Raw genomic sequence first — 136,831 nt, 5'->3', positions numbered from 1 at the left:
AGGTGACACAGGAACGTGTCCAGATGGGTCTGGAATGTCTCCACACAGGGAGACTCTACACCCTCCCTGGGCAGCTGTTCCAGAGCTCTGCCACCTCCATGGAAATAAATTCCTCCTTGTATAGGGGTGAAACTTCTCGTGTTTTAGTTTATGCCCTTCTTTTTAGTTTTTTATGCCTTATTGCTCCTTGTCCTGCCGCTGGACACCACTGAGGAGTCTGGCACCATCCTCTTGGCATCCTCCTGGGAGATATAAATATGTCTGGATGAGATCTCAGCCTTCTCCAGATTAAACAGGCCCTGCTCCCACAGGTTCTCCTCATAAAAGAGATGTTCTTTGTTAAAATGAATATTATTTAAATTTGTTGCAGGACTTCCGTGAGGCTTTGGTGGACTTCGTGGGCGGCTGCCTGATGTGTCATTCCCATGGCTGTTCCTGGCTAGTTCAGTGGGAGTAAATGCATCAGGGATCATATTTTCCACTGACTTCAAATATATAAGTGAATATGGCCCTTGAAGTTTAATGGTTTATAATGCAGGGTTTTAAATGCATAGAGATAATAACACCCCATTACACTTCTGTTGGGTCTAATTAGTGGTATTGGAGCCATAAAATTGACCCTTGTTTTACTTTAGACTGAGATGCTATTCCTTTCTTTTAAATAAACCTGCTGTTCACCTGGGTCATCTGCAGTTTCCTCAGAATAAAGAATCCTAAACTTAGAGGGTTTGCACTTACTGGCTCAAATAAAAGTGAGTAAGATCTAGAAGAACTTATTGAAAGTAGCCTACCATAAGGGATAAAAATGGAAAACACTGCATACATGCGTAAAGCCAAATGTCACCTCAGGTAGGACTATAAGTAATCTGGGAATTAATCATAATTCTTTATTTCACAGTGACATTGTGCTCAGGTGGTTTGGGTATTCAAATATTTATAGAAGTCAATTTGTTTAGAATTTTCTTTCAGTAAAACCTTAACCATTTTTTCTGGACTCATAATGTTGATTAAAAAATAATTACAGCATCCTTGTAACATATTTCATCCCTTAATACTGCTGAATACTCCCAGTTATTTTACTGGGGGATTATTGGTTGTTTCCTGTTTGAATATTTGCACAGAAATTTGCTTTCACCTTGGTTGTAACTTGTTTCTTAGCACAGTGAAACTTTAATAATATTTTATATAGAACAATTAAATGTTTTCATCTGATTTTCAGGTTTAGGTGAGCAGTTGGACACAAACATTTTTTATTGCTGTGAGAGTCAAAGCATATCATGGTACAATTTTATTTTTAAAATGTCAGCACTTAAACACTGCTTTACAGTATGAGTGTATGGTAAAAATTATTCACTGAAACAGAAAAGATAAAGATAAGTGCATTTTATAAGTGCATAAAGATAAGTCTTTATGCACTTATAAAAAATTAGAAATTCCTCCCAGTAAGCTCCTGAGTAACTCAGATGCCCAAAGTAATTTTGTGCATCTGTCAAATGGTCCTGAAGAGCACAGGTAGGGAAACAGGTGAGCCCAAGTCAAATGTATTTATCCCCTTTTCTCAGAGATTAGAGCTAAGGCCAATAGTTTGTTGGAATTAACATTTTATTCTCTATAGAATTTAATTAATAATTAAATTTCTTCTCTAGATTTTATGTTGCAGTATAGCTGTTTCTATCAAAAACAAACAAACCAACAAAAAGAAAACCCCTGTCCTAGCCCTGCTTGCTGTTTTTGATAGCAAGAGAAGCAAATACATCTCCATTTGTGGTTTATTCCTAAACCATCTTCTCCCTCCCAAAAAACAAGATAGGCTCATTGATATCGGTAAAAAGACTCAGGAAAACAACTTTTCATTGTGTCTCAGGTGTTTAATTGCCAAAAATACTTGAAAGTCAGTTTGACAGGGAATGAAATTAACTGTTCTCTGATGGGAAAAGTAGATCTTTTATAGCAAACTACACAGAGAAAAAAGAAATCAAGCATTTGGAAATTGGGACTTCAACAATTTCCTGGTTCTACCTTGCATTTTGAAATGAATGGATGGAATTTTCCTTCTGGGGAAAAGGGGAAAAGGGACCACTTGAAGGGTAACTAGGACTTTGCTTTTCCTTTTACCTTTACACCAGCTAAATACTCTCTGCCTCTACTACAAATCATTACATGTCTTAAGTGAATATTAGTTTTGTATCCACAAAACACAATCCTTACAGACACCAGGCCACTGTGGTGCTACAGTTCACTCCCATTTTTCAACCTCTCATGCGTGGCAAGATAAAATTTAATTCTTTCCTACCAATCAGTCTCTTTAGCCAAGCAAATCCTCTTCACCATTTCAGATTGCTGGGTATCAACAAAAAAAACCCTAAAACTGCCTAAAACTTTTCTGTTGCCACACTAGCAGGGCAGAATGATGCCTACACTTTGAATGAGGAGTCAGTAAGAGAGGAGGAGCTGAATTTGAGGTAGTTGATGGCCAGGCAGAGCCTGTACAAGTGCTTTTATGTATCAGCATTATCATTTCTATTCCAGCCACAGGCTTAGTGCCCAAGTAGGTCACCTCTGGGATGGATCTTGACTTTGAGGCACAGTGTAAAGGAGCAGATTAATCTAGGAGGCATTTGTATGACTGGATGGAAAAACTGCATGTATATTACTAAACCAGGAAAAATTTCCTGGTTTCCTAGTCTGTGCATCTCATTTTCCTGAGATTTCAGGTCAGTGTGGACAGAAGGGCACAGCAGCCTTTCTTTTCACCCCTACTCCACAGCCTGTGCTGATGAGCAGGGCCATAGCAGACACCATCAACACTCTGGGCTGGGTGTTTACAGGAACAGGGCTCTAGCAGGAAAAACAGCCCCAGAAAAATACTGTCTCCCAAAACAAGGCACATAAACTCATGATATTTCCACAGCCAGACTCTGTACATCACACTCATTGGTTTAACTGCACTTCATTAACTGTTTCATTAGCAGGAGCTGGTGTCTCTTCTTCCAACTTTCACTTGGTGCACTCTGGTTGTGCAGCCTCATCACTTCTCCCTCAGTTCACAGCTTCTCTCTGCAATAGCATTTTTACAGAATTCAAAATTTTCTCTCATCAAAATTTTGCACAATTGTTCTTCTGTAATATTTCTTCTTATTGATGACAGAGATTTATACACCCAATAACCACTGCCACAGGTAGTCCCATCAGTGTCTGGCTGGGTTTGGGTTAGGCTAACTCCATGGGCAGTTTCTGTGGCTTTTGGGAACTCTCCCTCCTAGAGGAGGAATGAAGTCTGACTTGAAAGGTGGGAATTATTTCAGAGGAAGAAACTGGTTTCAGAGGTGCTGTTTGTGTATATTGTGTGATGGTTAATGTAAACCAAGAGTTAAATTTCTCATTGTCCTGTTCAATCATATTTTATATGCACAAACCCAGGGGCACAGGTGTCAGACAAACAGAGGAAGTCAGCATATCTAACACCTTTTTCTCTCCTGGATTTCCATTTCTTTCTTTTTTCCCTTGGTCCTCTTTTGTTACATGTTTGTTTAAATGATGTGCTCTGCAAGGCAGGACAAGGAATTGCGCTGTAAAATATTTGGCACCTGATCAAAATGGAACATAGCTGTACCCTTAAGAACCATATCACAGAGATTAATGAGCTCAGTAACTGCAAGAGAAGATGCAGTGGTTTTCAGAGGAACTGGATCTCGTGTCTCAGGTCTCCCAAAGAGCAAGAGGGTTAATTAAATCCTGGCTCTTTGTTATAACATTAAATCCTAAAATATGATGTCAGTCTTCAGGTCTCTACTGGGACAACTCTTGGTGAATTTCTTTCAAATATTTAAGCAGCAGGAAAATGAAAGGAAAGCACTTTAAGTGTATCCCTAATTGCCTTATGTTTTGATGCGATGTCCATTACAGGGGAAAATCCACATTTGAAAATGTTCCTGCTGAGTTTGAAAATTATGACAACCATCCTATTTTGGAGAGGCAGAGAGAGAAAATATAAACAGAAAGAATGGTGTTGATGAAAGGAAATGATCACCAGCAGGCAAAGGTTTGATAGGAAGAAAGAAAAATTCTTATGCCAGGTTTCAGTCAGGATGAAGACAAAACCAGCAGTGTCTGCAGGACAATTTGATTCCCCCTCTCCAGTGTTACCTGACTGTCTGTAAGAAAACCAGGGCCCAGGGGTATCATGGTAGATCCCAGGATTTGCTAGTAATAGCAGTCATTAATTTGTTGTATCCTCTCATTCATATAAAATCCAAATAAAGATTTGCCATGAAAAATTTTATCTTTATATTCTCCATGTCTGACCACACTCTAACATTTCTGCTGGATGTAGTGGGTTGAGCCTGGCCAGCAGCCACACAAACATTTACTCTCCCATCCCCAGCAGGACTGGGGAAGAAAAGAAAAACAGGAATGGGAAAGCACGTGGTTTGAGATAAAAACAGATTATTAGGTGAGGGAAAGTGACAGAAATGAAGCAAAGCAAATCACTCACCACCTCCCACACGCAGAGCAGCCATTCTGCAAGCAGCAGCCACCTTGGAAGGCAGAAGTTTCCTTCCTCTGTCCCAGTTTTTACTGGTGACCATGACCTTGTGGCACTGTGTTGTATGTAAGGAAAAACCCTTTGGCCAGTTGGGGTCAGCTGGCCCAGCAAAATCCCCTCACAGTCTCTTGCCCATCCCAACTTACTTGCTGGAGGAGAAGAATGTCCAGGTCTGCTTGTTTTTACAATAATCTCATTTAACAGATTGTGTTGGTTTCCCTGCAATGACATGGTGTAGGATTATGCCAGAGATATTAATGAAATAATATCCAGACTTTGACTTATTTTCACCACTACTTAAAACTGAGTCCTGGGTGGAATGGTAGCAGAGAACTTATACATGTGCTTTTTCACCAAAGTTTCAAGTTCTGTCTGACCTGGAAATGATTACAGATGAGAAACTTTATCGGGAAGATGAATATTTGAATGTTCAACAGTAGCAAAGTTTGGAATGAAAAACTGAAGGAATTTCTAGAGAAAGCCTCTCTTTTCAGGTGGAGCATCAACTTTCATCTCTGGGGAAACTTCAAACAAATTTTTCCAGGTTAAAAGATAAATCTTTGCATGTAGGGAAAGCAAACATTTTACTTTTATAGTTTTGGTAATTAATATTTAGGGAGAAATGGATATGGAAGTCCATGGTTTTCCACTGAGATGACCATCACTCTAAACAGTGTTTGGGATTAAAAAGAAATCAACATAATAACTGTAACTAAGTTTTACAGAAATAGTGAAGGAAATTTCACCCCAAAGGAAGAATTATTCAAAGAGTCAGGAGAGAAGCAAATGCATAATTTTATGTTTTCACTTTGACTTGTGGCAGCAGTCAGAAAACTGTCACCAAAAAGCACAGAAAGTTTAACTGAGGGAATTCTCTTTTTAATTAACTCATTTCATGAAATCACAGCCACCTGCAGAAACAGAAAAAAAATGACAAGAGTTTTCTATTTGGAAAATAACTTTGTAAGATTATAAATTCCTTTTTTAAAAATGAATACTTTAAAAGCCACCTTTTTGAATTAGTATGTCAGCCACAAATCATTTGTGGTATATAATAATCAGAATTCTGGCTTTTTGTTTAATATTGTTGGGAATGAATCATTGACAGAAATGTATTTAATAGCAACAAAACCAGCATGGGGAACCTATTTCCATAGAAGCTCTATTCAACAATATTTTCATTCCATCCATAGATTTCTGCAGCAGAATCTGCTGTGTACTGTGAACTGTTCCAAATCACCAGAGTTAGGAAAATACGGGAATGCAGAGAAGGTGACAGTAACTGTGGAAAAGCTGTTGTGTGTCCTTGTTCTGAAACCTGTAAATGACCACAGACAAACCAGAGGGAAAAACCATTTCAAAATTGAAATGTGCAAAGATCTTCAAGAAGGGTCAGGAAAAGTGACCAGCCTTTAGAAAGGGAGAGAAAAAGAGAGAAATCATAGAAATGCTGAAAATATTTAAGAAAGGAGTCTGGAGAAATACTGGCCAGCAAGCCAGGGCAGAGCAGCTGAAATGAGGAGGAGGAGATGCTCCCTGGCCTGGAAGGGAGAATCAGTACCTTGGTATTTGTCCAGCATAATCTTCACAATCTTTTCAACATCAGTCTGTGCCTTCTGGGACTCCAAGAAACCTCCTTTCCTGGCAGTGCCTCTCTTCTAGCATCCCTTGAGACAGACTTTCCTCCTCCTCCTCCAAACAGTTTGCTTTGAATAGTTCTCCAAAATCCTACTCATCCAGGGAGGATGCCACAGAAAGGCAGCACATTTGAGTTATCCGAACAGCTCTACCTTGCAGACATGAGAAAGGCATTTGGACTCAGATCAAGTGCTGAGTGTGTTACAAGCACACCAACCCACCTCAGTAAAGAGGAACAAGTTCAAAGAGTGAATTTTTGAGTAGGAAAGTATAAACATCATTACCAGGATGTTAATGTTATGTGTTTAATGGTGTCAGCAACTGCTCTTGCTCCCCCTGTACCACATGAATCACGTAAGAGAAAGAAGAGGAAAAAGCAGATGTGACAGCCCTTACTCCAAGCTAATTCTGAAGACCAAGGGATTCAATCTGCAGCTGAGCTAGCACTGCCCTTGCCTCCTTTTCTTCTCCCCCAACATGTCATTTAGATCCATTTCCCAAGCCACTCAAATATGCTTAGTAACTAACTAGAAATAGTGCAGTGATCTTGGAGCCTTTCACAGCTCCCTGAAATCCAAACAACTTTTCAACCAATATGGGCAGAAACAGGGTCAGGTGCCAGCAGGCAGAGAAGGCCCTCAAGCCCCAGGAGTTCCTGCAGCTCTGGACTATTTTCAGGATAGACCCAAGCTGCAAGAAACATTTTCAGGATAGATCCAAGAAACATTTCATCTGCCAGCAGCGAGGCTCAGGGCTAATTAGCAGGTCATGAACAGCAAGATTCAAACTGAGAGCATCCAGTTTCTCTAAAATCTCCCTGGATTTTAGAGAAATGGATACTATTTCTCTGTATCACCTGCCTCTGCTCCTGAGCACCCACCTTTTCCTGCTCTCCAGCCCTGCTGAGCATGGAGCTGTGGTAGCTGTCATGAGAACATCAGCTCAAACTGTGTGAAAATGGAAATTAATTCTCCTCACTCATGAGAGAGGTTTGTGTTAGGAGTTTCATTCTCATTCTCACGGCTGGGCCAGCAGTGTGCCCAGGTGGCCAAGAAGGCCAATGGCATCCTGGCCAGTATCAGGAATGGTGTGGCCAGCAGGAACAGGGAGGTCATTCTTCCCCTGTACTCAGCACTGGTGAGGCTTCACCTGGAGTATTGCGTCCAGTTCTGGGCCCCTCAGTTAGGAGGGATGTTGAGATGCTTGAGCGTGTCCAAAGGAGAGCAACGAGGCTGGTGAGGGGCTTGGAGCACAAGCCATATGAAGAACGACTGAGGGAGCTGGGGTTGTTCAACCTGGAGAAAAGGAGACTCAGGGGTGACCTTATCACCGTCTTCAACTTCCTGAAGGGTGGCTGTGGTGAGCTGGGGGTCGGTCTCTTTCTCCGGGCAACAACAGACAGAACAAGACGACACGGTCTCAAGCTGCGCCAAGGGAGACACAGGCTAGAATTAAGGAGGAAGTATTTTACAGAAAGAGTGGTCAGATACTGGAATCATCTACCCAGGGAGGTGGTGGAGTCACCATCCCTCGAAGAGTTTAAAAAAACACTGGATGTGGCACTTGGTGCCATGATCTAGTTGAGGTGTTAGAACGTGGGTTGGACTCGATGATCTTAAAGGTCTCTTCCAACCTAGAATTTCTGTGATTCTGTGATTTTATGCCACGAGTTGGGCAGAGAGCCCAAGGTAGAGTCCCAGGACAGTCACACCCCAACATAATTCTGAACTTCCTCTTGAGTCTGGAGACCTTAGAAGAAAAGGGTTGTTTGTCTGGGAAGTTACCCGATCCTGAGAGGAGTTAAAAGCACAGGAAGGTACACATTTGAATGTAAGGGGATACAATATAAGAAAGTGAAGGTAGTATAGAAAGTAATTTTACCCCATTAAGGAGTTGCAGCTGAACCAATTACTAAAGCTTAGGAGCAGGCCTGATCTTAACAGGCCACACCTGTGGCCAATAAGAAGTGCGTTATAAAAGAGTGGATTGGCAGGAACTGGAGTCAGATGGCTGCTGCAAGGACCAGCAACAGTCAGTGCCTAGAGGAGCTGCCTATGAGAAACATTGAGCAGGTATGAAACTCTGGTGATATGGAGTCTTTGCACTGTAATGATACTAGGACTCCTGATACATAAGATAACAATTGAACTGGCTGTTCTTTGGAAAAGGGGTGATAGTGAGGCCCTGGGAAAATGTTAAAATAGACTCTGAAATGTTAGGCTTTGTGTTTTCTCAGATCACTGCACCTGTGTAAGCAGTATGCTAAATTATACAATTTTTAGATGTAATGATTGTTTAGTAATTAAATATAACTATTATATAATCATGAGAAACTATGTTGGAAATTTAAGGGGGGCTATGCTTGGTTGAAATCTATGTATACAATAGAACAATATAAGTTTAATAATTAACATGAAAGTTATATAATGATAGAATATAAAAATATGATCATCTCATATGTATGGTCAGAGTCAGATTTGGGTGGAAAATACCCCTGATTCCCAGAGCTCTTAATAAAAAGCACCAACATAATCATTTTTGTGATTATGTGTTTCTGAACACTAACAGGAGGAGGTAAAGGGACACCCCCATGGGATGTTTCCATGTTCAACTCACTTGCAGGAGTTTTGGTACTGCCACCAGCAAGGTGATTTCACCACCAGACACAGGAAACCTGTCATGGTCTGCCATGAGGGCCTGGAGAGAGCACAGTGTCTTTAATCTGTGCACAGCCAGAGAGCTCCCAGCTCACAAGGTAATTCACTGTTCTTTTATCAGCTGTACTCTGCAGTCTGCACCTGGGTTCTCAGCTGGGGACTGACAACCCTTTCCTCCAGGATATATTAATTTCTATTCATTTTTACTTACTACACAATTAAAAACATAGATGTGTGGTTACTTTAAAAAACACAGGAAGCATTATAAAAATACACCATTACTATTTATGCTTTTATGCAAACCTATCATAGTAGTTCTGGGTTGTTATTTCATTTATTGTCCTTCTTAGGAGTAGCTTCTGAAGAGTACTGAAGTTGGTAAGAATGAGACCATAAAATTTCTAATTCAATTTTCTAGACAATAAGGATCTATTCTAAGGACCATCTAAGGATGATTGTTTAATCTCTGCCCATCACACCCCTGAGGAAGAGCTCACACATGTCCAAAGGATAATGTAAAACTGATGGGAATAAGGAAGGAAAGAATCTTAGAGTGAATTACACCATTATTTAAACACTCTTCTCTACATTCATCAAGGGAAAGCTCAATTCCAAATTAGAATGTAAAATTATTAGTTGTTAAATTAAAATGCATTATTAATTAGAAATTAGATTCCCTTGCAAACTTATCTTAGGCAGGTCCTCCCTGGGTGGCAAAATTGAAGTACTACAAGAATAATGAAGTCTGAAGAAGAGGCCCAGAAAGCCATTCATAATAAGCATAGAAGTAAATAAGTATTCTGATGAGAATCCTCCCCTTCAGAATGCTTATTTTTATTTTTGTGTCCTGCCATAACAGCAGGACCCTCTCAGAGGGTTAAATTGACAGGATATGTGTGATTTCATGGAGAAAGAGGAGAGTAAAACAACCAGAGACTCAGCAGTAGCACAAGTTTTGACATCATAAAGACATCCAGGCCACAAAGGATATTTCCACTACAGGTTTCTATTCCAGGCTTTGATCCTATTAGACCCTGGTGCCCTTAAGAATAAAGCTACTGAGACAGCTGTGAAGCAAAATATATCATTGCTGGGAGAGAAAGGACAATGAAATCTCTCATCAATTCTTGCTGTGACCCCCCCCCCTCCAAATAATACAGCAAATACTTCAAACAGATGATGCTGCTCCGATCTTAACACCCTGTTAGTCCTTTTCAGCTGTGCCTGAGGACACAAATGAGAACCTTGCCCTGAACACCAAACTGAAGCTGAGTAAAACTAAGCTCGAACCCTCCTCGGTGAGCTGTTGAGAAATGAGGTTTCCTCTTGCAAGTGGAACAACAAAATTCTGGTATTTCATTTTTGTGAAGGTGCTGTATAGTTATGATGTTTTGTTTTGTATCTTGAGTAGGAGTGAGGACTGTTTTGTCACAGGTTGCACACCAAATACAAGGCCCTTTACCCTTCTGATGGGTGGAATAGCAAATCTCCTTGTCTGGGGGACACAGAAGGGAAAATCTGGGTGTACTGATTGTTTGGGTGACGCTTCTGAACCTGTGCTGAAATCTGTGAGGAGCCCAAGGGAATTAAACACTGACTCCCATCAGACTGAAAAGGAAGTCATGTGCCTAATCCTATTAGTGCCTGTAAAATTCCCAGACCTAACATTAGCTCCAGAGGTTACTCCACTGAGATCCCTTTGAGAGTAAGCAAAACCCCCCAGATTGCTTCTGTGCAATTTGTTCTCCCTAACCACGTTATGGCTTTGGAGTTAACAGCAATAATTTATGTTCCATTATGTGCACTACTTAATTTAGATAGCCCAGCTGCCTTCCTGCATGACTGCCAGCAAGAGAGTGCACACTCTCAGGAAATAACAAATTTGCACGTTTCCCTTGCCTGCCTTTCTAATCTTACTGAAGTTCTGGGTCAGGGGTGCTGGGGGGATGTGGTTTCTTTGTTCCCATCTAGCAGGGAACTAACCCTGGTGTGAGCAAGTTTCCCTCCCAAAAATACAGAGTTCCAGTCTGCAGCACAGGGCTGTGTCTTGTCCACATCTCACAGCAGAAGAATATTCAAAAGCCTTTTCATAAAGCATTTCTTAACAGTTTGAGGTCTTCTCCATCCTTAAATTAATCAGAAAAGAAATATGGGATTTGCCAGGTAGACTCTTTTATTGTGTTCAGTTAGAGTCTTGCTTTGTACGTACCTGCTGACAGAAAGTAGTGCATCCTTCTGACAGATTATGCCACTGTAATGCTCTGTGTTGAAAACATTCAAAAATTTAAATAACAGAAAATAATTAAACTTTTTTAAAAATCAGAATTTTGCCCTAAAACTTTGTAAATTATGGGAATGACATTATTATGTGCTTGGTGGAATATGAGAAGAAAGCAGCAAAACGGGGAAGAGTTTTGTCTGCCCATTCAGTATCAATTGTATTTTCCCTATACTTCAGTTTTGTGCAATTGCTTAAAGTAAAGCCTTTCACAGCTGGGAGAAAGAAGTGCCTAAAAGTCAGCCCTGTTTGGTGAAACACAACACTTGCAGCAGTTGGGTGAAGAGAGGAGTAACCTCAGAGAGAAAGATTTTCCCTCAGGGAGTCTCAGGGGATCAGCTCAGCTCTGTGGCAGAATGGACCCTACTTTTATCACCTACAAAGCAGCTTTGCTGCACAGAAACAAAGGGCAGCAATCTCCTACCTTTGACAACGAGCTCTGACCTGATAGGAAGCAAACAAGAATTAGCATTTTCCTGAAAATACTTGTGAATTCATGTTTCATTGTGGCAAAGGTGGGAGGAGATTGGTATGTGTTCCTAAACTGATTAGTTTCTTTCTTCTACTGATTTTCCTTATAAATGTAGCAACCCCTAGCACTTAAATACTTGTAACTTCATTGGAAAAGTGAAAAAAAAGATGTCACAGCTAGGCCAGTGCTGAATTTGGCTTTTGCAAATGTTGCCCGACATCAGCAAGATGAAAAACAAAGGCAGTTCATTTTCACACCACAAGCCACAGCAAAGTAAAAGAGCCTGTCCTCAGAGTGAGCTCTCTGTATCCCATCAGTCATGTGCCATGTCTGCACAGAGGCAGTGACCACAGGTGGCACGGGGACACCTGCTTTTGGCACTGTGCTCTCTAGCAAATGCCTCGGGAAGCAACGGGCTTTGTCTTTCCAGTGGAGAGCAGAAATGCCTTCTCCAGCCCTGTCAGCTCGGGTGTCACAGCTCCAGCCCAGCAGCCTCATCATGGCAGCACTGTCCCTTTGGCACAAACCTTAATCACAGCAGGATGTGGTGATGTTGGCAGTATAGGGGACTTCTATATGTGCACAGATCTCATATGTGTTGCTATCATTTTTGTTATTTTTGTAACCCCTATCAGGAGAGAAGGATCAGTGGAGATCAGTGGGGGTGATGCATGTGGGGGATGAATAATGGAATCATAGAATTTTAAGAGGTTGGAATGGACTTCAAAGATCACCTAGTTCTGATGATGAATGTCCCACTAGACCAGATTGTTCAAGCCTTATCCAGCCTTGCTTGGAACACTGCCAGGGATGGGGCATCTGCAGCCTTCCTGGACAACCTGTGCCAAGGCCTCCCTCACAGTAAAGAATTTCTTTCTACTGCTAAACTAAATTTCTCCTCTTTCAGTGTTTACCTATGCCTCCTTGTCCTGTCACTGCAGTTCCAGACAAAGAGTCTTCTCCAGCTTCCCTGCAGCCCTTTCGGACTCTGGAAGGTGCTCTGAGGCCTCCACACAACCTTCTCTTCCTCTGGCTGAACAGCCACAGCCTTCCCAGCCTATCTTCAAAGGCGGGGTGCTCCAGTCCTCTTATCAATGTTCTTCTCCAGCCTCTTTTGGACTTGTCCCCAAGATAAGAAGGATATGGAATTGTTGGAACACCAGACCTGGACACAGCACTGCAGGTGGGGTCTCACCAGAGTAGAGGTGGAGAATCTCCTCCTTGGACCTGCTGCCCATGTTCCTTTTGATGGAAGCCAGGACAGGGTTGGTTTCTGGGCTGTGGGTGCTCAGTGCCAGTTCACGTTGAGTTTTTCCTCAGATATCACCCCCAGGTCTCTCTCTGCAGGGCTGCTCTCAATCCCTTCCCCACCCACTCCATAGGTGTGTCTGGGACTGCCCCAGTGAAGGTGCAGGACTTTGTACTTCACTTTGTGGAACTTCATGAAGTTCCCACCAGCCCCACCTCTCAGGGCTGCCAAGGTCCCTTCTGTGCGGTGGGGTGTGACACACCACAGCTGTGGCACTGCAAGCTGACTTCAGCTCTACAACAGGGACCATGTGTGGCCTTTGGTTCACATCAACAGCTGCCAACAGCTGAGAGGATCAACTGGTGGTCTAAATACTTCCCCCAGTCACACAAGGAGAGAGGGAATTTAATACTACCTCCTCCATGTGTGGGATGGCTAAAAGAACCTGGGCAGAGAGCACTGGACTCTGATATACAATTTAGGATGTGATGAAATCCAGGAGAGCATTTCATTAACCCACACCACAGCTATCAACATTTATCTACCTACAGAATCCTGTTACACAAAGTTCTGTTTCACTCTGTCAAGACTCTCAGGAATGGATTCCAGTTTTAGAAGTGTGTAGAAAGTGCATCAGCCTGTTCCTCACCCCAAAAGCCCTCAGCCCAACATCGCAGCACTCAGGAGGGTGGAACCTCTGAACTTGCTCCCAGTGCAGCAGCTGATTGTATCTGGTGTTGAGAACACAGCATTACTTCTATGGAATTCCAGGCTGTTCTCCCAAGTACATTAATGCGGTGTTGGAAGAAAAAGAGTGGAATTAGTGAGATGGAAGTACGTACAGAAAATGCCTCCACCACAAGCAGCCTCCAACAGTGCTTGCAACTTAAAGAGAGGGTGTGTAAGAAGCTCCCACAGCCTGAAGGTCACTGTGATGTGGACTGCTTGGCACAGAAACAAACCACCCAACAACATTCCCTGTGCCTTCATCCACGGAGCAAACATGTTCTTCCATTCCCACAGCTCCCTTACACAGTGCTGGCTGTCAAACACTGCAGTGCCACACTGCCCCACTGACCTCCCCTTGCCCGTAAACCCCACTGCTGACTGCTTGTCACAGGTGTGGTTGTGATGCCTGACACTGCGCTTGGTTCCAGATCAAAATCATCTCCCTCTAAAAATGAATTATGGATGCAAGGAGATCCAACAGAGGCACTGAGGTAAGAAAAGCTGTATTCATGAGAACTCATAAGGAAGACAAAAAAGTTTCTGCTTGCATACTCTTAGAATGGAAGCCCATCCTCTCCACAAAAAATAGGTCCTCCCACACAGTGACACATGACACCACTCATCTGTCATTTTAAGGCAGCTCAGTCCAACCTAGACTGTTCAAAGGGGAACAGATCAGGGAAGAGAAAACCTACAGGAGAAACCAAGGACCCAGTGGTTTCAGGGTAGCAAAAAGATGACCGAGGAATGTGATATTGTGACACAAATGTCATTGGCTAAAGGATCACATAGGCTGAAGAAGAGCTGATGGTCCAGGGGACAGAGCATGGTACAGTGTATGATGTTGTGTACACAGGAGGAAGTGCTTTATATTCTAGTGAAAAATAAAAACTTTAAAGATGTCAGATTTGAAAAATTGGTTTAATCTACAGCATCTGTGTGTACTTTGCTGCAGTCTCAACTTAGATTATACAGCTTTGGGGTTACTTTGGAGGATTCTTCAGGAAAGGAAGATACCTCCCTCCCTATTCTGCTCTTTTTGAGGAGCCATGAAAACTTTTATACATTGCTGCTATAAGTACCTCAGTAGTGAACCATCCCTCTGCAGTTCTCAAGGACTGGCTTTGTGCAGGGAATGCCCATAGGGTTAATCTTGTTCTTGCCTCCCATCCCCACAAATGATCCATACAGGTAATTGCTGCAGATATGTGGCACTGGTATGGGTCAGTTTGCAGGACTGAGACCAAAAAGCATAAATGGAAATGAAAGCAACCAAAGCAAAAAGAAAATAGCCCTTAGTACATGTTTAGTTACAAAAACCAGAGTGGTAAGTAAGTAAAGGATGCAGATCTCCCAGTTACATTATGGACTGCTCAATAAACACTTGGAAAAAAAGCCAGATGCTGGGCAGTCACCATTTCATTCAAGCACAATTAAACCCCCTCTATTCCATCATAGTATGTACAAAATCACATACAGTTAAATAAACAACTGAAAGCATGAATGAGATTCTAATATACAGTACTTTCACACAGCCAAAGCTATTTTATTTTACAAGACGAGGCTTTTGCGTTCATCTTTTTTCTGAAAGCCCAGTAAAAACAGCGTAAAGTACTTAAGCAAAATTTAAGAGACAACTTACAAAGTAAAATTTGCATAGCACTGTAAATCTGCGTGTTTGTTTGGGCACAGTTCTCTGTAAAAACTACAGTAGGTGACAGGGTTGGGTTTTCTTAATAGCTTCTTGTTTCTCACCAGATTCAGACACACTTCTTCTGAACATCATAAAATCAAGTGTAGGAAACAACTGTAAAAATGTACAAAAATATATACACATGCACAGTAAATGCATACCCTGTATACAGTTTTATTACTCATTAGATTTGGCTAATAATGATCATCTGGTGACTTACACTTCCCTCCAGGAAATGACAGGTTTGCAACACATCAATCAGCTCCAGGAGGGTGATTTTCCTTGGAGAGAAGGTTTGGATTAAAGCTACAGTACTTGCTGGTGATCTGAGGAGTGAGCGAGGCGCTGTTCAGGCGAGTTCAGCATTCAGATGTCACAAGGGACAGCTCGGACACAGCTGAAGCAAAGGACATGAGGGGACACAGCTCGGCTCTCTGCACAGATGCACATGCACGGAATAAAGGAGGTACACAGAACCTGCTCATGCCTTGGGGTGTAAAATTTAATTCCTGATTAGGCTCTGCTACCTACTCTTCCTTCCTTCGCAAATTGTATTTTAGTAATTTGTAACTCGGCGTGTTTTCCTTAAGAGTGCGCGCTGGACAAAATGAAAAAAGTTGTGTAAGACTGAAAATTGGTAGTGGTATCTCCCACATTGAGGAATACTTCTAATTTAAATTTTAAAAGTTCTATTATATTCTGATTGCTGCTGAAGTGTCTAATTTTAAAATTCACTTTTCTCCTAAAAAGATAAAATGCTGCTTCTGCTAGTGGTTTATAGAAATAGAGTATCTGCACTCAAGTGCTCTCAACAGTGAAAGTGCACAAATAATCTTTCTTTACAGTTTCAAAAACTGAACAGTGGCATGTAACTACAGGTGTAACATTTTAAGAAACACAGGCAGCTTTCTAAAAGCCTAGAGAGGCCAAGGATCAGAGAAACACGTTTGTCTTAGATGCCAATCCCATGTCATCCCAATTCTGAAGTATGAAATATTTTCATGACTTTTCCTGGTGGCTAACACACGTGGCACAGACCCTGTAACGCTGATTTCTAGAATGTTCTCACTCCAAACCACAGCAGGTAAATAACACACAACCAACAGCCTGCAAGCATCTTGCTGCAGAGACAATCAGATAAACCAGCCTTAAAGATAAACAGGGCAGAATGAGAGTCCCCATCTGAAACAAGCCCTCAGGAGGAATTCTGACCCCAATCACGTGAACATGGCAAGGGTTGTTCTATAAGTTGTTACACAGAGGTCTCACACCCACATTAGTCAGAGCTTGCCTCTGACATAGTCGTCTCTGCTTTGCAAAGCTCCTGGTGATCACTCAGTTTTCTCAGCACAAGAATTTGGCCGGACCTGTCAGTGTCCTGCTCTTCCCAGCTGTGTTCCTTCTCCCTCACAGCTCCCAGCAGTGCTGTCACCTGCTTCAAATCCCAGCTTCACTCAGCACCAGCAGCCCTGGAGCGGCCTGTTATAATCAGAAGGTTCAGGAATATGGGAATAAGCGGCTGTGACACACTGGGTGGGAGTACAAATTCAGCATTCCCATCACAGGGATGAGCTTCTTTGTGCAGGCACACAGCAGAACTTGCAGCAATCATCTGCTGGGAATCAGAACCTTCACACCAGGGACAGAAGCACATGGCATCCAGGAGATGCTGTGAGCTATCCTGCTGAATCCCATCTTCAAAGGAGATCAAGGAATGGATTCTTCACTTTGATCTGTGTTGGCCTCCAGCATCTGCATGAAACACTTGGGTGAAGTCTGCCCAAGTCTGGCTTTAGATTCTTAGCAAATACTTCTCCAAGATGCCAAAATACATCAGATTGTGTCTTCAGTCTGAAACATTCTGTATAGCATCAAGTCAGCATTATTAAAAGCCTTCAACCCCACATTTCTTCAAAAGGTACATGATGCAAACCAGGTTTTGGAGTAGTTCCAAGACAGAAACAGTATTTTCAGCAAATATCCCATGGACAGTGACTCCCTTGCTTTCTCATTATTCCAACTCTTAGTAAAAACCTTGTCCCAGCTCCCTTTCACCAGAGGCGCCTGTGTGAGGGAGGCCTCTTCTCTTCCCTGCTAAAAGTTTTGCTTTGAAGCAGCAAAGTTGCATCATCATGTTACACAACCACCACCCTCTCACTTCAGACCTAGAGCTGTCAACCAGTGCCAAAATTCAGGAAAAGAAAACCCCAGCCATGTGAGACAGCTGCTGTAGGACTGGCTGAACTGGAGAGCTCCGAGTTCCTGCTAAGAGGTTGTAACCAAACCATCTGCAGAAGATACAGGTGAGCAAATATACAGACATCAGTGATGGAGACAAGAGGTACCACGTGGAAGTGAGCAGTCAACCCACTTTTCCTGTGAATACCAGGCAATTAGGACACAGGCAGCAGTCAGATTCATTGGTCAGCAATTAAGTGTAGAGCCCTTCAAGATAAGTTAAAGCAGAACAAAGGAACATTGCCCATGCTCTTTGTGCCAGGGACAGATATTTTGCTCAGTGATGCAAAGTCAATTGCAAGAGCACATTCAGCCCACAATGAGCAAGAGAGAACTGTAATCCTACCGAGTCAAGGCCTCTGGATACCACATCCTTCTTCAGCATCAGCTCTTTGTGCCTTCCTAACTCAGAGATGCCACGTGGCCAGCAGTCCCCAAGCTCTCTCACCAGGTTCTCAGCTGTAGATCAACGTGATGCTCCTTTGGAACTGCAAATCCCACTTGGAGAGAGCAAGATTGCTGTTGGTGACAATGACAAGTGCTGCCAAGGCCAAGAGCACACATCTATCATCTGTCCATGTTAGTCTGAGAACCATTCCTCTTCGGAGTCAATGCTGAACTCCACGGCAGTCAGCTTGCAAGTCCATACTGCAAAACTCTATTTACTCCAAACAAAGAAGCAATAAATGAAAATTCTGAAAGGTGGAGAGAAAAAACACTCCCACAGCTGTAAATTTATTAAACCTAGCATGGTTGAAAAGCAAAAGACGAAAAACATGATATATTTTTGTTTATTATTGCTCTTAAAGGGCTTGGTAGTCAAATATACAAGCTATGCTCTATTAAACCAGAAGAAAATAAGATATAAAATCTATGCTCACTTTTCCAATCCAATCCACCTGCTAATCTTCATTAGTGACATTAACTTCAGCTATTTCCAGTCATTTTAATTGATACATACTCCGTGTACGTGTGCGCGCGCAAGTATAAAAACCCCTATTTGAGAGAGAAAATTCAAAAGTAAGAGATTCGTGTTGGTTTTGTACTGTTTTGTGCACTGCTGTAGTTTCAGTTTTTCAAGTGTTACTGATATGTCTGTTTAGAAGAGCAAAATTTAAGTATCTGATGATGTATTTATTATATTTTCAAAAAGAAAGCATGACCAATAAGTTATGATAAGAAAATATGAAATGTTGATTATTCTCCCCTTGATGTACATGCACTAATCCCATGATCCTGAATAGGGAGTTACATGCACTAAGAGGAGAAAAGGATCCTGTAAAGAGAAAGGCTATTAATTCCTTTCTCCTCTAAGCAGCTCCCCTCTTCTCAGCATTAAGAAGGGATTTATTTTGTGAAATTCTTGTCATGCCCATTAATATACTGCTCAAAATGTAAGTATAAAACATAGTCAATGGTCAGCCTGCTTAGCAAGCCTCTTCTGCTAAGCCAGTACAATTTATATATACTCAATATCATCTTCAGGAAGCAAGTATACAGCATTTGTAACATCTTTCTAGGAAGCAAGAACTATACCCATTACTGAATTACTTAAAAAAAAAAAAAAAGAAAGAAAAAAAAGAACCCCCTACTGTTCTCTGTCCTCTGGTTAAAAACAGGGAAAAGCCAGAGGTAACTTTATCAGCATTTGGATGTCTGACTGTATTTGACGACAAATTACAAAAACATCCAGCAAGGAGAACAGAGTTATGGCTAGGCTCTGCTCTCCTCAGTTCCCAAAGCATATTTCAAATCCCACTTACATTTGCAACAGATTTGCAGCCCCTCTCTTAGGGAAGATTTATTGAGGGGACAATGACACACTAACGTTGGGGGTCTGGGTACAAGGATTCAGCAAGGTGGAATCTAACAGGAGACAGACAGAACTCAGGTCAGCCTTCAAATGCTCTTGTTGAAAAGACCACAAATAAAAATCAAGTGCATGACAGAACAAGTGATTAATGACCCCAAGTAAAATATTTTTCTAAGTTACAAAATTGCTCTTCCAGTGTTTGAAAACAGAAAAACCTGTGGGAGAAGAGGTTACATTCCAACAGTTAAGAGCAAATTCAGAAAGAAGGTAAATTATTACTCTCTTATCTTGGTTACTGGAGCAAAGATGAAAACAACAACCAATACTTTGATAAAATCTGCTCTTTACAAAAGTGAGATTAATATTCTAGTGGCAGCTGGGTTAAAGATACAGACCCTGAGGGTTAGCTTCTGCCCTCAGCTGTAGATCTGCAACTCATTTCACCCACTTCTGTGAGCAGCCAAATGCAGATTGTGACCTTCAGACTTGAACATACAGGTATAGTTACCATCTGTTTGCAAATAATTCCCCAGCTATGCATACAGCAGCAACCTACAGAAACCTCCAAATGTGCGTTTGTAAAAAAAGGAAAGGAAGGAAGGAAAAAAGGGAGACAGGTACAGACATGATTCTGAGCTCTAATTTTCAGTGAAAAAGACGAAAATGTCAACAAGCAAAACTAAAGATAATTAAAATCCCTGAAGAGACCTTATACTCTTTCTAATGCTTTAACAGCACAGCTCACCTTGCAAGAAACTTCACATGAACACCTAAAGCATGATCAAGTCAAAAGAGCAGCACACCCTATCCTGACACACACAGGGTAAAGTCCTGGCCCCATCTCAATCCATGCTGAAACTCTCATCAGAAGTTCAAGAGATACCAGCATTCAAAATTTGACTGCTACAGACCTTTCCTTTTCACATTTTTTACAAAAGAAGACATTTTGAAAAATATTGTGCTGATTTCTAGTGCTGCCTCCCAGTTTACTGAGAGAGGTTGGCTGAACTGGACTTTGGTAATGAGAGATGCAAACAGAAATAAAAGGAGAATTGAAAAAAATCTTTTCTTTACACAACTCTAAATCCCACGGCCAATACCACTAATTAAAAAAAAAAAAAACAAACGAGCCCAAACAGATTCAAAATTATGGAACATGTTTGATGTGGAACAGGGCAAACAGCACTCAAGACTGAAGTAATATTTAGAAATTAAACAGCCTTGAGCAGTTAGCAGGAGATAGGATGGGAGTGTTATCCTATTGGATCTGTTCTATGGGATGTGCTGATGGATAACACGCTGCTTCCAAACTCCACTATCCCTTCTCCTGTGTTACAGAAGTTGCCTGAAAATAAAAAGTGTCAGTGTAACATACAAACAGGATTTCATCTGTAGCCATGACAACACAGCCAAAAAGACTCTAACCCAATGAACACCTGTCAATTCATTTAAGGAGGGTGTTTTTTCCTGGCTCATTAGTAAGAGAAGTTGAAAATCAATAAATGTTATGTTGGCTTTAGCAAGAGGAAACATTCAATGGCTCCTGTTGTAAAAGTGAGTGTAGTGCTCTTGACAGAAACCAGTTTTCAGTCATCTGAAGATACACGTGGCCATGGCCAATGCCCTCTTTTCTCCCCCACCCCAAGTCCCCCAACAAAGCAAGAAAAATTAGTTTCTTCTTCCACCCCACCCCAGATTTTCTCCCACAGCTTGACTACAGTAATCCTTGAACAGGCAGAAGGTTGGTGCATTCTCTTCAGTCGATGCCTCCACCTTCTTCATTCTTGGCTCAAGTTTTATTCATTAATATTAGTCATCAGTTATTAAGAAAAAGATAGTTTCTAAGTGTTTGTTGTTGTTTTTTTAACTGAAGTTAATCGGATACCATAGTCTGGTTATAGATGCTGATCTGCAGCCGTCAGTTATTCCTTTTTCTTGAATTCCTGGTTGCCATAGCTGGAGCCTTTTTCTATTTCAGTTACTCCTATCAGTCTACGAACTCCAAAGGAAGCTTTAAAATATAACAGAGAAATGAGAGGCACATTAAAAGCAGTCCAAGCACCCAGGAAGTTACATGTAAGCACACGAGCAGAACCCAATCCCCAAGTCAGCAGTGACCACACTGTGCTGTATGATGCTGCACAGGACACTCAAAGAGAGGGACAATCCAGATTTAAAAATATAATTACTGCTTCTCTTGGTTAACAGGACATGTAGCATGAACACTGAAGCACATCCCCTCTCTCCTCCCCTTCTATTATTGTTAGGGTTTTTTTGTTGTGGGGCTGGGGGGTGGAAATTTGGTGGTAATTATGTATTTTTTGTTTGTGCTGGTGGTTTTGTTTGTTTGTTTGTTTTTAAATTCACAGACAATTGTCCAGTGAAAGTATTTTCTCCTTCCAGCACCATAATAATGGGCTACATGACTCACCTACTACCACTACAGTTTTTGCTTAAGATATGAAGGCAAATTTGGCCAGATTAAAGCTTTTGAAACAATAAAAATGCTGTACAACAGAAAGACTAATGAGTGAGCTCCAAATATTTTCCTGCAAGCCCCATTCTCATGAATTAATCACAGAACTTATTGGAGGTAAAGGATCCTGTTCTATGTCACACTGGGCTTAGCATCTTCTCTGCTTTTATTACCTGCTCCTACAAGTCCCAGGAATGCAAGGATAAGGAGAGGTGATCCACTTGCAAAAACTCCAAAGCCAAATGTGAAGAGAGGAGAGAGGAGAACTGTGGCCCAAAAAAGGAAGTTTAGGAGAGTCCATGGTCTCCTAGGAGGTTTAAACTGCTTGCCAGGAAATATACCTTCCTGATTATACATCTCTTGCAAAGCATCCTGGGGGAAAGAGAAAAGAAAATGAGTTCTTAATGTTTGCACCAAGCAGCCCAAGATTAGTCAGCTCCAGGACAACATCCAGGACAGCATCTGTGCTACAAACTCATCCAGAGTGCACAGCAGCCAATTCCATCTGCTGTCACTTATTTGGGCATTGCTGTTGACCATCCAAGTGACCTTTAAGCCTTTTGAAGGCAATTTTGGCACCATCAAAAACTGAAACCTTATCATCCTCTGCACTACCAAATACTTTCATCTTGCCTGTAAATTGCTTAAGAATTTAGGGCAGCTTCAGGCCAGAGACCAGTTCAGACGCTACCAACTCTCTTAGCTGGGTGCTTTTCCTTCCTGTTTTTACTTCCAGAAAGGTCAGCATGATTCAGCAAAGCAGAAAAATTCTGTATGGAGAGCCAGGAGGGGAGGGCAAGGAATGAGCTGAGAGCAGAGACAGCACCAGCCCCAATCCCAGCCCTGCAACAGAGCCACTGCAGCCCAAGCTGAGCTGCAGAGGTGCAAAAATCTGGAACACATCACTCAAAGGAACAAGCTTCCCACCACCTTCCCTCAGTCTGGAAGATTGCTCTTTAAGGTTTCCATGCCATTACCAAGGATGGCTCAAGTCCAGCTATTCCTTGTTTGCATTTCTTATTTTTAAAATTTCCCTTACAATGGGCTGAGAAGTGCAAGGCATTCCTTGCCAAAACCAGCCTTTGGAGGACACATTCTCTGTGCAGGAAGAGGATTCCAGTTACAAAGTCACTGCAATAAATGGGATGAGAGGATTCCAGTTACAATGTATTGCAAACACTAAGATCAATATGTATAATACCCATGTCCATAAGCAATACCTCCCTGTCAACACCTCACAACAAAGGTGAACAGAGGCACAGCCAACATCAGGAGGGATGAGAGGAAATGGTGCCACATTGCAGCAGGGGAGGGTTAGATTGGACATTAGGAAAAAAAAAAAACTTTCATGGAAAGAGTTGTCCAGGGAAGACTGTCCAGGGAACTGGTGGAGTCATCATCCCTGGAAGTATTCAAAAAAACCCTATGGATTTTATGGATATGCCCTTGAGGACTTGGTTTAGTGGTGAACATGGTGTTGGGTTGACAGTTGGACCCTCTGTTCTTAGAAGCCTTTCTCAACCTCAAGGACTCTTTGGTTCTACAGACCTGCCTGAGGGGAGGTGGGGGAAAAGATGATGAGCTACTGCTCTTTGTAAAATAATCTCTCTCCTTAACTGAATCAGAGTTTGGATACTCAAACAAATTAGTTGAAATAAATAAAATGAAACTCAGAACAATTTGCTGCCTATCTAGAGACTGAGCATAAGCCTGGCAATGCTGCAGCACACATCATCATAGCTGGGGAAAGCCCAGGGTACTTAAACTTTCTGTGCTCTGCTGTCTTCCCCCAAAGATCAGCAAATCAAGATACACTTTTCCAGTTCAATAATCCACCACTTAAGGCTGGACAACAATTACAGCTCTCTCCTACTCCCCACAGAAGTGTTAAATCTGGTCGAGAAGTGTTAAAGTGGTTGAGAAAAATGGATTTTTCTAACCATCTAAGGTTAGAAAAAGAAATGACACAAGGAAGAGCTCTGAGCCATCTGAAGGCATGCTGGGCACGTGTTTTATCAGTCCCTGGCAGCAGCTCCCAGGGACTGTCTGTGCCATGTCACACACCACTGCAGAAGTATTAGCAGGAGGCAGAAGGAAAGTGACAGTGGAGGAAAAAATGAAAGCAAAGAACAATTGCAGCTGAAAGCTGGGACCTGCTGTCCCTGACAGACAGTTATCACTCTTCTCAAGTGCCTAAAAAAACCCACAGGGAAAATGGAGCTTTTAGAAATGCATGACAGAGATCCAAGTGCTGAAAAATGTAAAAAGACACTGGATTGATATTAGTCTTTCACAGCTCAGGCATATCTCTGAATTCCATTGTGCTTCCTGGCAATTTGAGACCTCACCACCCAGCCCTCTGCTGCCAAGGGGCCCCTTGGTCCTGCTCCTTCCAGCACTTTGAGGGATGGCTGCCTAGTTACACATAATATCCTCTCCATCCAGTGCAGGAGTGTGTATTACTCACTGCCTTAGTACACTCCCCTGTGCAATCCCACAAGGCAGAAAAGAATGTAAAGCTATTTACCTTTTCCTGGTAAAGCTTATGAAGCCAGTTTGCAGCTTCCTTTTCATCTTGAGGGATATCTTCCAGAGGAAATCTCCTAGTTTAGTAGAGAGATTAAAAAATGGAAAGAAGAAAAAAAATAATTAAGGGAAAAGCCAGGTATTTGGTTTTATGCCTCTCCTAGGGAAGATCTTCCATTCACTAAAGGGCAGAAATCTTTGCCAATAATGACACTGATGGCAGAGGTCTAAACACAGAGAAATGGGACTTAAAATGTGAGGTTTTAGGTTGGGAATTGGGTGCTATTTTAGACAAAAGAAACTGTACAAGCTCCTGTCAGTGTCAGAGCACATCAGTAAAATCATCATTTCCCATTCAAACACTGTTCCTCCTTCACCAGATCCACCCCTGGCTGATTTCCAGTGAGCTCAGGCTGAGGCACTCGGAGCTGGGAAAAGACAAGCAAGTGGAAAACCCAAGGGTAATTGTTGGTTGCATTTTGGTAATGAAAACCAAATTTTGGAAGCAATGGGAGAGGCAACTGAACGTTCACTTTTTACCATCTCTAAGGCAAACACTTGCAGTGACTGCACTTGTCCCTCTTTGTCTCTGCAGCCCCACAGACGGAGGCACACAGTTCTGGGGGTGTGTGACAATTCTGCCAGCCCTGAGCTGACCTCACTGAGAACAGTGCCTTGTCAGAGCCTCTCTGTAGTGATGAAGGGCCAACCATTCCCCTGTTTCTTCTGTTTTCTAGACCCTTCCAAGCCCAGCCCCTCTATGATTCTGTGAATTTGTTCTAACACATTTCTAATGATTTCTGCATCCCATAAGCAAACTGAACACCAGATCTGGCAGATTTACTTACATGAGCCCTAACAAGAGAAGCTGCTCAATTCATATAAATAATGCTCAATAAAAGCTCAGTGAAAAGTCATTTTCTGGAAGCTTTCTGGTGAAGTCGCCGTGGTGTTGCTGTCACCACTAGAGGGGACTCACAGCAACCACATTTGGTGATTTCCTGATTATTTCCTCTGGAGGCAGTTGGGATAAAGACTGGATCCCCTGCAGAGCTAAGCTGCTTACCTGGGCTCAGGTAACTACGTCTGCACATACCAAGAACAAGAGCTTATGTGCTTCCCTTCTCTGAGCTACACTAAGTCTGTTGGCACAACAAGGACATGCTCCATTTTCAGCAAAACATCTGTAAAAAGTCTCCTTATTCTCATAGCTTCTTCCCTCAAACAGGAAAAAAGTGTAGAAAAGCACTTTGAGAATATTCATTCCATCCACAAACACATTTTTCATCGAATTATCTAAGCACACTCATTTGTAGAGTACAATTAGTAATTTTACCTGGCCGCAGACTTTTACAAACCCAAATATCTTCTAACTCTATTAAAAACCACATTTCTCTTCTTTACTCCCATTACCCCTCTAAGAAATGAAAGAAAATTGCACCTCCATTAGCAAAAAGGATATTTAACTGAAGGCTGCCACAGTTCAGTGTATAATTAATAATTATACAGATGTGCATCCATGCATGTGCACCTCAGATCCAGCTAGATATCCTACATGCACTTGCCATCAGTGTGGAATTACAGGTGGAGCTGCCTGACCAGCTGTTTTGCTGGCTGGCAAATTGTCTGCTCACTTTCCTCATCAGGAATATGCTTGGCAAGTGTAAATAGTGAAAATGAAACCCCTTGCAAATGAGCAACTCCACTGCTCCATGGACAGCTCCACAGTCATCTTTTCAGCTGGGAGAATAAAATGTTGTGGATGCTGCAGCAACACACAGACCCAAAGCCAGAGGGGAAAGGTGTGGGGGGAAGGAGAAAAAATAAAAAGCCTTTTTCCCTTTTTTTTAACTTTTCAAAACCAAGCATCAGCCTCATCACCAGAATACAGCAATGTTTTCCAAAGGGTGGGTGAATCCCACAGAGAAGCAGAAGCAAACTGTCTAAAGAACTGTGGAAAGAATAACCAGGTCATGTCTCAGGTACAAACATAAAAGGGAAGAGAAGACATTCAACAGGATTGGTAGTTTTTATGATCACAAGGAACCCTTTGAAGCAGAAGGCAGCAAGGAGAAAGCAAGAAAGAGAAGAGGTGTGTGTGCATGCAAATGTGTGTGTGCTGCATGGGGTTAGGTGTTAACAGCTACTCTTTGAGGCAAAGGAACAGTGAGGAATGTGAGCAATGTCCCACTTCATTCACAGGATGTCTGAATTTCAGCAGTTTTAAATTTTTAATCTGCAGATCAAACCATGTGAGTGAGGCAGAGAAACTGGTATGTAAAGGAGCTTTAGATTATTTATTACAAGGGACCACAGAAGCTGAAGGACAAGGAGAAGTGGACTACAGGAAAGGAAATTACCCTGTAAAATCTGAATACACTTTAGCATGCTAAACTATGCATCTTAGGGCTCACCTCCATCAGTAATGCTCACCTTACACACATATCTGCTTCATATTTCTTTCCATAAAGAATTCCTAATAAAGATGGGTTCTTGTTTCCTCTGAAATTTAGTGTTACATCATACACTGCTGAAACTGTTGGGAAAAAAAAGATAAAACAGAGCTGTTACATCAGCAATTCTAGCAAGCACCTTCTGGCATCCTTGCTTGAAACAGCACAGAGCCTTGTGCAAGCCTTGCATTAATGACGTGTCAGAGTTCTATGTTTACACATCACATTTATCTGCACCAGCCCCCTGACACTCCCAGCTCTGTAAAACACCAGATGACTTGATGAACTAAGCAACATTAAAAGGTTTTTAGTATTTCTTAAGACTGGTTATCTGACAGTTCTGTGGCAATTTACAAATTACCAGCTGACATGCTGCATCCTCATTACTGCCAGCTCACTAATTGCAACGAACAACAGAGCAGACTATGCTGGTGCTAAATAACACATTACAAGTGCTGCAAAACTTGGCAGTACCTGTTCCCCTGAGACACTGGACAGCAGTGGTGAAACCTTTGGTTCTGGGCAACAGGTGGTATTTCAGTTTAGGCAACCCCTTGGATTCAGCTACTTCCATACTGATGCGGTGCTTGGTCTCTGTGAAACGAGTTCCTTCACAGTACAGCAGAAACTGTGCAAGGCAAAAGCAAAAAAAAAAAAACTCTCAAGGATATCTTGAGATATCAAAAGAAATCCAGCAGTATACTGAAAATCTGTCCAAGATAAACATGCATGTGTACACACTTCTGTTGTGTCATCTCTTCACCATGTATTAGGCATAAGCACCAACTCCCAGCTCATTTACCATTACCTTTACATTTAACAACACTTGCACCAAATTTAAGGTGACAAAAAGACAGCCCTAATTGTGGCATTTAGAATGTACAGAAATTAGGAAATTGATCCACTCAAGTCAATTTTAATCATGATTTCAATTACCAAGCAGGAAGTCTTGATTTAAATAATCAATGCTAACTACATTTTGCACTTATATTTTCTAGTTGTTTTCCCTAGAGACTTGTCCTTGGTTCTCAGTTGTAGAATCATTAAAATGTATAGATTTGAAGCTCAAGTTCAGTCTTGAGATTTTCTAATTGGTAGGGTTTATTCTGTGTTTTTCTTTTCTTTTCTTCCCCACACTCATCAGAAAGATACATTCAATATAATTCATAACTATATATTCAAGCAATTAAGTAGCTTAAAATACATTCTCCAGAGTCTTACTTTTTTCTGTCTTTGTAATGATAGAAAATTACAATGCATTCACAATGTTCTAGTTAGGTCTTAATGTTTCACTATTCATTTTAACAAGCTGTACTGGATAATACTGAAAATTCACTTAAAATGCATAAAAAGCCTCTTAATGTTTTATAAGCCAAATAATTGTACATTACATGTGCTGCTATAAAAGCAAAACTGAGAATTTATCAAAACCTTTGCATTCAAAGCTCTAAGAAGGTTAATGGGCTGATTACAGCACTGTGCTGCTGCAGTGAAGTTTAACAGCATTGCACACAATGAAACAGAGATGTTTTACCCTTGATTTTAAATAATGTCAAAATAAAAAGGAAAAAATGTAACTGCAGAAGCAGATATAAACTTGCCATATGTCCTCACAGAGACTTTTTGGGAAACCTGCAATTTCACAGATCAACGAACACACTAACAGGAACTTTCCATCAAAATCTATGGCCTGTGCAGTCAAATTCACTCACTTCTCCAAAAAACATTTTTTTTTGTTGATGTGTCTTTTCAGTCTACCTGAGAAAATGTTATACAGATGTAGCAATCAAATGTAAGGGGTTTTTTTTAAATAGGCAAAAATAAGTTTGGGCAGAATCATTAGTATCACACAAGCCTGATTTATAAATTATTCTTAAGCTTCTGAACTGTTTCCCAAATGGGTTTCCTTACCAACAGGCACACAGCAGTTCTCTACCAGCATATCCCAAAAGACCTCCTGAAACAGAGCATGGCTTTTCCATGACAGCTCTTGGAATTGAGCACACCTTCTCACAAAGCCACAGGCACCAGTCTGTCACCATTTCACTTCCAGCAGCCAGTACCAGAGGAGGGACTCAACACTTACCCACATATATTCAGGATAATCAGACAAACGTTTCAATCCCTCAATGACTGTATCTCTGTCCTCTTCCCATTTCCTTTTGCAGAAAACAATCTCAAGGAAGTACCACGTCCAGCCGATTAGGGGCACATAGAGCAGCTCTCTCTTCGCAAGAACTTTGGAACTCTTGGAGAGAAAACAAAAGTGACAATCCAAAAATGTCATTTGTTCATTTGTGCAACGAGGTCAAACACATTAAAGCTAAGATGATGGAGTTGGATCTGGGAACTTAAATGCAAAGAAACTGTTTATAGGTGGGTTTTAAGCAGTGTCGGAGTCTCTAGGTTGTCAGAGTGACCCTGAGAAAAGTTAGAAAGTCTCTTTTCCCAGCCTGGCGCTCGAAGAAGGAGTCAGAGCTCTTCATTTCTCAGTCTCAAAGTTGTTTATTGCATCTTATCTATAAAAAAATTTCTCCTGTCCTGCCAAGGTTAGCTCAGCACAACAGTCCAGGCACTCTGCCTGCCCCCAGGGCAGTGTTATGTCTTTATAATAAAAACTACATGTACAATGTTTACAATTACTTTCCAATACCTATCACCTATGTTAGACAGTGAGCTTCTACTCTAACCCAATCTGTAAGTGCCAACATCACAGCAGAAGATGGAGGCCAAGAAGAAGAAGGAGAAAGGCTGGACATGCCCAGTTCCCTCCATCTTGTCTCCTGAACCCCCACACCAGAAACCCCAAAATCTACTTTTCCACTCCATGATAACTTCACTATTATTCTACTTAACCTGTTGTGGCTTGCAGATCTTCATCTAAGGTTGGTAATTTGCTCCACAGGTCATAATCAAACCCACAGGTGTTTTGGGCTTCATGCCAGGGCTTCTGAGCCCCTGGCAGGGGTCTTGGCTGCTCAGCACAGCCAGAGGGATGTCCTGGGTGCTGACAAAGCAGACCTGCCACCCTGCAGAGGAAGGGGAAGCTCATGGCCCACGTACCCCCAGCACTCCAAAGCGCTCCGTCATCGTCCAGCCGCACAGGAAGTCGATCTCAAAGTTGTGGTTCAGGATGATGATGACATGTTCCTTCCCAAAGGTTTTCACCGTGGCCTCGTCTGAGAACAGGGTGCACTCTGTGCCTGACCACCATTCCAGCAGCATTACCAACTCTAGCAAACATGATGGAGGTGGAGAGAGGAATTAGGGGTATCCCTTGCAGAAAGCATTTAGAGTTTCCTCCTCAGCCCCATTCACTGCCCAGCCTCTCGTGACTCCCAACACCATCACCTTCCAAAGCCACCCAGCAGAGATGAAACAAAAGCTTGGTACAGACCACACCATAATACCATCCCTGAGCAGTATTTAATGCACCAGACATATGCATTATGGATAATTCAGCAAGTTTTTAACAGTGACAAGTCTGGGCATTGCATTACAATTGCAAAATTTGATGACCACTGGAAAAAAAAAAAAGCCCAAAGATTTTTATGCCTGAAAACAGACAGTGGAGCTGTTGATTGCACCACTAAATGAGCACAGTTCCTCCCAGGTGGAATAGAAATTATGCATAGATGCAGCCTAATGTTTTTACTCCACATGAAACAAGCCTTATGGAGGTAAACAGACCAATAAAGGTCTTTTAAAGGGATGCAGTGACATAGATCTTCTTTGATAGATTTTAATATTAAAACACAGGGCTCTAATTGTTCTGCATTATGATCATCAACACAGAGTTAAAAACAGCAGAAAATTGAGCTAATTTATCAAAATACCTGGGTAAAGACAGAAATGGCAAATTTTGTCTTTCTTTTACTGCAAAAGAATGAGTCCTTTTCCCTCCATTTACTCCAACTTTAAAGTATCACAGCAACTCTTATTCCACCCTGAACATTTGTTACCCTTTTTTTATTTTCCACCTCCCCTTTTTCATCATAAAACCCCCTTCCACTTAAATTCAGCATGCAGTGACTGTAGTTGCTATGGTTAGCTTATTTCCCTCATTTCAGTACATGGAGGCAGATGGAAGGCATTGCTTGCATCATGGGACAACTATAAAAAGTATGAGAATAGTTCATCCTCCCAGTAGGAAGATTTGCTTCCCTGCAAACTGTAGTCATTGGTATTTTTTTTTTATTTCAATGAGATGTGGTTGAAATAAAAATGTGATTGCACAAATATAGCAGTTAAAAAGAGTCCAACCCCTCCCACATGACTACACCTGCAGGTTCCCCCTCTGTTCCCTCTGTCAGGTTCTGCCAGGAGGTTTTTCAGCTTCCCATTAGGAGTTTCTGGTTTTGCCAAACAGGGCAGCACCTTCCCAAACAAGGGTTTCTGATCAGTGGGATCAGATAAGGTCATCTATCCATAGATGAACAGATAAGGTCATCTATCCATACTGCTGAACAGGAGTTTGGGATCCAATCTTGCACCACTCCAGAGAGAAGGCAAACACAGGATTTGGGTGAATAATAGGGAAAACCAGTCCTGGTCTGCTCAGGGTACAGAGCTCACCTAGCACTGTGTTTTTCACTCATGACCACTCACTCACCCACAGGTTATTCCCCTGTATCACTTTCAGCACTTGCTCATTTGGAGGCACAACAAAGTTATGCACCTTGCTGGCCAAGAGAGCTTAACCCCAGTCAACTGGAAATATGGCAGAGGAAAGGCAGAATTGTCTTGTTCCTTCACACCAGGTACAGGTTTCTATCACTGCTTCCCAGCTTTGCATGCTTTGTGTTCACTCACCTTCCTTTCTCTGGCTATCCTGGCTCAGGAAAAGGAGAAAGAGGACAGCAAGAATGTCCTCAGATCACCTTCCAAGCAGGAGGCCAGGAGGATGGAGCAGTGGTACCAAACACATCATGGCACTCTGAGCAATTTTCCCTTTCCAGTGCTGACTGTGTACCAAGGAGGAACATCTCCAGTACCTGCTACATTTTCTTATAAAAATTATAATCACCTGGGTGTGTATCTTCTTCAAAATCAGGGGGAAAATATAAATCTGCAGAGGCCAGTGTGGATGTGACTTTCTGCAGAACCTTTTTCCCTAAAACATTAGAGGATTTGCCAGAGTTCATACTGAGAGAGAAGGGCTGATGAGCCAAAGGATTAACACGAGGAGACAGATTGTCCTTTGCAAGTGTGCTGACAAATGATGTAATTATAACCAGGAGTGGGCTCATTTCCTTTTTTCAGTGTGTGGGTTACAGCTCCTTTGCGTGGCACTGATCCTATCAATGCTACACAAGAAATCCCTCTGAATGAAGGAATGGCAACACTTGCACTGCCCAGGACAGTTCCTGTAGGGAATAAGCAACACCTGGCATCAACCACCCCTTTGCAGCTGGGGGTCCCACACACCAAAGCATTTACAGCATCACAAGCCTCCCAGAAACAAAGCAAAGAAGGGGCACAGCACATCCCTCACCTGGAAGTACCAACATTTGAGAGGTTATTTTTGCAACAGGACTAACCCAAACATGCTGCACTCTCCAAGGGTGTGATTAATCTGCAAGGAGCTGACGTGGGAGAGCTGCAAGTACAGACTACCTGTCATGAATTTATGGGTTTATGTTGGGGCCAGAGCCTGAGAGGCTACCTTCCCCAAATGTCTGTCAGGAACATTGGATAGGGTCTCTCCTCCTCCCCTTTGGAAGCTGGGCTTTATGTATTTGAGAGGAGAGACAGTAAGAACAGTCACATAAAGGATCACCTGGGTATCCCTCCCTGCACTGATCCTGTGCCAGCTGGGCAGAGCAGCTTCTCTTACAGACCCTCAGCCTGAAACCACAAACAGTTCAGAGAAAATGAGTAAAATGCAGCATCCAGAGCAGAACACCAACCTACAGGGTCCTTCCCAAAAGGCTTCTCCATACTGAAATATATTTCACTATGGATGGCAACACTGGAGCTACTGCATTTACACAGCTTACCTAAATTGCTATAAATCACAATTGAAGAGCATATTCTGCAGCTCTTCCATTACAGGCCATCAGCTCTCTGCAATCCCACATAACACTTACACTGATTTTCATAGTTTAATTTCCCAAGATGTTCATTTATAACAGGGTACACACCAGGAGTTATCCTATGTACAACCAATTATCTACTCAGTTTCTCCAAACCTCTTTGTACAATGATGTGAGTTATTTCCAGTGTTTAGAGGATGTAAGCAGCATCTAAAGTGTGATTTTTTTCATGCACAATGCTAACTAAGGGCTGAGCCTAAAGCCTTACAGGAGCAAGCAGCTAATATCCTCAGAAAAGCCCAACTATTAATGCAGCAATAGTTTTCAGCATGAGATCGGATTCTAGATTTTTAAAAGCAGAAAGAAATTTTTACAAGCAAATGAAAAATAAAAACTCCTATACATCCCCACTCTTATCCAACCAAACTCATTTTGAAGTTTTTGGTAAGCTCTTCTACTGCAATACTTTTTTCCTGACAATTTGCCTGCTAGTCTATTTAATTTCCTCTCTCCTGTACTTCTCAGTAGGGAGGACAAAAAGCACAGTAAAGACAGGGACAACAAGCTTAAAAAGAGACTGAACCAGACACATCAGAGGGGTTTTGTTTGTGATACTTCACATGGATGATTTACAAAATGTGGGTGCCTGTCAGTGGACTGCTGAACTGTAATTTCAGTGCTCATTCTGGTGACTCATTTACCCAAAGTGGGAGTTGGATGCTGAGCTGAGCACTAAGGTAAGTGGCCATGCACACTGGGAAGGGATGGAGAATGGAAACCAATTAGATGATTCACTGCTGAAACAGGAGGTGACATTTGGGCTAAGGAGCCTTCTCAACACTCTAAACATTTTCAGAAATACAGCTCTGTGAGGAGAAGGCATCCACAGGGAGGAAGTTCTGCAAAGGTCTGACAGAGGAGAACAAAGAAGCTGCACTCAGTACAGAGCTGACCCATGGGCAGAAGAAGAACCACTGAAAATGCTCACAAGAGGAGACCCCAGCCTCAGAGATGGGCACTGAAGGGTGTAAGAGGATTCTGAAGTTTGTCACACAGTTCAGCTGCAAACAAATCTACAGGAGATATTTTAAGATAGACCTCTCCCTCTGCACAATAAACCTGGGCTCCTACATGATCCATACTGCTCACATGCTCAGTACCTGAGCCAGGCTCACAATGGTCCCTCAGCACAGGTGCTGACACTGGATGAAGATGGCATTGGGACACAAGTAACAGCTCCTATCAGTCCAGATAAGGTTGGAGGTGCAGAGGAGCTTTACTTCTCACTTTTTTGAATGACAGAGTGACAACACACTTTAGACCCTTGACTTCTGTGTGATTTCCCAGTATTCCAGGAAAAAAAAATGCTGTTTTGAACTGCTCTGAAAAAATCTACATCTAACTTATCATTTCTCTCATCTCTGTGTGCAAACAGATACATGTGCATACGTGGCTGCAGCTCTCTTCACAGAGAGCAGCAGGCACAACTTCCTCAGGATTCTTCCTGGGGAAGGCAGTGAAAAAGCTCAGAGAAGAAGAAAAACAATTCTTAGTTCTACTTGCAGCATCTGTTGTTTGGCACATGTGGAATGTGTTATGGAGATTGTTTACCCAAAAGGGATTTGTTAATTGGACACTGGTGATGGCTGTTTTGGATTGATTGACCAATTAGGTCAAAGCTGTGTCGTGACTGCCTGTAAAGGGTCACGGGTTTTTCTTTAGTACAGTTTTAGTTCAATTTAGTATAGTAGTAATATAGTTTCTAATATAATATAATATGGCTTAATAAAGCATTTGTTCAGCCTTCTGAATCATGGAGTCATTGCAACCTTTGGGGTGTTTGTGAGGGTCCCCAGGATGAGGTGAGAGATGAGAATTTGACTCCTTGTTCTCAGAAGGCCGATTTATTATGATATGATATGATATGATATGATATGATATGATATATAAATGCTATACTAAAACCATACTAAAGAAAAAGGATACAGACAGAAGGCTTAACAAGAATGACAATGAAAGCTTGCGACTGACTCCTCAGAGTCTGACACAGCTGATGGTGATTGGTCATTGAGTAAAAACAAGTCACATGTTTGGATAAACAATCTCCAGACCACATTCCAGAGCAGCAAAACACGGAGAAGCTGAAGCTTTCCCAGGAGAAGAAATCCTGGCAAAGGGATTTTTCAGAAAATATCATGGTGACAGCACGTTATTCCCTGACTGGGGGTTGTCCTGTACTGATATGCGTATATGTATTTCCTTTGGTTAATGTCCTAGGGTGATGTTATGATGCGTGTATCCCCATTCCTGTGTTCTGTTTATGCTGGATATCATGTTCTGTGCCTTCAAGACTGGCTCTGAAGACCGAAAGTTTTGTTTTGGTTTTGCTATCAGCTGCTCCCCCATGGCTGGTGGGACACAGAGACAGGGCAGTACATGGTGCTGCTTTTGCTTTTTGCTTTGCTCTTGCTCCTGCTTTGCTTTTTGCTTTTATATTCTGCTCATTAGTTAGTTTAGCTAAACAGTCCAAATTTCTTCCTGGACTGTTTTTCCTTTCCCTTTTTTGGACCTACTTGAGCCTGCTCCGGGCTGGGCCCTGGGAACACCGAGAGTTTGCACCCTGTGGCCTAGCGGGGCCTACTCTGGGCAGCAGCTGCCCCAGCGCCAGAGGGACTGAGAACAGAGTGACCAGCCCCAAGAGAGACTCTCTGAATTTGTCATCTTTTTCAGAGCAGTGAAAGAGTGGTGTCATCCTGTGCTGTTCATTTTGTGTGCAGGGGGTGCTGTGCCTGTTAAATAAACAGGTTCTTTCCACTTCTCTCCGAGGAATCCTTCCCGAACTGGTTGGGGTGAGGAGCCGTGTGGATTTGCTTTCTGAAGGGGCCCATTTGGAGGTTTTCTCCCAAATTTGCCCTGAACCAGGACAGTTAACAAAAGCAAAACCAAGAAAAGCCTCTTCCCAGCCTCACCCATCCCATCCCAGCCCATCCCATCATACTCACGGCTCCATAGGGAATAGGCAAGGCGACAGTTTACTCGGCGATAGAGCTGCTTGTTGATGGGCCAGAGGAGCAGCGTGCATAGTTGGATGAAGTTAATGATCAGTCCACTGACAACAAAGACGAACCCAATGAGGAGGTGAACTATGAACTGGGTCTTCAGGAAGGCAATGAAGCCCATGATAACCACTCAGAAGCGTGTGCAAGGGCCGTCACTCAGAATAACTGTCCTGAAGCAGGAAAAAACAACAAACAACAAAAGAGTCAAATGGAGTGGATTTACAAGCTCTGAGGAAGGACAAAGCAAAAGCCCTGAAATAGTCCAGGTTCATTCATCAAGAGGAACTCAACTCAATAAACACTGTGCTCTCCACACCTGCCTCATGGAGATCTTCATACAATAAACAGGTGATGGTGCAAATCCCTGCCCAAAATAGGAAGGAATCATTATTTACAATTTACAGCCCACCAGGAAGATTATTGTTTGCTGAAAAGACTAATATCACACCTTTCTTCAAACAAATACCACATAATTGGGAGTTAATGCTGGGAGGAATACAGAGCCCTGCACTCTCAGTGAGCAGTGGTCAGGATATCTTTAGGGATGCTGTCCTGAACAGGAACCTCACCCTGCAAAGAGCAGGGCTGGCCACACACACCTTCAGTCTAGCCAACACTAAGGCAAGGAAATGGAAATCAGGTATTCCCACATTCAAAACCCATGCTGGAGCAGGTTTAATAACTTCTCACCTTGTCAAGCCACATTTCTGTGATCAAATATACCAGTTAGTGTGGGGGGAAAGTGTAAAATGATAAAAAAGCCTTAGGCTATGTAGCAGTACAAACTTGATCTGGAATGGGCATTGGTGCAGAACCTTGATTCCACCAAATTAGCCCTTAACTCTGAGCCTGTGCCATATTTATACCAGGTGCAGAAAGACTGGCAAAGGCTGAACCAGCAGAATGCCACAGGAGCTTAGACAAGCCTGATCCACTACAAATCCTGCCAGCACAAAGTTAACCCAGCAAACTCTATTTACCAAGCCACCAAACTGAGCTTATTGCAAACCCCACATTATACAGCACTGGCCTGGTTGACCTGTTGGTTACTGGAAGCCAGAGCCTTGAGGTCTCACCCAAAAAATAAAAGCTTGACCCTGATTTTCTGCCACAGCCACAGCTTGCTGATGGTTTCAAGCTCAGCTTTTGCAAGTGTGGCAAATGACCAGATCAAGCAGTAGATGGTAACAAATACTTTTGACAAACCAGGCATCCCCAGGAGAGGTAGACCCCATGTCTGAAAATAAAGTCCCTGCCAGCTGTGAGGAATCAAATAATTTTCACTCACCACCTGCTTACAGTGTGCTGCTATTTATAAAACTCTACAGCAATTTAATTGTGAAAGCTTGTTGTCTATCCTCTCTTCTGCCAATCAGGTACAGCCTTTCAAGGCTCAGAGTGTCTAGTTTTTGCACAATTAGCATTCATTTGCATCATTAGTAACCTACCCACTTCAGCAGCACATAAGAGAGGCAAAAAAAAAAGCCTGGTTGAACACAGCCAGTATTGTGCCTACCACAGAAAGCAAAGCAAAGCAAAGCAAAAGAATAATATTGGAGTTCATGATAAATAATCTAAATTCTCCCAGTGTTTTCCTGTAAGGATGAAAGAAACATTTCTTCCACTAATAAATTACTTTAAGAACAGCTGTTGGGAAGCAGAGACTTCTGTTTGAAAAGGAACAAGTGGAGCCCTCCTTGCTCTTCCCTCCCCAAAAAGCTGCAGTTGTCTCACACAGCCAGAACACCACAGCAGTGTTCACACATTGCCATGTGGGAGGCAGCTGTGGCATCCAGTGACTCCCTAGCACTGGGCTTATTTGTCTTTTCTACTGGCACACTCTGATAAACACTGCCAAACATTAAACACCAAGTTCTTCACTTCCAAGAGTCATTCTCTTCATCTGGTCTATCTCAAAAGCCAGTTCAAACAAACAAGAAAAGAACAATTCCCTCCACCCCTGCAAGCTATTTCTTGAGTTCCTCTGCAGAGCCATGTGCAAGCAGCTTTGCTGATGACTGTGTCCACTGTCAAACCGTTCAAAGGCTGGACTTGAGGATCCTGGAAGCTCTTCCAACATGATTTTATCTGTGACAGTCATTAGAGCAGCACTTACAGCCTTTTTCTGCACAGCCTGGCCCCTCTCAGGGGCACAAAGCACACACAGATGGCACAAGGAGAAACAGCAATGTCAGGTATTATCTATCCTCTAATCAAATGGTTTGGCTCCACTTCCACAGCCTCTTGGCTTTGAGCAGAATCTGGGGCTGGTGTTTGTCTCTAACATTAAGGACATTGCTGTTTTACAGACTCCAAAGGACACATCCCTCCTTACACAGCAGCAAGATGGTTTCTCCAGCTTTGTTGGACATGGAAAACAGGATTTATCACTCTTGCACCAGCATCCTGCCCCACATGCTGGGCACCATAGAATCATTAGGGTTGGAAAAGCCCTTCAGGATCACTGAGTCCCATCTCTGACCAACTCTTACCTCATCAACTAAACCACAGCCCCAAAACTCACATCTAGTCACTCCTTGAACACCTCCAGGAATGGCAACTCCACCATTCCCCCAGGCAGTTTCAATGCTTAACAACACCTTCCATGAAGAAATTCCTCCTGATGTCCAATCTGAGCCTTCCTGGCACACCTTGAGACCACTTCCCTGGTCCTGTTGTTGTTGTCTGATCCTTCCAGTTTAGCTGCTGGGTACAGAACCTGCCGTCTCTGTTTTGACAATCCCTCACCTAACTATATTTGACTTTTAAGATCATTAGAGGTTAACCTTAATCTAGGAATTATTTCGTTTTCTGCATCCCTGCCCATGTAGGACAGCCAGGCAATTTAGAGACAGGACAAGAGGCAAAAGGTGGTCAAAACAACTGTTTTGTTGTATCCCAGGGTCAGGGGAGGATGGGGAAATCAGAATTTGCTGAAACAAGGAAAAACACCACTTCTGCATTTGACTTATGTATTAAGATCAGCTTAGTGAAGTATCTAGGAAATAAACAGCTGCCTCAGCCTAAGACAGCAAAGTCTCAGCACTGTTTTCTTTTTTTTTTAAACATATCCATATCATCTGCTTTTTTAAAGACCTGCTAGTCAAATCTTATTTTTGTCCTTGTTTTCCTTAAACACTGTCAGTTCCCAGCATTGACCTTTCACCACAAAAACTTCATTTCCTCCAGCACAGGTACACTAAGAACAGTGGGGAATTTTAGTACTCTCCCTGCTTTCACAGAATTAGAGAATGGATTGGGTGGAACAAACATTAAATATCACCAAATTCCAGCCCCCACACCATGGGCAGGGACACCTCACACTAGACCAGGCTGCCCAGAACACAATCCAGCCTGGTCTTGATCTATCTGCTCTGATGAAAAAGTTCTTAAATGCTTTGCATCCTTCAGGGCTCTCTCCCTTATTTCTGTGCCTCTGAAGAAAAGGGCAAGGAGAAAAATGTCTTGCTGTGGTGGGCTGACCCTGGCTGGAGGACTGGTGCCCACCAAGGCTGCTCCATCACTCCCCTCCTCACCTGGACAGGGAAAACACAACCAATGGCTTGTGGGTGAAGGTAAGGAGAGGAGAGATCACTCACCAATCACTGTCATGGGCAGAACAGACTTGATGTGGGGAAATCAGCTCAATTTATTACCAAACAAAGCACAGTGTGATAATGAGGAACAAAACCAGATCTTGAAACACTTTCTCCCAACCCCTCCCTTTTTTTGTTGGGCTCAACTTCCTGATTTTCTGTGTTTCCTCTGACCCAGCAGTGCATGGGGACAGGGAATGCGGCTGTGGTCAGTCCATTACTCATCTCTGCTCCCTCTTCCTCAGAGAGAGAACTTCTCACACACTTCCCCTGTTCCAGAGGGAAGTCCCTCCCACAGGAGACAGTCCTCCATGGACTTCTCCAATATGAGCTCTTCACCAGCCTGGTTCCTTTCCATGGGGTGAAATCCTTCAGGAACAGGAGATGCTCCAGAGTGAGTCCCTTGCAGGGCCACAAGTCCTGCCAGCAAACCTGCTCCAGCCTGGCCTTCCCACGGGGCCACAGCCTTCTTCAGGCTCTCATGGGCTCCTCCAGGGGCTGCAGGTGGATCTCTGCATCCCCACGGATCTCCATGGGCTGCCTTGACAGGGTCTGCAGGGGAATCTCCACTCCAGTGCCAGGAGCACCTCCTGCCCCTCCTTCTGCACTGACCTTGGAGCCTCCTGGGCTTCTCCCACATATTCACACTCCTCTCTCTGGCCACCATTTCTCCTGTGGAGTTCTTTCCCACCTTCTTTCTTCAGTGCACTACCCCAGAGGTGGTACCACAATCTCTGATGTGTTGGGATCTCTTGCTTATCAGAGTGACTCCGAGATGTGTTAGAAAGTCTCTTTTCCCAGCCCGGCGCTCGAAGAAGGAGTCAGAACTCTTAATTTCTCAGTCTCAAGGTTGTTTATTGTTTCTTATCTATAAAAAATTTTCTCCTGCCCTGCTGAGGTCCGTACACTCTGCCTGCCCCAGGGCTGGTATTATGTCTTTATACAAAAAACTATATATACAATATTTACAATTACTTCCCAATACCTATCACCTATGTTAGACAGTGAGCTTCTACTCTAAACCAATCTAAAAGTGCCAACATCACAGCAGAAGATGGAGGCCAAGAAGAAGAAGGAGAAAGGCTGGACACACCCAGATCCCTCCATCTTGCCCCCTGAACCCCCACACCAGAAACTCTAAAATCTACTTTTCCACCCCGTGATAACTTCACTATTATTCTACTTAATTTTTCATGGCTTGTAGATCTTCATCTAAGGTTGGTAATTTGCTCCATGGGTCATAATCAAACCCAAGGGGCACCTCAGGCTCTGTGCCAGGGTCTCTGAGACCCCTGGCAGGGGTCTTGGCTGCTCAGGACAGCCAGAGGGGTGTCCTGGGTTCTGACATGATGGGCTCAGCCTTGGCCACTGGCTCTGTCCTGGACTCCAGGACAGATTTGTCCTCAAAGCCCCACGTTCACATGGATCCTCTGGTTTCCAAAAGATACAACATGCCTCTCAGCAGAAGTCAGAATATTACTGTTCTCCTTCACCCAGCTTTCTACATTCATGGAAGTCCTAATGATTAAACTTCCTGGAGACCTCTACCTCTGCCAGGTGTCACTGGAATTTGCCACCAAGTTCAAAGCCATTAGAAGGGAGAATGACAGAGAAGTGTGACTGCATTCATTAAGAAATCAGTCAATTGCACAACATGCACATTACAGCATTTCATGACACATAGCTATTTATGAACTCAAAATTAAAAATTAAGCCACTAATCATTCTGTAAGACAATATATTCAGTTTGAACTCCAGAATTTAATTAATTTCTTGCTGTCATGCATGTGCAATCCCTCTGAAGTTCATCATGTTTGCATGAAATTAGAAACTGGTCCACTGATCCTAATATTCCAGCCCAGTGAGAATTAATGTGCTCGACAACAACAAAAACTGTGGCAGGCAGTACTTACATCTCCAGACCTTTGCCTGCAGTTTTTCTGATCACACTTTTGCCATCTCTGCTGTGCCATATTTTCCTTCACCCATGAAACCAATTACAGATATCTTTTTCCCTGAATATCTTGTCCCCACCCTGAAATCTGGTATTTTACCTACTTCTGCTATTTGAGAAATGAGTGAAACTTTTAGATCTCTGAATTTCACCTTTTACCACCACATTTTTAAATCCTATATTTTTCAGATCAAGCTTTCTAAACCTCCCTGATGTCTGTATAAACTTGGCAAACCCTGCCTGTGAGGAAGGGTTAATGATGTTGCAAGTCAAAAGCAGTACAAAAAAGGCATTTTGTTGCCCATCAAGAGTTTCCTGACCATTTTTCAGAATTCTACAAACACTGCTCATCAAAAACACACAAGGAAAATAAAATCAGTTTTTTATTCAAAGTGAGATCTACCTGTTGCATGAGCTGCTTCATGAGTATGGGGACAGATAAAAGCAGCAGAAACCAGGAGCTCAAGAAAATGGCTTTTTCTGAGTATACTTTCTACCCTTCCCACCTTTCTGATGACCCAACTGAGGCTATTTCTCTTTCAAAAACATGAAAATCACCAGCCTAAGTGTCTGTTCCCTCACCCCTCCTGAGATCAGAAAACCCAAGAGTCAGGGCAGAGATATGAGGGACAGCTTCAATGGCCCTGCCTATACTCCTTTGTCAGATAAATAAAAGTACAGATCCCAGTCTGGTTATTTCAGAATCCTTCAGAAATACCACATTACCACATTGGTGTAGCAAGTTATTTTCCTGGACATTTCTGGGACATTCCACATAAAAAATATGTTGATCATCTTATGATCAATGCTTAGAAGTAATCAGTTACCATTAAGAAATAATTTTGCCTTGCAGAATACACAATACTCTTCTAGCTGAAAGACAGAAGTGCAGTGGCTATCCAGCTTTTAAAAGCTAAATAAAATATTCATAGCAAATAGGAAAATATTCAGGAAGACAACAGGTCATTGATGGGCTCCCTCTTCCTGCACTGGACCACATCTCCTTCTGGGATGAGGAATTTGGGAGTCTGACCCCCGTGATGCAGAAGCCACACAAAACCCATGGAAAGAGTATTTACCCAAGGATTTACTAAAACCCAGGGATTGAGTATTTACCCAAAAGCATCCCAGGACTCCTGCTCTGCTCAGAGTCCCCCAGCTTCTGCCATGGCACCACTAAAAGCAATCTCCACTCAGGCCTCATTTATTTTAACACCACAGGTGTCTTAAGTGGGCTGGAAAACAGAGCTTAGACAAACAGCACTGAGTCAGAGAGAATAAGCAAATAAGGTATAACAACAGTTTTGGTACCCATTTGAACAGTCTGTACCAGGGATTCTCCAGATAAGCTGTAAAAATAGACAGCTACTCAATTGCATCCCACACAGCATTACAAACTGTCTACTACAGAGCCAGCCTTTTAAACCTAAGCATGACAGAAAGATTATCTTAGTTTCTCACACAATGAGTCTAATTTCCCTGAACGTGCCTCACTGAGGTGCAAGGCTGATTCAGAGCTCATTAAAAATCCTGCTTGTCATGAATTTTTCAAATTGAAGGGCATGGAAAAGAAGCTTAAGCCAAACTGAGGTCACAGAGATGTAAGTTTGGTTTTGAGTTGTAAGAACTAGGAATAAGATCTCAAAAAGTAAAAATGGTACCATCATGAAATCAGATGAAAATTCATTCCCTGAAATGTTGTCCATCTTGGCCTTGAAACAGCACCACAGCCAATTTCCAGAAAAGGTCAAGAGTGAAAGATTATCACCACTATCTGTCTGAAATATATTCCTTACTTTGGGCTTGATCTGAAGCATTCAAGCCACAGAAACTTCCATTCATGTCAATAGGTTTGGCTCAGTATCTGTAGATGTTTTTGATAAGAATATTTCCATCAAATAAAAAGCCTTTGGTTTGACTCATCATTCTGATGAGATGGTAATACTTTGGGGAAGGAAGGAGGGAGGGAGGGAAGGAAGAGAGAAAGAAAGAAAGAAAGAGAGAAAAAGAGAGGGAAAGAGAAAGAGAGAGGGAAGGGAAGGGAAGGGAGGAAGAAAGAAAAAGAAAAAGAAAGAAAGAAAGAAAGAAAGAAAGAAAGAAAGAAAGAAAGAAAGAAAGAAAGAAAGAAAGAAAGAAAGAAAGAAAGAAAGAAAGAAAGAAAGAAAGAAAGAAAGAAAGAAAGAAAGAAAGAAAGAAAGAAAGAAAGAAAGAGAAAGAAAGAAAGATAGTTAGTTCTTATGGCATTCATGATCATTTCACAGACATATAGAATTAGACTTAATGAGAAGTTTTTACATTTCCTTCTTATCTTCAAGATACAGGTTGCTCTAAGAAAAAATACCAAGATAAGCAGTTGTTTAACTTGCCTTTTGTAGTGAGAAGACCACAGAATATAACAACAAAGCAAAGAAAAGTATTCAAACAACTCAGTGCAGCCAGAAGGGAAAAAACAAGCTCTCAATACTACAGATCACTGCACCTGAGGGGCAGATTTCCCTCTTCCCTGCCCTAAATGCAATGTTACTGACATGACTGAGCCTCCTCAACATCTGCAAAAAGCACTCTGCTTATGCCACCACTAGGGATGAAATTATATTTTCTCTAACTTCTGCTACAATATTACAGCTGAAAACACCAGCAATATTAAAATGACTGTTTTCAAAATTTAATTTCAACCATTTCCTTGTATCACACTTGGCACAAGAAAGAGAGAGCAAGTGTGCACAAATTCAATTTCTTCTCAGCATATCCCCTTCAGTTAACATTGCCTCTGTTTGAACAAATGGATTGGATAATCAAAATGAACCCTGACTTGCTTAGAAATCTGCTGGCTGCATGACAACCCCCACAAGGAAGCAAAACTCCTTGCAGGATTTCTCTCACTGCGAGCACCTCTTTATTGACAAAGAAAATAATGGTATTTTCATAGGGCTTTTCTGTTCACAACAGGGAAACCAGAGAGATTCTGTTACGAGTTCTCTGGGTAAAACCAGCTCAGACAACTCTGATGTCATGGCTGAGTCTCACCAGAGCAGGCTGACATAACTTTTCCCACAAAACAGCCTCCCATACTCACAGGACATCACAAGGCTCTGCATGGAGCTCTCCAGGGAAGGCACCCCACAACTTGGTTTTACTCCAGGAAGACAATCACTGCCTTATATTTTAATAAACTTACAATAGTTTCTATTAGATTATGTCACTTGCAACTGCTGGTAGGTGTTTGTGTGCTGCCTCTCCCCTGGATACACACATTTGTCATCCCTCAGTCTGCAGTCTCACACTTTTGTTTCAGTATGAGCAATGCAAAATTAATTTAAATTAATTTTTTCTTAGAATTATAATGAGAAAACCTTAATTGCTATTAAATTTAGATTAGATAATAATTGTGAATTTGGCAAGTTTGGCTCTTTTCTCACAGGTTCAGATGGGTCTTGTGGGTATATGCATATTTACAGATACTTGTGAGAGCTCTTGTAGAACTCAGCCTTGTCTCAAATTTGAATATTACTGATCACCAAGGTTTACCCAACTGCAAGCATTTGAGCACAAGTTTTCTTTTACCTGCTTGCTATCAGGAGAAAAAATAAACACCATGTAACTTACACTGTTCTACAAACCATACAACCACATAATTAGCCTGAGTTTGAAAAGCAAAATCAGGTAGACACAGATTACTCCTGGTTTCATCTTTAGTGGAAAGCACAGAGACACGAGCCAAGGCAGGGGGATCCACAATCCCACCAGCACAGCAAGACACAGCAGGATGGAGCAGCAGAAGATAAGCAAGGCTGTAATTTCTAAGAAAAAAGGATTAAAACCAAGGGAAAATACCAGCCCACTGCAAGACATTTACTCTGAAATGCACGAGCTAGAACTCTGTCATATTCTGTATATTTTAAGAAATAAATAGGAACAATTATTCAGCTTTGCAAATTCCTCCTGGCTCCAGACAGACAGCTTGGCGTGACTCACTCAGGATTGGCTGTCAAACACCTTCTGCCAGCCTTGTTCCTCCTCTTGGGAACTTTCAAACTTCTCTCTGGCCTTGTTTGCTTGGTGTTTGCAGCAGCTCTCCTCACTTTGCCACTCTGGATAGAACTCCCTCACTGGAGAAGCAGGATGATCTTTGATAGATCCTAGCAGATCCTTGCCAGCTCCTTAATTCCCTATTCTTTCCCTTGTGTCATACTCGACACACACCAACACCTTCCCAGTCCACTGCTTTGTGCCACAGAGGGCTTTCCTTGAGCCCATCCCATCCCTGTACAGAGCTGCAGGCACTGCTTGCCCACCTGGTGCTCAGGTTGTGTGTCAAGCCCAAGTGCTGAAAAACTGTCAAGCTTCCAGCTTGCTTTGAGAGCAAAAGCAGGCTGGGAGAAGCTCTTGGAGAATTCAGCACACTCCAGCAGGTCCACTGCACTTCTTTAAAGGACAGGCAAATATTATGAGTCCTGGTAAATGCTCCCTGGGATCTCACCCCAAGTGCAATGGCAGAGTGTTCTGCCTGAGGTAAAACTGGGCAGATTATGGCAGCACTGGGATGCTCCTGCTGTTGAACACTCCCTTTCTTTCCCCAGACAGAGATAAATAAGAAAGGACATCACAGAATCAAAGGATGGTTTGGGTTGGAGGGCACTTTGAATCTCATCTCATTCCACCCCCTGCCATGGGCAGGGACACCTTCCACTACCCCAGGTTGCTGCAAGCCCTGTCCAAACTGGCCTTGGACATCCCCTAGGATGGGGCAGCCACAGCTGCTCTGGGCAATCTGTGCCAGGGCCTCACCACCCTCACAGGGAAGAATTTCTTCCCAACATCTAACCTAACCCTACTCTCTTCCAGTTTGCAGTCATTCCCCATGTTCTGTCACTCTCTGGCTTCATGTAGGCCTCTTCAGATCCTGGAAGCTGTTCTGAAGTGTTCACACAACCTTCTCCTTCTCCTTCCCCAAATCTCTCATTCTGTCTCCACAAGGAAGGTGCTCCAGTCCTCCCATGAACTTTGAGGCCTCCTCTGGACTCACCCAACAGTTCCACACCCTCCCTGTTCTGGGGCACAAGAACTGTACTCAGCATTCCAGCTGAAAATCCTGGCTGAGGAGGCAAGCAGAGCCCCCTTTGGCAAACACAGTGCACCCCTTTAACCCTGTACACCAAGGGAGGGATTATTGGGACAGCCAGGAGCCAGCTGGAGCTCTCTGCACAGCCCACACATCATTTCATGCTGCACTTGCAGTGAACAAAATCACCAGCAGCACCACAAGACACTTAAGCAGTTTTGAATGCTCATAGTGTAAAATAAGCCAACAAATCTCCAATAACCACAGAGTTTTGCATGCTTCCCACTCCCAAAGCTGTACCCAAGGCATGGGAAATCCTTTCCTTAGTGACAGCACTCAGCTTTAGGATGAGGCAGATGTAAGACATCCCCAGAGGGACCTGTTGATTGTCCAGTTGGACTCATGTTGCTCTCTGCAAGATTGACCAGTTTTGTGTTCAGCCCCACACTGATGTGGCTTTGAGGTTTCTGGAGCTGAGGGTGAGCAGGAAGCAATGTTAGTCCCTGGAAGGAGCAGGATGGAGGGGATGATTAATTTCAGACATGTGTAGTGCTCACAGTGTGGGCTCTCTGGAGATCTCATAGACTCAGTAGCCAGCACTGTACTGACACACCAAAGAATGCCCCTCAGCCAAAGGCAGCTCTCACTATTTGGGCAGAAATCCCTGAATTTGAAAATCACTTTGCTCATATATCAATATACACACATAGATACAAAAACATGCTGAGGTCCAGCAGTTTCCATGACAGAATTGAAGGCCTGAAGGAACTTCATTGTAACCCAGGAGTTATGCTGGTATTTGGTAAGAAATTACCTTTAGAAAATCAGCATTGTAATCAGAGAAAGGCTGGGAAGTGGCAACCAGGAGAGCATGGATCTCATGATTGAAAAGTAATGCCACAATTATGGCTGGCCATAATCAATGCTCTTCTCAAATCAGCTCATCCTTTATTCCATCCTGCTGCACCCTGAACACCTTTGTAAGTGCTACTCTGCATCTGCAATCCCACAAATCTGGGATAAAATTTGCATTTGGATAGAGGCATTAATGTTTCTTTTTTTTCAGGCAATGTGGCAAGAGCATCCAATCCCTTCCCTCTCCACAAAAGTGATTGCTGGCAGTTGAATTTTTCTTGTTAAGTCACTGCATAGCTCAACCAGTAGAGAGTAGTAAGAAAGTTAAGATGAACATTTTAGAAATACTAGTGCAAAAAGGACAGACGAAAGGAACCAATTCTTCCCAGTTCTCAACTGGAACAGACTCCTACCCTGAGCTTAACTTCTCAAATGCCAAAAATGTGACACAAATTTGGTTCCTCCACCCTTGCTCCCCATGCAGGTCACTGTTATTTCTGCACAAACACCTTGAATATTATGAAACCCTGACCAGGCTGGGTGCTGACACAATTCCCATGGCTGTGACAGGCCAGGAGGAGCCACAATCTCCCCTTCACTTGACATGAAGATGGGCAAAACCAGCAATAAAGTACATTGTGAGTCAAAAATACAATCCAGGATTTTAGTTTCATTAAAAAAAAAAAAACAACACAACACACCAGACACTAAAAAAAGCAAAACAAACTCTATCTGCTTAAAATGATAAGAGGGCTGAGACCAAAACTTACAAACATGTACTTCACAGAAGTAGTTGGAGCTATAAGTTAGCTCTGCAAGTTATTCCCATATAGATGAAAAATGGGTACTTTTTTATTTTGAAGAACTCAGGGCTTTTGCACCCCCTGACTGGAAATCATGTCAAGATTTAACCACCAGGAAATCACATTCTGCACCCAGCAGCTCTATTATTTTCAGCCTTGCCTATGGAGCAAATGCTGATACTGACATTTCCCCCCTCAAATGTAAGCATTTTCCATTTCTCCTGCAAAGAAAGACTTTTTGCCTTAATTACTTCTGGTTTTGATAGAGCTAGCAGGTGTAGTGAGTATTTTCTTCATTTCAACTAGTTCATTCAAAGTTGAAAACCCAACTGGGAGTTGAAAAAAAAGAAAAAGTCTCTTGCAATCTCTGAATAAAAAGCAGGTGGGAGAAAATGAGGTCTCTGAATTTTAAAGCAGCCAGACTTTCCTTGGCACTTAGGTCTTGTTTCCTCCCTTACATTCTGGCTGTGGCTGTTTTTAGTGAGAAGAACACTACCCAGAGTGGATTTTCACAGTAATTCAATATCTTTCCAAAGCCCTTCATTCTTTCTGAAGTTATTAAGACTGATAGTTTGACTGCATGGGTGAAAATGCATTTTTATGAATACAAAAACCTGAAGCTACCACAATTACAGCTGGCACCATAAAACAGGATTTAGTCAGATTTATGTCTAGACTCTGATAATGACACTTTTAAAGCATTAATTGAACACTGTGGGGAAAGTACTAAGAAATAGTTCAAGAATAACATGCTTAGATAATATGTCATCCTCTTGGCTCCTAATTTCTAATCTGAGATTAACATCTGCCTTGTATCTGGTAATTAAACCTCTCATTAAGTCCCAAATTGTGAAATTTAATCAGGTAAAAAAAGTTTTCTTTGTTAAAAAAGACAAACTCAAATGAAACCAAACAAACCAGGCTGAAATACAACTATTTCAGAGAAAAACTTTACATTTCTAACTTCAGCATTTCTGTATTTCTATGCAGGGATTTTCAATCTGACAGTAGATTTGGTGAAGTACCCTTTCCTGAGTCACCTGCTCTGCTTTGCACAACTACCAGGTTGCAAAAATTTCAGTTTCTCCACCTTGTTGAAAACAAGAGTTTCACTGACAGCAAATGGCCAGAGCAGAGCTGTGGAGCAACTAGATGAACTGGAACGTAATAAATTAATTAGACACAGTAAATTATGCTGCTTTTTTTTTCCAGCTTGCCCCAATAAACTTTGTAACACCACAAAGCCAGTATAATGGCTTTAAAGAAGTTAAATATTATATGGAAAGGCATCTTTTAGAAAATGCTGCCTGTTTCCAGATGGGTGTATGGTTTCCCCCAAAGAGCAGAGTGCACAGCTCCAGGTGTCACCCCCTGGATAAAGGAACAATTTCCAAAGTGAGCCTCACAATTGCTGAACAGAAAACTGGGACTGCCACTACCAATATCAACAGTAAATTAAACCCAGGGAGTGCACAGGGACAGCCAAACCTCCTGCAAAACAGCAGCTTCCCCACACCCCTGTGGAGCCCAAACCTGATTCACTATTGCTCAGGTGAAGAGAAAGGGGAAGATAAATGAACATGGTTTAAGAGAAACTGAGGAGGAGTGCAGACCATGCTCCCCCTGAATCCACAACGTGAACAAATCTTCATCCCTCACTCTCCACCTCCATGCCAGAATATTCAGCATGTTATTTCCCTCCATGTCAGAATATTCAGCATGCTTTCTCTCCCCTCACTACATGCAACTACAGGAGTTATTTATACCTCAGAAGAAACCCTCCTGATTTTATTCTTTCCCCTACTTGCTGAATGCACAGAGTAAAATGACAATCTTGTGTCCTGACACCATCAATCTGATGCTAACTACTATCATGGCACAGAGTCAGGGTATTATATCAATAACCATAACCACTATAACACGTGGATTTAGTCAACAAGATGAGCTTACTAACTGCTAGAAAAACCCCTCTGAACTGTGCTATTTGTCTCCCAATCCACTGAGCACAGAAGGAAGCTGCACCCATCCCCACACACATCACCCTGGTGCAGCTCTCACATCAGCTTCCGTCCACCAAACCTGCAACCACTGGACAAGCAGAGCAATCACCAGCTAATCCAAAAACTCCCCAGACATATCAAGAGGGTAGTAAACCTAAAATATCCTTGCTTCATCTCCTTCTCCACGTAAACATCTATTTTCAGAGCTGTAGCTTCTATTATTGATCTCTCGAGAACAAACAGTTTGGTTTTAATTCTCCCCTCACCATGGCAATATGTGCACCAAGTAGAAAGATGGTTTATTTAGTGAAGTGCATTTGATGCTATTTCTGAACTCAAGATACAAAACAGTATCTTCATGGTTTGCAAGTATAATTTCTACAGTAATTTCACAAGAACTCAAGTACCCATTATTTTTTCTGATATCACAAGCCACTTCCCCAGTCATGTTTTCTGTTTTCTTTTCAAAAGAAGTTTTGAACAAGGCTATTACATTTTAATTTATAATTTAATTACTATTTTAATTTATATTTATATTTTTCCTGACATTTCATGCCATCATTTCTAGTTAGTTTCCTCTGCCAAGTTTCCCCCTCTCCTCTGTTAATGTACTTATTTTTGTCATCCTACCTGCTCCCATGTACACAGTTGGTCTCCTCAATCCTTCCCTGGATGACAGCTCCTATGAGCACTTTATGATCTTTGCTACACACATCGAAGTTTTGCTTTCACCTTCTGGTTTTATAAATGTAAAAGCAAAAAGAATACATGTATGACAGGGATCTGAGGGAAAGCATCTTCAAACAATTACAGGTGCATATATATTGCAAACTATAGGACAAACAGGAGAAGGGGAGTGACTCCAGCTGCTGATAGCATCTGTTTTCCTGGCACATTCCTTCTGCAGGATGAGAAATCAGCATTTCACACAGACAAGGCCAAACTGTGGACACCTGCACTGGTTTGAGTCTCTCCAGGCAAAAAAAGGCCACCAAAAAGAGAAAACCCACAGGCTTCTCCCAGGTTTACTTCAGTTTCAAAGTCTACCAAACTTCAGATGTTTGCATTTTCAAATGGCCTGTCCCAAGCAGCCACCTCTGGAAAAAGTGACTCATCATTCCCTTTCGGACATAGACTAATAAGATTCTGTTTAAAAGATGACACCAATTTATATTACTGCCAGCTGTGTTACCAACACAGAACAGTGGGTTCAGCACTGCAACAAGTGAGTGCAAAAAGGCTGAGGAAATGCCATCCTTGGGCATTTTCAAAACCCAACTGGTCAAAGCCCTGAGCAAACCAACCTATTTCTGAAATCAGCGTGGCTGAAAGCTGCCTCATACTCAATTCACCCCCACCCAACTATATTCTATGATTGCCTTTTTTGTTTTTTTAATGACAAGCCCACAATGACAATCTCCATTAAAAAAAAGATGCTGAGATTTCTCATTTGACCCCGTGAAGCCATCCTGAGACCTCTCTCCTTGAAATGTCCTCAGTGGGCTGTACAGGAAGGCAGGCATTGCACATGGAGCAATAATAATTAAACTGCCTGAGTTTTCACTCCACTTCCCCGGTGTTTTTTGCAGCCTGCAATGAGCTCTGTGTTGTCATGGCTACTATTACAAGCATTTCACCCCTCTAAAACTAATCACATCCCAGCTGCAGCACAGACACACCCTACCAGGTAACTCAGCCAGAGATTCATTTTTAACTCTACCAGCTAAATCCAAGATGTGATTTGAAACACATTCATCCCTCTTAAGACAGACCTAAGTTTAAGTATTACTTACATTTATTTTGCTCCTCTCAATCCCTTTGCCAGCATTGAAATGATGGGTTTCTCTCAGGGTGTCTTCCAGATTTCACAGCACTAAATCACATCTCTCTCACATCACAGTCTGACATCATTTGTTTTCAAAGGGCAAACAAATCAGCCATGGGGGACCAAGTGCCTGGGGAACTGTGCTGCTGCACATCCTCAGTGGAAAGGGAACTGCTGCCTCTCTGGACCAGAGCAACCACTGCAAGTCCCTGAGGTCAGCCTGGTTTGTGTTCAAAAGGAAAAAGCAGCCTGTGCAGTGTCACCAGCTGCTCTTCCAGCCTCTCCTCCAGCATTTACTATCTCATGTTTTATCTAACCTCCAACTCAGACCCATATATAGGAATCTCTGTTTAGTTCCTGGATAACAATTGCCCTGCTTGCAGAGACGAGCTTAAGTGGCTTAGAGAGCTGCCTGCCAGAGAATGGAATTTAGCATGTCGTTCCAAAAGCCTGGCTCCTTATGAACTTGGATTTTAGTGTTGGCAGTGCTCACATCCATGTAGAGACATGGGTAGCAAAGAACATCCAACTCTGTCATAACAGGCTCTTAGCAGCCCCTTTCTCCTCTCCCTGGCTGCTTCCATGAAACTTGTAGTATTCCAGTTATTTTGGAGACACTCTCATAGAATTTCCAGCCAAGTGTGTCTGGAAATTCCTCCATGAGTTCAAAACATATCACTGAAGAGAGAGATAAATGTATTTGAACAGGACAACACTAAGTTTTATTTCCACAGCAAAGCAGGCTGAAAAGCCTGCCAAGCTCAACCTCTTCAGCTCATTATATTTAAAGACACAGCAATGCTATGTTGGGTTAGCCCAGATAAATTGATGCTTTAGGCATGTGGGCATGGCCACAGAATTCTTTGGGTATTGAGCTTTCAGACAGTTGAGGTTTCCATATTTTCCACAAGCAGCAGCCACAGCACAGACACAACCCCCCTGAAATCCACACTGAGAACAGAGAGCTCCAACTTCTCTGCAAACTCCTGATTTAGAGGAATACTCTACACTCCTCAAAGTGCGTGGTTTGGTGCTACGGGCTGCTAGGAAGGCAGAGGCTGCTTTAATCTCCAGGCATTTATCTCAGACACAACTCCTCAGTCAATGTAGGACACCTATCAGCTCAGTGCTTCACTCTAAGCTGCCTAAATAAAGCACACAGTGGCTTTTACACAAACACTGCTATATTTCAAGCACGGGCTGCTAGATTATGGGCACGTTATCCACAGATGACAGATATCACAAACCCAGCCCTAATGTGACAGGAATGGGGCTCAGTGCTCACATTTCACCAGTTTAGTGTTTACACTGCACTTCCCAGAGCTCCAAACCATCTCCATGGCCAGGGGCTTCCCATGGAAACAGCCTGGCCCCATTGTCTGTGCATCAGCTCACAGAAATTAGGAACCTTAGGTTATTGTGGCTGAAATAACAGGTAATACATTCAGTCCAAAAACACCATTATGGGAATTGCTAATAAAATCCAAGTGAAGATAGACATCATGTGCTAAACTACTCCTTCAAACACTAGAAAGAGAGAGCAAAGCACCACTTCAGTCAATAAGCAAAAAAACCAAAAAAAACCACCCCCACCAAAAAAACCACCACCAAACAAACAAAAAACCCCACAAAAAGTAAACCAAAAAAACCCCAAAAACCCACGGGGCAGTGAAATTATGTAGTTCATTAAAACTAGCAGTCTAGGATACGTGTCCCTTTTCAAAAAATATTAATCTATTGAAGCACAAAATACAACAGTAGCCAAAATGTGATCTGAATTATTTTGCTCTTAAAGTGCATTAATAAAATCAAAGCATTCATGGCAAGTCCAGGCATTTGGGCACCTCACTCAAGCAACAAGGTGGCTCTAGGAATGAGGTAAAATCACTGTATCAAATTACCTTCACATCTAATACAAAGAACACCAATTAATCACACTAAATACATGTTAATATTCCAGGTTCCTTTGGTGGCCAGAAGCTGAAACAGAAGGCAGATTTGGCAGCAGGGGACAAAGAAAAGAAAAGCATTTGTTTCAAATATTTTGTAGCTTGGAAATGGTCACACCCAAAAAAAGTACAAATGATTCTTATGAGTTTATCCTATATATTAAGTGATGACCAGCCTACACAGAGTGATAATCCATTATTTATGGGCTAAGAGATTTCTCAATTGGTGAAAAAGAACAATTATTTTAGGGGCTCATGCGGGGGAGAGAATTTAACCAAACAAACTCTGAAGAGGCAATGACTGAGCAAAGAAGGAAATGTGATGTCTAATGCTGTTATAATTTCTGTCTACTTTGGTCCCGCACTACTGGATTGCTGAGTGCATCCTTAGAGGAGTCACACCTGGTACCAGAAGGAGCCTGCATGTGGCTGGGTAATGGGAGAACTTTCTGGATTTTTCCCTATACAGCTGCCTGTAACTTTGAGACTCTGCTGGTCCCTCACCCTTTCACCACTGCCTGAGCACCAGCCTTCACATATCCAAGAAATGCATATTTATCTTCATCTTTCTGGTATTTTTCCTGGGGGGAAATAGAAGAGACATGCTGATTTCCAAGGCTTGGGGTGGGATTGCATGAGAAATGCAGCAAGGGAGCCCCAGCCTGGAGGGTGCCGCAAGTTCCAATAGAACAAAGAATATTCACTTCTTAGATGAATTCCTTAGAGAGGACAAATTGAATTTAGCCCAGAAAGTGACCAAAATGCATCTGGTCCAGCAAGTTAATAAGGGTGCTCCAACCCAGGAGAGGCAAAAAATCAGATGGAATTACAGAAAAAAAAAACCAAAAAACAACCCCGAGTTAATCTCTCAATATGCAAGGTTGATTCCCTGCTGAACTGGTGATCTCTGATCTTAATCACCCCAGCTCCATCTGAGGATATTCTCAGGGAATTGTAGCAGCCAAACTAACATATTTAAGAAGAAAAAGGAAATAATTAGTCTTTCTAGCTACTTCCTACAGGGCAGACTTACATTAAAAATTAATGAACTAAAATATTTATCAAAGTCAGCTTCTTCAAGCAACAACAAACTAAAGAGTTAAAAATACCCAAACCAACAAAGGCATAAAAGTGCTGTAAGGTACTTGCATTAAATCTCATCTACATCTAATCAAGAGGTTTGAATGATCTCTCTTCTCACAAACAAGCAGGTGATGTAATTAATTTTCTCCTGAACCTTGAGGTTGTCGAAGAAGAGGATCTGACCTAATACCAGCTAATTCCTGCTGTGTGCAGAATTGTAATCTCTCCTGCAAACCAGATTTGACCTGGATTCAAGTCAAGAATTTTAAGAGGGAAAAAATAAGGGGAAAGAATGAATTCTTAGAGATGTGTGCATGTTATTCTGTATGCATAATGCACACAAATTTATATTTGCATCAGTACAAAATCTAACTGCTGTCAGATGCACGTATCACACCCCAATATTGAGTTAAGACATGAAGAACTAATTAAAAACTACACTGAGTTCATGTATGTACTTATCACATGAACTTTTTTTTGTTAAAAATAACATTTAGCAGGGCAGCTGTAGATGTCCTTAAACTCTAGATTTCCTGATTTTAACATTAAAACTGCAAAATCACTTACACATATCTGGTTTGTTGCACATTTTGAGGATTACAGGGACTAGTAATCACACACATTTTACTTTGAGCTGCCACACTGTATAGCTGAGAGTTTACATATCTGCAGAGAATCACTGTAAAGCTTAAATGTAAATAAACTCATTAATAATACAATTGTGTGCATACACACACACACACAGAGGATTGTAGGCTTGTAAATAGCACAGGCATAACTGCCTGGAGGAAAAACTTGGCAAAGAAAAACCAAGATGATCCTACATACATTTTCATTCCTTTTGTTTTTTAAGCACTTTATTAAACAAACAAACAAACTCATGTGTCATGCTGGAAACTTGTTCCCAGCAATGTCACACTCCTTGGAAGGTTCTCCAGGCACAGCCATATTAATTCCAACTCCAGCAAGCTTTTCCTTTTACAGTTGATGTGTATTTTTTCACTAAAGCCAGTCAACAGATTGGATTTCTAAAAGTCACTGTTTGCTCCAGACAAGGCTCTAAAAAGTTTCAAGACTTCTTTTGGCTGAACATCTTGGACATATGTGGAGACACAGAGAAACAAGGCCAGCCCAGAAATGTAGGGCAGCCCTGCCCTGCTCCTACCCTTCCCAAACCCAGTCAAAACAGCCAGGCATGTGTGGGCTCCTGGCTCTGCTGCTCCCAGCCACCACCTCCAAGGGGTAGAATCTTCATTTTCACCTGCCTGAAACATCCCCTTTCCATGCTGAAGACATTTGTGTCCCTAATACAAACACACTAATACACTGTGAGCCTGTCAGCCTAATTTCCGTGTTACGTGCTGAGAGACAGCTGTGAGAACACTGAGAGCATAAAATAAGAGTGAAAGAGCTCTATAAAGGCTTGCAGAAAAAAACGGAAACAGTCACCACCTTGCCCAAGTGGCATCCTTAGCCACCATGCTCTCAGCTAATAAAAACACAAAAACTCAGAAGGCAACAAAACCGAGTCCCATAATAGGTAACATGAGGGCAAATCAGGAAATGTATCTACCCCAGCCACACATTGGTAAGTACACACCAGCCTTCTAGAGCACTTCAAAAATTACCACCACTCTCCAGCTCACCCCAAGGAAGCATTTAAAGGACAAGCCACCACCAGCACAGCTGCAGTACAAAAATCCAACTTACCAATACAAGTAATAGGCTAAAGCCAGGACAATCAGGGTAGCGCAGACTCCAGCTAACAAGCATATACTTGACTGGTTTACCAACATCTTCCCAGTTTGTTATTGATTAACAAACAGACAAACAAACACAAAAAAAAACAAAGAGGAGAAGAAATGGAACGGCAAAAACACACGATGCGAGTCTTGGCTAGGAAAGCGAATCAGTCTTGACATGGAGGAGGGATTATGGTGACAAAAGCACATCGAGGTAAATCTGGAAGTGCTTCAGCTACTAAAACTGCCTGCTCAGCAGCCTGAAAAATCACCTGGCTGTCCTCTCTGCTACATGGCTTTGTAAGCCACTGAACTAAAAAAGCCCCTCTTACCTCAAGAATGAAGGCATGAATGGGGCAGAAGAGGGCTAATATTTAAAACAGGTAATACTGCTCAAGAAATATGACAGTCAGGTGGTGTTGCTGGCAAACCAAGCCCTTGCTCTAATCCAGTAAGCTCCTTACAGGAAATTACCAGGCTACAATGGACCGGATTCGCTCGCGTGGTCGGGCGTGTGCTCAGCACGGCCACTCGACACTTTCTGTGTCTGCAGGACCTGACAAAGGATTTTAACAAAATCTAGATTTCAGCACAAAGGAACCTCCCATCACAGGACCTAACAGATGATAATGGTATTTCCTCTCTCTTCTCCCTGCTCCACAATCAGGGCTTTTGGAAGGCCTGAGCAGGCACAGTCCAGGGGTTTGGTTAACAAAGAGGAGATATTGGAGCCTGGAGAGGGGAGAAATGAGGGGGCAGCAGCTACACCCTGTGCAGGAGCATGGTGCTGATGGGGTGGTAAAGCTCAGGGCCCTGATGCCTCAGGTTTAGCTTTTATATGTTTCAGATTCTGTTCTGCTTTAGTGTGTAAGTCTGGGCTTCATATCAGGCGATGGTGAGCTCTCTGCACAGAGCAGGAAGACAAAACAATTCCTGCTCCAGCTGGGCACCAAGGACAAATGATCCAAATCTCAGCCCCAAGAGCACAAACAAGGTGGACCAAAGAGAGAAAACAAGAAAGATGGGACTTCATAACCTAAAGCTATAATTAGAAAATTAGCTCCAAATGCAAATGGAGCAGAACTTATAAAAGTGAGAGATCCTGTGACCTGTTGTCCATTTTGTGGCCATTTTGGGTTGTGCTGCCCAAGGTGGATCTATTGAGGCCTCTTAATAAATCCCTACTTTATTCTTTAGCTCCATCTAGTCTCTGCTCTAGGGCAGCCTTCTCAAGGCATCAGCCCCATCCTGATGCTCTGCAGCATAATCTGGACAGTCCAGGTAAAGAGAGACCAGGACACAACAGCTGGACTGAAGAGTGACTCCCATTTATAAACACAGCCCTCTACGAAGATGCAGGATAACTCAAAGTTAGACCTCTAAAGAAACAAATTTCACACAAAATCTAGCTTAGATACCAAAAATAAAATTTAAGTGGTAGTCACAGGCAGAGACACTCGCATTTTTTGACTAAACTTTAGCAAGAGTACTAAGAGAGCAAAGTCATGGTGTAAGACTCTCTTAAAATCCTGGCTGCCCTGGAAGTAGAGTCACATCAGAAGATTTCAATAAAGTTGAAAGAGGCAGCACAAAACCAATTCAGATGAAACAAATAAGAACACATTTACATTCAAAGAACAGACAATGTTTGGAATTATTTGGCCAAAAAGGGAAAAAAAAAAAAAAAGGAGTCTCTGAATGTTAAAGTTATAGACAAATAGGAACTTTTATCTGATTTAGCAGAGCTGGGTAGAATAAGAATGTAAAAGCTGCCTCTGAGTTTAAAGCATCCACCAATTAAATACAACATACTTCAGAAAGTGTGGTGAATAAAGGTCCAGTGGAAAAACAGGATAGAAGCACCACAGCATTCATAAAATAAGGGAAAATTTCAGGTGCTCTCCATGCATCAAGTCAATAGGTCCTCCTGTCCTCTTACATCCTGCACAAAGTCCAGGTCTGGACTTTTGCAACCTCACTTACAGCTCAACCCCATTTCTCAAGCAACTCCAAGGTAAAAGTCTTACTACTATCTACATCTTTGTCAATGAAGGAGATAGCTTGCAGCTAAATTCCTTGCTTAGGAATAATCAGTTTCTGTGGGCTCCAAAGGAATTTTTACTGATTGTGTTCCCCAATCCCATTTGGAGATTGGTCACACTGCGTCTGTTCTCAATTGCAGAAATCAGGTTATACCAAAACCATCAAAATAAACCCCAAAGCCCAAGAGACAAACACATACACAGTTCAAAGATGACAGGAGGGTTTCAGACATGCAGAGTCACTAAACTGGCACTTGCAATGTTTTCATAGGTGAAATTCAATCACCAGTCTCCAGGACTGCTGATCAATACTTTTCCAATGCACAACATTCATTAGAGAAAATGCACAAAATGGATTATGACTGGGCACAGGACAGCATCGTGGTTTTATAATGAAAACAGAACCCAAAGTAGCAATTAACAAGAGGCCTCATTTGGAAAAAAAAAATAATTACGATATTGGAATAATTGCCTATATTTGGAACAAGGCTTACTTGGTATTTCTATGATAAAAGCTATTCTAAAATTATAGTGCTGGTATTCAAACAGCAATTCTATAATACCAGCCCTTACATAACAAACAGAAAAGGAGTTATCTAACAGAAGCCCTATTAGTACAAAATTATTTGAGTAATAGGCCTCTTGCAATGTATAAAATAGATCAATGTTATGTAATTACAAAATGCTGCCAATCTTAGTCTCTGATTATTAAGAAAAAACCTCAGTAATGTCTACTCATCTCTAAGACTACATAAAATGCTCCTCTTCACTCCAAGTGGTTGAATTTTCAAGACAATTGGGAATTCATCCTTTGTATTCAGATAAAAATAAACTACAAAAGAAATTTCAGGAGTGTTAAATGCATTTACACACCAAGCTGTGAAACCTAGGGAGCCACCTGCTAGACAGACTGGGTGAATCTGGAAGATGCTCTGTGGCACAGGCCCATCACTTGTTAAAACAGGGATGCAAAATAAAGGATAAACAAAAGAGTCTCACCTGTGAGATGTCACAGGGAAAATGAAATACTTTGCTTTCTGGATGAAAAGCTATGCAGGGAAAAAAAAAATAAGCCTCAAACACATGACAGAGAGAGAGCCAGCCAGGAGACATCTGTCTGCATGCAAATGTGCTGTGGCTGAGCGAGGAGAAGCCTCAGACTGCTGCTACACAGAAAATCAGCAAGCACAATATTCATGCCTGCAAGCCCCTGCCCAGGTTCAAAGCTCCCCTTTGAAGTGCTGAGCACTAATTGGGAAGAAATGGAAACTCTGTCTTCCAAGAAGTGCTGAGCTGCTTTAAATTTCAGGTATTAAACGCTGCCTGATGCAGAAGAGGAGCAGTGTGGTTTGCTCTCTGATCCACAGTAACACAGGATCCCTGATGAAAGTGAACAGGCTGGGGCAGGAAAGATCCTGGGGCTGTCTGGTGGCAAAGCCTGAATCAGTGAGTCCAGGGGAAAAGCCACCACCTCCTGACCCAGTGTGCTCAAAAGCAAAGCCACCACCTCCTGAATCCATGTGCCCAGAGATAAAGCCACCATCTCCTGAATCCATGTGCCCAGAGATAAAGCCACCATCTCCTGAATCCATGCGCCCAGAGATAAAGCCACCATCTCCTGAATCCATGCGCCCAGAGATAAAGCCACCATCTCCTGAATCCATGTGCCCAGAGATAAAGCCACCATCTCCTGAATCCATGTGCCCAGAGATAAAGCCACCATCTCCTGAATCCATGTGCCCAGAGATAAAGCCACCATCTCTTGACCCAGTGTGCTCAAAAGCAAAGCCACCACCTCCTGAATCCATGTGCCCAGAGATAAAGCCACCATCTCCTGAATCCATGTGCCCAGAGATAAAGCCACCATCTCCTGAATCCATGCGCCCAGAGATAAAGCCACCATCTCCTGAATCCATGCGCCCAGAGATAAAGCCACCATCTCCTGAATCCATGTGCCCAGAGATAAAGCCACCATCTCCTGAATCCATGTGCCCAGAGATAAAGCCACCATCTCTTGACCCAGTGTGCTCAAAAGCAAAGCCACCACCTCCTGACCCAGTGTGCTCAAAAGCAAAGCACCATGTCCTGAATCCATGTGCCCAGACAAAAAGCCACCACCTCCTTAATCCAGTGTGTCCAGAGACAAAGCCACCACCTCCTGAGAGCCAGCTTGGAGACAGAGCAGGGCTCAGCACACCCCATTTGTTCATTTATGCCTCTGCTCCAGAGTTTGTACCACAAGCTTTACTGCCAGGATGGAAAAGATTGAATAGGATTATTTATTATTTTTATGATTAATAAATAAGTTAGAGGGACAGGGTAAAGCAAAGGCCTCAGGTGACACCTGAGCTATATCACAGCTGCAAGACCAAAGAGAGACAGAAGGAAGGTTTTGCCCTGCCAGTGCCCTGCTATACTAAACTTAAAAAATGCCCAGAGGAGCATTTGCATGATCTCACTTACAAAAGTACCTCCAAACCAGGAACTGCTCACAGTTTACCAGCAATGAAGAAAGGCAGCTCTAGAACTTAGAAACAGAATATATGCCATGCAATTTTGACTTTACAGTTCCCAGTCTTCCTGACAGATCTGAGACAAGTGATAAAGACCAACCAGGCTCCTGTCACCAGGCTGGCATTTGTCACACGGACAAAGACACCTTGTCTATACATTTTTATATACATAAAATGTCTATACATTTTAATTTTTTTCACCATGAAATTTTCCATGGTTTGAGCCTGGAAGGAGACAGAGGCCATGTGAAGGGTGAGGGAAGACAAAAGTCACCATTCTTCCAAATCCAGATGTTTCAGACCTTCATCACAGGGGAGACAAAGAAGCAAAAATACCAACACCAAAGTAGGGTTCTGCTGAGTGACTGTCACTGAGGCAGCTTCAAATAAAACCCACTGTTCTGCAGTCAAGAACAAATAATAGGTGAAAAATATGACCTGAAAATGCAGCAGGTACACAAGCAAACAGTTTCTGAGAGTTCAGTGAGCTGAACTGGCAGCCTGAATTCCAGAGGGTGGGGAGCTGGATCCTGCTCCGTGCATTCACACTGCCCACACAGAGCTGTGCATCTGCTACCACAGCCCAAAGGGGGAAAAAAGATCAAGAAATTAAGAGCTGTCCAGAGGGCAGGGACCCACATCATCCCCTTCCTCCTATGGGATCCAACTTCTCCTCTCTTGGATGTCACCTGACTGCCAACAGCAGCGTGTTCATTCCTGAATAAGAGATCTGTTCTTCTTTTGGATTATTTCACTGACAAATATTGCACAAGGCTGTTATCAGACTGAATCCATAATTACCCCTGTGGTCAGACATGTTTTTGCATATACACAAAAGCAGGTATTTTCCTAAAAAGATAGACCAGACTTATCAAGCAGACTGATAGCAAAAACAAATATATGCTGAACAAAGGTTTATTGTTCTGTGTTTTCTGTCAAGATCACACCAGCCTGTCCTGGTCTCTGTACCAATACTGGCAGCAGCCACTCACCACACAGCCTTTACATTGACCTCTTCACCCAACAATGAAAAACCCTCAAACCCCAAACAAGCCACCATAAAAGAAAAAAAAAATCTTTCTCCTATGTGAATTTGAAGACCATGTTTTGAATACAAAGCTGAACTGCATGTGCATAAATGTGCATTTTGCTTGTGGTGAAATCTTTATAAATTAAAACCAGAATTCTTTACAAATGCAGGAGCCCACAATTCAAAACAAATAACTTGTAAGTGGGAAGGCTGCACATTGTGTAAATTCAGGCTTTTGTTGGCCATTCAGCTGGGAAACTGAACAGCAGCCACTCTGTAAACATCCCATCTGTCTTTAAAATCCACATCAGGCAAAAACCTGAAAAGAAACTTCTACGGCTCTCACCTTTTCTTAATATCTCCCATCTCCTGGGTGGCTTTGGCATTCTATTGCTAAATAGGCCTCTAGCAGCACATATAGTTAATTTAGGCCATCTGGATTCTGCAGAGCAGGGGACCCTTCTGTGGTAACACACAGAGTGTTTGAAATATGCTGCCAACAAAGATCACAAATCCAGCACTGGTCAGCCCTGTCACGATTCAGTGTCCCTTGTTCAGCTTCTTCTGAACAGCGGCCTTTTAATGCAATGTTTGAGAGGGACATGACCTAAATACCCTTTCACTGAGGGCTGCAGGAATCCCAGGAATGATTGGCCCACTAAAAATCCACACTTGCCTTCCACCAGCAACGCTCAGACAGCAACACATCTTATAGTGAAACTTGGGGAGTTTCCACAGATGCTCTCTTTATCATGGTCTCATGTTTAACAGACCCAGACAAAAGGACATTCAAATATTCTGCCTCTGTGAGTCCTTTTTCAGTCCTACAGGTGCCACAAATACAGACACTAATGTGACCACAGGAGATCTCTCAGTGATCACAACCCCAGCCAGGGTGGGCAGCTGCCTGAGTGGAAATTTCTGCATCTCCATACATTCCTCTGTATTCCTTCCACTTCTGTCAGAGACACAAAAAAACACCAAAGCAGAAATTGTTTCCTGCTGGAACAGTTATTAAGTCCTGGAAGAAATGCAGAATGTGAAATTGCTGGTATAAAAGTGAGCATCCACTTCTCTTGGAGCTTGCAGCATTTCTGAACAGTTTGACTGCCAAGTCAAAAACTGCTCCCCATCACTTGAAAAATTAGAAGCTAATTAGTAAAGAGAGGAGTTCACTGTACCAAAGCTTCATATTCAAAAGACCCTATGTGCCAAACTGGAATTATGGATGTCACCACTGCTAGCTTGGCACTGCTCTTCAAAAGCTCCTCAGTCAGGCTGTGTAGCAGTTTGAGAAGCAGCATTTATGCTCTTATGATTCATTTTTATCTGCCAGAATAACCCTCAGCTCATGTGCAATTATATGCCCAAAAAATCAGATATTCAAGGGTATTACAAACTGCCTGCAGTTCAATGCAATGTGTTAACACAGGACACATTTATAGACAATGAGTCTAGCAAACCAGACTAGCTTCATTTAAAATAAACAAACAGGCAGCCTGGTCTATTTACCAGAACTAATCTAAAAGAATTGATATTTCCCCAATCAAGACCTAGAACAAAAAACTTCATGCTATTTACTCAGCAATGTATAATTACTTCTTGAATCTGCAGATTTTGTTCACTTTTAAGCCCATTAAACACATACTACTTTTTATTAGTTCTATTTAAATTCTTTTTACCTTAACTGTAATAAACCAGATTTCTAAATAACTGGAATAATTGAAACTTCACTGCCTTAATCAGAAGTATTTTACTGTCAGTAAGTTCATTACTTCCAGGCAACTGGGAGATTTTTTCTATGCCTGGTTTGACTGAGTGCTCATAATTCTCTCCTCCCAGGCACTACCACAGGCTCACTCTAAACTCAAGCTTAAGGTCAGCATGTCCTCAAGGTTTGCTTGTATAACTGCCTTTACAGTTATTACTCATCCCACATCTCTACCAACAAGATATATCTTCAGCTAAACTGTTGGGTTTGAGGGTTTTTTTTAGGTTTGGGTTGTGTTTTGAGATGTTTTGTATTTTGTAAAGCAGATAATTTCAGCAGACATTAGGGAACAGTTAACCCAGGGCACACAGGACAGTAATAAGAGGCATTATTGTATCTTCAGCACAGGAAAAGGAACTGCACAAGATGATGCTTAGGCATTTTGTTCCCATCTTGAAACATGGATCCAAAGTATCCAGATGACTTTGAACTGAACAAGTTGACAAAGCTCACAAAGCCATGGCAAAGAAGGGACCTGCAAAATGCCCCAGGTCCTGCAGTGCCACAAGGGCCCAGCAGCCCCATCACCAGCTCACACTGCCCTGAGCCTCTTCCCTCTGTCCTTTTTGTCCTTTCCATACATCCCACAGGAGGGGGCTTGCTCAGCTTTTGGAAGGTGTCCCTTATCAGCCCTTTGCAATTACAATTTGGTTATGCAATCTTTAACTCCTCAGTCTCAGTCTGACTGACTCTTGGGCATCTCTTATCCCACTAAACTTTGTGGAAGAGGTTTTACAGCTACTTCTGTGAGCCAGAGAGAAGTTTGATAAGAGGATCCATGTTTACCCCTGAAAGAATTTTCCACCAAGGTCATTGACATAGAAGCCAAGAAGGATAAATAAGAGAAACCTGCAACTGCCTATTCCAATAAGCACATTGTTTGTCTCTTGTGATCAATGAGTAAAGTGTAAACTTATAGTTTTGTAAGAATGTATAAAAAGCATGCATGCCATAATAAAAACTGTTTGAGGCCTTCTGAAAATGGAGTGTGTTGCTTTGTATTGTCTCCATCTCAACTACAACAAAACTTGAACACCACAACCAAGGAGAAAAGGGAGGCTCTTTCCAGAGGGAGACACAGGTGCAGAGATTGGGCAAATGAAGCCTTGAATCAGAAGTGGCCTTGCTCTAAGGCACAGTAATATTGTCCTGAAGCACATCCTGTGACAGTATTTGTGTTTAAATCTGTGCTTTCTGCTGCTTTGGAAAGTACTGCCAAAGGTGCTGAATGTGTGGCCTTCACAACTTCCACATGTGAAAACAACTGCTCCCACAGAAACTCTGACATTTTCAAAACAATTATGAAAGAGTAAATGCCATTATGACTTCTAAGAAAGCACTTTCAGTTTGGATTACTTTTTCCTTCTCAAAATAAACATCCCCAGGAGATCAAGTTCGGTCCTTGAGCTCCACCAGCAGATACCCACAGCTGGAATGGATCCTGTGCTGGCCCAGAGCAGTGACCACCCTGGCAGGGCTGAACAGTGCTGGGTTCCAGCCATAAACATATCCAGAATTGTTCAGCAAGGCTGGTCTTTCCTTGGGAAAGAGGCTCAAAGCTTAATGGGGTGCAGTTTTTGAAGAGTAAAAGTGAGTGCCACAGAAAAAAACCCCATTCTCATGCTCCTTTCCTCCAAATAAAATGTGCAACAACTCAGTGGCTATTTATGAAAAACAGATAGGAGAAAACATTACTTCTGCAAGTTGCACAAAATTGACTCTGCCTAAAAACCAGACCAACAGCAGGGATCACACCTCTGGGAGCAGCTTCTCAGAGCATCACTCTGCCAGGGGAGAGGCCTGTCTTACAGGATTGAAACCTCACCACAGCCTCCACATTGGTAAATTAAATATGAAAACAGGGACTGGAACTGGTCTTCCCATATAATTTACATTTCACCTTGCTTGAACTGTAGAAACTCTTGAAACTGTGACTGCCATGACTGCTTTTGTGAGCTGCTCTCAGGTCTAGCCTGATGAATCCAAAGATTACTTTGTTTTCCTCTTTGTGGTCTCAACTAAGTTTTTATGAAAATTGACTTTTCCAGAAATTTCTACAAGTTATAACATTGATAGGTTTGAGAGATAAATCCCCCCCAGTAAGACACACAATAAGGACAACAGCAGCAGATCACAGAATCACGGGATGGTTTGGGCTGGAAGTGACCTTAAAGATCCCCCAGTTCCAACCCCACTGCCATGGGCAGGGACTCCTGCCTCTATCCCAGGTTGCTCAGAGCCCCATCCAACCTGGCCTTGAACACTTCCAGGAATGGAACATTCACAACTTCTCTGGGCAACCTGTCCCAGGGCCTCACCACCCTCACAGGGAACAATTTCTTCCCAATATCTGATCTAACCCTGCTCACTCTCAGTTTGAAGCCATTCTCTCTTGTCCTGTCACTCCAGACCCTTGTAAAGAGTCTCTCTCCATCTTTCTTTCTCTTTCCAGCTCTCTTTAGGCACTGGAAAGCCACAATGAAGTCACCTTCTCTATTCCAGACTGAGCAATCCCAATTCTCTCAACCTTTCCTCACATTGGAGGTCCAGCGCTCTCATCATCTGGGTGGCAATTAAGAAAGTGAAGGCTGAAGGGATTATTCAGGGGTTTTTTTCAATCCATGCAGCTTCCAGCATGGCCATTCACTTCACTCAGAGCATTTAATTTCCAGATTATTCCTTGTTTCAAGTTCTAGTGACCCAAGACAAGACACCCAGGCAGCACCACACACGTAACAGGCCTGGCACCCTGCAGGCCTGGGTATGAGAAATTCAGATTTTCTCCTCTCTGAACAGAAGCACAGCTTGAGATTTCTAGAGATGTCACAATCCAAAATCTTGCTCCTTCCCACCCCAGCATGTTTTAGCTTCTCAGTAACTCATCAATGGCCTTTTCAAGCCTTACACACAAAGAAGAAAAGCAAAGATTGCAGCCATGTAAGCTGAAAAGTAACATACAAAACAGCAACCAGATAAAAAAGGGCTTTCTTGTGTTTCTGGGGCATTGCCCCTACACCAGTGTCAACAAGAACAGGCAAAAACATTTTACACAACCAGTTTTGAAAGCAGCTGGTCACCATGACACTGGGACAAGGCTGCTTTAATAAATCAACTACTGGGTGTCCCTCCACACACCAAAGCTGCAGGCACTCAGCCAGGTTCAGCTGCAATAGCTAATTTTTGGGAGTAAAATTTTTGACCCAAGGATATTTTGGGCTTGCAGGAAGTGTCTGTTTGCCCACCTAATGAGCTGGGATCAATGCTTTCACTTCCTCTACAGCAGGAAAATGTACATCTTAAAGGGATGTAGCTTTGCACAGGGTCAGTGCATGCCCTGAACACAGATTGTGGCTGTTCCAGAATGTGCAAAACAGCTCTGAGAAATATCTCACAGAAATTACCATTTTTAGGGAGACTACTTGTCCTGCAATAGACCTTGAAAGGTGATAGAATACCAAAGCAATAATTCAAGTCTTTGCAAAACCACAAATATTAAATTATTTGCTTACCAAAAACATCTACTAATAGCCCCTAAAAGGGGCAGTGTATTAGAGATCATCATTAATATGTCAACATCTGACAATAACCACGGGTTTTAAGATTTTGTCCTGAAAGAAAACTGCTCTGCTGCTGTGTCAGCAGGGTCTCAGCAGCTTTCCACTTTCCCTGTCACTGTTTGTAGGACAGACTGCAAAAAAAGACAAAAAATAGGAAGCTTGCTGAGATGCTTAACATTTTCATAGCCAGTTATTGGATAAAATTTAAAGGTGTTCAGATTAAAGACAGCCTAGGAAGACCCCAGCCAGCATTGCTGAGATTTCTATGAACCCCATCAAGGAGGTCCTTCAAGCACAGTAAGGACATAGTTCCCCTTCTACATTTAAAGAAGGAGACAGATCAGTATTTCTATAGTCCCTGGTAGGTTTATTCATGGTTAAATCTCTGCTGCAATGATACAGCACACATGAGACAGCAGCAGCAACAATCTCAAGCGCTGATTTCATTCCTAAACTAAAATTCTCTGAGTGGGAGACATCTGACACCTCTCCCAGCAGTTCATGCAGGTCCATGAAAATAACAGGATTTGCACACCCAGTTTTTCCCCCTCCCAAAAGCACATTGCTACAGACAAAACACAAATACAGAAATGTGGGGGGAGATTTCTTTCTTACCACCACCACTGGGGACCACTTCTGGCACCTGGCAACACTCAGAGCAACAGGAGAATCCCCATCTCCTCCCTCCAGGGAAGTACCACTGCTTATGTCTCAAGAGATTTGCTTTCTCATTTGCCTATAAGCAAAAAAGACATTCTCCAGTGAATGAGGGTAAAAAGTATTTTGTTTAGAAGCAAAATGCAATGCAAACAAGCAGCTGACAACCCAGGTAATGAATAACCCAAACAGTTCTTAGTAAAATTATGACTCTTTTTCCTTTCTCTGAAGGAAAAAACCCTACTTGATCCTTCTTCACATATATATTACTACACTCAGCTCCACAGGTACCAACTACTATTGCTTTCAGAGGGACTAACTGGCACACATCTATGAAATTAAAAGCAAGTGTTCTAAATTTGCCACTAATAGTGAAATTGCAGCTTCTGTTCAGACAGGAGCAAGGGCTTGCATACATAAGAACTAGCCTACTTTTCCTGGCTTTACTAATCAGCATAACAAAAGGTTATTTTATTTCTCTTACCTCCAAACCCTGTCTTGAGAGAAGTTACTGAAAATGAAGCAGAAGCAATTATCTGCTCTGAGAACACACAATTAATCCCTGTATTTTATTAAGAGTGTTTTTTATGATCCTCAAGCAATTAAGCTAATCATTATTTAATTTTAGATTACTGAACTGGAGATTTACTTCAGACACCAGCTCACTTTCCACATAATTTAGTCTCAGTAATTAGAGATGTACCTTACCCAGAGGTGGCTTGTTTAAAGCATGTTATCTAATTTCACAAGCCTCACACCATGAAAGTTTCATGCAGAAATCTACAACCCAAACTTCAAAAATGAGAAAAGCCCTGAAGACACTCAGATTTACCAGACTGCAAACCAGTTTTTCCTTTAAAAAAAAAGAAAAAAGGTTCTGTAAACGTGTGCCCAGCAAGTTAATGTATCACAAAAGCCAACACAAAGCATTTCTATAACCCACCACTCCTCTAGCTAGTTGTTAGAACAAAGAGTGCTCCTCTCACATGGATCACTTCATTTATAAATTATTTTAACCAGGATGCAGAGTCTGCAAATATAAATGTTTGATTAGGACACCCAGCAGGACCTGCCAGAGGATGTAAGCAGGGATGGAACACTCAGACACTTAAAGACAGTGACAGTGTTAGCAGAGGAACAGCAATAGGGACCAGGCAGGCAGGTTCATGCTGACCCTGGACATGATGCCATCGAAAAACTGCTCAATTCCATCCTATTTCAGATAAAACTGTGCTCTAGAAATCAAACTGTGCCAGGAAACACCAGCTACCCTGCACACGCCCACCCACCCAGCTCAGCTTTTGTCCTGCACACAGTCAGTGCCATCCATCCAGTCTGGGACATTGTCCAAGGCCAGTTTTATGTCAAAACACATTTTCTGGCTTTTGGAAGGGCATCACCTCCCACCACTGCCACTCAAGAGAAGGAAAACACGACCAGGCAAATATTTTAAAAACACACAGTGCTTTTTGCAACTTTCTGCTTTCTAAATCCTCCAACAAAACCAACACATGCAACTGCTCATTCAATTAAGTCAACTATACTTAAATCTCTAAAAATGCAGAAGATGCAAATTTATTTCAAGATTTTAGTGCCAGTACTTTCACAAACTTGCCACATGTAAGAAAGGCTACAGAACTCATCAACAGCACGTGAGATTTCAGCAAAGACTGACAAAGAAGAATCAGAACATGAAGCTACAAGGAGATCATAAGAAGACAGGTTGGTTATTGGGAGTGTGTTTAAAATAAATACAAGTAAGTCTCAGCTATCTGGATATTCAACAAACACACTTTTCCATGTGGTATCACATTAAAAGTGTAAACTTGGAGACAGAGGAATTGTGACAGCAGTAAAGATTCTGCCCAAAAGAGATGGTGCCTGACAGCACAGAAAGAAAAATCTTCTGTGAAAAGGCTTCTTGAAGTAACTGATGAAAAGACAAACCCTGACAATCAATCTTCTGGTTCATTTTTAACTGATTAATGGCTTGCATATAAAAAAAGAGTAATTATGGCAGCTGGGAAGCAATCTGAACATGAAGTGCATTGAGGTGTTAACACCACAGGCACCATGGCCATGAAGAATGGAGCCACAGGACTGGGATGCAATTGCTCCTCATAAGACAGTAAAGACAACCACTAGGAAGGGAAATGAACCACTTCAGGCAAAAAAGGCTGCTGAAATCAGAGCAAATAGCTGGTCAAGAGTAAGTTCAGGCTTGAACCCCTGAGAACAGCAAATCTCTGGGAGAAGTTTTTGGGGACAATAAACCTACATGCTTGAAGAAACCCTATTATGACAAATTACCAGCTTTCTTTAGCTCTGGCTGGTTTTGTAGCTGTTCCATCTAAATATTTATCAAAGGGTCTATGAAAGCATCACCAAAATCAGGTGGTTCAGTGCTGGTGGGGAAGGTGATACTGTGAATTACAGAGCTGGGGGGGAAGTATAAAAAATTACCATAACATTCCTGCATAGCTATACAACAAATACTGTTACATTTAAAATAACAACATTAGCCATTTTGTTTTCATTAAAATCCACACATGCAACTATGACAATAAAAAGTGTTCATTAAAAAAGCTCAGCAAGTCAGGAGCAGAATCTCATCCTGCCTTCCATTATCCCACAACAAAGGGATCCCTAAAACCAATGCAACACAAGTTGAGCTCCTCCTTGGAACATTCTCTGGTCCTGAAGCAATTCTTGAAAACTTCCTCCATGGGCTATGCAAAGGATCTTTGCCTTTTTCACTGCCTGTGTACAGCAACTCTCATGCAGACATTTTAGTTAAACTGATAAAACCGAGGTCAAAGTTCTCAGAATTAAAGAGTACAACTGGTAAGAGAATAATTTCTGCTTCAAGACTGAAGCACAGCAGTGTTATGCAAGAGAACAGGATCTGAAAGCAGGCTTTGATCTGGCACTGTTTATTGTACTGCTGCTGGCTAAGAGGTACCTGAGCCCCAAACAATGAGAGAGAAGCTCTTCCCACTTGAGATCCTCACCTTTCTCACTTGGAAAAAAAATGTATTGAGATATATATATATATATATATATATAAAACATCATGTACTGGACACTGTAAGCTGTATCAAATTGCTTTTCTGATGTCTTCTAAAATGGAACAAACAGATTTAGGCAGTACATTGAGGATGAGAGTCACATTCAAGCATACACTCACAAGTATTTTTCCATTTCAAAAGTCCTGCAATTAAATATAAATGTGCATGCACTTAAACACACAGTTTCTTTCTTGCACAGTACCTTGTACTGAATTCAATATAACCTTCAAACCCATGTTTCCATTAGCTACTTTGTGATACCACAGCTTTGAAAATAGTCTCAGTGCTCCAACAACCAAGGCCTACAAGACTCTAAAGTGGCCATTCACAACTCCATCTTCAGCATCATCTCACAAGGAGAACATTTCATTCCCTTTTATTTCCCCCACCCCTTCTTTCCTTATTCTTAAATAATTTATTAAAACTTCTGAAAGTGTTTTCTGGTCAGCTTTCTTCCTCACTATAGGAAGCATTAATATCTTTAAATCCCTGGTTCCACAGCTTGGTTCCCTCTCCAAAGGCCATCTTCTATATAATAACCTGATATTGTTGGACTAATGTCAGGGGGAAAAGGGGGAGAAATGACAATGTATTTTTAATCACAAGCTGAATTTCTCCCTAGATAGCAAAGCTGATTTCATGGCATGCCCCTCTCTCAATGTCTTATGGAATCATCCATCACTGACAGAATGACTTCCAGAAATTCCTTCCTACTGCCATCCTACAACTATGGCCATCACCTCTCAGAAAGAGAGCCTCTAAAAACAAACCACTGCCCCAAAGATAACTGGAAATTATTGACTTGAAGGTGCTTTCAGAAAAATAAGTCATCACTCACAGCAGGAAAACGAGAGAGGATGTCAGTAAGTTATGACGGGTGTATAACAAATAATCAGAAGTGGTTTCCCTCCTCATAATCCAAAAGTGACCTGTGAACCTTCTTGCCACAGCTGTCAGAGGTGGTGTAAGTAGAGAGAAAAGAGAACTGGAATCCTGAATGACACAGAAGTGACAGAGCAAATACCAGCCACTGTGTTGACTGTAAGTCCTTTAGCAGGGAAATCCATTACAAGGCAGACTACTGACCTGGATGGACCAATGACAGACAAATTCTCTCCTTTCCAAGATGGAAATTAGACTTCTTCAGCAAACAGAGCTATTCATTTTCCACTGCAACTTGCAACAAAACCCTTCAGTTTTGAGTTTCTCTCAAAGACAAGACAAGCAAGAATGAAATGGGTGAATATATCTATGACCTCATAATTCCACAAAGTTCTGTGTTCACTCATCAGGAGAACCTGAGCTCCAGCAGCCTCAGTTCCATCCAACTCTGTCCCTACCCACGTGGAGGCAGGGCTCTGATGGACAAACATCCTGGAGCAGGTTCAGCTGTGGCAGCCTAAAACATTACTGCCCTCTCTTGTCCATCCCAGCCTTCTGCCAGGATCACTGCTCCACAGCACCCACCTCAGCTGCTCCAATCCACAGCACAGTGCCACTTTAACCCCCTGATGAAGGAGGGTTCTTGCCATCGTTCATTTTTTTACAGGCAAACTGCTCTGTAATTTTCCAGCTGTGACCTCCAGGGGTGAGGCAGCTGCACATGGTCCTCTCTGCAGTGGTTGGCAACACCTGGAGGAGGTGATGTCTGAGGTCATTGCAGGTTTGATGCAACTCTGGTCCAACTTGGAGAGGCTGAATTATTCTTGGTGAAAGAGGCTGTAATTCTGCTGTTTCTGGAGCCCAAAATCAGGGTAAATCCTGGGCAGGTTAACTCAGTAGAGGACCAGAAAACTTCATCTCCCTCTGAGCTTCAAATGGGACAGAATTTCAAATACAGGACAGGAAACCATGGCCATGTGCAAATGAAGCTGGGAAACACACAGCTGCCCTAAGCAACCAGGGCAGAACATCTTTGAGCCAAGTGAAGTGTGCCCTGTCCTGGGAAATTAATCCCAGTTTCAGCCCAGACAGGTTTAGTCCCAGGAGTAAATTCTTGCAGCCTTGCAATTTCTTGCAGCCTGGCCAGCTCTGAGGTTTTTCCCTGATTAAAGGCCTCCATGACAAACAGCATAAGAGAGTAAGTGTAAGAGAGGAATTTGAGCAGGCTTAGCCAAGGTTTCTGCATTTCCTTGTGTTTGGGAATGCTTGAGGGTTTACATGGGTTTATTAATGCAATTTAAATAGTGAATAAGTCTTGAATGTTGATGCAAGCTCATCCATAAGTGTTGCCTAAATTGACTTCTGGGAAGAAGCAGGCTCTGAAAAAAGACCTAAATTATTTTTTAAATGACCACTAATTGTACACTTTTTTCCCTTATTGCAATATATAATGTAAGTCTGTCACTTTCAGAGTAATCCTAAGATTTGCTTTTTTCTTTTAAACACTGGAATACTCTTTTGCCTAGAATAAGCCCATTATAGAAAATGTTTATGGCAATAGCAGAACACAGGGCTATGCAAAGCACAGCCTTCCACAGAAACAAGGAGAGGTGATGTAATCAGCATTGAAATACTACTGAGAGACCTGAGTGTGGGACACAGACACAGGAGTGATCTGCAGAGTAAGGGACAAGCTTAATTTGCTAATTTCTCCTCCTCTTTCACTTTTTCTTAAATAGCAAACAAAAAATATCTGTTGCAAACATCCTTCCTCTGGCTTCCATCCTTCCTCATCATTTCCTCTGGCTCACCAGCACATCCCTTTCACTACAGTGGTCTCTGCCACCTTCATTTTGTGCCCTGCCTCAAACCCTGGGGCTGAGGGTCCCTGCACTGCCCCCAGGTGCTGCATCAGCTTCTCTCCTAATGCTGAGATGTTTTCTTTGGTGTGCAATAGATTTATAGGTCGATTTTAGAGCTGTAGGTCTTTAAGTGGACTTCAGTCAGGGGAAAAAAAAATCCTAAATACAATTCTTCATAATTACCCAGTAACAAGAAGCAATTGATCATTAACTTTCATGCTCTGATCTTCCACAAGCCGACTTTGCAGTTACTCCAAATTAATCATTTCCTTAGGAACTCCCAGGCAAAGGTGACAGGAAGGAGCTGCCTCATGGGATTTGAGAACTGCAGGGAATCTTTGGCAGAAATCTCTTTTTCCTTTACCAGCTTTGAATCTGCAAGGCTCCAAAATGAAAATCTGTGGGTGACTTGTCAGCCAGCCTGGACATCATCCAGGGGACACTCACTGGGCACAAACCTGTGTGAAGCTCAGGGATCCTCCTCCTCAGGAGTTACTTTACTCCCCCTAGTTAGGCTGAACTAACTACCAATATTTGTTTATTCACTATTCCTAATTCAAGTTGGAGTGGAATTAAAAGGCTCTAGAATGGCAATCTAGTTAAGAACTTTATGAACTGCACTTTAGATATAAAATCTATTATAAAGCATTTAAACTAATGAAGGTTGCTCCCTGTCCTTAGTATTCTGCACTAAGAAGGTAAAAAGGAATTTTAAAGGTTTAAAATTTAAAGAATTTTAAAGAAACCTTTAACATTCTGAACTGCTGCAGGTAAGATCTGAAGAGACAACAGTGAAACAAGCTGCACTTTCTATCATATCTCATTCCAGGACAAAACAAGGAAAACAAAGTTTAATGCACCTCTATCCTGAGAAAAATAATTATTATTCTTTGTTATGAGTGAAGTAATGTCATAGTGAATGAGATGATAATTTTGAATGCATCACCTCTTCAGGCTCTCAGAAAAATTATACATCTGCATACTCATACTGTAGATATTCATAGTCATACCAGGGACCAGTGTCTAACAATAAAATAATGATAAAAAATTCAAAATACAATCTTCAGTAGAGCTAACAGTGGAGGTGGAGAAGGCCTAGCTCATCTTGTACACTGGAGTTTTGAACCATTTTTTTTCCCCTTGTTTACACAAGGAAAGTTTTTTAATACCATCTTAATAGCATTTTTAATTAACCAGAAATACACATAAATAATAGATTTCCAGAAGCCTGATAAGGCTTGCAATCTAAAATAACAAAGCAATTAATTCCTAGGAGGAAGCATTCTCTTTACACTGCCCTTCCTTGGTCAAACACAACGAGAGAGTAAATTTGGTTAAAAGCAGGGAAGGGGGGGAAGAAACCAAGTCAAACAGAACAGCATAAAGCTGAGGAGACAAAAATACTTGTGATCAAAGGGTGACACAGCATGGGTGTTTTATTAATCTTGCAGAGCCCAGGGAGCAGCCCTGCCAAGGGTTTGGCCACACTCCTCCTATGGCCACACTGCTCCACCTGTGAGAGGCAGAGAAATCCTCACCAGACCCCCCCTGCCTGGCCAGCCAGGGCTGGCACAGGTCCCAACCCAGCCTGACTGAAGCAGGTGCTGGCTATTTTTATGTCTAAACTGCACTTTACATCTGCCCTGTTCTCAAGTTCAAAGGGAGAAGCAGCCACAGCAACGGCCCTGTGCAGGCACAGGGATGTGGGAGTTGGGACCCCCCAGCTCAGCCATGGAGGAAGGGTTTGGATGAGCAGATTGTGGCCCTGGAATGGGCTGCAGGAATGGGCTGCTCCAACCACCACAAAGCAGCATCTGTGTGATGCTGCACAAGCTGTGAGATGCCCAAAAGGCCTGAGCCCTCATCCCCCCTGCAGCACAGCACCCACCCCTGACAGCACCAGGGTGTGGGGGAAGCCTGGGCTGATCTCTGGGTTTGTGGATACTGAAATGTCTGCACAGTTTGTAAATAAAGGGGCCTGGCACTGAATTCATACATTTCAAAGGGCACTGAAGTAATAATCTAATCTTAAACTGATTTACAAGTGTTAACTGATTCACCAGCTCACTCTCACACTACAGATCACAAAGTTCCCTATTTGGAACAGAATCGAGTGGCCAGGTATGTGCAAGGAATCATGTCCACTGCAGTTCATCTGCAGATTGAAAATGACTTAAAAATCCACTTCAAGTCATCCTCCTGCTACGAAAATCTCAGCTTCTAGGATTAGAAACGTTGTGGAAGATTATTCATTCCCTCATCTCACAGTTAAAAGGATGCCAGAATTACTATATCCCAGACTGTAGCTGAAGCCATTCAGGGAAAGCAGCTTTCCTATCAAGGGACCATCTTTCCAGTGAGATCCATTACATATCTCAGGGTTTGACTGGAGTATTTAGTATCCTTTTTTTTCCCCATAAACACAAGAGCTGAGCAGTCTTTTAATCTTTGAGATCATAAATGCCCAGCTTCCACAGCTGCAGTAATTAAACCAACTTCTCATTCCATTACCCACATCAAGTCTCTTCCTCAGCATCTGCTCTATTCCCACACTGCACTCCTCAATCAAACCAAGATAAGCTATTTTCTAAGATCAGCTGACTTGTCTGTCCCTCAAGACATCACTAGAGCCAAAAGGATTCTGAGCAGATATGATGCATCTTGCTAAATATCCAAAAGGTCTCTTGTAAAGGAAAAAAAATAAAAAGTAGACGTCAATGCAAGGGGTTATTTTTAGCATCTGAGTTGTTCTATATTTATTCCTTTATGTCTTTCTAAAAGAAGCACACTCTCTGATGAAGCATTGCCATAAAATACACCCTCCTGGGAAGTCTGCTTTATTACTCCTGGCTACTGAGCACTGCAACAAGTGCATCACACCACCCATTCAGCCACACAAGATTAAGGGTGCACACAGAATACAGAACAATCCTTCCTCAGTTCCAAAGAAGTGCTTAAAACAACCCAAACCCAAAAACCAAACCAACTCATCCACACAGAAAGCAAACTCCTCAGTATAATCTGTCATTCTGATTAGACGCTCTCTTCAGACTCAAGTTTTAAAACTGCCATTTTAAAGTATTTTTAATTGTTTAACCCCCCCAAAAAACCCCTCAAGACACCTTGTGAATCACCTGTTAGAAACAACACAAACCACAACCCCGAACTCCAGGACACACCAAACTTCAACAAACCCTTAAGTCAGCAGGAACAGCAGCAGCTCAGGCCATACAAACACTCAAACTACAAAAGACTACTTAATTTCTTCTTTATCCTCTTCCCTTACAGCTTTTACCTTCTTTCCCTGAAGACTCCTGGCCCTCCACCTCCAACATATTTACCCCAATAATCTTGTGCCTCTGATCATATGCAAATTATCTGAAGATTTATTTTCAAGGACAAGATACAGTTAATCGAAGGTGTGGTGTGGCTTATTTGTGTGGGAAGAGATGTCAAATGAACAGGAAAAGCAGAACTGTGTCAAGGAAACTTCTGCTAGTTGCAGTAAGAAGAAAATAGTTTAAGACAGGGACTCACATTAGCAAAACTGGGAAGAAAACTTGCATTTTGAAGCTAACAGTATTTTAGTTTGCCGCTCTAGAAGGATAGCTATTATCTAGCCACAGCTATTTTAGAATTTTGCATTACGCTAGATCTCTCAACACATCCATTGAAACAGCAGGACTTGGGATGGGATAAAGACAATACATACCTCTGTGTGTTAACTTGAAACCTCTCTGTCCTCTGACCTTGAAGGACTCTGTTCTCCTTCCAGGTATTCCCTACCTATAAGACAGACATGTCCCATCACTCAGCTGTGCCCTTTAAGTATTTTACCAACTGACATTACCTACACACTGACAGCTCTCTGACCCCAGGGTAACCACAGATGGTTGAGGGACTCCAGAGTATGAAACCACGCTCAGCACACAAATAAATATCAGATGATATCAGATAAATAGGTTTGATCAGTGGCAGGTTATTGCTACCTTCATGTAGTACAAATCACCCAAGCCACAGATTTTCCACAAGGTAAAAGTGTGGATCTTCAAAAAATAATCCACTTTGGAAGTTAAAAACATACATGCCCTAATTACCTCAATCTCACACTGACCTTTGTATATTTGTTTACAAAGACCTTGCACTAAGTAACTGTTGCACTATGGAAGCCAGAATGACTCCAGGTTAATTTAAAAACAAGCTGCTCTGAAACCTTTTAACTGAGCAAACCCACCTAACTCTATCTTGTTGTGAAATATTTTCCCTACTGATTAAAATGTTTCCCGTGCAGCTGTGATTTCATTTTAGCCTTCTGCAGAAAACTGAAGACAAGAAAATATCTAGTTTGAATTCAAGGATCCTCTTGTCATAGCAACATAAAATTCACCAAAAAAGGCAATTCTCTCACTGTTGCTCTTCCTCTACTAACAACAAAAAAAAAGTTTTATCACTATAAAGTACTCCAAAGCAAGAAAGAAGAAGCATGCAAAACCTTAGTGAGAAATCAGATGCTTTTTATCCTCTGATTATTAAAAACAAATACTACACAACATACACTAAGCAAAATGAAGTTAGTTTTGCTTAAAGAAAGTTCATCTGGCAAAGGAGCACATCTGATTTCTTCTCAGTTCCTAGATTAAAAGCTGTTTAGTTCACATGAAAATTCTGAGGCACTTTGTCTATCTTTTGTGAATTAAATAATCCCTTTTTCAAAATGGATTAAATTCCAGAATAAGCACATCAAGAGAAGTTTGTTCAGAAACCTGCACTGTGAATGAAACGGGGTTTGCCTCTTGGCAGTCTTCACTTTTCCTCTATTACTTAATGCCCAAACTTGGCTGTTCTGTGGATTTTTTTAGTATTTGGGTGTCAAACTGACCACATACAACCTGTGCACTGAAAAGCCAACACACAGCCAGGTATAATCCATTTGTAATTACAGTTCACACATCCTTCTCAGCTCCCTGATGTGCTCCTCTGAGCAAACACCCTCCCATCTGAGCTGGTTCCTCAACACAGGCCACAAACACAAAGCTCCCAAGGACACAAAAAACTGATGGGGTCACTCCCTGGACCAGCCATGAGCATACAAAGGGACAAAATTAACTTCTTTCACAGGAATTAAGACTGCAACGTGACCTCTGGCACCTGCCCCTGCTATGAGAAGGTGGAAAAAGCAACAAGGGAAGTCCAGCAAGAACACATCCAATCCCAGACACAGCCAGCATCAAAGGCAGTAGCTAAACAGAGGGCTAAGCAGCTCCCTTTGCACTTTTATATTTGATGTTAACCACCACTGCTGCAGTTCTCAATCCTTTGTGATCAGCTCTGCCTTCTGCTGAGGCCCCTCCATCCAGCCTCTTGTGCCACTGTTCTTTCCTCAATATCTGCCCTGCCTCCTGTCATCTTCCTCATCATTGCTGAATGCCACCACTATTTTCAGCTTTATTTGGTATCATTCTGCTTCAAAATGTCCTTTCCCAAGGCAAAGATGAGCACAGAAGCATGGTCTGTTGGTTTATACTGCCTTCCAAATAAGCCTAGCCTAAATCCCTCATAGGCACACTTGGATATGGGACACCTGGGTGCTATATTGATATGATATGATAGATTTATATTATATTATATTATATTATATTATATTATATTATATTATATTATATTATATTATACAGGATAACCATTATATATATATATATACACACAAACACACACACACATATATATAATGGCTATCGTGTTACTGATATGATATTATATAATCCATATCTGTTATATATATCATATATATATTATTATATATATTTTTATATATGTAATATATATTATGGTTATCCTAGTCCTAAAAACTCTAGGCCCACTGCCTTTCCTCAGCAGCTCCTTCCCTTGATATGGCAACAGCTAAAGGAGGTTTTGCTAAATTTGCCTTCCCTTCCCCAGTCCAGCAAAGCAGAGACACCACTCTAAGTGCAGTGCCTCAATGTCCTGTAGCCCACTCCCCTTGAGGGCTCCTCAAGGATGGGGACAGGAGGCACAAACCTGGAAATGAGGAAGATCCAAAGGGTTGGAGGCCCAGCAAAAATGCTGTATAGAATAATCAAAAGGGACAAAAAGTGCATGTGCACACACATGTGCAGGCACAGGCATGAAAACAGGGGAGGGCAGGTAAAGTAGATTCAGGATCCATCTCTTGCTTTTTACTCATCAGTGCTCACACTAAGTCATGGCACAAAGTTTTGTTCCCCTGTTCCACTACATCCATTCCAAGACACTGATCACAATGGTTTTCCTTTGTGACAGTTGTCTTAGATGGAGACCCATGCTGGGGATTCCGACATTTTGGAGCAGATGTGTGAGGCTGAAATTATCTCCTCAGCGCTCACAGCAGCCACTGTGAGTCCCAGGGCCTCGTAGATATTTGCGTCCAGCCTTTTGTGCAGGCCGAACCAGCCAGAAAGTGCCACCTCCATCAGGCCAGAAATGAGGTCCTGGCCTGGAAATACCTTTCCATGGACTGGAAATATCTTTCCATGGGCTGGAAATACCATTTTTCCATGGCCTGCAGTCAGCAGGACTAGCAAAGAACTGTCCCCACTGTTTATGTGACAGCAGTCCTGGTCAAGGCCCCAGGCTGGAATCAATACTGCTCACCCTGCCTGGGGATCCACAGAAGGCAGAGGCCCAGCTTACCTTGTTGAAAACTCCTCCTACATGGTGGTAAAAGGTCTGGAAGACATCCTTGGAAACCTTGACCATAACTACACCTACCCCACATCAGCTTACAGCTTCTAGGGACTGAGGTTCATGAGACTCTACAGGTGGCAGCAAGGCCTGAGCTACTAAGACCTATTCAAGGACACCACAGGGTGGAAGAAGGCTTTGGCTGTGCCTCTTCTCACAGCAAAACTCTGTGCCTGCTCCTTATCACTTCACACATTGAGAGGAATGGCATCCAGCTGGATCAAGCTTTGTCACTGGGCAAGAAAAAAAGCATCTGCAAAACTTGAGAGAAAGCTCCTTTTCTGCCTTCCCCAAAAAACAGGATGTGCAGAAAGGTGAGACCTTGGTCTAGTGGTGAGCTTCTGGAGAGCTGATGGTGAAAAACACCCAGCCCCTGACACTACCCTAATCTCAATAATCAAGTGAGAATTAGGGCAGCAGGTTCCATAGGTCACTCAAGGGAGCAGGAAGAGAAATAAAGTTTGTTCCCACAAGAGGCCTACACAGACACCACTGTCAGGGAAATGACACTGTAGCTTCATGCCTGTGAAACAGGGAAGAGGATAATTTGACACTTCCTGGAGCAGAGATCCAGGGGACAGGTTTCCTTCAGAGAGCTCTGCAGCACATGCATAGGAAGGATGGGCAGTGAGGGAGTAGGATACGTCAAATGTAAAGAACATGAAGAAGATAAAGCAAGCAAAACTGGAATCTGCTCTCCTGACCTGCTCATACTGCACATGGGATTAAAGCAGATACAGATACTCAGCTCCCCCAGCAAAGGGATCCTCTCCTGTGTGGAGAAAAACCCACAGGGAACAGCTCCAAAATCCCAGCATTGGCATTGAGGGGAAGAGATTTTTCTGCTAAAAATCATTATGAGAATTATGTGCCATAGTACAGTACAGTTCTGTTGCTTGGGGGTTTGTATGTCTTTATAAAGACATACATAAAATTGATAAAAATTTATAAAATTTATCCTTTGTGTTTCTGAGGGTCCTGTTATCCCATTTGGAAGTAGAACTGTTTCTGTCCCCTTTTGCAGGCAGCTGCAGATCTGCTTAATCTGTTTCCTACCCTGACCTTTTTTATTCTTTTCATCCCTGTCCCCCCAGTTTGGCTGTTCTCTGTTGTCCAACCCCTGTAAGAGAAGTGATTTATAAACCCTTTTTTTTTTTGCTTCAGCTGGACAGGTAAATTTTCAATTTTTTTTTCAATCTTCCTTACAATATATACCTTTCTCACTGTGGTTATAATCCCCACAGCTACTAGAAAAAACAGGGATTAGCATGTCTGTTTGAACTACTGATAAAGAAAGCAAAGCACACCACACAGTCCTTTGATATCCAGTTTGAGCAATATCCTGAGTCTGAACATTTCACAGGGGTGTGTTTTCCCCCCTTCCTTCTCTAAGCACGACACTCAAACACCCAGAGGTTATCACACCCAGAACTGGCATTAACCAGCCTCTCAGGACATGAATCCCAGGGGCTCAGGGCACATTGCTGAATTGCTGCAGGAGCCAGTTTCTTCTTCAATGAGCTCTGAGCTGATTCACAAGCAAAAGAGGAGCTCAAGGCAAGGGCAGGACCCCACTCTGGCACGCACCCTGCCAGGCAGTGCAGCCACTGCTTCCCAAAGTTCTACTCTTAAGCTTGACCAGTGCTGCTAAAAGAAAGGCCAGAAGGCCAAATTTGGTCAAAAACAAGTCAGGGGGTACCCTAATAGGGTCTAAGCAGGGTGGATAACAAGGGGCCAGTCCTTACAATAATTTTTTTTACTTTTTTTTTTAACAGAGTTGTCTTCTTGTGTCCCAGAGCACTGCAGCAAGTAACACCACCAAGTGCTTCATTGAACCACTGCTTAACAAATATTTCCTTTCCACAGCTTGCCATGAAGCATCACCAACTCCCACTGCTTCAGACATGCTCTGAAGAGGTCTCCTACCCTGACCCCCCCTGTCAGTACCCAGAACCTACAGAAAGGAGATATCAAAGGAGAGAGGCAAGGTTTCCTTACATCCAGGCTCATCCTGACATGAGCAACGTGAGGAGCAATATTTTAACTCAGGTGTGTGTGGGAAATCCCAAATCTTTATGAATATATTTATGAATATATATATATATATATATATTTATGAATATATTAGAGACTGAAATAATTTTTCAGTAATTTCTTGTTCTGTTTCTTTGCTTTCTCTGCTCCTGCTCTCTATATAATAGATGCTGGCCTATTCTCCAGCCAGAAGCACTGAGCCAGTGAAATCTGAGAGAAAGCAGATCTCTCATGCACTCACATTATCAGCACCTCAATGTAAATCCTCAGTGTTGGCTCCCCAATTAGAGAAGAACCAGCTGCAGAACAAAAGGAATATATTGCTTTATCAGGCAGTTCACTTCTCTTACAGGGCCTGGACAACAGAGAACAGCCAAACAGGGGGAAGAGGGATGAAAAGAATAAAAAAGGTCAGGGTAGGGAACAGACTAAGCAGATCTGCAGCTGCCTGCAAAAAGGGAGAGCTCTACTTCCAAATGGGATAACAGGAGCCTCAGAAACACACAGGGTAAATCCTCACCAGAGCTGTTCACTCATACCTAGTGCCATCCATTCCTGTTCATGTCTGGGCAATACTCTGAAGCCTGGGGAAAGGACTAATTTGAGCACAGCTCTTCACTGGGCTCTCGACGAATCAGCTCTCCAGTGTGCATTCTCCTTAGGGAGAAAAGGGAGAATTGGCAGAGGACAGCACTGCAGAAGGCAGCAATACAAGGAAACAGCTGCTGAATTGGATGCAGAAGCAGCCCATCATGTGGGGAACATTTTGGTGCAGTGTTCTTGGCCAAAATCCTCATCCCCAGCTGAGCACATGAAAGGAACAAGCACATTCCCCTAGGAAATTCACAGGCGTTCCAACTCCAAAGTGCTGGCACAGCAAAACCCAGCACTCTTGGTACTGCACATGCAAGTAATAACAAGACAGAAATATTCTGTAACACATGGCAATTATCAAGGGAAACACATATCCATGGTTCTAGCCTTGAAAGGACTGCAGTTGTGTGCACCCAACAGTGATGAGCTTGTCACATGCCCACATCTGTATTTCTTGAAACCTGTACAAGATTGAGGATAGTTTTGACAGCACCTTGAGATCCACTGGCCTTAAGTCTGTCCTGTTAACTTCACTTATTAATCTTTCAAAAGGTTAAATGCAAAATGAACTTCAAGTCTTTTCTATAAAATTGTTTTATAAAACCCTTAAAAATCCTCAGAATAAAACAAGAGTATGAAGCACCGGGTGAGTCCTTTATACCCTATACATGCTCACTTCCATAGGCAAAAACATCTCTAGGAGAGGCTTCTACAGGTGAGGGATGCAGAATCAGCAGCTCAATTTCCTCCTCTCCATGTGAAGGCAAAAACCATCCCTGGAAGTGCTCAAGGCCAGGTTGGATGGGGCCCTGAGCAATCTGGTGTAGTGGAAGGTGTCCTTGCTCATGGCAGGGGTGTGGGGATGAGATGATCTTCAAGGTTCCCTTCCAATCCCTCCCATTCCATGATGCTCTTGATGATTCTATGAAGCATGTAACAGAAAATTACAACTGCAAATGTACATGTGCTCCAAGGGATCTTCACACAACTCAATCTGTTCCACCAAGCAATTTTTATACTCTGAGGAACAGAAGTGGGTTTATATTCCTGTGCCAGACTGACTGGTCCTCTCCTTTTTCTTGGAAGCAAAAAAAAAATCTTCTCTCAATTCTGTCAGCACAGAGATAAGGATCTAACTTCAGAGAACTGCAAGTAACTCGACCTTTTAATTTTTCCTAATGCTTCACATGTGTCCCATCAGTAGCAGACTAACGTTTTCCTTATTTGTTCTTTTCCTGCACAGAAGAAAAGAGCTCTCAGTCTGTGTGAAAGACGATGCCTTGGGCACTCCCCATGGGCCTCTTATTGTTCACTGTAACTTATTTCTCCTGCTGGAAACTGGAGACTCATTCACCAGATTTCTCTGGTGACAGGTATAATAAGAGACCAGCAGATAACTTCTGTTGCTTCTCTGGACACCTGCTCTGAAAGGGTTTTCTGTTCTTGCACACTGCTACTTGAACACATACTTGACCTTTCCAAGGTAAGCTCCAGTTTTCCACAGAAAAGCCTTGGTCTGACTGTCAAACTGAAGGGTGGTAAAAAACCACTTGTGCTCCTCAAATATCTTCCAGCACCACCTTCATGAATTGAGAAACCAACAGCCTCAAGGACTTATTTCCAGTTCTGCAAAACACAGGGCTTAAAGCAAACAGGGCCTCACTGTTGTAATACAAATACAACTGTGACACTGCCTATCAGGACTGTAAAAATACAGAGCCCAGTGAAGGAGTCCTGCTGGCTTTTTCATGAGTTTTTTTCCACTTTCCCCTACAAAAGCCTTGACAGGAACCTGGAAAAGCAAAGCAGTGGATTTTTTTAAAATTCCAAATGCTGAGCCACTGAAAACTCAGGGAGGGCTCTGCATACACAGCAAATTCCTGAGCCTGGTGAAACTCAGGACTTGAGATTGCTTCCTCTAAAGTCAGCCTGAAGAGTAGAACCATACTAACAGTATTCTACTATTCACTCAATGGCTTTTAAACCAGTCATAATTCTACCCAAAAGGCATAAAAAATATGTCCTGAAGAAATTATGAAGAGGAAAACATGCACATGAAGTTTTGGGGCAGTTCTTGAGCAAGGGAAGGAAGAGCAGATAAAGAAAACTCCATCAGAAAAGCAGGAGAAGCAATGGGAGTGAACAAAATGCTGGATGAAACTAAAAAAGCAAAGAAGTCACAAGTCACATACTTCAGCAAAGACCAGCATCCCCTGGAACAAATTCCCGAGGGCCAGGATAGTCTTTGTAACCAATATTTTTTTTTTAATGAAGTTTGGAAGCTTTCCTTGGAGAGAAATTACCGTTTGCACACAGATTTATGAGACATGGGTTCATACCTGGGATAATTCCTACACCCTCTAATTTTGGCTTGTGACTTGAGAAGCCAAGGGGTGGCTCTGCAAAGAGATCAGGGAATGAAAAAGGGGAAGGAAAGGAAAGTAAGAGAAAGTACAGAAAAAGATACAGAAGGAAACAATGAAACCATATTGATAATGAGGAAGAAAGAGTAAAAGCAGCCCAAAAATATAAAGTAAAAGTACGTATGCAGTAAGTGGATTTCTTTTAGTAGAAGACGTGTGGGAGAAAATAAATGGAAAAGGAGAAAACAATTCTGTGCAGGAAACAGTTCTGGGGCTGGAGCAGGGCAAGCAGGGGCCATGAGGAAAAAGATGACAACTTTATTTGCTTTTTCTCTCAGATCACTGAGTATTTCAAGGATGGCTTTTCCAAGCACAAAATTTCCTGTACCAGGGACAGGGAGCCTGGGTCCAGCTGGCCATGCCACACAGTGACCAGCACTGAGCTGAGCTGTCAGTTCACAATCCCACATGGCAATAAGCCAGAAAAATGCCACATATTCACCCTGACTCTTCTGGGTGACAAATCCCCTGTTCCAAGCAAAATATGGGAACAGATGCTCTTTTAAACTCACTTTATTCCTCTCCTGATCAATACAGCTGTTGTTCATTTACTTTTTTAAAGCTCCACGACAAGGGAAAGCAGCGAAACTTTACCTGGACAGCAGCTCTGGGGGGGATCAGATGTGTGCAGGCATTGTGATCTATGCAGAGGGAAAGGGGACACCAGGAGCAGGGACACAAAAGCAAGGGACTGCCCTGCCAGGCTCTTTCTGCTGCCTTCTTTAAGCAACAGCCACAGGATCCAGTGACAACAACCAAATTTAAAGGGTTTGCCACATAGTGCTGTAGGTTCGGGTCTTTATAGTCAACATTTGCTCAGGTGGAAAACTGCACAGGGCAGATCAAAACATCCTGGGTGACTCATTAGGCACAGAGGCTTCACAGCAGGCTGGTTTGTCTCGTTTACAGCTCTATCAATGAAACCAATCAGCCTCCCTGAACACAGCAAGAAAGTTTATTTAGGGCAGCACAGCAGGCTCCTCTCACCTCTGCCAGGTGTGGGATGGCAGCTTCCAAAGGGGGCTGGACAGAGGGATCAATTCCCTCACCAGATCCAAGTTTATTTCTATCTTGGCTCTAAAAATCACATCCAGCAAAACACACAACAGAAACTTCCAATTGGATAAACATTGCATAAAAGCTTACAGCAGCTGATATAAACTAATTGACTATAAATACTGTGATACCTTTTTAGCCTCTCCTTCTTGTTCTCTAACTCAGCTCTGCAGGACACCATTCATGTGAAGTGCAATCTGAATATGGTAGATTTCAGATACAGTTTGCTTTCTTTAGTTCCTGAATAAATTCAGATTCATCCATACTATGTATATGTACCATTTCTTGTTTTCAGGTAAGAAAGTGATATTTAATATTAATATACAACATTAATATACTCTGTCTTAGGCAGAAAATGCACACAGCATCATATGCACACAAAAAAAATAGGCAAAAACTAACTTAGGGAAAATAAGTCTGCGGAAAGTCTTAGGGAAGTAAAAGCAGGCAGCTTTACTACATCCTCTTTTGCTTCCATGTATATGTTTCACCCACTGAGGAAAACGAAACAAAACAAAAATAATAATAATTAAAAAAACCAAACAAAAAAAAGACCAAAACAAGAGACAAAACTCCCTGCAATAAGCAGAGATATAAAACAAAACCATGTTTTCCTTCCATCAATCCTACAGAGCCTCTTTGCAACTGGTGCAATGCTGCCCTGGATCAGCTCAGAGAGCCTCACACTGCACTGAGTGGTGCCAAGCAGTGTTCACTCTGGAAGTATCAGAAAAAAACAGAAAAAAACTCTGCTCATGTACAGATAGACTTGAATTACTCCAGAATGACTCAAGGAGAAGGGAATAATTATTCCTGAGCACTAGAGACAGCTGGCAATTTACTCACACCACATGCAGAAAGACTTCTGAGCATTCAGCAGCACAGTCAAAGAGATTTATTCCTTCTTGCCTGTGCCTCTCTCCCTGTGCTTCCAGTCTCTCTGCTCCTGGGAGCTCCATTATTTGTGTTGAAGTGTACTCCTTTTCAATCCACCTGCTGCTTTCCAGATTCATTTCACAGCATGGATTTTAAAGTTTTAAAATCAAAGGGAAAAAAAATCACAACATTTGACCATAGGAAAGTAACACTACCCAAATAAGCAAGTTGGGTTTTTTTTCCCTTTCTCTGTATAAAATTTCTAAACACAAAGAAAGGCAATAGAAAAAAAGATAAATGAACAGTCAAATCCTAAAAAATTAGATTTTTGCCTTGTCATTCAAATTTGACAGATCTGGGTCCTGCAGTAAGACTGACTGCCTTCAAGCTCCACCAAAAAGACTCAACTGCATCCACATATCATTAGCCTCTTTTCACACCTCCTTGTCAGCCTAAGCACAGGGTTAACCTTTCCCTGATTCTCATTTTTCAGGTGCCACAAGACTCTAAAATGGAACAGTAGAGCCACTTCCTACACAAAGAAATTAAAAAGAAGCGAGGTGCCTCTCTGCATCTATCACATTCATTTATTTCCATACAGGAAGCAAAAGATGTCTCCGTATTATCTTCAGAGGGAACAGAAATACATGAATAAAGACAACTTTTCCTAAGTGGATGAGAAATGTAAAAAGTAATTGCTGTTTCAGGAATATGGAATCCATAAAACAGATTAGTAACTAAAGGTTAAAATATTTACTGGCACATGGAAAGCAGAATTCCATGCTGACAGAGCATCCCAAGTACAGCACATTCAGTGGTAAATAGATTAAGATCTCATACACACTCCAGAGATGACATGTAGGGGAATTGCAGTGACAGGACAAGGAGTAACCAGTACAAACTGAAAGAGGAGAAATTTAGGTTAGATAGGAGGCAGAAATTCATTACTGTGAGGGTGGTCAGACACTGGAACAGAGGGGTTGTGGATGCCCTGGAAGTGTTCAAAGCCAGGTTGGATGGGGCTTGGAGCAACCTGGAACAAGACCATCTTCAAGATCCCTTCCAACCCCTGGACATTCTATGATTATGTGATTGCACCTTTTCTTTAACGAGTTCCCAACTTCACTTTGCCCTCCAGCCCAATCATCACCTTGAAATATCAAATCCCAAACCACATCCAGCAAGCTGAGAAACGAGGCTGGCCCATTCTTCCCACCACAGAGCTGCTGTGGCAGAGACCCACAGGAACCAACCCCGGCTTACCTAATGCAGGGAAAGCTGCTCCAGGAGAGAGAAACCACAGCAGGAACTCAGGCACGGCCAGAGAAGCAGGTTCAGTGTCCCAAAGGCATGGCCAGCTCCACTTTCATGCCCTCTCCTAAATCCAGGGATCTCTCACCAAGGGATTGCCCCAGAGTATGCCCAGCACAGGGTATGGCTGCCTGCACACCCTGCTGCCTCCACATGTGTCCAGCTGCAGGGCAGAGGATGAAGGAGGCACTGCTGGGATGGCTCAGGGAGGAACAGCCAGTGAGTTCTGAGCACGTGTAAGCCACCCCTCATGTCCTTCACGGGCCCAGCTGCAATCTCACGTTGCTTAAAATATAAATACCCCTTGGAAAAGGCACACAACCAGGCCAAAGGGCACAGGTAAAGCAAACACACAGCTGCCCTCTGGACCTCTGACAGGTTTGGTTTTTTTTATGGTCACAAGGAAGGGTTATGATTCCTCACGAGTGCATTTTGCCAAGGGCCAGAATTGGCTTTTCAACCCCGTGTCCTGCCCCACTGCCCAGCCCTGACCACAGCACTGCAGGCTCAGCTGTCACCTCCTTCCCAAGCTAAATCCACCCCCTGCAAGCTTCACCAACCCTGCTGCCAGTGATTTGTCACACCACAGAGCAGCATTTCATTACAACCCTCAGACATCATTTGAAATATTTAGAAAGCACCAACTACAGTATTTCTTACCCATTACAATTCTATAACACTGCTGTGAGACTCTTTTTCAATGTACATACTGGCAAACAGAATATATTTTGACTCATATTCAAAGTAGTGGCTGAATTTTAGACAAAGAAAATTAGGTAAAAATAAGCAGAATGCCTTCTGAAATCAGGCAGATTAACCACTACTGCAGTGAGCATTTGATGCACTTCAAAGGAAGAAATGTTTACTTTCAGCAGTGCAATAACCTGGATGAAGCATCATTTTAAATGCTGGTCATTAGAGAGATGGGCATGATTTACTGATCTGCAGGGAACATTTCTAGTTACTAATTTCTAGCTTTAAAGCTCTGCTTAGCAATTGATTCTTAAAACCAGCCAACTCTGCTCCTGTCTTTCTCTTGGACATAGAAAAAAACTGAAAGAAAAGGAATATATATGTAAACTGCCCACCCTGCATCTTCTCCCCTTCCACTCTATGCCTTGCCTCCCAGAAGGGGATTCAAAAATAGGAAATACTCAAAATACAGAACAACTGAATCTATATAGACCTATATAAGAGGAGTCATAACAAAACCAGAGTCTTAGTGACCAAGTAACCTGAAGCACCTTAATATCTGAAAGGTGTTCAGACAACAAGAACAACAACATTCAGAGACTCCTTGAACCTTACCCCAATTTCTCCCACTATCTACACTCATCTTTCTTTCCACAGCTCAGGATGGTTGTCACATTTTTTGCTCTAAGGCAGTTTGCAACAGTTTGCCCCTTTTGTAAGTCCAAATCACTCCTTAGGAATGGTGATAAAATTAAAAATAAAAAAGCAACTTTATTCAGGACACATAGGAATCTTAAACCAAAAGGACTTAAACATTTATCAAGTGTTATCCTCTGGATAACAGAGGACTGGAAAGCACAGAGGTGCAAGTAATTTTTGCTAGGGAATGACTCCTCTCTTCACAGGACAAATATTTTTCCAAAGCTGCTAATCACTGCTGTTGCTTTATTTTGTTTCTTCAGACCATCAGAGCTACCACAAAGCTATCATACAGTGTTTCGTTTGGAAGTACTGTGTTAAAAGACAATGGAAAAGTAAGGAGAGAAAAAAAATCTCACCATACCAATCACTACCTTATTCCTTCTGCCTTGATCATAGCAGAGGATTTATATTTCACTGAAATGGGGATAACACTAGGGGCCAGAAACAGGGGAAGAAACAGTAAGCCAGAAACAGTAAGCAAGCACTTTACAGGCATTGCTCAGCTGCCTATAAACTGTTTAATGCATAATAAAAAACTTGATCACAACAATAATGAAAATACTAAGGCTCACAGCACTTGCAGTTCCATAAGTATCTATCTTTCAAGGCAGAGCACTCCTACTGCTATGCACCTGCATTTTGCAATGTTCCTTTATTATAGATTACTCAGAGACTTTAATTTCAAAGTGGTTTTAGAGTCTTACAGCCATGAAATCACATCTTCAAGACAGTCAGATAATCTCAAACTGAATCCATGCCCTGACCTATGGGTGTATTTGCATATTGGAACTTAAAGCATTTGGCTTTGAACACACACAGGGAGGCAGGGAGATGAAAAGATGGCTGAGGTTTGAGGATAATGCTTCTAGGTTAAAGGGCAGAGAAAAATTGCTCCTTGAACCTCTAACCAACATTTATGGAAGAGATCTGGGTTTCTAAACATAGCACCAAGAGACAGTTTTAGATGTTTCCAACACACACCCACAACATCCACACAGGACTGGCAGATGCCACACTAGACCATTGGGAAACCAGTGCCCTTTGAGAGAGGTGGCTCCAGGCCAGGAGAAATACCCCAAACTACCTAAAGGGAGATGCTCAGCTAGACAAGCTGTGCCACAAGCCTCTGCAACATTAATTAAAGCAGAGATAACAGTTTAAACCAGCCTGGGCCCTCCATCCTGTTCCTTTCCAGACAGTTCATTTGGTGAATGGACACATGATTTCAGTGTGCAGGAAAAAAGCTGCTGTCTCAGTGTAAATATTTTTAATATTTTGCCTGGTATCAGTCTGTCTGAATAAACTTTTAAGAGTAGTGACCATGAGAGAAAGAACACATAATAAAAACCTGATCTGCACAGGAGGAAAATAGAAGGTAGCAACAGGAAAGGTCTAGGCTTTCACAACACATCAAGGATTTGTAACACTATTTCCCTCTATTACTTTGTGAGAGATCATGGCAGTTTCTCTTTAAAAAAAAACCAATCAAGCTCCAATATGAAAAAGCATACATTATAAACTCAAATCCCCTGCAGGTTTCAGATATCAGACATTACAGATATTAACTACCTGATATGCACACTTCATGCTTTTGGAAAGTGTTTTCTAACCTCACAGAGCCATCCTGCTCTCCAAGGCAACAATGATAGCTAATGGGAACCACCATGACATGGTGAACAAAGGCGACATCTTGTAACTCCAAATACTCTGCCTTAATTCACTTGAATGCTTTATAAGTTTACTCTGCTCAGTGTCAAGATCTTGAAATTTCAAGTTCATGCTAGCAATGAAACAGGTCAAAACAAAACATGTCCATGTCTGATCTACAGAAAAAACACTATGCCAAGAGGAAATGGTTTTGTTGCCCTTTGGGCTTTATTACTTTCCCCAACACATTTCTGTTAGTCAAAAGTACATTTAATACAAACCAGAAATTAGTGTTCTGAAGTCTAAATGAAACCATGTCAGGAAAGCCAATCACTACCAATGGGAAAGACCAAGTAAAAATTAGTTTGAACACTCCAATTCTTCTGATTTCTATTGTGAGCAGTGCCCAGCAACCAAAACATGCCCATACAAAATGAATCAGCCCTGACTGAAATTTGATTTTTGACCCGATTACATTCTTCCTCCCAAAATAACCTCTCATTAAAGAACTAAAAAAGCAGCAGTCAGGAACTGGCCAACATAACCAAAATCTTTAGTGGTTAGCACAGCCCCCTCCACATGCAGAAACTCTCACTTCCATCACAGGAACTGCTAAGCTGCCTGTGGTAAGTTAACAACTGAACAAGTTTCAAGATAGAATTTCTACATAAATTAGGACTGCATCCAGACCCGAGGCAGAAAACTAGGACTCCCAAAAAAAAGGAAGAGATAATGCATCCTAAAAAATGGGCAGCAGCTCTTAAATGGCTGTAAGAGATTCTTGGCCTCTGACAAAGCAGCACCAAGAGCCCTGGTGGGACACAGGGGGGAAGAAGCAGCAGAAAGAACTCCATGAGTTCCTCATGGAGAAAATAAAGAATTTGACAAACAGCACATTCAAGATGTGACAGATCCCAAGGAAGCAAGGCCAGGAGAGATGTGCCACAGGAATATAGGACAAGACAGGCAACAGGAGTCCCAAAAAGCAACAGGTTGAACAGATGATGCTGCACAAGCCCCACAGCATCTCCCTGGCACATTCCTCCAACCCAGACCATCCCTAGACCTGCTGGCTTAGTTCACATCTGAAAAAATGGCACTGGCTGCCCAAATGTGGACCTGCTACATTCAGGCTGCCCACAGATGGCCTTGGCAGAGAACAGCAGCCCCCACCCCCACCCCATGGCAATATAAATGTTAAACCCAAGAAAAAACAGGAACAAAGGCCATTTTCACCCCCTTCATGCTCCTGATCATTCCCCCCACACACAACTTGTACCAAAAAATGGTCAGAGGTACAGGAAAGAAAACCTGATCTGAGTATACTGGAAGGACAAAAATGAAGCCCACAAAGATGAAGCATTGCTAGGACAATTACTGCATCTGTAATGCTGTGCAGCATTAAACTTACCTGCTTGCTACTGCAATTTGGCAACTGACTCTAAGTGCCTAAAAAAGGGCCCTGACAAAACCCACAATAAGTGGGATGAAGCAAGGAAGAGAAGGAGGAGGAGGTGAACAAGAGAAAATTATACCAAGATAAGCTGGAGATGCACAATTTCACCTGTCTGAGAAAATCCACCCCTCTCTAGAAGACATGCAAGTTAAAATTTCAAGCAAAAAAGTTCAGTGCAGTAAAAGAAAAAACACTTTGTAATCAGATTGTATCTTCTTGATGCTGTTGGAACTTGGTTAAACATTATTGTTACCAGCCAGACACCCCTGCAGAGAGGACCTGTACCAGTGTAGTGGGGATTTTAATTTCTGTAACAACTATTTGCAGGTTTAGAAGCACACAGCTAATGAGGAGTCACTGGCTATGCAGAGCAAACATGTGGAGTGCAGGTAATTGGCTTTCTGCTGCTCATAGCCTCTCTCATAGCTGTAATTCCACCAGATTTGTGAACTCCAAACACTATATTATCTGCAAAAGACAGACTTCCAAGGTGGAGGGTCCATTTACCTCACAATAACATCCAAAATGCTTCCAGTGGACAGAACCCCATCTTAATGTTGACCTGGAAGAATTAGGGCAGAAATACAGCAGGGCTCCCCTCTCAGAAGAGCATCTGGTGTTTTGAAAACCAGCAAATTGCAGATTCCCCCAACAGCTACTGAGTTATTAAATGCAGGCTCAGTTTATCTCAGTTCTGCCTGCTCTCTGTAGGCACAGGCCCTATAGTCAGCAACAGGAAAATTTCCTGTTGGTCAGGAACCAAGTTGTGCCTCATTTACATTAGAAACACACACATTTTTGATGCTTTATTAATTCACAGGTGATGAGGGCTCAGCACTGCCAAGGTGACATGCTGGTCATTGTGACAGTGTTCACAGGGGTCTCTGGTTGAGAAAAGAGACGAGGATCTGACTCCATGTTTCAGAAGGCTGATTTATTATTTATAGATATTTTCTATATATTTATTATATATTATTATTTATATATTATTATTTACATATTTATAGATAGTATTTATAGATATTATTTCTATATATATATTACATTAAAATTATACTAAAAGAATAGAAGAAAGGATTTCATCAGAGGGCTAGCTAAGAATAGAAAAAGCAAGAATGATAACAAAGGTTTGTGGCTTGGGCTCTCTGTCTGAGCCAGCTGACTGTGATTGGCCATTAATTAGAAACAACCACATGAGACCAATCACAGATGCACCTGTTGCATTCCACAGCAGCAGATAACCAATGTTTACATTTTGTTCCTGAGGCCTCTCATCTTCTCAGGAGGAAAAATCCAAAGGAAAGGATTTTTCATAAAAGATGTCTGTGACAGGTCATTGCTGGGAAGAGAACTCCAAGGACAAGATGCTCCACTTGCCCTTCCTTGCACGGAGCCTCCCAGTTCGCCTGTGTTTTACCAACACACAGAGACCATATGTCCTGCCAAATAATTTTAGGCTCCCCACATACCAAAGAAATCAATTCAGGAAGCTGGATGGTATTTCTTTTCTGCTCACACAGAGTGACAGACCATCACAGTCCATAAATTTTCTGGTACTTCATCTCAGATGCTTGCTAGCGAAGTGTTCGCTGGTGCAGGGAACCAGGAACTCGACTCAGATTTTAATTCAGTGCTTGTGGCTCTGCAAAACTCCTCCAGCACCCACCAGCTTTGTGCAATGGCTGCAATACCAAAAAGGCAAGCAGGACTGTGCTGTAGAGAGAACCAGCACCTGCATTTATATTCTGCAGGCACTTCCCCAGCCTTTCAGCTTTTGTTCAGTGCCCTCCATGCATTCCTGGTAGTTACAACTCTCCTTTGGCTGGTCATCAGGAATTCACTGAGCCACAGAAACTCACTGAGAGCCCAAAGGCTGAAAAAACCAGCAAGCTGAAGGCACCATGGTCTTCCTGGTGCATCTGTTTTGAGGCTGATCTCTAAGGTCACCACCTTCACGGCTTTGCTCCACATTCTCCATGGATTGCAAGTGAATTGCTTCGAATTGCTTCACCTTCTCAGAGAGGAAGATAAGAACCAGCCCCTAGCTGAAAGGAGCACTTGAAAGCAAATTAAAAATACCAATACCCTTCCCAGGGTCATTGGATCTGACAGTCAGATCAGTGCTGCCCTGTGCTGGAATTCACAGCACGTGAGGCTCCCAGAGTGGAGCAGGGTTGGAACACAAATCTCTCCCAATATAAAATTTCAGAGTGTGCAGCTAAAGCAGATTTCCATAAGTCACCTAACCCAGCTGTCCCCAACCTTTGCCAGCAAAGCTTCTCCATCACCTTTCACTTCTCTTCATCATGGTTGCTAATTTCTTTCCCCTCCAACTCCCCCCCAGCCTTATTTTATTTCTTGCACAGCAACATAAGGGATGAGCAGGGAAGGCCAGAGCTCACATTCTTTGGATTTCCCCTACCCCTTGCCACATCTCATTTTCCACCAGGGACCAGGCACTCCATTACCCAGAAACACCAAACCCCAACTCTTCTCCAGCCTCTGCCAGGATCTTTTCTTTTTGAGTCGCTTCCTGCAAAATCACTTTTACAACTCCTGCTTGGCAACAGAAAGCTTCCTCCAAAGTTTTGCAGCTCTCCATTCTGCATCTTAAATCCCTAACTTGTCCTCTCTACAGCAGGCACAGACAGCAGCACTTCCTTCTGCTCCTGCAGCAGGCTTTCAGGTGTTCTCTATGAATAATCTTGATTCTTTAAACCTTCCCTTTATTAATGTGTTCTAGAAATCTCTGTGATTTTTTTTTCCCCACTCAGTTTTTCTTACAGCTTGGACCACAGGAGAAGGTGCCTTCAGCTGCATGCCACAGCCCAGCTCATGCCAAGGAGAAACATTCTGCAAGTGTGTGTGCGCACCCTCATTTGGGTTCTTGGATTTTTTCTTTTGGAGTCAGAGAGAAAAGAAGGGTTTGGGGTTCTTGGGCATCTTGACCCACATTCAAGTTTCAAACTGCTAAGTGGAAGCTCTACATTTTTGGTTATTATCAAAACAGGTATTTGGTAGGAATAAGACAGCCTAGAGCTTTTTTCCCCTTTAGAAGTTTTGCCAACCTTGTTGTATTAATGAACAGTGTTTAAAAAAAGCCTCCAGAGTAAATACAGAGGCACAAATGAATGTAGGCAATGGTATCACCAAAAACTATTTTGATTAATTTTATCCAAAGAGAGGGTTCAAGAGTACCAGCAGACTCCCATATTCCAGACTAAATGGCAATGCCACTATAAATGATGGTGTCAACCTTTTTATTCCAGTGTTGGTGTTCCTACTGCACTGGGGAAGAGCAAGGAGCCAGCCAGAGGCAGGAGGGAGCCAGTTTTATCTGCTCAGTGACAAAATCCTCCTGCCCAGGAGAGCTCCAGCACTCCACACACTGGATCAGGCAGAAACCTCAAAGGAGAGGAGCATGGCTCTGTCTACTCTTTAGGGATCCAGGACAGTTAATGCTGGCCAACAAGAAAGGACAGGCCTGTGAGAGGAATGGGAGGGGAAAAAAGGAGAAAAACTCTAAGTTGGTTATTTTAGGTCACCCAATAAAACCAAGGCATGTGTGCAATGCTGCAAGGTTCACATTTAGAACTAAATTCATGAGGTTAAGAAAGGCAGCTTACAAACACCACAGTATGCCTCAGATCATTCTTAATGCTTTTTGGCCTGAACCCATCTCATTAAAAGCCAGCTTTTTTTTTTTACCAAGCCCATCCCTCCCACATACCTCCCTGCCACAGGGCAGCCATACCACAGACATTTCTCTCCAAATTAAATCCACTTCTTCTTGAATGAAGAGGGTCAGGAGAACGAGGGCACTACACTTTAAAAAAGGGCATTAAAAAATAATTATGCTAAACCATGTATCAGCACAAATTAAAGAGAGACAGTAAAATGCCTGCTTTCAGCTTGCTTAAACATTCAATTAAAAAAGCCATCTAGGCAAAATTTTATTAAAATAAATCAACAGAGGAAATGCCCGTTAAACCAATGTGAAACCACATTCTTTTGGATGTTCTTTCACTGAGAAGGAAGTCTTCACTGCCACTCTGAACCCAACCATGTTCTCAAAGGATGTGCCTTCCTTCACAGCAGCAATGGTGTGAAGAGCAAGCGGTGCTAGTTTCACATGCAATGCCAAGTGCAGTACAGCTTCTGCTGGCTTCCCTCGTACAAAACCACATCCTCCTCCTCCTCTCTCAGGCCCAGCAAGCCAAGTTACCCACAGATAACCCTTCCCAGCAGTTCATAGCTTCCTTTGGGAGACATCAGGACAGGTTTAGAACGGGAAGAGTTAGTGTAGATGGATGTAAAGTACAGCCTTTGCACCCTTCAGTGCCTTGAAGGAAAACCAAAGGTTCAACCTCCAGAAAAGATCTACCCACAAACATTGAGATCACCACAAAAAAAAAATTTTATGTCGCAGACATCTTTTATGGAAAATCTTTTCCTTAGGATTTTTTCTCCTGAGAAGCTGAGAGACCTCAGGAACAAAATGCAAACAATGATTATCTGCTGCTGTGGAATGCAACAGGTGCATCTGTGATTGGCTAATGTTGGTTGTTTCTAATTAATGGCCAGTCACAGTCAGCTGGCTCAGACAGAGAGCCCGAGCCACAAACCTTTGTTATTCATTCTTTCTTTTTCTATTCTTAGCTAGCCTTCTGATGAAATCCTTTCTTCTATTCTTTTAGTATAGTTTTAATGTAATATATATCATAAAATAATAAATCAGCCTTCTGAAACATGGAGTCAGATCTCATCTCTTCCCTCAACCTGAGACCCCTGTGAACACTGTCACATGTTTAAGGTTTAGGACATTAAAAAAATGTGAAATACAAACAGTGCAAGACAAAAGAAAGGTAAGAAAGGATTATACCACTTGCTTTTGCAGTAGAGAGAAGTAAATGCTGATTACCTGAATGAAGTAAGCTCATAGTGGGTTGCATACTGCAATCCTGTTATCTCAAAGATGAACGGTGTCTACCTGGTTTTTACTGTGAAGTGTAACTGAGGTGATGTTGTGAGTGCCCCTGGACTCACCACCACCACTTGGGTCAGCTCTTGCTCTCCAGCATGATATTCTGAAAAGCCAACACACCACTCCAGCAGTGCACTGGAATACACCAGAAAAAAAATATAGCACACAGACAAAAATGAAACTTGTCCTTATTGGATTGTTGGCAAAAGCTTCAAAGTTTAAAAAAAAAAAAAAACCAGAAGCACCATCAAGAGGGTTTTGGTACAGGCAGAGCTGCACCCAGGAGAGCCTGCCAGCCGCAGTACACATCTAACACCACAAACATACATTTTTAATGGACTTGTCTTCGTTCTTAGACTCCATGCTCCAAAAACCTTTACCATAAGTTATGGTCCTCAATTCACAGCTGCAGCTGCAGCAGACAAGCTGAAGCAATGCCATTTTTACCCAGTTTTTAAAGGTGAGGCTGAATGCCTTTTCTGGGGGATGAGCAAACAAGCATGTCTGCAGCAGGTCAGAGCCAAGGTCCAGCCCACCTGGGGACACACCCCCGGCAGCAGCCAGCCCCTGATGGCCAGGGCAGAGCAGAGCACCAGGGCAAGCACACTGTGACCCTGCTGCTGCTGCCCAGCATGCAGGGATCTGCAGCCAAGGCACCTCCCTGCTGCTGCCCCTAAGCTCAGCTTAAGGCACCACTGATGTTGGGCAGTGAATGCAAACTCAGTCCTTGCAGAGCAGGCAGAGGGCTCACTGAGTGCTTTCTAATGAATATTTGGGCAGGAAAGCTTGAAAGGAATCAGCAGTGTTTGGCAGCAATGGGTCTTGTACCAACACAGAAGACACTGGGGAAAAATGCAGCTGGAATGTAGAGCTTCCACTGACTGAAACAACTCAACTTGAGACAATAAAAACCAAACTGAGTTTTAAAGTACATACTATTTCAGATTAAGCCATCTCAATTCCCAAAATATTATATAAACAACATCCTTGCTACAGGGCTAGCTAAATATGCCATATATCTGTTTGCAAGTAGTTGTCCTTCTACAAGTAAGAGCAATACCACGGGCAAATTCAACATGAAAACCATTTACAGGCTTCAGAAGAGTTAGTTGTGGGCAGAGACTGCAAAAAGGCATGGCCCTGTCCCCTTGCCATGGGGTGGCCAAGATAAAAACCTCAAAACACAAAAGGCCCCTCAATCCCATGATCCCAGTGATGATATTTCACTGAAAACTGAGATCAGTAACAATCTGCAATCTGGCCCAAAGTCCCATTGCTACTTATACATTTAGGCAAATGTATTTTACAAACAAAGCAAGTTAAAAAAACCAAACAAACTCAAATAGAGAGGAGACTCCTGTGCTCCCTACAAAGAGAGGGGCTCCAACCCTCTGTACTATGAGTAAGCACAGGAAGCTGTCTGAGAAACCAGAGGCACCACCTCTGGTGTGACCACCAGAAGGAAAAACATTGCTCAGGGGGTGATTTGGGTCACAGCCTCCTCACTGACCTCAGGAAATTAAAATCTTTCTTTCCCTTTCACTTCAGGCCTCTTATAATTCAAACCCAACTAGCTACATAGTTAATAACCCAAGGGCCATCAGCATCAGAGGGATGCAAGAGGAGAAAATTCAGCTCAGACACACTGGTAAGGAGATCAAGACTTCAGAAAGGTATTTGGAGCAAGGAGCCCACAGAAAAGAAGACACTGTGCTGCATAACCTTGGGTCAATCCATCACAGCTGGGAGATGAGCCCTTGCACTAGGCATTGCAAAGGTGTCAAACCTGGAGCTGCCCATCCCTGCTCAGAAGGGAGAGCAACATCCACACTGAAACCTGCTGGAGGGTTACCTACCTACCAAATAAAGTGATTATGGTTGTGTTATTTAGCAGTAAATCAGCTGTTAGCAAAACTTGGGTCCATAAGCAGTGCAGCCCATATCACTACCAGGACCATGAGAGCTGACCTAGCAAGAGAAGACTAAAAACTGCTAACACCAAGGCATGATATGAATTATGTCAAGAGAAAAGACAGGCTGCTTTTGAACCAGCACTGCAAATCACACATTTCCTCCATCGTGTTCCCCTGAAAAGACCAAATCTGCATTTGAAGCACCGACAACTTTGAATCTCCAGGGGGGAAAAAAAGCGTTCTTTGTGCAGAGTCAAGCTTGGGGAATCTTGCAGCAGTAATTACAGACACTGCCTCCCCAAGCCATCTGCTGTGGCATTTATAACCCCTGGAAGGGCAGCAGGCAGAGCTGGTGGAGAAGAGGAGACACAAGGATGTCAGCAGCCACAGCTGGGCTGCACAGGAAAGCTGTGACACTGGGCTGACCCAACGGGAACTGATGTCCTGGTGTGAAAAACGCCAATCACTTGTTTTTAAAATTTTAAAAGTTTAATGATAATAAAATGGTTATAAAAATAGTGATATAATTAGAGTAATAATAATTTGGACAATTTGGATTAGGACAATATGAGACAACAAAAACAAAGAGTTACGAATGTCCAGGTACCTTTTTCTGGGCAAAATAAGCCCAAAAAGGGACACCTGTTAACAGAGGATTAACCCTTAAAAGCAATAGCCTGTTGCATATTCATACACCTCATACATGATGCATAAATTCCATTCAAACACAGGATTCTGTCTGGTCATCCTCAACTTCTTCCTCTTTATCCTGATGGTGTCTTCATGGCTGAGTGAGGCGGGAAGAAGTTCATTTCTTCTGATAATGAAGCAATAAATTCTTTCTCTGAAAGACTTAGGTGTCCTGTGGCTGCTGCCTTGGTGCAAGTCCTTTCTTTAAAAAAAGTATCCTACATAGCACAGTTTCTATTTTAACCTTATATTATGACCTAAAACTATATTTAACACACTATTTAAGAAAATTAATACAGCATAACTTTCTAACATAACACACATAATATTCATGTTAATATTTGTGAAAAGCCAATCATAAAATAGGCATTTCCCACACTGGTTATCCAGACCTCCTCCAGCTGGCAGACAGAGCTGGTGTTCATGCAGCAGAGGGAACAGTGGGATCTGCACCTTTTTCAGATCAAAGGAAATCAGGAGACCACCCTCAAGTCACACTAAGCAAGCCCAGGCTGGCAAGACCCCAGTGGGAAGTTCTGGCCAGAATCTCATCCCACAAATGAGGGAACTTGTGCTCTGGAGCCAGTCTGAGCAACCCAACTCTCACATCCAGATGGACATCCCAGATCACAGCACAGCCAACAGCCCCACAGACCTCTCTCCTCCATGAAGTGATGCCAGTGACGCGGTCAGAATAATTCAGAACGAGCTCAATCCATCCTTTATCAGGACATGCACGCTCCACCCTGACCTACACACCGTCATGCTGATGACCACAGCATCTGCAGATTGTTTCCATCAGCACAGATCAGACAGAAGAAGAGGCAGCAGGATGGGCTCACCCACCCTTTGCTCCCACAATCAGGAGTTCCAGCAGCAGGGCAAGCCCCAGGCACGCTGCAAATTCCACTTTCTCAGTGCAGCTGGAGACAATGCCCATTAATTGTTTTGCCATCCATACAGAATTACTACAATACTCACTTCATAGGGTTGTCACAAGGATTATTTAACATCTCTGAAGAGCTTTGAAGAAGAAATAGTGGCTATTGTTCTCAGTACCATGGAACTGGGAACTATCTCACATGAATTTTGCATGACTGTGCCTGTGTGACAGTTGCAGCACCAACAGATTATTTTTCTTCACCAAAAAAATAAGCACCTCACAGGAGCTCAATTACTCTGGGCAACATTTTAGTCAGAAATGTATTTTGTTTTGCTTGTTAATATATCCTAAATAGAGATCAACTTTGACTATTTAATTAATAGATTCAGGTGCTGTTTCTAGTCTCTGTTAATTAAGGGAAACGCCGTGTTTTTTACAAAGAACTCAGTTTAGGCTGTCAGGGCTTCTAGTGAGCACACTATAATTACCTAAGCAATGCTAACACACAAGAACAACAAGAGGAGAAGAAAAAGAACTAAAAATGTCACTGAAATCTCATTTCATTTACAGCAAATGAGAAAGTCTGCATGGAGAAGAGCTGCTACACACAGAGTCCAATGTCACACGGCTTACCCCTGACCATTAAGTAGCTCTTAGCATTGATACAGAACATTGTAGCAGTTTAAATAGGTTTTTTTTTTCCCCCTGAATGCACAGGAGCTGTTGGATTCTAAACATTCTGCAACAAACTTGGATCCACCTCACTGGTATGGAAAACTTTCACCATTTCAGTCCAAATGTATAAGCAATCTATACGCCTTTTCTTTCTCATAAAATACAGGGAAATCAACATCTACTTCAAGGATAAGCTTGGTGTTTTGTTTTTTTTGGTTTTTTTTTTTTTCCTGAGTAGTCTGAAACTCCAGCAGTTATCCCACAATTAGGCAACAAGGTTGCAACCCAGGGCACAGCCCGTTTCGGCAGAGAAAACCACGGATTTCCACTACACCAGGCTTCAAATGATCTTTCAACTCTTTGGGAGACAAACCACATCTTTTTGTTTGGAAAGCAAACACCACATTATTGATACTGCTGCAAGAGAAATGACAGTATTAAGGCTACTCAGCACACCAGCCTTCATTCCCTATCCAAGAGGGAACAGAAATCTTGTTGTCTTTATTTCATGCCGGCTCTCTACAGAGGAACTGACACCCATGGGTGCACAGAAAATGCAGCATTGCAGTAGAAAGCCTCACACAGACTAGGTCCCAAGTTCCCCAATTCCCAGGAGAGGAACAAGCCCAAAATTACATGCTTGCTGTCCCTAAAGTAGAACAGCCACAAAGATTGGGGGGAAAGAAAAAAAAAAATAAAAAAAGAGGCCAAAAAAAGCAATAGGAGCAACTGTTTTACCACAAGCGAGGAGATGTACTATCAAGTCCTGCTTTCCCCAGGTTTGTCTCATAACGATCAACAACTTTGGGAAGTTCAACGGGCAAGACAACACTGACCCCATCACAAAACAGGCACGAAACAGAAAGGTCACTCTGATTGTCTCCTCTGCCCATCAGTATCCTCAGGTACCCTGAGCTGTGAATTATTTCAATACCTTCCAGAAAAAAGGCCCAGAAAGCTTCATCATAATTGCCACGCAGCATTCCTTGGTCAATGCACTGAACTCCTAAAACTATTTGGGTTTTACTTGGGTTTACCTGCAAAAAACAGCCCCATAGGCTCTCAGTTCTTTCTTGTAACACTGAATACTCGTTTGGACAAGAACAAAACCCAAATCTCCTGCTTCCCAAGACAAATGTCCCATCCAGCACAGTTATGCTGGTCAGACAGCTGCAAATACATGCACAGCAGAAGGCAGAGCTGCTGCAAAGGACTGGATCCAAAGATTGGTCTTTACAAAAAAGACAAATATTTATTTCATCTTTGCTATGACTTGTGTGTCACACGTCTAAGTGTTCGTCTTCTCATCACTGTCATGTCTTGCATACTCCTAAATATGTCCAGACTCACAGGCACAAGGAAATGTTACAGATAAATCATAAATATAAACTGACTTTGGAGGCATCAAAAAAATACATAAGCAAGGGTTCACTTCCTTTTCAACCATTTGAAATTTGGACCTCTGCAATTAATAAACCAAGGTTGGTTTATTACCAGCAAATTAAACACTTCCTAGATTATCTTGATTTTTCCCACAGGTGCCTGTCCTAGTGATAATCAGTCCCTAACTTAGGTGCTGACTCACGCCTGGAGTCCTACCAGGATCCTGCATCAGATGGCAAACTGATTTTCATGCAACACATTTAAGAGTATTTTCATCAAGCATGCAGCACAGGCCTGGGGATTAGTGCTCCTTTTTCTTATTTTATCTTGGTTAATATCACGGGTAGAGAAGAAATTTGGATAACGCCTTGAAATACCTCTCTATTTCCTTCCTTTTCATTTTGGTAATAAGAAAATGTTATCAATTACTTGTTAAGAGCTACCCACAAGCAAAAGCTCCCTGGCCCTAATGTGGAACGCAAGTGTAGACAGAGAGTAGTTATTACTGATGTCTTTGCACCAGAAGGTAGAACAGTGTGAGATACAATCAAGTCCTAGGTTCTCTTTGGGTTTTGTCATTTATTTTGTTCTTTATCTCCCAGCACTCCGGGTACCAATTGCCAAGACACCTGGTCTTTGTTCAGGAATCAATTATAACCAAGCTACACATGCACTAACCGACCATGAACACTAAAAAACCCAGTGAAAGAACAGGACATTTTTAACCACTGCAAATGATAATTAAGTTTCTTCATCAGCACCCTGGCCATTCTTACTAAGAATTATGTTCTCATAAGCCAAAGCAGCAAGACTGAACACAACCGTTTTTTTTTTTAATTTGCAGTGTAGAAGCAGCATCCCAAAATTTATGGCTATCATAAATTTAGAGCAGGTGAACTCATTACAGCTAACAGCAATACTTTATTCACACTGGTTCCCCACAAAATGTAAGCATCAAATCCAATTATTTTGCAACAGTTTTGTGAGTAAACAAAACACCATTTAGGATTTGAAAACAATGCATCTTTCTGCTAGGAGAGGCAGAAAGGAAAAAAAAAAATGAAGCCAGCACACAAGACTATGCAATAATTTCAGTTTGTAAGAAGATTAACACAAAGCAGAAAGCTCTAGCTCTGGCTGGGAAAAGAACATACACTTTGTGCTAGCAGAGCTCCCTGTAATTGTAAGTGGAATTTTGTCCGGTTTCTTAATGCACCTCTTCAGAGATAAAAGAAACCACAAGGGGAAGAGGAAATATCATTCTTTTTTTCTGTCTAACATTACCTCAACCAAAGACCATTCTGATTTCAGCCCTTGTCAGGCACAACTCGAGCACTCTCAGCAGAGCTATCTGCAATGCATTGTTACACTGCACTACAAAGTTTTGATAAGTGGTCCTGCCATTTTTATCATGCTCAGCGGGGACAATCTGGTCAGGTGTTTTTCCTGTGCTTGTTGAATTCCAGCTATATTTGGAGACCAACTGTTCTCTGTCCTGCTTTCTCCAATTAACTGTGTGTATAAGGGTGGAGAGGTGAAGGTGGGAATCAGGCAAGGAAGAGATAATGAGACTTTCTTAAGAGTACATAAAGCTGCTCTTAGAAAAGGCTGAAAACCATAGTGAAAGTAATGAGCATAATCTCAGTCATGAAGGCTCAGTAACAATACATGTGAAAGGGAAAGAAGACTGGGGTACACAGAAGGGAACCAAAAGCCAAGGCTCCTGTGAAAGTTACAGGAAATAGTAGAACATTTACATTTAAAATCCAAGGGTCAGAACTGTTTGCAGCACGAGGAGTCCTGTAACAGCCCAGTGCTCAACTACAACTCCATTTAACTTCTCCATCTCCTACACAGCTGCAGTCTTGCAAGAAAATGAATGGAAACCATACAAGTTCTACTGCTTGTAGAATCAAACTTGAAAAAAAAACCCCACATACATCTGAGATTATGCTGAACTTCACCTAAATGACCTGTGGTTCCAGCAGAGCCTCAAGTGAAGAGCGTCATCACAAGAGAAGCCGTGCCAAGTCAAGAGGAGAGCTTCACCACTCTGCTCCCAAACACGCTTGGCACATCAGCAATTCCCTGACAGCAAACATGCCATCCTGGACTCCAGCCTGTTTCCCTCTGAGCAAGAGAGGGGGGAAAGGCCATCAAGTTTATTTTGGCCTTGAAATTAACGAGTAAGATAACACGATGAGCTAATGAGATTATATTATGCTGCTTTGAATAAGCAGCAAGATTCTTGGAAACTCTGACACTTTCCTTTCTCATACCACAGAGGCTCTCTGCCCAATCAATGAGGAAATATGAAGACTAAAAGAGGAAAAAATGTTGGAGGGGAAGAACATACAAGTGTGGCGTTAAACAGGTAACCATCTCAACACAACACAATGTTGAAAGCCCTAAGTGTATAAAAGCACTAAGTATACAGCGTATAAAAGCTCTAAGGGGATAATCAGCGTGCTTATTTATTTAGATGCCTACACGTTAGGCTAACACCTTAATTTATCCATCAGCATCCTCTGAACAGAATCCAGGCACAACAGCATCCCATTTGGTTGCCTCTCTCAGATCAATAGGGTTTGCTCTTCTCCATTTTGCACTCGCAAGCCGTGCACCCAGGCACAGCCCGGCTCTTCCGAAACGGGCTTCCCTTCTTTCTTTCTTTTTGTTTTCAACCGCTCCCCCACTTTTTGCTCCGTCCATCCATCCATCCATCCATCCATCCATCCATCCATCCATCCATCCATCCCTCGCACTCGGCGGGGATCCCAGCCGCCCTGCTCCCGGCCAGCCTGCGCCTCCCGAGACGGCGTCCATCTCCCCCGGGATGGGCAGGATGCGTTCCAGCCGGGACCATTGTGCCCTTCCCCGCACCGCCCCGGGTGCCGCCCGCCGGCGCACAAAGCGCAGCCCCCGCCGGCGGCACCGGCACCGCCGGACCGAGCCGGGCCGGGCCCGCTCGGCTCCTCCCGAGCCGCCGCAGCGGGGGCGGCGCGCCGGGGCCTTTCCGAAGGGGCTCCCGGCCGAGCCCCGGCGTGCGGCAGCGCCGGGCGGGGATGCTGCCCCAGGCTCCGCCGCCCGCCTCGCTCCCCCTGCATCCCGCTACCCTCGCCGGCGGAGCGGCACCAACCTGCAGTCCCCGCCGCCGCCTCCTCCTCCTCGGGAAGAGCCGGAGCTGCCTCTGCCCGCTTCAGCCTCCAACCCCCGGCGGCGGCGGGCTGGCTGGGCGCCGCTGCCCTCGGGAGGCGGGGAAGGGGCGAGCGGGGCGGGCGGCTGCGGGAGCGTCGCTCATTGAGTGCGGCAGCCCCGGCTGTCGCTGCTGCCGCCGCCGCTCCCCGCAGCCGCTACTTCCTGTGCGGCGATGGTTCAGTTCCTCCCGGGCCGCTGGGGGCAGGAGAGCCGGGGGGCGGAGGAGGAGGAGGAGGAGGCGGCGAGGGGGAAGGTCGGGTCAGATAGCGGGGGCGGCAGCAGCCGCCGCGACCGCCGCTCCTCCCGCCCGGCGCGGCTCCGCCCCGCAGCGCCCGGCCGGGGCTCCGCGCTGCCCGCAACGCGGCGGGACGCGATGCGATGCGGAGGAGCCGCCCCCCGAGCCCGCACCGCGCCCATCGCCCCGCTCTGCCGTGGGGAGAGCACCCAGCCCCGGGGGGAGCACCCAGCCGGGGGAGAGCACCCAGCCCCGGGGAAGATCACCCAGCCCCGGGGAGATCACCCAGCCCCGGGGACGGGAGAGCAGCGGCTCCCCCGAGCCCCACCGCCCGGCCGTGCCGCTCACCGGAGACATGGCTCTGGTCCCGCCGTGTGCGCCCGCCCGGCCGGCCGGCAGCGCATCCCGCGGCACGCACGGAGGGAGGGATGCGGACAGGGAGGGAGGGATGCGGGCACGGAGGAGGGAGGGAGGTGCCAGAGGGCCCGGCCCCGCCGCAGCCGCCCCGCGGGGATGGGAGGGAGCGGGCGGAACCCGGCTGCGGTGGGCGAAGCTCTGGGGCGCGGGGGATGTGTGTGGGGAAAGGCGGGGATGGAGCAATGGGGGATCGTGATGGAAAGTCTCGGTGAGGCAGGGAACGGGCACGGAGCGGTGTCAGTAAATGGCACAGTCCCGGGGCGGATGGAGGGAGGGATGCGGGCTCAGTTGCGGATGCTCCACGCGGTGCAAATCCGTGTCCTGCGTGATGGAATCGCTCCGTGGAAGGAGCGGGATCTCACCTGGGCTATTTGACTGGTGTAAATGTGACACCAGCACTTACGGTGTCTTTTTGTTCCTACACGTAAACATAAAGGAGCAGGTCGGAACACGTCAAAGGCTGTACAGATTGGTTCCGTTTTGCAGAGTAAGTGTTAAAGGATGATGGTTTTGTTTGGACTCATGCTCGTTCTCAGGGTGTGACGGGATTACGTGTAGGATCTGTCCTGGCCAGAGAATTTCAGCATAAATAGGTTTTTATGGGCAATAATGAGTTGAGATAGGGAGGTCTTCCTCTGCTTTCTTGGATGCAGCATGGCAAGTGTCAAAGCTTGGAAGCCAAAACCTTTCCTTAAAAAAAGGGGGGAAAAAGAAAATAAGAAAAGAACAAAAGAGAAGAAAAGAAAAAAGACAGTTGAATCAGAACAACATATTTAAATACCAGTTTCTAGTGTTACCCTTCTGATTCCACTAAATAATTAGGTACAATCTCCAAGATGGTGAGTGCTTGCAGCTCTTAAAGCTTTTTCAGAGGTAATAAACACATGAGATCTTGAAGCAAGATACTTCCAGAATACAAATTTTGAGGAGATTAACATTAGGCAGTAACATGAAAAGAGTGTCATAGTGCTCTCTGAATCTTCACAATAAAGCAAATGTTACCTTCAGCAGCTATGGCAGACCTATATTTTAAAAAAGAGTGAACTTAACTGTGGTTTAGGTTCCAAATGTTCTCCCTCTTTTGCCTGTGATATATGACATTCAGAACATCATAACTCGACCTACTTTAGAAAAGTACACACGAGGAATATCTAAATATTTATGTTCTGTGTTTACCTGAAGTGCCATTAAATCCCTTTATTGCCGTGCCCTTACTGCCATCCCAGAACTCTCCGCTGGTTCCCAGCTGCGGTAGGAGGCAGAGATTTCTGCCCTGGGGTCAGGTGGGTGTTGCTTTTCCTTCCCTCAGTGTCCTGCAGCGCAGCCTCCTCCTGGCAGCTCTGCTCGTTCTCATGTAACGCTGCTCAGCCCACGCTGCCCTGGCCAACCACAGCCCCTTTGGCTGATCTCCTGTGCTGATGTGGCTTTGCAGGAGGCTGCCATGAGTTCCAGCAGCCTCCCTGGCTTCCTGGAGAACATCACAGGTGTATCTCAGTCCTCCCATGGAATGGAGACAATCCCTCTCTGAAGTGCTGAGCCTCCTCTTTGTCTTCATTCTCCACACAGATTTTTTCAGCTCCATTTTTTTCTGCAACTTTTGTGTTAGGAGAAGCATGCTCATAGAGTAGAGCTTCTTTTTTTTTTTTCTCTATGTGCATTTTAGTGTACCTCACAAATCCTTTTCCAGATAAGAAGTAGCTCATTCAGAGAAATGATCTCATAGAAGTAGCTCATGGCAGTTTGAGTGCAGAAAGGGAGCATGATGTAATTCTTCAGTCAGAAAAATACTCAGATTGTATCACCAACACGATGACAATTAAGCTTGCCTGACCTGTTTCTGGTCTACCCAAATTTTAACTACAGCAAGGTAAAAATTCCCAATATTATTACATACTGGCAGTCCTACTTTGCAGTGCTTATTGTGTCCAGTGAGAGTGTTGTGCACATAAAAATCAAGTGATCAAAACTAAAACCTGAAAGGATGATGCATTCACAGGATATTTTAGCATAACACAGAAAAAGAAAAAAAAAAGGAAGTACTTTTAAAGTTTAGAAATAAAAATGGTGAACACAGAAACAGCTTTAACAGCTTTTTAAAAATCCCCAAAGGTAGCACTTACAAAGTTTGCCAAGAATGAGTTGCTCATATTCCTGCTCTGCTGTGTTCTGACATCTCCTGGCAAATGGCATCTTCTCTTTCTCAGCACTTAAGAGAGCTCTCTGAAGTTCTGGCCATTACCTCTGGGGTGAAACTGAGAGCAGCTGTCCTGATATTCATCCATTATCATCTCCAGGATTAAAATAAACTCTTCCACAGAGGAGTTTGCTGTGTGCATGAAGCAAGATTTCAAATAAAGCACTACCAACCTTTTCAATTGAGCAAAATCCCCTTAAGTAGATTTTAACTGCTTTGATGTGTTAAGAGCATGAGTGAAGCAGCTATTTCAGAGAACCCCAACAAGTCTGCAGGGTATTCTGGAAAGAAAGTCTCCTGCACTGATCTTCACCTGTCAGTTTTTCTGAAAGGGTGAATATCATCAGAAGCAAATTTTCTTTCCACCTGTAGAGACTCTCTTAGTACCCATTTCACCTGCTAGAGCCCCTCCCTCCCTCCCCAGATCTCATTCTGGCTTCTCAAAGCATTGGTTAGAAATCACTAGAGAAGGTTTTCATATTACTTTTCAGCCCTGAGCTGTGTCCAAGGCATGTACAACACCCTGGTGCAAAGGCAGCTCCTCATTTCCAGTCAGGTGCAGAGAAACCCCAATTCCTGTCTGGGGTGAGCAGAATCCAGGCAACCATTTGAATATTGGTACAGCTGGTCCTGCACGAGCTGCTGAGGGTTCAGGGAGACTTAAAGCTGACATTAGACTGGGGCTCATCTGTTCTTAAAAATTCAGGGGTGGCCCCCAAGCACAGATGCACAGCTTTGGCCACGTGTGTGAAGCACAACAGCAACAACCCTCATTTTCCAGTGTTGACACATCCTGTCCTAAATTTAAGCTCTAATTAATTGGAGGTCTCAAGAAAAAGCACATGCTGACACAATGCCTTAATGTGCACGTGATACAAAAGATGGAGAAAGCCAGAATTCATCTCGTGAAGTGGTTAATGCTTTAAATCCAACCTAGCTGAATAGCTTACCAAATGTTCAGCATTGCTTTCTGCTCATTGCTGCAAAATCTCATGTTTTGCTGTGTTCCTGGCAGGGTTGTGCTGTTGTTAATCACAAATGAACAGAAACCTGTAGATGAGCACAGCTCTCTACCAGTAACCTGAAAATTCACTGCTGTTAGAGCTGAAATTCTTAATGCATAAAACTTTTTTTTTCCCCCTTTTTGGGAAAGTGTAGTTAGGTTTCATTTGGCCATTTTTTGAGTTACACAAGCATTAAAAAAATCCTCTCACCATAATTACAAAGGCTTCCAGTATGGTAGAAGAAATGACTAGAAATAAAGAAGCTGCAAGCTAAAAATACAGACATAGAGGGCATTTCAGAAGGGACTGCTGATTTGGAGTGCCTGTGCACACTTCAAGGGCCCAGCTTTTCAAAAGCTGTTGAGTTTGTATAAACAGCTCCCTTCCAGATGTCTCTGTTATATATATGCTTGTTTTTTTCTCTCCCTCTGTCCTCTCAGATTTGGTGTTAGCTCAATTGGGAATGAACTCAGAAAGTCTGATAGAGTTGCTTTTGAGACTGGAACACAGGAATTCCTGTTTTAGGAATGCCAGATGATTTTAGCCAGAGGTGACATCCCTAGATTTTCATCTCCATGTGCAGAGTTTAGAAAACTTCAGGCAACTAAGCAGAATTTAAACAGGAAACTGAGGCCCCTCTGTGAGGTGGGAGGTGTGGAAGGCAGCTTAAATTCCTTTTGTGCACTTTAAAGGCCTAAGTGCTTAGCTGCTGTTGTGGTTGGAAATGGACTTGAAATCATATTAAATCCTAGTGTAGTTTAATTTGGATTTTCCTGATGCCCTGTACATTTCTTTGAATGAAATCTTAATGAAAATATATATTGCCAGCAACAGATAAGTACGTGCATGTGCTTTACTTGTCTGCATCTTTTTAAAGGGTGATGAAGTTTAGAAAGTTAAATAAAAATTAATGTAATGTTAAACTGTTTCATTGGGCAGAAAATCAGTATTGTTTCTTTTCCACTGGAAAATTAATTCTACTTCTTTACAGAAGAGTCTTCCAATACAAAAGTCACATGATGCTGGGAAATAGGTCATGCTGCTCAGGGAAGAACAAAACCTTGCCCAATACAAACGCACAATACACATTTTGCTGTAACTACAATCCCTACATTTTCTCTCAAAATTTCATTTGTTGTCTTTGGATGCCCTGAGGTGAATTTTAGTTCTGTTCTTCTCACACAGCACTTGGAGCTGAACCAAGCACTCTTGATTTATACTGAAATTGCATAGTTTGGCCTGTAGTCTAGGGGCTGTGTTTTGTACATCTTTTTAAGGAAAAAAAAGTACTCATTAATGTTAGTGGGAGCTTTTCTGTACAAAGGAAGCAGAATCACAATCCCATACATAATTGAATCTGAGGAAATACTGGAAAAACACTATTTTGGTTTAACCCCTCTTAGCTGTATGTATTCACCCCCTCTCTCAGCAGTTTATTTTCAGCCTCAGGAGCCTGAGCAGGGCTCAGTGTCCCAGCCAGGCCTGTTTCCCACTGATAACACACCAGCCCAGGGAGTGAAAACAGCTGCACTTTGGATGCTGAGGGGGAAATGAATCCAGCACATGCTGGGCTGTGTGGCTGCAGAAGCCTGGGTCTGGAAGGGACCTGGAGATCACTCAGCCCAGCGCTCATTTATCTGGTCCAGGAGCTGCATAACCACTTCAGACCAAATGAAAGAGTCTTGAAATGCACCAATGAAGGTTTTCATTTGCCAACAGAAAGCCTTGGGGTCAGCCTTGAGTGACTCTTTACGTGGTTTCCTTTAATGAACTGGTTTTCTTGCTTGCATGCATACAGGTTTGATCCTGAGTTTTAGTGCCCTGTTCCATCACCCACCTTCTGAGCTGTGCACAGCCCTCAGATCACAGAGTAAAAAAAGAGTTCATCTATAGAAAACATCTATACAGAGAAACAGGATGAGGTAATGAAAACCCCACTAAACACATGTGGAAACAGAGGAAAGTTCACTGGGGATTCTTAATTCTGAACTTCCTGGTGTTTACCCCAGACACAGGAAATTGATTTGACACTGTTTGAGTCTCTAAAGTCATTCTGGAAGCTTAGTCAATTGATTTCCCTTCTCACTGCCAGAATGGTGGACCTGGGCCAGAATGTGAGTGCAAATTAGGTCCCTCAGCTTTGGGAAAGCATCAGGAGGGGTTCTGTGCCAGCCACAGCACCTTGCTCTCTACAGGCACTCCCACCCTGCTGGGTTTTGCTGTGTTTGTGGTGCTGGTCAGCACTGCAGAGCCTCCAGATTTACAGCTGAGTGCTGACAAACCAGCTCACCTATTCCCTGCTCTGCTCCAATAAAAGCCTCCTCACTCAGTACTAAGCTGTCTCCTCTCTTTTGGCCAGAGCTTCTGGCAGGCTGCCCTGTTATGTACAAACATGTAAACCACAAAAAGATAAAAGACTGCATCATGCCAGATCCCTAATTTAGATGAAAACTTGATTGCTTACCTCTGTGAGGAAGAAGTTGCTTTTTTCCCCAGTTTTTGGAAGCATTTGCAGTTCAGTAAGCTGCTGTTACATGGAAGGGGATGTGCTTTCCCATCATGGTTTTGATTTACTTCAAAATGCTTTTCTGGAGTAATCGATCGCTTTGCCAGCCTAAAACTCAATAAACATGGTTTTAAAAGGGCAAAGATTTAGTGGTGCTGCACTCTGCAACATAAATCTCTGCTGATTTATTAATGAATGAATGAGGCCAGAGATGATTGTCCAATATTATCTGCCATCATTGTTTACAATCCCTGATTTATGGGCCTGACTCCTTGTTTTCTCAGGTGTGGTTTGATGATGCTTCTGGAGTCAGACTGGCATTGTGACAAAACACCCAAGAGGAAAACCAGCCCCTATTTCTGCCATCAATTCATGTTGTAGGTACAGGTATAAGCCCCCAAGCTCAGGTGGGAACTAGTTATTACATTTTAAGTGTCCACAAAACAAGGTTGTGGCAACATTTCTCTTAGTCAGGCTTATTTGTATGGCTTTCTCTATGTGTTAATCTCTATGCATGAGTAATTTTCCCCACACAATGAAATGAAAATTGAATGTCACGCTGTCTGTTTGGTCTGTACATCTGTTACTCGTGCTCTGTTTTGTAGAATGGTGTATTTTTCTACATATCTTATTGCAGATTTCAGTGTCATTGTCACATGTCTGAGGCTAAGAGAAGAGAAAGGAGCCAGTGGACATCTCTCCCTTCAAGAGCATGAAAGGCATTTGTAATTCACACAGCCTTAGAAATCCCATGGCTGATGTGTTGCTGCTTCAAAATCTATATTCACAAAATGCAGGTTTGGAGAAATGCCAGTTCCACCATCATGTTGCAGCCTGAACTGCCAGAGCTGGGAATGGCAGGTTTGGTGTCATCAGCAGTGCTTCAGCAATCTACAGCTGGGAAGAAATGTTTGGATGTATTTGTGTCACACAGAAAAGCAGCAATTACTGATAGGGAGTCTGAGGCACATCCAAGTGCATCATCACATGGAGCAGACAGTGTCCTCTCAAATGGAATAAAACTAAAAACAAACCAAAACCCCCACAGCAACCATATTTGAAAGAGCCAGGGATTATTCAAGTGCTTCTAAGAGTAATGCACAGTGATTAAATGCCCAAGTAAAGGAATCTGCTGGAAGGGAAATGGACAATTGGTGCTTCCCAAGTTTCCTATGAAAGATTAGGGCTGTAAAAGCCCGCTGTGATTGTACTTTCTCCCATGTATACACTGAGAATGAAGGGGTCATGATAGCAAACTAAGAGTGGAACTGTTAGTCTGGAGTCTGGATTAGAATATGCCCCTTAATGCAAACATTTTCTGGTCAGAAATAGGATATCTATTAATCCAAGTGCAAGAATTGTGACTGACTTTACAATGAGATTTATGCCTTTGTGAAATCATATATATATAAGTCAAGATTTATATATACTGATGGAAGAAACACTTCCCATTGTAAATGAGAGAATGAATTTGAGGAACTACCAAACATCCTTGTTAAGACAGAAAAAAAAATTACTTTCAGGTACCTTGTTTGGAAAATGTTTTCTCTGGATAAATCTGTTGGTAAAAACATAGCTGACATTTCAGACCTCAAAGCAAGCAAACACAAAGCAACAGAGAGACAATAGATTTTGAGCAGAGCAGTATCGTGGCAAAGAGCTGACTCCTCTAGTAACACCCTGTGAATCACTGTGGGGGAAAGGACAGGCAGGAGAGAACAGCAGGCCAGCTGAAACCATCCCAGGAAATCTCTGTGCAGCACAAACTGAATCAAATCAAAAGCATGAGTGGATCTGTGCAGACCTTCCAGAAGTGCATTAGCACTCCAGAAGGGAAGTGGTGGATTTCACATGGCATTTGATGTCTGCCAGGAGATACCAATGGAGGCACTACAAGAAGCAAAGGAAATTCCTGTTCTGCAAGACACACAGCCTGAGAACAGAGACCTTTGTTGAATAGCCCTATTTACAAGCCAGGATTCATCAAATTATCTCATTATTGAGATAATCATTCTCATTATTGAGAATGGAGAAGATTCTGGTGATGTGGTGGTGTTCACAGGGATCTTAGGATGAGGGAAGAGATGAAAATGTTGATTCTATGTTTCAGAAGGCTGATTTATTATTTTATGATATATATTATATTAAAACTATACTAAGAGAATAGAAGAAAGGATTTCATCAGAAGGCTAGCTAAGAATAGAGAAAAATGATAACAAATGCTGTGACAGTCTGGACAGCTGGACTGTGATTGGCCACTAATTACAAACAACCACATGAGACCAATCACAGATGCACCTGTTGCATTCCACAGCAGCAGATAATCAATGTTTACATTTTGTTCCTGAGGCCTTTCAGCTTCTCAGGAGAAAAAATCCTAAGGAAAGGATTTTTCATAAAAGATGTCTGTGACATAGTGAGAAGCTGCATGGCAAAGATCTCTGTCCCAGACATGGAACCTCACCAGAAACCACTGAGAGGAAACTGAGCTTCTGAAATCAGCACTGGAGACACACAGATGTGCTGCTTCACACATTCTCCAGGATGAGGGACCAAATCAAGCCTCACTAAAGGCACAGAAGCCTTGGATTCATCAGTGCTGTGCTGCACTGGAATATTGGGCAACTGCTGCTGCTTTCTTCTTGTTTTTCTGAAACACAGTCTTGGGCAAGACCCCCTGACAACAATAATAATAACAACAGTAATAAAAGCACTCTGGTGAGTGGCTTTTGGGATGAGACACAGCTTGCAGGTGTTTCTGCAGTCAGCAGATCCTCAGGAGCCGTGCTGCTGACAGGCTCTTGCAGGTTTGTATATCAGGGCAGTTCCCATTGGGAACTGTGGCATTCCCACATCTCAGTGCAAAGTGCAGTGACTCTGGGCACTGCAAGACTCTTACCTGTGCCAAATGTGGGTGCAGGGAGAGCCAGGAGACAGGGATTAACTCCAGACACCTCCTGCCCCACAGCAGTCACCATGCGCCTGGAATGGGTGCTTGGAAGTGAGAATCTGGAGACAGCTGTGAGTGTGCGCACTGTTTATTTTCAAATAAAGTTTGGAGGAGAAGAAAATCTACAATACTGCTGGAATTATACATCTTGTGTCATAGTAGTGTCTTGCAGTGTAGTCATTCATCAAGAGTAACATTCCATTTGTTTGTGGTGCATTTAAGCAATGAATATTGGTACTTGTATTGCAACTTTATCTTCTAACTGTAATTGTGTGAAGCTCAAGTATTTTTGCACCAAATACATTTGTCAGTGATGGGAGGAGGTTGCCATAAATACATTAATTACTAACTGATAGACTGCTACAAAGAGAAGGTGGTTATATCTAAAACAAGCCTAAAAATATAGATGTCTCCAAAAAGCATCTCTAGAATTTGCTGCCTTCAGTGATGCCAAGAGCTGATATTTCCAAACTTGTCTCGCTTGGCTGCATGACCTTTAAAGAGTGAAAGAAGCAGTGTGCTCTGGTTTTGCTGCAGTTGTATTGTCATCTCAACATAATTCCATGTCATCACAACATGAAACAGGTAAAAAAAGTGAAAATATTAAAATCTGGAAAATATTAAAATCTGGAAAATATTTAAATCAGCAGCTGTTCAGTTCTAGAATAAGTGTAGTTGAAAGATTTTCTTACCCAGTAGCTGAAAAAAGTCTTGGAAAATTCTAAAAATATTAAGAAGTTCAATTACTTGAGAAATCAGAATATCTGAAAAATACTTTCTGAAGCTTTTAAGTTAGAGGAAGAGAGTGAGTAATCATTTGTTTGTCTAATAATTTAAATGCAGGCAGGTACCAGAGAAGGTTCTAGGCAAATAAATCACAGATGTGAAATATTGACTTCCCACATATTTTTCAGTTTCATTCTTTATCAAAAATGCTTGGCATGAATTCATATAAAAATTAATTTCTTTTTTTTACTGTCATTATATCACTCAGCACATTAGGAATGCAAAAATTAAGCATTTGGATAAATGTATGTTAGAGCAGGTAATTAATTTAGTGAGTACATACACAGACCTTGTTTACAAGAAAAATGTCTGACAGTCTAAAATTATATATGATTGCAAAGCAACCTGTTTTAATGGCTTTAATGCAATAATAACCAACTTCTCCAAATGAAAATAGCAAAAGGATGAAGGGCCAAAAAAACTAAAAAGCTTAAGATTGAATGTATAAATCAGTGAATATCCAACCACTTAACTGATGATGGAAATTACTATGGATTCAAAATTAGAATTCTTGAGTACTACAATTCCCAATCCGTGAAAAGCTTTTGCCTATAAGAAAGGCTTTTTTTTCCTCACACAGAACTTGAAAAGAGAATATTCCCCACGGCAGAGCTTTTAAAACTCTTGCTGTTGAAATGTAAAGATAGGATACAGACACACACACAGCCCTGAAAATATGCAGGTGCATTTTGTCTGACTCTCAGCTGCCCAGTTACTGTTCAAGAGAGAAAAAATATGTATTTAAGTGACAACAAAACACAAAGGAGAAGCAATTCCTTCTGGTTTGGAACCTGAAACAACAACAACAACAAATCCTTATGTCATAGATCAGCATGCATTAATTGCCTGAGTATGCAGACCAGCTTTCCAGTCACAGGACTAACTGAAAGTATGAGAAAGGAAGAGAGCAGAAATTAATATCTTGACTTTTCTTGCAATCAACAAGATATTGCCTTCTTACAATATATCCCATCCACCACAGCTTACAGAACAAGTACTGATGATTAGAGTGTTTCATAAGACAGTCTGAACATGGGGTTTTGGGAAAAAACGAAAAAAGTTGCCATTTCCAACAGGGAGACAGCTCATTAGAAGGCATGAAATCAGCTCAAATTATGCCAAGAGGGAGAAAGAAGAAGGCAAAAAGATCCCAAGGTAGGCTGTTATAAGTATGGCTTATTTGCCTTGCTTTAAATTTAAGACATATTTAACAAAAGGAATGTTTTCTGTTGCTCCTTGGAGACTTTAAAAATAAATCTACTCTGCTTTCTGTAATTTTTCCTTGGTTTTAATTGCTCAGGACTCCAGGGTTCTGCTGTGGTGGCAGTCTTTAAATCAGTGACTGATGCACAGCAGCATCTCAATGTTTATTTACCTACCTCTGAACTTGGTTGGAGGAAGGTAAACAATCTTTCTAGATTTTGGTGGGTGTTAATTATTTGATTGTAAAGCACAGTGAGGCGTCTGTGCCTGAAAAAATGCCTCCTGTGCCTTTTGAGTGACTTCTGAGTAAATCCTCCCACGCCTCCCTGGTGGGGCAGCCTCACTGGTTAAATGGAAAGGCAATCCTAAAATTCACTCTGATGCCTCAGGTTTAGCTTTTCTATTTTTCAGATTCTGTGCTGCTTTAGTGTGTGGGTCTGGGCTTCATATTAGGGGATGGTGAGCTCTCTGCACAGAGCAGGGAGACAAAACAATTCCTGCTCCAGCTGGGCACCAAGGACAAATGATCCAAATCTCAGCCCCAAGAGCACAAACACCGTGGGCTGGAGAGAGAAAAACAAGCAGGATGGGACTTGATAACCCAAATCTGTAATTGGACAATTAACTCCAATATGCAAATGGAGCAGAACTTATAAAAGTGAAAGATCCCATGACCTGTTGTCCATTTTGTGGTCATTTTGGGTTGTGCTGCCCAAAGTGCATCCATGAAGGCTTTTAAATAAATCCCTGTTTTGTGCTTTATCTCTGTCCAGTCTCTGCTCTGGGTCAGCCTTCCCAAGGCATCAACTCAAGGATGTTCAATGTGCTAAACCCACCCTGCCCTTCATCTCCAGCTGCTGGCAGCTGGATTGGCCACCCAGCAGTGCCCCACAGCCTTGGCCCTGTCTCCAGCCCATACAGACAGCCCTTGTTCATTGGGAAGTGGGATACAGACACTCTAACCATGGATGTCTGCATGGAAGGGTGGGTTTTTAACCTTCATTTACCTTCCTTTAGCTGGTTTTTACTCCAGTTTGTTCCTTGGCATTGACTGTGATTAGGAGGTGCAGCATGGTGGCTTGGGTTTGGGTTTTTAACAGGTTTTCAAAGGTTCAGCAGCAATGTTGGACTATCAAGTGCTGTACCTGTGTCAGGAGTTTCTGGCCATCACCATCAGATCACCCAGAAGAGAGGAGTTTTCCTTAAGTTATGCTTTTATGTTACGCTTTTCCTTAAGTTATGCTTCTAACTTTCCATTAAGTTATGCTTTTTTTTCCCCTTATCTGTCACCAAGATAAGGGAAAAATTCCTGCAATCTTGAATGAAAGGTTTTTTGTCCTCACTGTCTCAAGATCACAAGCATTTATGATCATAACAGATAGACACACTAAACTATTGGCTTTGCAGCATTAAATTTTACAGCTGCTGTTGCAAAATCTGCTGTTCAAAGGAGTCTGAATTTATTAAGTCAAGGGTTTAAGGGCAGCTACTGTCCAGAAAACAAAACCAAAACAAAACAACTAAAACCCAGCAATACAGCCAGAAAATGATTAAGACAGGTCTTAGAAAAGCTTAGTTCAGTGTAATTGCCTTGTCAGAGAGAGGAAGGGAATGTCATGCTCATGTTGCTTCCTCTTCCCCTAAATCAAGAAATGGAATTAAGTGAAACTGATGCAATCAGGGCTCTGATTTGGCTGTGTTTGTGCAGCTGTGTCAGGCAGTGGCAGCTCCAATCTCTGCCTTGCCATGACACAGCACAGGCTGTGCAGGAGGCAGCTCAAGGAGCTCTCCAGGACAACTCTCCACAGAAAATTTTCCCCCTTCTCCCTTTCTTTCTTCTTCATTTTGCCTACATTAAGCACTTTGCATGGTAGTGTTATATCCTATAATATGTCAGAAAATATGCAAAAATATTTACAGCAAATCTACACAGTATATTGCAGTTTTCTTGCCATTTCCCTAAATTCCCCCACTAGTTAAAATCAAGATAAAATCTCCATTAAATGGAAGGGCAGAGGATGCTTTCTAAGCATCAATGCCCTCCCAAATTCAAGTGCAGAGGAATGAATCACAAAGAGAGGAGGGCAGGGAGGTGGCCTTGGCAGCCAAGGGGACAAGGTGGTGTTTTGTGTGGTGGGGTGACCAGAGGCCCACATGCTGGGGAATTCTGCACAGAAGTCATTATTAGGAAAGAAATAAAAACTGATGATACATTTGATCAAAAAGAGGGAGGGTGGAATGGGATAAAACTGTTGATTGGTCAAGGGAAACCTTGAGGCAGTCACAACTCCTTACAAAACAGCAATCTGAGCACCCAAGAGAGGTGATTGGTGTTGCAAAGCTCACTCTGTGAATAAGGAAACCAATTTCCTTCCCAAGACAAACACAGGGACCACAGAAATCCTGCTCTCCCTCTCCTGGGGCTGAGCCTCATGGGGTAACTCTTCCATACAGCCTCCCAGTTTGCACTGGTGCACACCAACAGCAGTCTCGTATGGCATTTACAAAAATTACTTGTGACCAGTTTAGAGGCACTGAATAAAAATAATTTAATAAAAGTTTTAAAATAATTTAATAAAAATAACAAGAATAATTTCATGAAAATAATAAAATTATATCTATTGTAATATATAATATATATAATATATAATATATAATATATAATTTATAATTTATAATTTATATAATATATAATATATATCATTATATACATTATATGTTATAATAATTATAATTATAATAAGTATATAAGATATATATAATAAGTATATAAGATATATATAATTATTATTATAATTACATATAATATATATCTTGTATATTATAAGATGTACTATAATATATATATATAAATTATATTCTATAATATATTATATTTTATATATTACAAATAATTTCTGAATCAGGAGCAGGAGTGCAGACAGCCACAAGCTCTGGAAGCCATGCACACCTAGCAAGTGAAGAATTCAGTTTTGATGCTCCAACTTGGATGCAGACAGAAACCTGTGCAGAGTGGTTTCACTGCAGCTGAAGGAGAACCTGTCCCCAGAGGAAATAAACCTGACTGAATTGTTCAGGAGGGCAACGTGGTACCAGCCAATGGCAAAGAAGAACTACCAAACAGGCACTGGGCTAGCATAAATTCATGTCTGAAGAGAAATTTAATCAAGGCACCAAGGACATGACAGGAAAAATGTCTCATTTTCTGTAAATCAGCTCTTGATGACTGGGGTAATAAATGAGATTTGGGATTTCTTAAGTAGCTCAGCCTGTTTAGCTTAATAAGGAGAGTGATAATTGTATGATAGGCTGTAAATATCTACCTACAAGGGAGCAGAAATCTGATTAGAGAAGGCTCCTCCACCTTCCAAATAAAAAAGTTCAATTGTCTAGATGAAGCTACAAACTCAAACTAAAAATGACATGCAAAGTCTGAAATGTGAGGATAGGTAACTATTATCAAGCTGTGCTAATGCTGAATTCCCATTTCTTGAATCCATCAGGAAGATGTAGCAATGGAATAGTGGATTTCCTACTTCTGATAATCTTAAAAACCACAAAGATATGTTTCTTTGTTGCTTTGTTTGGGTTTTTTTAAGTGGGTATTCCCCCAAAATAAGTGGTTTTAACAAGATTTTTGGGAAGGTGGATTGTGTTGTAGAGATGATTACCCTACACAATCAAAATTCCATGTTATTTATGATCTTCAAATCCCTCTTTTGTGCAAACTCATCTTTTCAAGGTGCTTAGCAGGAGGTATCACAAAGTTAAAGGATTAAATTTTGGTGAGAACTGCTTGTTGAAACATTGGTGGCCCCTTACCATGGCATCCTCATGTTACCCTCACTTTGAAATCACAAATGTATGTGAGAAAAAGACCCAGAGCTATGCAGAGCAGCACCAGTAAAATGACAATGTTCTGGAGAGATTTTTCTCAAGTGCATCTAAACAGAAAGAAACTGAAATGATTCACATGACAAAGGGAAATATCTGCAGCTGAAATTAACTGTCACATCCATCAAATCTTGGATTTAAGCCTGGCACTTTACACGAAGCAAGAACTGCTTCCAGATTTCCACCAGTCACGAATTGACAGTCTGGGCTAAGCAGACCATAATGCGAGTGCTAAGAGAATTCTGATGAAATTGGACAAAGAGTGAAGAGAATTCTAAAAGCTCCACATCTGGTGGTTTAGAAAAAGAGAAGTTTCAGAGGAAGGAATTTAATCCAGTCCAGCACTTTGGACTCCTGTGGACAATGCAGTCCCACACTGAGATGGAGCAATGGCACTGCCCACTCACAGTGGAAACCTCTCTGGGATGTGCCTCAATTATTAAAAAATCAGGACAGAGATCCAATAAAAGATCATTTCTGCTCCTATTCTCCCTCTCTATCCAAGGCAGGATAGAAGAACTTTGCTACAGAGTCTGGAGCCCAAGGGTTTGGCAAATACGAGTGACCATCATTGGGATAATATGAATTATATGTCCACATATAAAAGTAGACTACCAAGACACAGAGAGAATTCCTTGGGTTATTTCCACACCTTACTTTTGCAGCTTTTCAGAACAGCAGCAGAGTTTGGTCACTTCTAACAAACATAAATAACCTTCTTAACATGGTTTAGATCAAAAGCAAACTGCTTTTATTTGGGGTTTTCTAGCGGGGAGAAGGATTTCACAATTCAATTTTAGGGAAACTGATCTGAAATCTCAGGTCAAAGTCACTCTTCATGAAATTCGCTTCCAGACTTGAAGTGTTATTGATTGTGGAGCAAGGTTTAAAACCAAATTAGATGCAGTAATTTGCCCCCAGGAAAATTGTGTACAAAAGATGTTTCTCCAAGCAAATCTCTACAGTAAAAAAAAAAAGGAAGGAAAAAAAAAGATTAAACGAAACAAAACAAATCCCCATTGCTTAATTAAATCTCTTCCTATGTGACAACAACTTTTTCTCTTTAGAGAGAATTATTTTTGACTTTGATTGTGAAGAACACTGATGGAAGAGTTCTTGTGTGAGCCACAGCAAGCAGCAGCTGTGCCAAAAGCATAGCTAGGATTTTGCAGCGTTGCTGAGACAGTAGTGAAACTGCTGTTGTGTCCCTTAGGAAGACAAAAATTATGCACTTTTCACAAACTCGACAAAAATGTGATCACAGTCAGATTTTGAGAAGGAATATTGTATCAGATTGAAACTCATTTTCTACCCTAGTACACTCTGCTGTATTTTGGGATATTTTCTAACATATCTTCTCTCCTCATCTCCCAGAATTGCATCAAACCAGTCAGCTCACAGCATTATACATCAACAGCCAAGGAGAGAAGAGGGAATAAGACACCTCTACCAGCTCCATTTGCAAAGCTCACAGGAATGAAAACCAAGCTCTGTGATGCTTCTAAGCAGCCCTCGACTGCTGAACCCTGGAGCTTTAACTTGTCCTTTAAACAGTGGGGTCACTGCTCATCATCTCTGAGCTCTCTGGAATGTGAGGGGTTGGGGGAAAGTGAAGTCAAACTCCCCTTTTTCTGTCTCAATTAAAAATGCTGAGATTCCCAGGATGAGAGCCTGTTGGGCAACACCTTCATGGTATTTGCTTTTCATTCAGCACAATTAACAGGTGATTTGCAGCAATCCCTGCTGATGGGGGCAAGTTCCTCCCTGCTCACTGCCCCAAATCTTGCCCCAAGCACCATCCCTGTCTCTGGGATGTCTCTAGAGCATTCTGCTGTTAGGGTATATGTGGGAGTATTAGTCATTGCTTTTTTTGGGTTTGGATTGAAGGCATATGAGACAGTAATTTCAGACTCAGGTGTTTATTATTTCTTATCAGTAAAACAGTCTCACTACTGTGAGTTTGGCAGCTTTTCATTAGAAGGCACAAAATGGCCAACAATCTCTTGGTACAAGGGCTTTTAAGACTAAACTATCCAAGGAAGAACTGACACCTGGATTATTTTCCCTTTTACCCCAATAACTGATCCCACAGAGCTGCAATGGGGACTTTTCTGCCCAATCGCAAAATGCCACCGAAACCCACGGAGAAGAAGGAAGAAGAAGCATGAAGAAGAAACCCAGGACGACACCCTGTGCCCTCCATCTTGCTTCCATCCACAGAATACCAAAAAACTCAAAACCTCAATTTCTCACAAGTGATACACCTACACTGCTCTCTATAATCTGTTTCACACTTTAGTGGATTGCAGTCTATCTTGAAGTCTGGGAAACTTTCTCCATGGATGAGGGTCAGAGTCAGTGCTGTCCTGGGGGTCAGGGCACCCCAGAGCAGACAGAGAAATATTCCCAGTGCTCTGGGTTTCCACAGGTATGAGCCATTCTTTCTCAGGGATTTGGGAACCTCTGCCCCAGCTGGCAGAAAATCCCACTGGAAGGAGCTCTGGTGGGAAAGGGATTGGCTGGAGAGGGTTCCCACTGTGGGCAAGGCACAGAGACCTGTTTGGGGGTGGCCTTGGTGGGAGATCCTGCATTTGGGAGCTGATGGATAAAGAGAGGGCAGCCCATGAACCCACGAGGAGCAGCTGCAGCATCACAGAGCAGTTGGGTGGGAAGGGACCTTTAAAGGTCTACCTGAACCCCCAGGAGGGAGGACACAGAGGAATGGGGGCTGATGTGGGATGAGATTGCTGTGGAATGTTAAAAAGGATGGGGAAATGCACGTGGCTGGTGGCCAGAAGCAGCTCAAGCCTTTGGATTCATCCCTGCTCCTCTGGGCTGTGCCCTCAGCAGGGACAATGCAGCACACCCAAGCAGAAGGCAATTAAACTTCCTTCTGTACAGAAGCAGGGACTCCCTTTTTAGCTTTAGAAAGCTGCTCTCCAGGGCCTCAATTGAACTTCAGTCTACAATTGAGCAGCACTATGGGGGCTCTGCTCTCGACTGGAGTACCTGGGAATTACTGCCATGTAAATAATAATTTCATAATATTCATGTCAGCCTGTTGTTGGGTTGCAGAGTCACACATTAGAGTTTAACATGCCTGGCATGAGGTTATGGCTCACTCATAGTCTTGGCAGAGGGAGGAATTGGGAGGGTTAAATAGCAATGAAGGGGTTACTCTGACATTTCTGCTGAGCGTAATATGGGTTTCACTGCCTACAACTCAGTAGATCCATATGGAGGATTCTGCTTTAAAACTGGCTTTTATTCAAGGCTCTTCAGAGAATTTCCCTGCTTTGCTTTTCAAATGCAGTCGGAAGAGCAAAGGAAAATTATATCTGAACAATTTCACTGTTGAGGGATTTTTTTTCTTTAGTTTTGCTATAGCTGCATATTATTTCCCTCCTTTGCAAAGCAGCTTTAAAATACAAAAGCTAAAAAGGGCAGGGACCATTTATTTTTATTTAGTATTACTATTTACTGCAGAGACCTTATAATTTGGGTAAGTTTTCCAGGTACAACCATAGCCTTTACAGAAGTTAATAATAATTCTCCACTGCCTCTGTGGGACTGAGTGAAGGGAAAGCAATCCAATGGTGGGATATTGTGGGCGTCTCCTCTTTTCCAGAGATACTACTCAATCCAAACCAAAACAAATCTTGTCTTGACTTTTGGTTTTATGCCTGAAGGTCACAAGTCTCAGTTTTGTTTAGGCTGCAGATGGACCTGCTTCTATAAACATTGGACTCTTCCCACAAGTGCATCTGGTGTCTTATCTCTGATGCCCAGGAAATGAGCCTCCCCCCTCCTGTCACACTGCTGTGTTGACAAGGAGGTTTTGTGATACATTGAGAGTAAAAACCATGCAGGACTTTGTTAATCCAAAAGGAAGATCTTGTACTGGGACTAGAAATAGAAAACTCCAACAGGGCGTAGTTCATCCTCGTGCCAAGGATACTGAAGGACTGCTGGAATCAGAGGACTCCAGAGGGCACCAAAGTTATCAAACTGCATAATGATGGATGTCAGGATGATATATGTTGGCCTTTTGCTCACCTGTGATGGTGACTTTATGGTGGCAGATATTTCCAAATGTGAGTAACAAACTAGAAACCCATCCTGAACTGCAAGGACTGCAGGTGTAATTAGTAAGATTATATTTCTACACTTTGCCTGTTTTGCATTGAAATAATTTTGCATTGATTTCTCTGACTGGTTAACTGGTTTTTTTTTCCTTTTTCTAATGAGTTAATTCACCTAGTTTAGCAAAATACACATGCACATTCCAATTTCTGCTTATTTACAGCCCTGATGGCATAACTCCATAAATGTCCAGCTTAATTTTGTGGTGAGTTATATGTGTTGAAGGCCACCACAAGAATTTCATTAGCCTCAACTCTAAAGCAGTGACAGTAATTGCTGTGAGGCTATAAAGATTGAGCAGGATGTCATAAAAACACAACAGTGCCAATAAGAAATGTAAATATTTTTGATACCTGGAGACAAGTTAATCTGTGCAGGCAATGTATCATGCTCTGTATATTTGTAAAATGTCTCTCTGTGCATCCTGTTGGCAGCAAGAAACTTTAAACTGCAGAAAACTTGACTCTAACTCTCAGCAGGTCACTCATCTCCAAAACTGCAGCGTTAATTTGTGCTGCTAATAGTGAATCATTGAAGAAAACAACTGCTAACAGTGGAAATGTTTGAGTGGCGGCTGGGTGACAACCCACAGTGACACTCACGATCTTTGCAAAAATGACCTGTGCAGAACCTCTCTGGGCAGCCTGTGCCAGGGCCTCACCACCCGCACAGCAAAGAATTTCTTCCTAATACCTGATCTAAACTTCCCTCTTTCATCTTAAGGTCATCCCCGCTTTGTCCTATCACTCCATGCTCTTGTGAAAAATCCCTCTCCAGCTTTCTTGGAAGGCTCCAAGGCTGCTCTCCTTAAGATAATTTGTGCACTTCAACAGACACCACAATCTCATCATTCCCTTCTTCTGAAGGGAAGTGGTAGTTAGTGGTAGTTCTATACCCAGCCTGTCCTGACAAGCCCTGACAAGTCAGTCTCTTTTTCCTAAGGTAGAAAAGTGTCCTCAGAAAGTTGAAAATGCAGGAACCTGTATCTAGCTCCAAACCTGCCATCCTACTGCAAGCAGGACAAGCTTCCTAATGAACTGAGAATTATCTGAAAAATGGTGATGACCACTGAGAGTTGGTTATCTGAAGAGTAGTTGGTTATCTGAAGAGCAGTAACTTAAGTGAGAATCCAAAGTTTTGTCTCACTGTGCTGTGTTAGAAATTTGGTGGGGGGAAAACTTTTAGAATGATGAAAACTTTTAGAAAGTTTTCATTTTGAGCTCTGCATGTGTGCTTCTTTTACATACTGTAAGTTAATAAAGTTTTTTCCCTGTATTCCTGAGTTAGAAACTGCTTTGCTCTATTTCTAGTCACATCTCACAGCAGACATTAAGAAGAATATATTTTCATCAGAGCACTGGCATTGCACCAGTATCAAACCATGACATTTTTGGTTCCCTGACCGGGAAGCGAATTTTAGGCAAGTGATAAAATAAAACTGTGAGATAGATCAAAGAAGAATAAAAGCAAAGCATGTATTAAGTTAAAGTAGATTGATAGTAAAAATCTAGAGTTTATAGAAGTTTAGTGAGTTATTGTTTCGAGTAGAAGTATGTTTAAGGTAACTTTGATAATAATTTTATAAATGTGTGTTCTCAGAGGCAAAGGGTGGAGTGCCCTAGTTTGAAAAGGAAGTGAGTTTTTTGGGAGTTTGTGGTCAAACCAATCAGTGATCAGATTTGAATATCAGCACCTGGTGTGGCCACTGAGGACATGGTGCTCCACACATGTGGGCAAACCTTGGTGATGTTAAAGACCAAACACCTCCATTTTAACGTGTTTCTGAGTCACCATCCTCAGTGAGGCACAGGCTGTGTGGCTACAGCTCCCTGAGCTGATATTAAGGAAAATAAACCATGCTCTGAGAGAAGCTGAGCTGGGGAAGCTCAGTTTCCTATGGCCTTGAATCCTACATCTTCTCTCTACTCTTCACACAGTATCCCTTTCTATCTTCCTTTATCTCCTGAAAAGGTGAATACTTCTTCTCTGATTTCTCCAGCATCCCTCACAATCTCCTCATCACTGCATCCCAGGGATTGCTCATCCTGCCTCCAACCTCTTCCCATGTACCAAGGCAGGAGCAGTTCCTCTTGTGCCACATCTGTGCTGGTTGTTGGGGTATCTGACCATAGACTGACCCTCTCAATGTCAAACAGACCCCGGGGCTGCCAGCATGGGCTGCAGTCTTTCCACAGGAGGACACACATGGGGATTTCACTACCTCTATGTTACAGACATCTTTTATGAAAAATCCTTTTCTTAGGATTTTTCCTCCTGAGAAGCTGAGAGACCTCAGGAACAAAATGTAAACAATGATTATCTGCTGCTGTGGAATGCAACAGGTGCATCTGTGATTGGCCCATGTTGGTTGTTTCTAATTAATGGCCAATTACAGTCAGCTGGCTCAGACAGAGAGCCTGAGCCACAAGCCTTTGTTATCATTCTTTCTTTTTCTATTCTTAGCTGGCCTTCTGATGAAATCCTTTTTTCTATTCTTTTAGTATAGTTTTACTATAATACATATCATAAAATAGTAAATCAAGCCTTCTGAAACATGGAGTCAGATCCTCGTCTCTTCCCTCATCCTCGGACCCCTGTGAACACTGTCATGCCTCTATGTCTTCAACTCACCTCTCAAATTTGGGCAAAACTGTTCGGTTTTGAGGGGGAAATTGGCAGACAAGTGTGATCTCATGGTCTTTGGGAGACCTGTGGAGAAAGCAGCAGGGTTTTGCTGTTATGGTGGTGCAGCTGGGCAGCACCAAGGCCCAGGGCTGTGGGACATCACGCAGCCAATCGCTCTGGCTTTCTTTTGCCTCTCTTGTTCTCCTCTTTGCTATAAAGCTCCAATAACCACACCAAAAACCTGCCAGACCTCTGAGGCCGTGGCTGCACAAGCTGCCCTGGATGTGACGTCTGTCTTTTTGTAGCAGCCCCTCAGGCAGGGCTGACTCAAGTGTCCTCACAGCCTCGTGAGAGACAGAAACTGGAAACTGATCTGACTGCAGGGGAAAAAAAGGCAAAATGGGGGTAGGCATGGGAGCATCAGAGCTCACTGCAGTAATGCTTAAACCAGCACCACTTCTAGGAAGTAATTTGTCTGACAGGCCCTGAATTTAGGGTAGGGACCACTGCGATCACTGCTCAAAACTGAGGTGATTAAAATTAACCAACGAACCAACAAAAGAAATAAACAAATAAAACCCAAAACTAAACCCCCCCCCACAAAATACAAGAAGCCCAGGGACATCTTAAAATATCTGCTGGGAAGTGGTAGGGAAACCAAGTGTAAACAGCATGTCTGCCACCAAGGAGAAGTTGTTCCTACATGGAGATTGGTAACAGGAATAAGTCTGGTTGGAATGAAACATGAATGGAAATGTGTTTCTGAAATCACCAGAAAAAAAACAGCAAAACAAGGGTTAAAAGAGCAGTCTCTGCCAGTACCCAAGGTCAGCCAGATAGCTGTGATACATTAATGAAGATGTTTATGCCAAGAGCAGAAGGTCTGTGCTCAGATAAAGGCACAGCTGGGGTGGTTCCTCAACAGCAGATCCCACAGGAGGAGGGCAACAAGATTATAGATACCTCTAAGAGTCCCAAAAGAGGGAAGCACAGACAAAGCACAGCGGGTTTTGCTAGCAGTCATGAAGGATGAAATGAGCAAAATTCTGAGGCAAAAAATTGCTGGCCATAATTTCTGGCTGCTAAAAGGTATTAAAGGCCCATTCAGACCCAACTGGCCATCACCAATGAAGAGGAGCTGCCTGTGTCTCTCATTTCTCTCAGACATCACTCTGGGCTCTGTTGCTCTGGTTTCCTGCACCTGAAAGTGTGGAGACAACTAAAAGGTTCATAGCTATGAGAACTCATCTGCTCACAGCTCAGCCCCCTCACTCATAGTTTTATGTGCTCCTGAAAGGATTGCACTTACCAGCTCATTAGCACTTACCTTTATCTGAAGCAGCTGAGCAGGTGGAAAAGGTTTAGCAGTTGGTGGTTTTCCAAATGCATGTCCCTCATCTTCCAGGCTCGCTTTTCCTCCTCCTCCTGCTGCTTTACTGGAATGGGTGAGCTGTGTCCCTTGTTCCTGCCTCTCCTCCATGATCCCAGCTACAGACAGACCCCTGTGTTGGGGAAGTGTCACAGAAATGGGGTAACTGATCCTTTGCTCCTAACTGATCCTTTTCTCCTGAGCACTTCCCATTCCTGCCTTCACCTGGTGACAGCAGCAAAAAATGGAGCAGCAAGAAGCCAGAATTCCATCAGGATGATTGTAGCATCAGGCTGTGAACTGTAAAATCCCTCTGAAACCTTCTCTTATTGCTTTCAAAACTGCAGAGTCCCTTCTTACGTTCAGTGCCTTCTCTGTTTTGATCTGTTACTAATGCTCAATGTAATTTCCAATATTCCATTCATATAAGACATGAATCCCATTTATTTGGTTATCGGTCATTTTTCTCCACTTAATGGGCACAGTGTAATCACATAAATTCAGTGGTTTTTCTCTGTTCTTCAGAAAATGGAAATTCAGAACCTTTAGAGACACAATTTCCACCTTGCTGGGCATCCCCCCATATCTTAATGCAAGGCATGAAAGGGTTTTTACAATGAAGGAGTTAAAGTAGAGTCATGGGACAGCTGGAGCAGGGCAAAGGTATTTACCAGAGCCCAAAACTGTAAAAATCCACTGTGCTGTGCCCTGCTGCTCACCAGAGTGACCCCACAGCTCCCTGGGTTCCTCATGGCTCTTTCCCTCTTCCCTCCTGCCCTTGGATGATCCAGAATTTACCATCTTTCTCCTGCTTTTGCTGGAACTGTGCTACCTCCCTGTCTTCTTGAAGACTTTCATGACTAATTTGGGACCTTGCAGTTTCCTGCCCTACCTGTAAACTTAAGCTGAGGGTTCCTCTTGCTGCCCAGATGAGTACAAGAGTGAGGAGATGAGCCAAAGTCCAGGCAGAAAATCACCTGTTCAAATCCTTGTGTGCCTGCTGGGGGATGTTAAGCTCTACATCTGCACTCTAGCTTCATTAAAATTAAAATACTGGGAGCAGGGGAAAAAGCCTCCTGATTTGATCCCACCTTTTCCCCAGATTTGCTTTGTGATTGTGTAGATTTTCCCAGATTTGCTTTGTGATTTTACCACCCATCTCCAACCCCTTTGGTGAGAAGAGAAATAATTCAGCTGCTGTTTGGTCTGCAAGCAGCACGAGCTTGCAGAAATGTAAGCAGCCTGGTTGGGGGAAAGGTTGTGTAAGTGTAAATTTCTGGTTCACAGTAGTCAGCAAGAAATGGTTTATGGCTTTACTTGCCAGGGGCTTTGTAGGAACAAGTTCTGGCCTTGAAAATTCCTGTCTCTGCTCAGAAGAAGAGGAGGATTTCTATCACAGCAATGATAGACATTCCTGAAAAAATGGCAACTTTCATATTTCATCTCAAAAATTTATATGTAGGTGTGATAATCACTTCAGAAGAAAAGGTTGATAAATATTATTAAACCAGGATATAACCAGGGCTCAACCTGGCCAATAATGCCTCAGCAAACTGAAGGTACTTCTACCTCCTTTTATCTGAACCTGTGTAAGTTATGGAATAGTTCAGCTACACAATGAAGTTACTGAGTCCTCAGCATCCATTTTATCACTCTGGACCAGGCAATCATCTCTGGTAGCTCTTATGCTTCTGGCTAAACTGAGATACTTTTCCCTCATGTATTATTCACATTGTATGGAAGGGGAAAAAAAAAATCTTTGTGCTTCTCCAATAATTTTTAGAAGGTGAAAACTCCTCTGAACCACAAAAGAGAGAATCATCCTTTCAGCACTCACATTTCTGGAATAATAGCACAGATTTTTTTTTTCTTGCAATTGTTTTACACCATGTGTTAGCAAACCCACACAAGTGGAAGTTGCTTGTTCAAAATATCAGAGACACAATGTGGGCTTGCTGATACAATGAGAGACATCTTCTGTGTCTGAGGGGTTGTTTTTGGCTTATTTTCTTTTTTTCTCTTTTTTTTTTTTTAACTGCCAAGCAACATTTGGATGCTAAATGGGAGAAGTCTGGACAGAATGTTTTCTGCAGCTGAGCTGTTGGTGGCTTTGCTATTGCAGAAATCACAGGTGGTCTGCAGGAAAATCTGTATGGCAGAGGGTCAGTGACATGAAAAATCCAGAACACAAACATGCTCAGCCGCCCTCCTCTCCATGTGCTGCACAGAGCAACAGAATATTCCACATTAACTTGCAAACCAAATCAGTTTTCTCTCACTGGAGACTCACACAGGTGTTGCTCAATATTTTTTAATTAAAAGTCTTCTTCACTTTCTGGGAAGAAAAAACCCAACCAAACAACGAAAAACCAAACAAGCACCTGGACAGGATGTTTCATTTCTAGCAATACTGAAATGTGCCTATTTCTCTTTTCCCCACTGGTTTTTTCCATTTATTAAAAGACATTGTTGTGTGCATGTTTTATTGTACTTTAAGTAAACGAAACCCCATTCAATCTCAGCACCTTTTATCACCCACCAGTGACCTGGTCTGAAACCACTGATTTACACAATTTGGCCATTTCACAGTTTGAACATTGAGACCATCAGAATATTTCTCAGAACGAATCTCTACAAGCCACACACAATTCTCTGAAGAAAATGAGTCCTGGGCTGCTCCAGCTCTCATCACCATCACAGAAAACTTCCCCTTCTACCAGCTGGGTTTCCTCTGTGATCAGTTAAACTGGCACCTCAGAAAAGTCATTCTATTTTGCAAAATTATATTCTCTGTAGAGAAGATAAGGGTTTAGTTTTTTTTTTCAGGTAAAGGAAAATTAGGAGAGACTCATTACATAATCTCTGAGTGTTTTCTCCATTACAGATAATTTTGTCTTTAAAATGCATCAGGAATTAATTAAAGCCTAGAAAATGAACATCTTTGGCATGGGGCAGAGGGACTAGCCTTATCATTTAGATTAAAAAAACCCCAACAGCAGAGCAGAGGCAAATCATGTATGGTATTGCTGCATATTATGGAACAGCAGAAACATTTCAAGGTCCTGCTGAGCTGGGTGACACCAGTGAGAGGAACACCAGGCAGGAACCCTGAGACCCAGCAGGAGCAGCCTGATCCAGTGAAAGCAAAACTCTGGCACTGCTTTCCTCCCCTCTGGGAAGGGAAAAAGCTGTGTTATCACATTTGCCAATGTGAGTGCAATCCATCAAGCCTCATGCTGTAAATGCTCTCAGGGATTGGTGATGACCCCTCTTCTGACAGCTATTTATCCTCCAGAGCTGTCTCAAACTGCTGGGAAAAAAAAGTCATGAAATGTGAAGCAATGGTAAAACATTTCTGGAAAGTTTCTGGACTCTTGCAGAGATGTCACAGACATCTTATATGAAAAATCCTTTCCTTAGGATTTTTCCTCCTGAGAAGTTGAAAGGCCTCAGGAACAAAATGTGAACATTGATTATCTGCTGCTGTGGAATGCAACAGGTGCATCTGTGATTGGCCTCATGTGGTTGTTTCTAATTAATGGCCAATCACAGTCAGCTGGCTTGGACAGAGAGTCCGATCCACAAACCTTTCTTATCATTCTTTCCTATTTTATTCTTAGCTAGCTTTCTGATGAAATCCTTTCTTCTATTCTTTTAGTATAGTTTTAATATAATGTATATCATAAAATAATAAATCAGCCTTCCAAAACATGGAGTCAGATCCCCGTCTCTTCCCTCATCCTCAGACCCCTGTGAACGCCGTCACACAGAGAGGATTCCTGAAGCAAAAATACCTCTGGCTCTTGGAAGAAATTCTCCCAGCCTCCAAAACCACTTTTAAAACATCCCAGCTCCCCCTTCAACCCAGCCCAGTGCTGCACGGAACCACCTCAGGTCCTGTGCACTCTTAGGTCAGATAATTTCTTTCTGTTTGCCTTTGCCTTGAGGTGGGATGCTCAGAGTTTGTGTAACTTCTTCACCTACCTCAGACACCACTGCTGAAAGCGTTTTTGGAAATCAGCATGCTGAGCAACTTCTAACTGGCTTTCATCTGAGAAATGAGAGTCTTGTGCTCCCTTTATTCTTCTCGGTATACCTCACTGGTCCTTCTGAGACCAAAAGCTAAATATTTGTCTCATTTTGGTGACAAAGTAGCTGTATTTATTTCCATCCTGCCCTCACCATGTGACAGAGCCACTTCTTCACTTTCCTGATGCCAAAAGTATTTAATACTGGGGATTTTATGGGTTTTGTTTGGTGTTCGTTTGGGTTTTTTACTATTTTTATTAATATATATTTTTATTAATACTATTTTATTAATATTATTTATTAAAATATTTATTAAGGATAGTTTGCAATATCTATTCTCAGCTTGGTTCTTGGCCATTTGACTGTTATCCTCTCCTGCTGACTTTAGCCTTTTCCTAAATGCCTTTTCCCATATACTCAGATCCAAACTCCCCATTGTCATAAAATAAAAGATGCAAAATCTTTCAAAGCCCACTCTTCAACTAAGCTTTGGAGCACACCATGACAGCCAACTTCACAAAGATTTGCCCTTTAAAATCAAAAGCATTGTTGATAAGCCTGTTATTCCTTTCATTCAGTTTGATGAAATCACTTGATCTAAAGTTATTTTCTAAAACTAATGTACTATAATATCCTTATTTTTCACCAAATCAAAATTTCAATGTATCCACACCATTTGTTCAGTAGCTGTGTGGGAAATAATAAATTGATTTTCACTTTCCAGAATATCTGAATCCTACTACATTTACCAACATGTACCTTAGTCTGTCAGGTTAGCAGGAGTTTTTGGTAGCATTAATCCATACAATCCTAGAGAGACAATTTGCTTCATCTAGCTCTAAACCTGGGGATATTTCTTCCTTGGAACTTCTCTAGCAAAGCCCCAGAATTTATTCTAACACTTCCCTACATCCCTAAGGTGATATGGCTTAATCTGATACTGAATTGTTTGCCCCTTTTCTCTACAACTACTTTTTATTGAGAGTTTTCTGTGTTTTACATATTAGATTTAAGGTCCTCTAGTTCTATTTCTTATCATATTAATGCATTATAATGATCCATAACTTCCCTGAGAGGAAATCATACAAACAACAAAGAACAAAGATCAGTGTGGAATTGCACACTCACACTCAGTGTGTGTGTAATTCACTCACAGAATTACTGGAAGAAAGTCTCTCTGTCAGATTATTTTTCATTCTGGGCATCCCACAGTTTTTACATCTGGATACATCTGAAGTCCCAGAGCTCTTAAGAGGCTGCACTGAAATTTGAGGATTCAAACCAAACTTGGTTAAAAGGATAACCTGCAGTGTATCCTGAGAACCCATCTGTTTCTGACTGCTCCTCACTCCGCTCACCATGCACACAGCACTGTGTGTGCCCAAGATTGGCCTCAGTCAAAGGCATGAGCATCACTCAATTGCTGGAAATCTGAGTCTGGACCTGGACATGATTCCTAAGTGGCACAAATCTGCCTTTCCTTGAGCTGAACTGAGTATCAACTCCCACAGAGTCGAGCTGATCTGAACAGAGCCCTGAATGAGAAAGGCACTTTTCAGAGTAAAGGGAAATAAGGACACAGAGGGGATGATTTAGGTTAGAGGGGACCTTAAAGATCATCTCATTCCATCCCCCCTGCCATGGGCAGCGACACCTTCCACTAGACCAGGCTGCTCAAATCTGTTTTGTTCACACAACAATGCTTCATCCCTTCCAGCTATGGAAATAATCTGATTTCAGGAGGCTGAAGTAGCACAAATAAAATGTTACTGAATTGGGGAAAAAATGCAGCATGAAAAAAATCCCCCAAACTGTCAAAATAGCAGAATTGATTTCAAGACTACACAAGGTAGTATCTAATGACCAAAAATGCCATCAGACACTCTGCTTAAATAGGATATCAGATTACTGTTCTTGCCTAATAAGCATCATAAATCACTGAACCTTAGCAGAACAAACAAAAATATCTCCCATTCTGGAGACAACCTCCAGCAAATATTGCAATGGAAATACTGTGAGCAGTCTAAAGCTTTTCCTTAGAAAATGTATTCTTTCCTCACTGGGCAGAAATCACAATGAAAATATGCAGGAAAATCAGTGGTGA

At 42.5% G+C, this 136,831-nt stretch overlaps 1 protein-coding gene across 4 annotated transcripts; it reads right to left on the bottom strand.

The window, feature by feature from the left end:
• Window positions 1-20,655: 20,655 nt before the first annotated feature.
• On the bottom strand, window positions 20,656-108,036 carry AGPAT3 (1-acylglycerol-3-phosphate O-acyltransferase 3). Of its 4 annotated transcripts, none has more exons than XM_054291279.1 (10): window positions 107,956-108,036; window positions 68,260-68,380; window positions 35,806-36,032; window positions 29,832-30,001; window positions 28,855-29,016; window positions 27,243-27,396; window positions 26,749-26,851; window positions 24,317-24,392; window positions 21,963-22,161; window positions 20,656-21,324 (listed from the first exon to the last, which is right to left on the bottom strand). In XM_054291279.1, exons 3-10 carry the CDS (start codon window positions 35,981-35,983, stop codon window positions 21,236-21,238), a joined length of 1,131 nt encoding a protein of 376 aa, XP_054147254.1. In that variant the 5' UTR covers window positions 35,984-36,032; window positions 68,260-68,380; window positions 107,956-108,036; the 3' UTR covers window positions 20,656-21,235. The 4 variants fall into 4 exon arrangements, with proteins under 4 accessions (XP_054147254.1, XP_054147253.1, XP_054147256.1 ...); XM_054291278.1 differs by lacking the exon at window positions 107,956-108,036 and adding an exon at window positions 107,314-107,466; XM_054291281.1 differs by lacking the exon at window positions 68,260-68,380 and having other exon boundaries at window positions 107,956-108,019.
• Between the last annotated feature and the right edge of the window lie 28,795 nt (window positions 108,037-136,831).

This window comes from Melozone crissalis, unplaced genomic scaffold (assembly GCF_028551555.1).
Source record: "Melozone crissalis strain CALT ecotype California unplaced genomic scaffold, PUWL_Pcris_2 ptg000090l_1, whole genome shotgun sequence".
Lineage (NCBI taxonomy): Eukaryota > Metazoa > Chordata > Aves > Passeriformes > Passerellidae > Melozone > Melozone crissalis.
The sequence above is the reverse complement of the archived record's forward strand: the minus strand, read 5'-3'. Positions and strand labels throughout refer to the sequence as shown.

Bases quoted from the DNA above. Each gene is read 5' to 3' on its own strand.
- AGPAT3 (XM_054291279.1), bottom strand. From the start codon at position 35,983: ATGGGCTTCATTGCCTTCCTGAAGACCCAGTTCATAGTTCACCTCCTC. The intron at 26,852-27,242 runs GTACTGCCAAGT...TTTTCCCAACAG, and splicing joins CCAGTGTCTCAGGGGAACAG to TTTCAGCAGTGTATGATGTA. The intron at 22,162-24,316 runs GTAAATAGCTTT...TCTTTCCCCCAG, and splicing joins ATAAGCTTTACCAGGAAAAG to GATGCTTTGCAAGAGATGTA.